Consider the following 123,032-nt stretch of genomic DNA (forward strand, 5'->3'; position numbering starts at 1 on the left):
TCTCGCCAGGATTTTATCGTAGTGCGCAAACAGCGTAATACAATATTGAGATCGGATACCTCAAAAAGGTGTGCGGAATTCGTCCTGGCATAGATTTTTCATCGGCATAGGACAAGACTAGACTTTGTCGCACTTCAGAGCACTGCACAAGAGTGGACTTGGCAAGACGCCGAGACGAGGTTATGCTAGACGGGACAACCAAGCCTTACTATTGCACTCACACTTATCAAACAACATGAGACGACACTAGAGTTAAAGGAGGTTAACTCAACTACACTGCCCTGCAGTGCACTACGTTTCTACACTCAAACAATAAACCGCATTAAGCGACTGTATACAGTACCAGTCACGAGATTTTGACAAGTTCATGACATACATGCATGAGGGAAAGCAAGTGTCTTTATAGAGTGAACTAGTCAAGACCTAGTGGTAAACCCGTTGCTGAGGTGGTCTATTGCGATATCATAACATTATACAGAAATTTGGCATGATAGGTGAAGAGGACAGTTCTCTAGCATGTTCCAAGAGTAGCGTATCGTGAACATAGCAAGGTTACTTTCACATCTAGAACGATCCGATTGCTGTATTTGCGCGACAATATTCTGGTATGATACACAACACTACACTACACTACACTACACTACACTACACTACACTACACTACACTACACTACACTACACTACACTACGATCAATACCCCATCATTACTACACTACACTTCACTACACTACATTACACTACACTACACTACACTACACTACACTACACTACACTACACTACACTACACTACACTACAATGCAATAAACCCCATTACATTACACTTCACTACACTACACTACACTACACTACACTACACTACACTACACTACACTACACTACACTACACTACACTACACCACACTACACTATACTACACTACACTACAATGCAATAAACCCCATTACATTACACTTCACTACACTACACTACACTACACTACACTACACTACACTACACTATACTACACTACACCGTACCACACTATATTACACTACAATGCAATAAACCCCATTACATTACACTTCACTACACTTCACTACACTACACTACACTACACTACACTACACTACACTACACTACACTACACTACACTACACTACACTACATTACACTACACTACAACATAATACACTACAACACAATACACTACAACCCACACCACACTACACTCTCTGTGAGGCAATGAACACATTTTACACATTTTACACATTTTATCGTATACTATAGCATCACTACCCACCCCCCCCCCCACACTATACACTAAACTTCATTAGACATGTACTTTACGGCAGAGTAAGGCCGTGCTATTCCTGTCTGACCTTTTGATAGTTTCTCGGCATTAATTCAACAATCTACACAGCGCATTCGACGATTTCCACTCATCCACTGAATATAGAATGCGATCGTTTCGGGCATCTCACGACACAAACATCAAATATCACATTTCGGCTTGTTTGCTACCTGTGCACCGGCAAAATCTCTAGTTCATCGATATTCACACACGAAGGGTAAAATGTTACGCGCGTTGTTATGGAAACGGGTGAATGGCATACCCATAAGTGGACATAAGTATTCATTGAAGTATTGTAGCGTTGACTTCGAGTTTTAATAAAAACTGCACTTATTACGCCCAAGTATTGATAACCATGTGTCTTGAAACGCGATAATCAGAAACCCTCGACATTTGCGGGAAGCTGACATATAAAGTACGTGTTTGTGTGATGTTCACTCGGACATGATTGGGGCGTCATATTTGATATCTCTCTCGCAGATGCAGCCAATTTTCCCTGGATAGAAATGAAGAAGACACAAGAAGAGTACAAGCAGGAAGACAAACCCGTTATTCAGACAGCATGGCAGACATCAAGACAAACTTCTACTTGTAGACTCATGGACAGACAGACGTTGTGTAACGGTTTTGTATGTTTTCAAGCACCGCTACGGTAAATAATGCGCCAAAGATACTAGTGTATCGCAATACGGCAAAGCAGGCTTAGATTAACCCTTTCAGCGCCAAAGTCAATATTTGTCACTTTTATAAAATATACCTCAGTCAATATTTTTAAAATTTTGTCAAAATTTTGATAAAAGACCGTAGCCAATGAAATGTGATATCTATGTGGCCCAAAATTATCAAAAAATTACAGTAAAATTCCTAAAAAATTGTAAAATGTTGCACTTAAATTTTGGTGGGAAAAATTGCGGCACTCAAAGGATTAAAACAGACGACGTCCTCTATCTGAACCTTAAAGAGTGCAGCACAGGTGGTAAATAGACTGGGCTATCCATTCATTGAAAACCGAGTAATATATTCATCAAAGACTCTCTGTCCTACAACCACAATGCATCAAGTCGTAGCACACGACATGACACTGTAAAATACCGAACCACACCGAAATACTGAGTCACTACGGGTAACACTATACAATAGACCCATCTAATTGACTGTATGTGTATTGAATGAAATGCAGTATCCTTGGTAAATCATGATTAACGCAAATTTATGGGCCGCGTCTTGATATAAACGAAGGTAGCAAATTTTCGTAGATATTTTAGCTCAGGAAATTCCTGAATAAATATTTGACGCTGCACAGTCAAGATTTTCATAAACCCGCAAAATATATATTTATCTTAAATCAACAAGCGACCCAACTACTGTACCAGACTATTTTCTTATCGCCTAATCGAGTCAATCTTTTTCTTTTAACACAAGAACTGGGTCGATGAACTGAAAAGATGCACTCTTTTTGTAATTGGGACAGCGTTTTGATTTTATGACAGTTATATTTAATATTGCCAGGGGTAACTCCCATATTTTATTACGCAAGTTAATGTACTTTTTATATGATGTGTTCAGTTTTGAGAATCGTAAAGACTGAAATTATGATTATTAAAAATTGAATGGAGATACACGTCGGTCTCCGTTACGCTTGATGTGGTCGGAACCGCTGCGGGTTTTTATTACTAGCAACAGCATTGTTCGCTCGTCCCCGAGATGGGCAATATTTTGCCCTTCTTGTATAACATCGTAAATGCCGGTTGCATGTCGATAGTAAAGTTCCGAGAATTGAAAGAGCATTTCGTGCTGTAAATCACAACACGTTTACTGCAAAAGCTGCTCTATTGAGCAGTGCTTGGTAGTTTCCTGTGTTTAATTGAACTCGGTGTTTGCATGTCTTTTCAACTGGCTTAGCGTACACAACTCTCGTTCACTGCACTTCATGAATAGTGCAGTCGTCTTGATCATTATTCGGAGAACTACAATAGACTTTTTTGCTATCAACCGCCGCAGGATGTCGAATTTGAACTAATCAAAAGGCAACGCGATATGCTTTCCGAAAACGCTTATGTGTGTTGACTGAAAAGATCATCATAGAAAACTCTAAACGATATTACTATGCTCTAGCTAAGATATTTGTTGTAGCTGTGTAAAGCTGTACTGTACTGCCACACTGCAAAACATACACTCTTGTAAAGTAGCCTTTCTGACACACTTAGCTGGAAATGGAGGATACACGAACGTTTTGTGTTAGTAGTGTGGTGTGATGTGGTGTGGTTGGTGTAGTTTAGTTTAGTGTAGTGTAGTGTAGTGTAGTGTACCGGGTAGTGTAGCGTAGTGAAGTGTAGTGTAGTGTAGTATGGTGAAGTGTAGTGTGGTGAAGTGTAGTGTGATGTGGTGTACGAAGAATAGTGTTGTGTAGTGAGGTGAGGTGTGGTGAAGTGTAGTGTGGTGTGGTGTGGTGTGGTGTAGTGTAGTGTAGTGTAGTGTAGTGTAGTGTAGTGTAGTGTAGTGTAGTGTAGTGTAGTGTAGTGTAGTGTGGTGTGGTGTGGCGTGGTGAAGTGTGGTGTGGTGTAGTGTAGTGTAGTGTAGTGTAGTGTAGTGTAGTGTAGTGTAGTGTAGTGTAGTGAAGTGTGGTGTGGTGTTGTGTAGTGTAGTGTAGTGTGATGTGGTGTACGTAGAGTAGTGTTGTGTAGTGTGGTGAAGTGTAGTTTGGTGTGGTGTGGTGTGTTGTTGTGTAGTGTAGTGTAGTGTCGTGTCGTGTCGTGTCGTGTCATGTCGTGTACTGTGTTTCGTGTAGTGTAGTGTAGTGTAGTGTGGTGTAGTGTAGTGTAGTGTAGCATAGTGTAGTGTAGCATAGCGTAGTATAGTGAGGTGCAGTGTAGTGTACTGTGGTGTGATGTAGTGTAGTGGAGTGAAGTGTAGTGTGGTGTAGTGTAGTGTGGTGTGGTGTAGTGTAGTGTAGCATAATGTAGTGCAGCATAGTGTAATGTAGTGTAGTGTAGTGTAATGTGGTGTGATGTAGTGTAGTGTAGTGTATTGTAGTGTAGTGTAGTGTAGTGTAGTGTAGTGTAGTGTAGTGTAGTGTAGTGTAGTGTAGTGTAGTGTAGTGTAGTGTAGTGTAGTGTAGTGTAGTGTAGTGTAGTGTAGTGTAGTGTAGTGTAGTGTAGTGTAGTGTAGTGTGGTGTGGTGTAGTGTGGTGTGGTGTAGTGTGTGTGTGTAGTGTAGTGTAGTGTAGTGTAGTGTAGTGTAGTGTAGTGTAGTGTAGTGTAGTGTAGTGTAGTGTAGTGTAGTGTAGTGTAGTGTAGTGTGTGTGGTGTGGTGTAGTGTGGTGTAGTGTTTTGCAGTGTAGTTTAGTGCAGTGTAGTGTCGTGTCGTGTCGTGTCGTGTCGTGTAGTGTCGTGTAGTGTACTGTCGTGTCGTGTAGTGTAGTGTCGTGTCGTGTAGTGTAGTGTAGTGTACTGTAGTGTAGTGTCATGAAGTGTTTGGTGGTGTACTGTTGTGATGTGTTGAACGATGGGATTCGAGTTAGAGGCAATATTCATGAAAAGGACACTAGAGTGTTCGGTTCAATAGCCCGCCAAGGTTTGTTGTAAGCCTACAAATAGTTATAAACCAATGGTTGGGGACATTTATTCAAGGCCCATTCGTGCATCCGTGTAACTGAAAGGTATTAGACTCTAATAGGCATGAAATTTGAAACTGCTCAGAAATTATATTCCCTGGTAACGAGAAGCCGTATATTATATTTCTCTGTGGAAAATATGATGTAATGTTGATTTTGTGTGATTTAATTGAACTATTATCGGCTAATACCTGGCCCTGGGCCGATATAGCAACATATTTTGTGAGAGCAACTTGTATAGCGCCGCACATATTCATGTCCTACCAAGTTTTTTTCCCAACATTATATAGGTGATTTAATTCCCTGTGTGTATTGCCAATCTTAATTTAATCAAACAATTACATAGCAACATTTACTCAATAAATACTTTGTCACATCCTTTACAATAATGTAAACACCCAAATTGTGTGTACATTCGAATCAAACACATTGCACTGCAAGTATATAACCGACAAGACTCGTCCAAAATTTCAGACAACTTTTTGTTAAAATCTTTGTTCCTATTTTTTCATCCAGATGTGCCAATACAAATCGACCTGCATCATCTTGACTTGACTTCAACGAATCCTCCCTGTTACAGTGGTTGGCGTTTGAACCGTTGGCAATACGGGAACCAGACATATTGTCCAAGTTGAGGAGTTGCGTAATTATCGTCCGGGCGATAAAATCAGTCTGTAACAAAGAAATAAAGTCTGCGAAAGTTGAGAAACATTGTTCGGAAGGAGGTCACCCGTAATCAAAACAACACCGCCCATCAACGCGCATCCCCCTAACTGTCCAGAACGCATTATTTGCAAGCATTGTTTGTGCTGATCCTGGTGGTGTTGTTTTAGCCCAGCTCCTGCCGGACAGTGTTTCAACTTTCATAGAGTTGATTTCCTTGTGAGCGAACCGGCAGACGATAAGTTGCAACTGACGGTGTTGGCACCTCCTAAATGTAGACATCGTGTCTTGCCCCTGTATTGCCACCGGTTCAACGCAAACCACTGTAAAAGTGCCGCGGCTACATCCACAAAAAGTCTTGAGTTACAGGTTTTATAACATCGTAGTCAGACATTTTAGTTTTACTTGTACAAACCACACCATTACGCTCTTTGAAGATCTCAATAATGTTGCATTTTACTCCAAGGAATTTCCTTTTAAACGTGCCATTGTAACTATTGTGTTTCGTATGTATGCCTTATAGCGTTAGCTATTTAATTGTCTCTCTGTGCTGATGTTACACTTTTTATTTAATTCAACTGGAATCAGTATTTGCTGTTGGCGACCATTTTACTTTCCTTCTATACGCAAATTAAATAAACGAAATACAGATGTACTAATGGCTCGCTCGTAAATGGCGCCGTCTTTACCTACACATCTGGGTTGACTCCATTAGGAAAAAAGTCGACATTTCAAAACTGCATGTCTATTTTAACATTGATTATATTCCGACCATCTACAATGTAGTTCCATCGCTTACGAGAAACCAATTTCGCTAAGTCGAAATCATTTGTGCGGGTTATTCCAATGTACCACATTAAGGAAATTCAATGTTGCTTGTGACATAGTGAAGTATTACATATATCACAGTGACAGATTTCAGAATAGAAGAGAATACATGTAATTAAAGTTTTACAATTTTCGATGGTCTTACACACTGCGAAACTAAGGGGCCGTGGATAATAAAAACCGCTCAAGGAAAACTCAACTCCGTGTTCGGGGGAGGGAGTTTAGCTGTATTTCGATTATCATTCGCAAATATCGCACTACGTGTTTTCATATCGCAACATCTCTCTACTCGTTTTTATGTATGGCGAAATATCGCTATTTATTGTTTGGCGTGTACCAGGCCAGTACGGCACCGTCGCTACACAAGCATTCTTTCGACATACATGTGAATCAGTGCATGAGTAAAATAACGTGACAATTAGTTTGGACGCACTGTTTCATTTCATTCTATTGGTTGCGTCATTGTTAAGTTGGCACTGAACGGAGAATGATTTTAGAGCGAACATGCAGGGGGGGGGCGGTAGATAGCGTATGCGTGATTTCATAGCGACGTATTTACCGATTGTCGATATGCAGATACCTAATGAGGCTTGGTTGGATTTTCGCACTTCCAAACTTTCGTCTTTGGGAGGGGGTTTAGGTCGATCGAACGCAATTAGTTTCGTTTACCGTGCGTGTTTTAATTATCCATGGCCCCTAAGAACAACTTCATCTTTGGTTAGGGAACATAGCGACAACAATATCTTCATTGACATATCTACCGCAGAGCATTAAGTCAATAAAACTGCTCTACTTTCTACCAACGTTGCAATAGTATAGGCCTATACGTAAGGACGCCTGATCGCAGCGAAGCGAGGATAAGCCTTTGTCTCTCAGCTCGCCTCTATTCATACACTCCTCTTAATTTGCGATCTATTTACGGCACACTTCACTACATTACACGCCATTAAACTGTCGGTCATAGCTAAGCATGATGGGAAATGACATTACAAGGGCAGTATTTTGAAAATAAGGAAATTGGTTTGAAAAGGTAAATTTTTTCGTTTAAAAACCTCTACTCATCTTCTGGTAGGACAGCTGAACGGTGCCGTTATGCCAAAGTCACCGAGAAGATCACATTTTACTGTCGTTCAAGTTGAAAAATCTCAATCAAGGGGCGCCATCAAGTCTGGCGCGAAATTAAACTTACTCACTGATCGCCAGTGGGAAGCTTTTTAATTCGTCCGCGGTCATTTTGTCTGTGCTAAAAAGAGACGAAACTGTTACAGTCAACATTTATAGTTTATCATCACTAAATTTGATACATTGGTGAATGGGGTGACTTTCCAGCCTTCACATGACGACGAATGTACAAAACAAGCCACCATGTTAACAAGTCAATTGTGCAAAAGAACAAGAAGTTTTCTGCAGAATAACCTTCTTACTAAAATAATTGTAAGGGATCCATAACTCAGCATAATGGATTAAACAGACCGGGGACAATATATATTAAAAATTATCTACTGTTGATTGACCAATCAGAGTGCTCAATTCAGGGTGTTTATTTACTCGTAAAGCCTAGGTCACCAAATTCCAGAAACGAATGACAGCGCCGTAGTAAAGTACTGTCCAATCAAAAGTGAACATGTCATATTCTGTAGACATCTGGTACGTTTTAATATTCAAATTTGGTAACACAGCGGAAACCAGCTGCAACACAAAATCTGCTGTGCCTTAGGGCATTTATATAATGTGCCCTAGGGCATTTATAGGATGTTCCATTACATTGGAAGGCTATTTCACAAATAAAAGTTTAATTCATATCCTAAACATGTTACATTGACAAAGGGGACGGTTGACGTAAACACATTGAAAACGAAAATATATATCAGCCAGGTGCGATAGTTTTTAAGTCGGATAAAACCCTCGTACTCGGGCTCTTCTGGTATATAAAGAGCCCTCGTACTCAGGCTTTATATATATATATTATATATATATATATATATATATATATATATATATAGTAGAAACTAAATTGAAAAACACACTACATCTGAGTGTCTCTGCACAGCAAATTTTTTGGGCTTGAAAAAATGACCCATGTAGGACTTGAACCCACATCCCCCGAATTCAGTTCGGATGCTCTACCAACTCAGCTAACGGATCAGTTCAAGTTGGTTTGACGTGCGCCGTCCCGTTGGCCTTTTTTCTTCCCCGAATGAGACCTCAGATTTACACTGGTTATTCTCTCGAAAGAGTTGTTTTAAGGAACCGTAAATATGTAACTAGAAACATGATATCAAACCGATATCGACTACGACAATAATTATCTGAACGATGAAAACACAAGTCTAGTGTACCGCCTGTATATTCCGAAGGAATTACGTGAATAATTTGCGGAAACAACGAACTCGAAGCTGTTCGCGTTACCGTGGGTTAGCATTGCAAACAGGGTCAGGCGCGACGTTTACAGTGTTCGCGCCTTCGAGATTTGTTCCCAAAAAATAACGTATCTTCGTCTGTGATAAATGTTTATGCCTATGCTATCTTTGAAATATAGTATAACTTTGCGGAAGGTATGTGTAGACCGAGAGGTCCTCTGGCATTTGCTCCATACACGAACGAACCACAGTACAATAAATACACACAATTCTCTTTGATTTGTATCCATGAAGGTTACTTTTCTAAAAACTTTTTAAGTTCTGCATGTAAGCACTAATGTTCAGCATCAGAATAATTGTTAAATAATATCCAGTAAAAGTACGTTTAGAAATTTCAGCAAAAGTTTCAAAATAACCATTAAACAACCATGGAAGTCATGTTCTGTAGGTACTACAAATGCCATACTTTTTAGGCAGCAAGTTATGACGAACTGAAGGGGTCATTCTCTGAGAAAACTTAGAATGCAAATTTCTTTTGTCATTTCCATTGGAAAAAATCGATATCCTTTTGTTCCAAAAAACAGGTGCAACTGGTCTCCCTACTTTCCATCACATTATTCTGTATGGCTGAAGACACAATCAGTGGAAAATTTTACAAAAATGCTATCTCTCTCCATCTTGCATAATTTTCCAAATCATTTAAAGTGAGAATTGAGGAGAATGGTGTTCTTAAAAGTACGTTTTCAGAATTTTTACAACTAGTCTATGAATTTGTCTACACATGGGAGACCTGGTAGACTTCTCTGGGGAACCTCTGAGGATACAATCGCAATGAATTATGGGAAATTTACAGTACTGTGCGAACGTGAACGCCGTGTTCCTCGCTCACGCGACGGACGACTGGAAATGATTGACAACTTGCGCACGGCGTATTGATATTATTCCTAGTTCAAAAGTTTCAACGCGGAATCGTCATGGAAAACTTCTTTTATTTAGCAAAAAAATAAGGAATTCTTGGCTTGTGCATGTGATAAGTATATTATTCCCTAATATTTTTCTTCGTTCAGCTCGGAAAATACTCGTGACGTAATGACCGTGTCACCATGAGTCGAAGACGAGTGGTGACAGTCATTACGTCACTCGTATTTTCCTTTGCTGAACGAAGAACAATATCAGGGAATAATATCTAATTATTCTCGCAACACAGCGCTACAAATGAATTGTAGTCAGGACAGGAGTTTTGGTTATCATCAGTAACATTGAACGTCATCCAATACAAGATGTGTTTTAAACTGGTAATTGTGGCATTATTATGGAATAGTTACAATAACTGTTTTATATTTACTTGCCAAAAGGATAGAAAATGAAATATATCTGATTAGGTTATAGCAAAGCATAGCGTCAAACGTATCACTGGGCATGTTTTAATAAACAAAGGTGCGTTTCTGGTAAGTAACAGATTGCACGAAAATAAATATTAAAGAAACTAAATTCAGTCACAGGACCAGTCTTAACAGAAAAGATGCGATTTGCAGTGACGCGGTTAGGCACTGAGCCTAGGAAAAAAGATCCCGTGAAATAACCCACTCAAATTAATTTATTTGATGTAATTCAAGCGTGAAAAATTAACTTGAATAAAATAATTTAGAAATATGCAGCATGGGGCTCGTCGCCTGCCCTGATGAAATTATTAAACTTCACACAGTATCCGTTCCCCACCACCCAACGTGACCTGCGCCCTGATAAAGACAGAACCATCGATAATGCAAGGCCCACCAGATGGACAGGGCCGATTGATTACAGAGTGGCAGTTGAACAAAAGATAATTGATTCCGATGGGTCGGTTTATCTTCACGCTTATATATCACACCACAGAATGACCATTATAACCTTCTTTAATTAGCGGTAATGGATCGCTAAATTTACAAAAAAGCACATTTTTTATGCATTTAATACATCACACATTGAATTTTGACGGCTTTCGTTAGTAACACATTTGTAGATCGATCGACACCAACATCCTCTCTCAGCTGTTGAAATGTGTTTTCGAGGTTTCGATTCTTTGGGACACGTTCCTAAATAATTTCTGATTATGATGTATTATCCCGTTGCCTGGAATAATCTCAATTCTTTCATAATTATGCATGCTGTCATAAATTATCCCACCACTGCATGCACACTGAAATGTAGTTAACACAGTTTTTTTTCAGGGTCAGTCATCAATCATTGAAAACATCAAATCAGTATCCAGTGATCCATCCATGCATCCGTGTGTATGTCATGGGTACATACATATACCTACCTACCTACCTACCTACCTACCTACCTACCTACCTACCTACCTGCCTACCTGCCTGCTGCCTGCCTGCCTGCCTACTGCCTGCCTACATACATACGAACATACATACGTACGTACATACGTACATACATACATACATACATACATACATACATACATACATACATACACACATACATACATATACATACATACATACATACATACATACATACATACATACATACATACATACATACATACATACATACATACATACATACATACATACATACATACATACATACATACATACATACATCACTACAGAGACGAAAAAAGCAGATATACACAGACAGACGGGCACACGGGTAGGCACAAACACAAACACAAACAGACACACAAACAGATCTTGTACATTTTTAAAGTATGAATTAACGAAGTTATGTGCAATATTCCATAGGTATTCGCACACACACATTGACATTTTAATGCAAGGCGTTCGCCTGGAATACAGTCTTTTGTTGAATGTGAATGGAAACTATCCAATCAGGTGGTTGAATGAAGAAACGTCATATTTAGAAATATGCCCATCGTCTTTATTTTCATTTCGCAAAGTAAATTTTGTCGCTATCAATGTTTAGGTATGATTTGATTGATGGCCAACCTTTATGGATTACAATGTCATTGTTTTCGTCACATCGCCTCGTTTCTACATTTCTGCACCTTTTGTCAGTGAAAGATCGTAAAATGTATTCAGAGCCTATCATTTGTACACAAAGCCGCAAACGACCTATCTGAAAACAAAAATATGTAGTAAAATTTATTGCTTCGAAATATTAAAATTTCTATCTGCCGAACAGACATAAAGATGCCCGCAATTATTTTCTGGAGCTTACGTTTCCTGGACTTTGTATTGCAAAGTATGCGTCATGTCGTTTTGGCAGGGAGTTGCTAAGGGCTACAGGCGATATCGTCGGCTTGGTTCTGTTTGCCAGAAGCAGCTAGGCCTTGGGCTTTTGTATTTCAAGGTCATTCTGAAGAAATGCAGATACTGTACGCGTCAGATATGTGAACGCAGGCTCGTCACAGTCAGGTGATGCTGACGAAGTGTATGACCGTAGGGCGATCAAAAATTTAATGTACCTAACTCTTTGCATTGGGTATTACGGCGGCTCCACCGTGTCGTTCACAACATTGCGGGGAAAATTGTAATATCAAATATTGCCTTAAGCATACCAGTATTAATTCATTCGTTATATCTTATCACGCTCGTGTACCAATAAATGTAGACAATCATGTCATGTGTATGTATGTGTGCGTCTGTGTGTGTGCGTGCGTGCGTGTGTATGTGCTAGGGCAGCCTACCGGCTCTACAATCACTGGTGTTCAACAACCATAGTGTGATATACAAGTTCATATTCAATGTTTGTTGTGATCTGTAAAAAATCTTAGTCGTACATGCGTATGCCCTACGGTCTTAAACGGTGAAGTAAGCTTTCCAAGAATTACAAGATCGAAAAGTGACAATTATCTTATAACTTTCATAGCTTTTGCAGGTGAATTGTGTCAGAGCGCACCAAAAGATAAACCGTTTAAAATAACGAATTACTTTGATTTTATTTTCAGACAAATACGCGACTTGTACGGTGTCGCAGAAGCCGAGGACGTCCAGTGGGGCTCCCTATCAAGGCTAGTTTTAATTAATTTCGATGTAGCAACCTCAATGTAGCAACCTCGCAGAAAGATGCACGATTTTCAGCAGTTTGGCCAACAAATGGGTGATCAAATCCACGTGAGCGATGGTGGGTAACGATTGGGGCCAATCTCAGCTTTTAAACCATTTCAAAGTAGACTCCTATCAGGAGGCGTTTGGAAGTGCGGCTGTGTTTCAGTGACGTGGCACCGCACAGGTTCTGGTGAGGTCGGAGAGTACGTCTCGTCCCACTTTTACCGGCACTTGTGGTGCGCCGTATGATCTCGCGGCACTTACAGTGCTGTTCTGAGAGAACTCTTCGGGCTCTCAAACTAGTTACTTTTTTATGGGTTTTTTTCTGATCTACCACTTGTTGGGATCAATTTAAAGCTGTTGGCGTAAGAAAAACTTTCCCCGCCTTACTTTTTCGAAAATCGATTTTTTTTCCATAGAGTTAAGACAGGAATGGCAGCCATTTTGAATTTTAAATATTGGTTTATTTAATTATTGGGTTATTTGTTTCTCTACAAAATTTGCACAGTGACCTCCGATTTTAATTCTTGATTTTGAAAGAGTATGGCTGAAAGATTCCTTTAGGAAAGTTTGAAGAAAAATTTAAGTCTTTCATTTTCGAGGCGGATACTACCTTAAACACCACACCAGTGCGATGGTGTGCGTTGCATGTAGTCTTCGGGAAATGGACAAGTGCGGTCAATTAAGGTCATTAACACACACATCTGTGTTTGTGCGTGGGCAGACGACTGTTCATTTCTCGGTGTTTTAATACTACATTCGTCTCCCGTGTAACATTTATTATTCTCTTATAAGCTGTCTCACCGTTTCATTCAGACGCCGAATCTCGGCATATTACAGCAACGTTGTTTTTACGAGGCACTCTTTAACTCGCTGCAATATTGGACACGGGATCTTAATCGTGTCAAACGATCGACGCATTTTCCATCTTACCACGGGTTCGAGTTCTCCTCAAAGGACGCGACATTGACAAAGTTTTCATTCATAAAACAAGGGCAAAGGCCGTGGCATTACAGAGGCGCCTGTAAACGTTTGGGTTTACGAGAAGATGGCTAATTCTCTGTAGTTTGTCAAATGTCAACAAGCCATGAAAAGGAGTGATTTAAAATGCGTGAACCGTAAAGTCCACTTTGATAGTACCGGTAGTCGGCAAGCTCCATCGTGTATTTCTTGCGGCGCGACTTGGTCTTTTCATCACATTTCATGTCACGACTTGAACTACATTTACTGCCCCTATAAGGAACGTACGGGGCACGCTGAGATCGATACTATATCTTTGGCAATTTAATTTGTTTCGTCGCTGGGGGCGCGCTTGCAACTTTCCATAGATCTCTGTATCCTGTCTCATCTGACCCCCCACGCTTTCACCTAAATGTAGACTTTTGAACGAGGAAACGTTGATAAAATGTAACCTTTGAAGCCTGGTTTTGACTTAAGCACTTTTTGCGTCAAATAAGCTATTTTGACACAATCATTTGGTTGATATCGTTGAGTTTTGACACCAATTATTTGGCTAAATAGTGACGCCTTTGTAGATTTTGTGCCCTGTAGTTTAAATTGTTCACGATAGACCTGTAACAAATTCTGGACACAGTGCCCACCCCCCACCCCCACCCCTCCACACGCATCATGAGCTCACTAAGTGATTCCTAAGAGGAAAGACGTTACAATATCACAGCCCAGTGTTCAAAAATAAATATCTGATACAGAAACAACTTCATACTGAACGGGATCTCTTCTTGCTGATTCTATATAACCATCAACTTAACCAACATTCAATGAAGAGACCGGCAACCCACAAAGTCTCACATATGTCTGGCCATCCAGGAAGCACTAGATTCCTGTCCATTTTCCACTTTCTTCTTCACACGCTATCACTCAGCATCACTTGATTTGGCGTGATTTTACGGCTTTGTTGTATTATGACAGAGGCCAGTTTCCATAGTGACATCGCTTGTCACATGCAACTTTGCCATGCAACAAGCATACAGATAATCGGTTGACCGAACGAGATTGTACTGTATATGATTCTTTGACAAACGTCAACAAATATACGCTGCTTTATTTTACACTGAGGACAACCGGGAATACCATTTATGAATATTAATCATGTTCTCCCCTGGGATTAAATACCGTATTCATTGCTTTATTATTCACACTATTTCTCACAGTTACAAATACATACATCAGGGGTGTTTTTAAACATAATCTTAGACACCATTCTGTCACACATCTCTTTTGTGTATCAGAGTGTGTATTCTTACAACCGTATAACGCCAAAAAAAAAATAGCGCCAATGGCACTTGATCACAACTGGCACATTGTGAAACTACTCTATCTCTGGGTACACCTGTACATGAAATACTGAATGGGTAGGTGCTGCGGGTTTGGAGTTTGTCAGTAAATGCACACAGAAAACAAAGTCCGCGAGTAGCGAATTCCAGCCATTTTCAAACCACACTGTTTGTCAGTGGGGCAAGCAATATTCGCAAAAATCACATTTCCAGGCTAATAGACTATGTTTTACGAAATCACACGTTCTTATTACAAAATAAAACGATCTTTGTCTTTAAATCAATGCGCCAGTAAACAGGTCCAGCAGCTAGTTATGTCTCAAGTCTGTAATGTTAAGGGTCATAACAAATGTGAGAAATCTAAAACATTAAATATGTTTTTTTAATGCTTTTGATGCCCAAAAGACCATAGAAATCTCTTATACTTCGAATCAGCCATCCTGCATATTTCTAACATTCATCAAAACCTCATTTCTGTTCATCAACTCATAAAACAGTCCACAATGCAGGATTGGTGTACATTCAAAACTACATATGAAAGACCCCTAAAATCAATTAGATAAAAAGGGGGTTAGAAATTTCCCAAAACTATCTAACCGGTGCTCTGTTTGGCTCCATTTTTCGGAATTGGAACCTTGGAACCAGTCTATGTATCGGTATCAAATATCAACGCAGTCTGTTCAGCAGTTTTTGACTTTTTGTCGTTTACGGAAATGGACGACATCAAACACCGGTTGAAACCACTCTGTATCACAACTTCCAGTTGTGATAAAAAAACACCATGCACACAACCAAAGTGGTTTATTTAAAGACCATTTCTTTATTGTTGTAAAGCACTGCTGTTTTTCGAAAATTCTGACCTAAAACAGAAGTATTCTGAAAGTTGAGAAAAACAACATACTGAAATAAAGTTTTCTTTCACTGAAACATGCATCAGGTAAAGCTACTTGGATATTCTATTCACATGCAAATGTTTCTTATCTGCATTTTCCTTGCATACTCAACTACATGTGAATGAATTCAATGTTATTTTTCTACCCCATACTTTGCACTAGATGCCTACCAATGCGGTTTTCTATATTGCTTACAAATACAACGATGATAAAAAGCGGTTGAAAAGACTATATCAAGAAAAATACTCTAATATACAGATTTGTTTATGACTCTGTGCAGTACTCTGTGCAGTACCAATGGCCATGCATGTTCTGTTAAATACACTTGTAAATAATCAAGCAGTGTTGGCAGTTTTGATAGTTCGGAATTCCTCGCCTGTATGTATGTGTGTTGCAACCCTTAGCGTGTATGCGAGTATGCCACGGTAAAAAGCGCCCTCTGTGGTAGAGTTGCCTGTGTAGAATTTTGCAACCCTTATCAAGTATGCAACAGTACAAAGCGCCCTCAGTGGCAGAGTTGCCTGCGCAGAATTCTCACTGAAAATTCAATGAATGTTTTCAGCCAATTATAAATTCAAGCAGTTACATTCTATCCTAAAGTTGCTGAAAGGTAATGACTTTAACTTACCCTTCCATCACAATGGTTTGGTCCAAACCCATTGTTATCAATGGTGAATATGGACCTGTTTACTGGAAATGGGGTGAACAGGTTAAGTGTTTATTTGACTTGTTTAATTAAATGAAATTGCAATCTTGTAGAGCGGTGCGCCCTCAAAGATAAGGCTTTTTTGGTTCAAAAAATGTACATATAAAAGAGATTAGTATAATTAATAAGGTTTACCCCAAAAAATGTTCATCAATTCTGTAATTGACTAGAAGAAAGCAGAAACACCAGTTATAACTTTTTTTGGTTAACTATTTGTTTGTAATGCTCCTTTTTAAAGTTACAAGGGACTGCAAGTCCCTCAAAACAAAGATATGTCAGTAAAAGGAAATATTTTCCCAAGTTCCACCTCTGTTGCATGTATATTTTAAAATGTTCCTCTTACAATGTCTTTTTTAGAATTCCTTCAAAAGTAATGGAAACCCCTGTGCTTCTGTTTATCCTTCACACTAGTCTGTCACAATGCTTAACCCTTTCTCTCCGATGGTTAAGCTGATATATCATATTTACCAATGGCAAACTGTGGACTTGTTTACAGGGAAATGGGGTGAACAAGTTCACTATGCATTAACTCTTCGAGTGCTGTCACTGTTCATGTTCCCAACAAAATATTAGTGCAACATTTTTACCAATTTTTCTGAATTTTTCTGTAATTCTTTGCTAATTTTGGACCAAATGGACATCACATTCATTGGCTTTCAGTTTTGTTATCAAAATTTTGACAAAATTCTGGAGAAAATTGACTGGAGTATATTTTCTAAAGGTGACAAAAATTGACTTTGGCGCTCAAAGGGTTAAGGTATACACACACTGTACAAACAACCATAAGCATCAGAGGTTGAAAATGACGGAAGTCATGTAAAGCGGTCCAATTTTGCTCAAGAATAAATCAAAATCGACCACGACTACGTACAGTCTGGGTTTCCCTTCACAGATTTGAATGCTGACATCAGAAAATATTATAAAGTACAAATTTAGAACAATGTAAGTTTGGAGTCTAAACATAAGCTTAGATTGCTCATGTGGCCAGCTTATGATGCGTAATGAAATGACAGGTACAACATATCTCTTTAGTCTCTTTAAAGTACATTTACAGCATTTAAAAAGCTACAGAGACTACACACTCCTTCAAAAGCATTTGCTATCTGTATTTGCAGAACTACTGTGTACGAGTGCACTGAAAATATCTGCCCTGTCCTTCCGTGTGGGGTTCTCACAAAATCATGTTATCACCTTGGACACAATGCAGTAAAACTGCTGTACCCAACATACTGTAAACATGCTAAAGATTAAGCTACAGTGTTCCACCACTCATGGTAAAAAAAGTGATTCATTTTGGTGCTAGGAATATGGAGGGTACAAACAGGATTCGAAACCAGTGCCTTATGGTTTGCAGTACGTACTGTAAAAGTTGATGCCACTGTTTAAGGGACAATGCTCTCTCTCTCTTCTGATAGAGTGAGAGTTCACTTGTTGGTCTGAGAGAAACCATCCGTAAGCGAATGTTTTCCGGGCTGCAGGATCTTGTGCTAGAACATCCGATACCTTGAGGACGGCATCTGTTACCTGCAAACTGGTGGTGTCCATTTCAGACATGATGGGTCAATCTGTTTCACGTCGTCTTTCTTCTTACTCTGTTTGGCCATGTGTTCATTGATCAAATCCTGTTTGGGGGCGGCTGGGGGAGAGGAAAGACACCAAAAGCAAAGAGCATGTAAATATGTGTTCAAATTTTCATAAATTAGTACCCCTGCCTTGATTTTATTTTCCCATCATTCTAAAAGCACTCGCTGCAATTTCAGAATTTTGGTGTATTTTCTCAAGGTAGCCTTAAAACATCTTTTATGCTCTTAAAAATTTGCCATTCTCAATGTCTCTCTGCTTTCATAATGAATCCTGTGTCACGGCGTTTGCAAACAAATAAACAACCAAATCAACAAATGTAAATTGAGATGACAGATTTGGATTCAAAAAATAATACATAGAACTTCTTATGAAGTTTGATACAACAGCTAAAGAAATTCCTACCTGTCTTTTCAATACCAGATGTTTTCCCTTCCAATACTTCAACATCTGTAAGGCTTGCAGTGTACTGACGATGTCGTACGGGTTGACGCCCGTCTCTTGACTTATGTCTGAAAATACAGCAGAAAGCAGTCAGATGACATGATCTGCTAGTTTTTGTTTTTGCTAATAGCAATACTGAAGTAAGGAATGGCAGCTGACTCCTTGAGGGCTTTCTTAAGTTGTCAGTCATTGGTCCATTTACTTAATTATTCTTTGTTAGCCCAATCAGTGACTTTGTAGTACTGGCATTGAAAACATACAATCAATCAGATTACACCTTATGTAAGGTAGATGTCCAATTAAATTGAGGTGTTTTAACATGTCAACTAAAGTGTGTCATCTTCTCTACATACTGATGAATATAGTTTTCCGATTTCCTTTGCCCTTTGTAATTTGCATGTTTGACCTTTTTACCAATACGGTTTGGCCTAAACTCATTCTTGCAAATGGACATTTTGGACCTGTTCACAGGCAATTGGGGGTGTACAGGAAAAAAAAGTATTTTCAACCAGTGCTTTTGACTTTTATTTCTCATGGAGAGCGATCAAAATGTTTTCTGTTAATATTTGATGCTGCTAACTGAATACATAATACTTCAACTCACTACAGTTGGAGAAGGTGTTAAAAACAAAAGATCACAGAGAACTGAACAGTGGTGGCGCCAAACACTGCACCAGCACACTGTTTATTCTGTACAAGAGGTGCAGATTCTGTAAGGACACCTGCACAGAGGGAAAGCTTGTTTGTAATTTTCTTCATGTCTCCCGGTAATGATAGGTACACTTTGTAGAACTCTGATGAACACGGCAAAAGTTTCCACTATTTGCAGCTCACCTTTGATTGAAATCTCTCTGTCTGGGTAATTGTCAAGATATCGCAGCAAGATATCTTTCCAGTAGCTTCTGTAACTGATCAGGCCAAGATCTGACAACGGTTTCTCCGGTGATCCTATCTTTTCCTCCTTTCTTGTTAGTAAGTAACCTATCAAAGTATCAAGAGAAAAAAGTATTGTTCAATTTAAAAATTATGACCTTGTCTACGGTTGAAAATTGACTGAGAGCAACGGCCCGGGGACATGAACGGTAAAATGACTGCATCATCGTAGCACACAGTATACAGTGAGCTAAATCAGTGCACAGATGGTCTACAGCAAAATTAATATCATAGATTCATGATTTGTTTTCATCACCATTTGTCATTAGTCTCAACATCATACGGGATAGTCTGTTCAACATTTGATGGGATTGACTACTGGTTTGGAATCTTTAATAATTTTTTCACCGGTTAGAATGTCCCTTTGTCCACAAGGTTCTTGAATTTTATTCTGACTGTAAAATAAAGCTGCATGCATGGTAATTGTTTACGCTGGAGCATTTCTCTCTCAATATTTACGTAAAATGTGACAATTGTAAGTATCCACATATATCTATCAACATTTCAGCTCTTTCAATTTTTGTGGATCCAGTTGCACCCCTTTCAAAGCCATGGTTTAGCCCAAACCCCATTGTTGTCAATGGTGGAGTGTGGCCTTTCATATAGGAATAGGGGTGAGCTAGTTATCGGCACTGCTGGCATCAGCATTTAGAAAGGTCCTTGTGTCTGGAGTATACACAGCTTACAATATTCATAAATCAATGTTCTGCCTCCACAATGAATGAATAAATGAATGAAATACCAGGGGAGTGTCTTGGTGGAGCAACAGCGCCCCCTACAGTTGAAGAAGCATAGTTGACAATACTGCATCTGAGCTTGACTAACTGTGTAGTCATTTGGCATTTGTCTGTATTTCAGTAAAAATCGGGAACTTACTCAATTGTTGAAATCTCTTTGCTTGTAAAAATAAACAGTTTCTCTTCTTTTGCTTTGTACACTTTCATTTGTATTTGTCTGACGAAGGCGGTACGAAGTGGTATGCTTTTATGATCACACTGCCTCGCACAGGATCATGCCAATATCAACATGCTCTTACACAATCAGGCCGACATCAAGTTGATACACTTTGCTGCAGTTCACTCCTTCAACTAATCAAATGAAGAGACATGATATGAACAGACTTGTAGAGAGTCTATGGCAGAGGTACAGATTTAAGATTACTTACTGAAGTCGATGAGCATTTTGCCGAAGCCCTGTCTCATATACTGTGGCAGTGTCAGGATACAAGATACGTTGTAGTTCAAAAAGGAATTCTTTTCCTGAAAGATCATGAGAGACAACAAAATAAAACAACAATAACATCTCTTTTGTTGTACATATACATCACTGAGAACTAATCTGAGGTCAAATGAAACTACCTGTCCATAGTTAAATTGACAATAATCTATTAAAGGGACATAAGCTGTAACTTGTGGCAAGTTTTTCAGTATTCTGCTTCTGTATACCAACTACCGTGTCTGACCCTAATCCGTTTGTCATGTTGAAATTTCAAGTATTCTTTTTGACAACACATCTAAGTACATGTGTAGTGATCATTGTTTATTGTTTGAATTCTAGTCTGGACAATAACATTAATATTTCTTACCATGTTTGCACGCACATAATATTTCGACAATAACAATGGAGATTATACTCATATTAGGTTGTGTTGATATGCTAAATACTGTGGCATTAAATTACAGTTTAGGGATTCAATGCAGAAAGTGTAGGAAAACCACAAAACAAAAGTTCAGAAAAAATAGCCAGAAGATACAGCTTATGGAGCTTTAAACTGTTTAGATCAGAAGCATTTCAAAATAAACTGGGAAGACTTTGACAACACCTTTGGGGCTTAAATAGAAAGATGATTGGAGAAAACATGATATTACAAATTTATTCTCAGTGTGAACCCTTTCACAAATCAATATTCGACAGGACAAACCTTACATTTGTGTAAGTTATCCTTGGCTGTAGATATAGAGACATGAAATATTCTGACCTCTCTCAGTTTTGGATTATCAGAAATTAACTCGAACATAAAACAAAGGGGATTAACCCTAATTATACTGCGGAAAAGCAGTCCCGCGTCATTATTAAGGAAATGTATTTCTACATTAGAATTAATCTAGGCTTTTCGAAAGAAGCACTCTTTGTATTAAATTCCCCACTTATGGTGATTAGCTGGGTTCTTCATACACGTCTGTCCGTGTCTTTTGTCCTTTCAAGAAGAAAACTAGAACGCTGCTTCTCCCCCTGGGCGATTGCAATGGACGGATATTACAGTGTTAGGCTTGTTAAGATAGACTGTGCCTCGGGGGACAGATTTTTCAGGCTCTCAAACTTTTACACTACCTCTATGGTCTAGCTACCACTTGCGGGTGTTCATTTTGTAAACCAATGATTAAAATAGAATTTTCAGAATAAATGGCTAGTTTTTGTGAAAATTGAAATTTTTTTTGGTCTCTTCAGAGTTTACACAGAGATGGCAGCCATTTTGACTGTCAAGGTTCAGTTAATATTTGATTTTTGTTCTCTTTGATATTGCAGAACAATTTGAGATAAAACCTGTCACACAGAAATTTTCAGAAATTTCTCAACTAAATCAGCCGGTTAAGAAATGTTGTGAGTTAAAGGGCAAGCTGGTCGCGATGTTAATACAGTGATCCAAAGACTTACGGATACCTTGGAGAAGTAGCCAATCACATGGCAGCCTGTGTTGTCGGCCTCTGTCATCACGTAGAAGAGGAACGGTTCCACGTCGTAGTAGAGTGTCTTGTGGTCCAGGAAGAGCTTGGCAAGCAGACACAGGTTCTGGCAGTACATCTGTTGCAATAAATGTACACAGTTAGTGTTCATTTCTTGACTGTATGTATCCCTGTAAATTTGTGCCCATATGTTTGTAGAATTTGAATTTTGAATCGTCACACCCTTTTTCACCACCATGGTATGGTTTGGCCCTATGCTGGCAACACTTACAATATGATTGACTGATTAATATCAAACGCCACTGAAGAAAGATCACTTTTACACACACAAAACCTTCGTGAAGGAAATTTGACCTGCAGGTTCCCGCCACAAAAAATCAGATATGGCTATCACGTACTTTTATTAATCTATTAAAGACAAAATGTTCCAGTTAAAGAGGCACTCCCACTTGGTAACATTTTTAAAACACATTTTTTTAATGCCAACGGTCGATATTTGACATGGCGACTGCGCGCCGATCGCGAGATATCGATAAAAACATGTCCTCAAAAAAGTTAAAGTTTGAATTCCGGTGGCCCACCTGAATTCACCTTACGAACATATAACATTCGGCACTGGGGCCATTGTCAACTAAGCTACGGAGTATGAGTTTATGCTGACGCTGCTGTACGCCACAGCAGTACCACTCGCTTCCGGTGAGCGGTCATGTCCCATGGGAGAAAGCCGAGTCCAACTGACTCGGCAAAAAAACGAAAAACAAAGTTTGCTGATTCCACCAGAATTCGCATAGGTGACTAGTACAGATAGGTGCGGTTGATACATAGTATGCATAGTGGCCGCCGGGTGGTATGCGCGCATACCACATGCGGCGGCCGCTATGTATCGAACCACACGTAACTGTGTGGCAGACGACAAAATGTAGTCATCAGAGGCAACTAATATTTTACACGTAAAAACTGATATCTATGTGGTATTGTTTAAAATTTAATACAACTGATTGAGAATAATGAAAACGACAAAAACTAAGGAGAAGTTTAAAAAAGAATTACCAGAGGTAAAGGCATTGATAATGATGTATATAAAGTCATCGCAGTAGGAGGTAAATTAATTGCGTCATTTGAACGTTTTTGGACTCCTTAGAATATCGTCAATCAGCACAACAACACACTTTTGGGGGATTTCGGGTCATAACCAGAAACGATCGTAAAACTTCGGGATGTGAAAAATACGCTCGGGAAATGACATGTTTTTATCGATATCTCGCGATCCGCGCGGAGTCGCCACGTCAAATATCGACCGTTGGCATTAAAAAAATGTGTTTTAAAAATGTTACCAAGTGGGAGTGCCTCTTTAATTAATGTTTAACTAAAATTACCATGCAAATGGCCAACAGAACTGACAGTGTAAAGGTAGCTGTCTTTGAAACCTGAAAATCTATGTGTGTACAGCATGCTAATTTTTTTTTCAACATGAATTTTGACTTACGTCTTAATATCAGTCCATAATGTGCATTCTACCTGAGCAACACCAGTGTAAGAGCTTGATAATTATTGAATCAACACTTGAAATTTACTGCCGATGTGCAGCATGCTCGGAAGGTTATATCTGATTGGTTGATTGTCACTATTCACAGGAACTTAGGGAGTCGTTTTGTATTATTTAATTATAATGGTAAGATTCAGCCACCTAATGGGATATCAGTTTCCGAGACGCTGCACATCAGCCCGAGATTTAAGGTAGAATGCGCCTCAGGGACAGGTATTTGGACTCTAAAACTTTCCAAATTCTTTTCTGATCTACCAGGTGTGGGGGGTTCATTTTGAAGCCCTTTTAGAATGAAAAACTGACACTTTCTCAGTTTTTAGAAAATTAAAAATTTTATTTTTCTCCATAGAGATAACACAGGGATGGTGGTCATTTTGAATTTGAAATATCAGTAAATATTGGGAATTTTTGGTTTCTCTAGTACCAAAATTTGCACTGTGATTCCCGATTTTGATTGTTGGTTTTGAAAGTGAATGGTTGAAAGATTCCTTTAGAAAAATTTGAGTGAAAGTTTAAGAGGTGCATACTTCCTCATTTGAGTACTCTCTGTGGTGTCACAAAAAATGCAGGTTTTGAATAGAGATATCATCAACGCTCTATGTTCAGCTCAGAGTGTGTCTCTCTACTGACAACTTTCATGTGTTACCATTTTGTATCATACTTTCATTGACTATGTTTGTTGCTGACGGGATTAACAGCAGTGCGTGCAAACATGAGGAAATAGCATTTCAATTAGCATAAACAGGAACCGTTAATGATCGGTATTGTACAATCTCGTCCTTGAAGGAAGCGTACGGAGGAAACGCAAATTTGTGCATCCTGTCAGATAAGAATGTGTCTCGTGAATACATATTCACACTCCGAAATTTTCACAATACTCTTCCTCTCTGCTCCTTAACTACGGTACTTGTATGGATTCATTTTAAAGCTTGTGCGGTAAGTGAAGTTTTATTTTCTGCGCAGAGATACCTTAGGCACGACAGCAGATTTTTGATTATTTGTTTCTCTAGAACAAAATTTTGCGTGGAGAAGCTCTGATTTTCATTATTGATTTTGATATAGAATGGTATTGTGTCTTTTAGAAAAGTGTGAGTAAATGTTTAAATCTTTCAATTCCAGGGTGCTCACTGCAATTATAGGGTTTGACTTCTTTCCAACTATCACATTATGTATCCTTGGACTGGTTGAAAAAATTTATATTGTGTGTATCTGTGCAATTTTTTCTTTCAATTTTTGGAAATGTAGTTATTTGGCGTACCATGTGACTCATGGCTGTAACTGATTGTTACAAATTTGTCTCAACCAAACAATATTCTGCTTCACTGTTGACAATTCTAGCCCTCTGAATTAAAATCAGGAATGGGCTACGTAGGACCAAGACTTGCCAGGTTTCAGAGACTGTTGTCAAGTTTTAATTGTAAATGTGCAACAGAGTGACAAAAACTAGACTAGACTCCTGGCCTTTAAGAGAAGGACACAACCAAGGGACTAACTAGATTTTATGCCTTTAAGCAAAGGATGGATCATAAAACCTGCAAAAGACTCAGTAACTGGTAACAACCTATGGCCTATGCATGTGATCTTTGAGAAAAACACCAAGTATTTCTCTGTAAAGACATATGAAGGAGACAACATCAGGCCTAGACTCCTGGCCTAAGGTAGAATGCATCTCAGGATATATATTCTGAGTTTTAAAGTTTTAGTTTTCTCTTCTGATCTACCCCTTGCAAGAGTCATTTTGACTGAGAAAATCTTCACAATCTTGAATTTTTTGTTATTTTTTTTTTTCCATAAGAGTTTTCACTCAGAGATGGCAACCATTTTAAATTTCAAAAATTGGAACATTTTAGATGATTGTTTCTCTGGTAGCAAACTTTGCACGACGACCCAAATTTTTACTCTGGATATGGTGCATGAAAGGTTAAAAGTTTCACTGAGGAAAGTTTGAGCAAAAGTTAATTATTCACTTTCGAGGCACATTCTACCTTAATGGAACACTATGATATATGAAGTGACAACCAAGGGTGTAGACACTTGGCCTTTAAGTAAACACTGCAAAGTTTTATCTGTCATACCTTATTCTTCATTCCGTCCACTTCAAACACTGATATGTTTCCCTTTCGGTAGATTTCATCTCCTGGAGGATGACGCCAGACGCACTTTGCCATGTGTCTCCGCAGGATGGTGGCAGTCTTCATGTACTTGAGACAGAACTCGCACAGGTACAGCTTTGAGAGCCGCGAGTACTCCTCGGGGTACGGGGACGAGTACCAGGTATCCAGTTCGTACTTGCCGAATTCTATGGACTTGACGCCGGTCTCGAAGATCAACTGTGACAGCTGTTTTCCTGGGAAAGTGCGATAGGAAACAGGGGTTCTAGTTGCTGTACAGCTAGGCTTTGTTTTGGACAAAAGACCTGATATGCCTAAAGTCTAAGGAAACGGTGGTGTACATGTATTTCTAATAACACACAACTCCTTAGGTAAATAAATGGGCACTACCCTCAAAACCAAGCTATGCTAACAGTTCATTATGGCTGGGTTAGTAGATTTTAAGGCTTACTTTGTAGTTTTTATGGCTGGTTGTTGTCCAATCAACTAGTGAATTATCCTGTCACAGTTACTCCACCCCAAAGTGATTCTGGTGACTAAAATTTTGACTTTTGGGCTTGATGTAGGGAATAGGAACCAAGCTAATGATATTGCATGGCTTCTTGTCAAAGGTTACTGGATCTTAGAATGCTAAAGCTCATCATCCAACACTGTACAGGAAGGGCAGTCGCTGCCTCATAACCCATCTTTTATTGTGTATTGAAGTCCAACATAAATGTAGCAAACAAAAACCACTCATTCAAACCACAATTTTAGTCATCAGGGTTAACCCTTTCACCACAATGGTTTGGCTGAAACCTATTGTTATCAATGGTGAGTGTGGACCTGTATACTAGGAATTGGGGGTGACCAGCTCCAGCTGACACATTTAAGAAGGTGACCCTGATTTTCTTCTCTTTCTTATCACATGCTTCGGTCTGACAATATCTTGTCACAACGTTTTTTCTCCAAGGACACAAACCCTGTGCATGTAGTTTCCTGTTATATATCTTGAAACAGAACTAAAGTGTTCAGTGGTGAAAAGTATCTTATCAGTACACCTAACACAGCCTGTGATCTACAACCCAGTCAGCAAAACCCCAGGCCACTAACTTGGAGAGACTACCATGCTGGATGTAGGTTTCAGACGGCATATACAATAACCGAGGGGAGGGGAGGTCCTAGACTACAGGAAATGCTACCCACTGAAGGTGGAACTATCACACATTTCTATAACAGGGCCATGTTCTCAAAAACAGGATTTTGAGGGGTGGGCCACCACTCTGTTTTGTTTTTTTTAAAGAAATCTATTCATATGTCAAAGGTTATTTTCATGACAACAGGATATGCAAATGATACATTGTTATGTAAATTGGCCAAACCGGAATTCGAATCGACCACGGTACAAACAAAGCCATGTGCGCAACGCGCATAGACGTACGTGTATTTCCATACGCGCTAGTACACATGTGGGTTTGTTTGTACCGGCATCACGTGATTATTTGGGCGTATTGAGTCTGTAGAACGCATTGCGTCCTTTTTATTCCGGAGTAGAACCACTGGCCTCCCCTCTGTTTATCCAAGCTGAGGAGAACAATGTATAGCATTGTTGAAAAGAGGAAAAATAGTATATAATGGAGTTTCTTGTTCAAGAGGGACGAACAAAATGCATTCAGTACTGATTGCGAGATAAGAAGACATGGCTCTGTTTATAGAAATATGATATTGAGTCCTTCAAGATGAATTAAAAGGAAATTAATGATTTGTGGAGGACAGAAACACCGTCAGACTAACAAGGCTCAAAGATGAAAATGCCTACTGAGTAATTTCTTTTGGCCTCGCTAGAAATTAATCATCGCCATGGTGAATACAGACAAATGAAAAGTGAAGAAGGCTGCAGATAATTTTCCATTGTTGGATGTCTGGTTGCCATGGAAAACAGAAGACGACACTGTGGAATGTAATTTCTCCCCACTTTCAAAAATTGAGATTTTTTTTGTTCTGAGGAAATCTGTATGGGTTCAAAATAATTACTTTTTCTTTGAAAACTTTTGTAACAAATTCCTACATTTCTGGCTCATTTAATAAGCAGAATTCTCAACGCCTCACGTTCAGCCAATATTCAACTTGAACACTCTTGTCTTAAAATGGCAGGAGAATATATTTTCTGGTGTTGGACAGTAAAGCTCTCAGAACAAGAGCACAAATTCTGGATCACGGAGGGCAAAACAAGCGACCAGTATGGAAATAACGAGCTACACATCAAACAGTGTTTTTTTTATAGCATTACTGCCTTTACCCTTTCACTGCAGTAGTTTGGCCCAAATTGATAGTCATCAATAATGACTGTGGGTGTGTTTACTGGGAAATTTGGGGGTGAACAAGTTAAAACACTATGCGAGACGTTGATGTTGTCGCACAGAAAAATTTAACATGAGAGAAAAGACACACTAATCTCCTGTCTACGTAACACTTTGAAGAACAGAGAAAACACAGAAAAAAAAACAACTCATAGTGTCTATGAGTTTGATTCTTGGTTGCCCACCTTTGCTTCACTGGACTGTACTGAGGATAGTTGCACCTTAACAGAGTTATACTGCGGAGACAAACACAAAATTGGGGTTTGAGTTATAGTGCGGAGACAAACACAAATTGGATTTGAGTTTTACTGCGGAGACCAGCACAAAATTGGGGTTTGAGTTATACTGCGGAGACCAACACAAAATTGGGGTTTGAGTTATGGAGAAGTGTGCATGCTAGATCATTTGCAGTGTTTTTGCCAAGGTTGATAAGCAGGTAAATGTTACCGGGGTTCCCCTTGGCATAAATATACACAACTCAATAATTCTATAAACAGCCACGGACACAGTAAACAGACAGACAGACAGATACATACACACATATATAGACAAACATACATAGATGTGATTACCAAATTTTTCATGTGCTAAATTCTCCTGGAGTAAAACCACGGAAGCATTCTGTATCTAAAATACTCATTAACCCTTTCACCACCATGGTTTAGCCCAAACCCTTTGTTTTCTATGGTAAATCTGGACCTCTATACAGGGAAATGGGGGTGAAAGGGTTAAGGGTAACATACAACAACTTTGAATCATTTTCCTTGCGTGCTATTCACAGAACAAGGGGACATTTTGAGTATTCATTACTTATCATAGCCTACCTATACCATGTAGACACAGTAGGGAGTTTATGATTAGCACAATTATGTAGACTTTAGAATTCGGGTCCAGTTTGAAATTTGAGCGTACTAAGCACATGAGTGATTGCTGAGCTGGCCAACCAAGCACATGCTGAGTTGAGAAATCAAACACTGGACAATTCAAATGATCAGGAGCGGGACAGAGAAATATACTGAACAACAAAGGAGAACAAAACACGGCGCAATAGTCAAAAGTTAATGAGATTATTAACACTCGCAGGACTTGTTTGTTTAAATCAATATTACATCATAGAAAACATTAAGGGCATCAATGTCATTTGAACCGAAATTTCCATAATTCACATACCATTTCCTCGGCTGCCCTCGCCTGGGCCTCTTTGAATAATTCCAGGTCGTACTGTGACGTCAGCCCTTCCAGTAATGGTTCCCTGGTCTTGGCGTACTGCTGTCGGTGTGTTTCATTCTTCTCCTTCTGTTCGTTGCTCAGCTCCCGTCTCATCCGACGCTGCTCTTGGATTCGGTACTTTTTCTGCTGTTGGTGCCTTGACGGACTCTGAAGCAAAAATTTATCACTTGACAGTAAATTCTTTGACCGCACGCAATTTTTTATCATCTGTCATGTCTGTATGCATCTGTTGAATCAGTATCACCACTTTATGCCAATGTAATTCAAATCTTAGTTTTACGTCCCCGTGCGCATCGGCTTTCAGAAAGTTTTCATGAAAAAGATACAGTGTACTTCAATGGGATTTTGCCACATAGTTTTTCTGCCTAAAAATCTGTTTACAATTTTGTAAAATGAGCTTGAAACGCCTGCATGTTGTCACATCACATTAAAGGTTTATGGAATCAGGTAAATATAAAACTTGAGTGTAAAATTTTCAGTGTGTCTTTGGACTGCTTTCCTGCTTAATTTAAAAAAACAGAGTGGACAAACACGCAAAACAAGATAATTTAATTACTCTAGCCTTATCCCTATGACAAAGGTAAACTACATGAAAATCCGAAGTAAAACACATCAGCTTTTTGAACAAGAGATGTTATTCTATGTGACACTTTAAAATCAAAATATGCATATAACAACGATTTAAGAGAAAACTGTCATGATTGTATCTTGTTGAAACTAGAAACGTTATCTGCTCTTAAAATCCTGAATTTATTTTGCAGGAAAGGCTTCAGTAAACCAATCAATACTCTCAGTCAAGTTTGCAATCTTGAAAGGAGAACACTCATCTACATGTAATCCTTTCACTACAATCAATGTGTTTGCTATTGAAGGTTTTAGGACTTAAAAGGTAAATGGTTTAGGAATCCCGGTAATATTTCTGTTGTCACCCTGATATTATTGCATTGATGTTCCCAGGGGAATTCCAGTATAAACACGACTGGCTGACCCCGCTAATATTTAACCTGGGTAGAGCCCTTCTCAAAAACACTGAACATGGTTTTGCCAAAACTAATTATAATCTTAGGTGACTATGGATCTGTCAACCCTTTGAGCGCCAACGTCAATTTTTGTCGCCTTTATAAATTATATATACTCTAGTCAATTTTTCTCAGATTTTTGCCAAAATTTTGATAAAAATTTGTAGCCAATGAAATATGATGTCCATTTGGTCCAAAATTATCAAAATATTTCATAAAAATTCATAAAAATTGGTAAAAATGTGGCAGTAAAATCATGGTTGTAAAAAATTACGAGGGACTTTGGAATAAACAGGCTGTGTTCTATTGGTGTTCTGCTGCCACCATTTTCATTGCATGTGTATTCAGAAGTCCTACTTTACGGCAAAATTTTCTTTTTTTCTCACATCATTTCAGTATAGAGAATCATCAAAAACACTTAAATCAACACCATCAACTTACAGCTTGTCTCAGACTCATCCTGCTTGTCTCGGCGACTCTTTCCATGGCCCTGGACTTGGCTTTGTCCTCTCTGACCTTGGCCTTCTCCACGCACTCCTCAGGCGTGGTGTTGTGATACAGCGGGCATCCCGATATGGTGCGGTGGGTTTCAAACTTGCCTGTGAGGTGACCTGGAATTAGCGTGGAGAGTCAAAGTGTGAGTGTGAAATTTCTGAAAAGCATCAGACGAATTTAGTAGAAGCATAGAAGTCAGGGTACCTAGCAGATCAGCATGGTGCACACCATTATAACCCTTTTCCTGCAAAGTCCATATTTCACCATCAGGTCAAGATGGTTAAATTTAATGAAACACAACATATTCCGTATGGTGTATTTTAACATAACACTTTACATTTGAAGGCTGTTGAAAACATAAATACTATAAACTTGATTTTTTTGGACTAAAGATGCTATAACATACCAAGCCAAGTGGATGAAAATACGTCATGCTTTGGCTCAATACCGCTGTTTACTGACTTGGCCGATGGAGAAGTAAGAGTTTTAATACTGTCTGGTAGGAAAAGGGTTACATTCACTGTCAGAGAAAGCCCATTAAAATCAGTATTTTGGTATGTTCTTCGAGACAAGTCGGTGAAAATCATGTCTTCATGTGTACAAAGGGGGGCCCTTCACATTATCACGTCTCATGAAAAACACATTCTGTGAAATCTGACCAGTCTATGCTGGAGATCAAAATTAACATCATGATATAAGGCATTCATTGTGTAGGGATTACCAGGGGAGGCAAGACAGCTGGTTTGAGAAGACCTGCATAAAGGTGTTAATAGGTCACATCCAAGAACCAGACACTTCAATTCTATCTCAATTTTCATTAATTTCTAAATGGCTAGAAAGTTGGATGGACATGAGTACTTAGGTTGGTGGCGGTGGGGGCAGTGGGGATAGGGGGGATGGCGAGGTAGAGAATGCGATGTACAGACCTGTAGAGTCACATCCAGGAACCGGACATTTCAGTTCCATCTCAACTTTCAGCAGTTTCTTCCTCAGTGTGTACTCCAACAACGGCAAGTCCTTGGTCTTGCGTTTCTTGTTGCCCTTCACCGGTCCCGAAGCCGTGGACTCTCCGGATTCACTGTCAGACGTAGCTGCTGATTTGGCATTCTTGGCCTTGGATGGTGATTTCCCACTGCCTTTCACAGGGTTTGACTTGAGATCTTTGATAGGCAAGGCTGAAACGCCACAGAGAAAGGAGAGGTCAAAGGTTAAAATGATCGATCAATACTGTATGCTAATACAGACTGTGTGATCAACTAACTTTTACCGGATGTTCAAAATGAAATGATCGTCTAGTGCTTTTACTGGTTCCTTGATATTTTCATGTAAGCATGACTGATTGACTAATGACTATATGTAGGTGTCAAACATTATTTTTGTGATGTGATGACGGCCATTTTGAATTTCACATAAAGGTAAATATAGGTTCATTTATTTCTCAAGTACTAAACTTTGCATAGTGAAGCCTGACTTTTATTCTTGACTTTGAAAGAGAATGGTTGAAAGTTTGCCTACGGAAGAGTCTGAACAAAATTGTAATTCTTTCAACTTTGAGGCATGAACTACAGTAAAACGCTCTGAATTAGCTACATGCTTTTTTGACCGATTTTGGACTTTCATTGCAATCAGCAGGTTTTCAATTTAGCTCACAATACATCAGTGATGATCTCGACCATTGCGGATATGAAAAGTTTAAATTAGCATCTTTAATTAGCAAATTTGAATACTTAGATAAAACATACATCCGCGCGTACCCACAAATATACAGACATACAGACATGCAAATCAGATGCAAATGAACTGATTCAGCTTATACGATAACCTCACATTGGTACACCAAATGTGAGCTAAAAATAGAAAGCATCAAATATTGACATCAAATCTATATGTTTAAATGAGTTGGGCCAAAGGTACCGAAAACCCAAATATGACAATGATCAGATGAGTAGTTTCTGAGTTATTGATTTTTGACCATTTCGCTTTTTTTTCTACCTCATTAGCATATCTACGGGACTAAAAAGTTCATTTTAACAACGGCACATCTACATAATATATGGCATCACTACACAAAAATCAGCTCAATACATGCAGCGGTTTGGACGGACAGATATCCATCCATACATACAATACATACACAGTGTTGTCCTTATATTTTAAAGTAGCCAGGTAATTTAAGAAAGTAGACGGGTGGACTGCGAGGAAGCGAAGCGAGCGAGCGGCGAGTGAGCGTAGCGAACGAGGGGGGAGAGTCGCGAGAGGGGGTGTCCCCCCTCTCGCAAGGCGAAAAATGAAATTTTGGAGTGGAAATGGTGTTCTCTGGTGACATCTGAGGTGACATTTAGCTGAGACTGAAACAGTACTTTTGTTGTGTGTCTTAGACGTGGCTCACATACAACAACAAAAACAAACATGATTTTGTTTGTTGTATTATTTATGACACACTTATGGTTTTATTTGCAGTGAAAATGTAACATTTAATCTTAAATCACCCGCTGTCTGCTCATTTCATTGCCCATTTCCAATTCTTCATTACCACATAGTAGTTTCCCCAAAACCATCAAACTCATTCTGTTTTAATCAAAACACATTCGCTTTTCTTAAGAACAACATCGGTAAGATAATTCACTGTAACAGTGTTCGCATTTACGAAAAAAAATGCGTATAATATAGAAAACTCATAACAATGAAAAAATGCGAGAGAGTCGATCGCATTGGATTGAGTCTCTACGCATTTTTTCATTGTTATGAGTATTCTATACGCAAACGGTTGCAAAAGCACTCTCCGCGACTGAGCTTAGGCGACAACAAGACGAGATGAGTGCCCGCTTAACATTAAATTTTTTGCAACATTTCTGTCATCACTCATTTTATGTGGAAAGTTTCAGATTCTCTGAGTGTAGTCTGAAAAATCGGCAGCGTCGAGTCAGAGGCACGTTACCATGTCAGTTGCTAATTTTCAGGCTAGCGATAGTTTCTGAAACTTATGACAAAGTGAGTGATTGACAGAAATGTTGCAACAAATTAAATGCAAACCGCGCACGATCATTTCGTCTCGCTGTTCCCAAATTTGATCAAAGCAGATATGAAGCAAGGCGTTGGAAGGAAACAACTCTATTTTCTTTCAAATTTGCTCCACAAGTCTGTGAAAAAATGATTCAGAGGGTCCATCGAAAGACACTATCGGGCAACCCAACATGGAGAAGCGCAGTGAAATTGAACCCATGCCGGAATCCACGACGTATTGTCCAGGGGATCAGCGCCAAGGTGAAGCCGTGAGCCGTGACGCGTCGATGATGCGCCGGTCGGCAACACACATGCCTGTCACCGTGGATTCTATTACTTTAAAATAATCAATGAAAAAAAATACCAATTCAAATAAACAGTTGCTTCTAAAAAAATCAGTTCTAGCTCATTTTTTAAATCCAGAAAATGCGTCGGTATTGCTCTGAGAATAACTTGATTTGTTGAGAAGATCATATACTCGTAGTGACCGTGACGTTGGCAGCCAGCGCGGCGGCGGAAAACTAGCTGCAGTCGATCAAATCACATCTTTACGGCGCTTTTTTCTCACAAATTCAGCGAAATTGTTTTTCATACGTAAACTAACTATCTTTTTGGAATCAAGTATACCTTTCGAACGGGCTTTCTTCGGGTAAAATATTCCATTGGCAAGGTGCCAGTGGCCGACGCCACATTTCTTTTTGACGCCATCGTTAAAAATCATGACCTAAGATGACCTTCATACTAATCAAACCAATTACACTGCTCGTAACAAAGACAGCATCATAGGCGCGTCCATCAGCCAATCACACTATTTAACAAATGAAAGATCGGGCTCAAAAGCCACAAACGGGTATTTAGAAACTGTTTTATGTTTGTGCAGTTCCATGCGGGGAAAGAGGTCGCGAAACTGTTAATCGTACGTGTGCCGTCTAACAGCTGGCAGTGCAATCCCGAAATTACAGGTCTATAAAATAATCTAATGAAGTTAAAAGTAGCCGGGAAAAAATGCAAAACAGCCGGTTTATTTACCCGGCACCCGGCTTCTAAGGACAACACTGCATACATACGTACAGACAGACAGACATCTCACATACAGACTTTTTTCTAACCATATAACCTCCCAATTGCCATATATGTATAGCAAATTGGAGGTAACTAGCTAAAAAAATGATACAAGCTAAAAAGACTTGTTTTACGGTACCTCAATAGGCTAAAGCAGCCAAGCTGAGCACAAGCACCTTACAGTACATTCTTGGATGAAATAATTTCACTTGCATTCACCACATTTACCCCTCTTCGTAAAATAACTATATACATTACATACCATGTGACTGTTCAACCCTGGCAGAACTTCTTGTCACCCTTCTTTTCCCTCTGAAGTCTTCATCGGATGTGCTGCCTTCAATGTCCACCGAGAAATCAGATTCATCTTCGGTGCTGAACTCCTCAGATTCCGAGCTGGTGACGTGTCTGGCTTTGCATGCACGCTGAAATAATCACACACACACAGAAACAGGAACAGATAGAGTCAGTAAAAGATGGCCAAGCCTGTCCCAAAGTCATTTTGTGTGGGTAAATGTTACCAGGCTTCCCAGGTCATTTTACCGAGGTCCCCTTGGTATATCAGTGCAGTCAGATTAGGGGACAGCAGCTATGTTACCGGGGTTCCCAAATCATTTACCAATATTCCCCAACCTTAGCAAAAACACTGCAATCACAAAGCTTTGTCACCTTGATATAATTTATGAAGGCACAGATGTTGACTGCAATGGAGGGCAAATCAAATCTACCCTACTTACAATTTGACAGGCCAGTATTAATCAGAAGTCTTGCATTACTCCTTTCACAAATAATGGTTTCACCCAAACTCACCATTATCAATGGGGAGAGAGGATATGTTTACATGCAATTAGGGGCGAAAATGTAAACCTGTGTTAACCATATCTGGGAACATTAGATTTTTTAGATTTTCAAAAAAACTCAGTGAAAATTTTTTCTTACTCCAAGATCTTTAGAATGACCCCCAACAAGAGGTAGATCAGAAAAGAATCAGATGTCTCTGAGCAGCATTCCACTTAACAGAGAAAGATACAGTTTCTTTGCTCTTTGACACAGCAAGGAAGTAAAATTTAGGAGAGGTCTGTCACAGGTCAGTCAGACCACACTAAAATGCAAGATGGCAACATTCTTGGTTAACCTATAATTACAGGAAAAGTCATTGATGTGTAAAATGGTAACTGACTGTGCTAATGCACAGACAGTAGAGGGGGCTTTCTCCACTGTCTATGGTTAATGTATAGTGTTTCTCATAGAGGGACACATTCCTTGAAGTTGTCCAACAGGGCTCGAACTTAACGGTTGCCCGCTTGCCCGGGGCAAGTAAAACCTGACATCGGGCTGGTAAAAATAAATTACACTTGCCCGGTCGGGCAAGTGATAGACTTTGATCAAATTTACATGTTCTGGGAATAAAAAAACTCAAGAAACTTTGTGGAACAATGTTCGCTGTTATCGAGTTTCAAGTAACTGAAACGGGTATCACAACCGACAAGCCGGACGTCAACATTCAGCAAGTGATATCCAGTTGTTGTCTTTCCTCCCTCGGGAAGTCTAATTCATTAACGTATTACTTGCACTTGTTTGTCGCTAGTGACTCCCAGGGGGTGTTGGTCAGTAATATCAACAGCCACTTTGCACGTGGTGACCTGACTGAGACTACGCAGACTGTACGTCATAGCGAAGCAAAGCACCTTGTTTTCATGTATATTTTTGAAATCTACGCCAGATAAAGTCACAGATTCCGGAACAGGATCTGTGTCAGGGGATACAGTACAGGTTCAACCGGCTGGCCACTCAGAAATCGACGGTGATAAAGCTAATGGCGCGATCGCAGCATCGAGTTCAGTGGAAAGTTAAGTGAAGAAGCAGAAGTGCGATATGTATATGAAAGGAAACGACAACGGAAGTTTCAAAACTTCAGGAAAAGAGATTTGCTGATGCGAATATCAATTGATGGGCCACCCCTTCAGCTATATGACCCTGCACTAGAATATTGGTGGACGAGTGGGCAGAGATCACGAAGACCAACACTAATGGATCGTAAAAATTAACACGATTATCAATACAGACCAAACAGAACTTGCATTGATATGATGCTGTCGGCCACATTTTGAGATTGCTTGGTCTTCGTGATCTCTGCCCAAACAATGTAAACAGACAAAAAAATCGGGCAAGTAAGTTTGTTCATCGGGCAAGTAAAATTTCTGGAAACTTGCCCGCAGGGCAAGTAGGTAAAAAAGTTAAGTTCGAGCCCTGATATGTAAAAAATACAGAAAATGTGACCATAGAGGTAACATGTATAGAGATACTTTATCCATGCAGTGACCATTCCAGGCGGTTGTGAAACTAAAAAAGGGACCGTTTTCCGGCAGTTCTTTTCAGTAGATGGTAAGACCCTAGCTGCAATAATGGTAGCCCGAGGGGTCATTAGATGCGGTTTTGGCGTTCGTGATGTTGACTTCCGTGTTCGCCCCCTCATCAAACGACCCCTCAGGCTAACATTATTACTGCAGCCAGCTAGTTAGGCCCCAGTTTCCTTGGTTTTCGACGACAAACACGCCTTCAACAAATACCCTTGCTGAAGTTTCCCTTTTAAAAATGTAGCTGCAACTGACAATGGCGATCGCGGGTGACCATGGACGTTTGGTTTTGCCATGGTTTTGCAGGGCATTGTAATTAGTCCAAGGTCACCTTTCACAAAAGGACTGAATTTATTTACTTGTATGCGGTTTTGGCTGCACGCGTAAGATAACATACAATCGCCAGTGCTTCCGGCACCAGGTTGTTCTATGCCATTTCCAGGAATTTCTGAAAGCTTTGTCCACCTTTTCGTGTGCAATTTATATTGTATTTTACTAATTGTGGAGCAGCTACAAACATAGTGCTAATCGTAACATTGTAGTCTGTTGTATTATTATTGTTTTCGAACTACAGCTCACCACATAGCTCGAACGGTAATATGGACGCGTTCTGCAATATTCCAACTAGCTGCAATAATTGTAGCCCTTGGTTGGTGGGGATTGGGCTTCTGTCGTGCGGCTCGCGCCTTGCCCCAACCAGGGCTACAATTTCTCCCAATACCTGCTCGTGTAAAAGCTGCAGTGCGGATCTACACTGCATGGTCCAGGCACACACGGGGCCGCATTATCAGAGAATCTCCCCTTACCGTGTGCAAATTTCACCATAATCCTGCTCCCAGATAATGTTAGAGCCCTTGTAACTCCTATCGATGGTCAACTTTACTCCTTGCGGCTGAAAAATGACAGTTTAATGACTCAGGCGCGAAGTCAATTCGAACCTGACCGCCGTCGTTGAACTCTGTACCCAGCCGACTTGTACCATTACATTTTAGGGGTGGCCGACAGGTGTGAGGGACTAATGAAAACGGTGGCACTAGCAGTAGCGCGCTAGTGGCAGTAGTTGTTATTTTAACGTTATCTTTTCGAAGGATTGTAAAAAGGTCATAGGACCGTTTGCTCCTTTTCAATTACTGCAAGAATACAACTATCGCTGAAAGCAAAGAGAGACCAGTGACCATTGAAGAACTTGCCATCTTTATTTCTGAAGAAGTGAAAGAGATATTCACGCCATGCAAAGTCTGTCGTCTGGTCTTTGTCATTTTATACAGATGCTCTGACAACAAGAGGACACCGCAATATAATTATAAGATATCCAATCGATATTTACGGCTACTATACTATACGATATAGATCTCTAAGGCTATAAAATCTTCGATATATATCGGATATTTACCCGCCTAATTAACAAACTCTAGTATCATCTAGTAGCGAAGTTCGAACCAGACTAGCACTTGGCAGAGCTGTAAAGTGGTGAAATGTCTGACATATATTCGCGACTCTTTTTAATCTTGAAGCTTATAGTGGTACAATTTCCGACTGTTTCAAATGTGCTGAAATAGTTCCGATTCATAAGGGAGGCTCTAAGAGTGATGTCAACAACTATAGGCCTATCTCCCTCCTACCAGTTCTTCTACCTAAAATACTAGAAAAACATGTTTATATTAGTTTTTTACAGTTTTATGCATTTAATCTTTTTGTCACAACTCACAATCATCAGACAACGTTAACATCACTCTTGTCACATTGCTTTAGTCAAGTTAACTGACTAGGGTCTATACTTTTACAGAATATGGATGAAGATTTACGTGAAGATTTTTTCATCGTTGATCATAACATTTTTTGCTGAGCGAACTTTCTGTGTACAGGTTTTCTGACTTGTCACTGAAGTGGTTTCGATCATACCTTACAGGAAGAAGTCAATGTTAGTTTTAGGTGTACACGCTCATGTTTTGTCGATTGGTGTGGTGTATCTCAGGAGTCCATTTTTGGTCCACTTCTGTTTTTGATCATGTTATGTATGTCATTTTACCCCACACTCATCATGACATGACTGTAATTAGTCTGGAACATTCTCAACTTTGTGTAAAAATGGGAAGCTTAGATACTACTACTACTGTGACTACTACTACTACTACTACTACTACTACTACTACTAATACTAATAATAATAATAATAATAATAATAATAATAATAAAGGGACAAGTCTTCGTTGCGGTGCTTCAAATCTTATTAGATTTATTCAAAAACTGTTGAGCTCAATATCAAAGCAGGTATGTAAAACATGCTGATTACAAGGAATTTGTTACAAAGAGAAAGATGTATCCATGAAAAAGCACAGACGTGAAAATGATGTAAAGAAATCCTCATACAACCCGGCTACTACGTCATAAAGATGTATGTTGACAGACAAGAAAATGCCGAAATTTTAAACTGATAAACACTGCATTATTGAAGTAGTCATGAACAAACGGATGGAGGAATTCCATCTGATTAAGGGACCGTCTCAGATTGTCGCAGAAGTTCAAAAAGCGAAATTTATTCGTTTAGGGGGGGAGGGGGTTTGACCTCCATTCAATTAGTGAACTTCACTTTCGCACTTTTATTTTGTGATCACAAGTTTTCGTGTGTTTATTTTAAATAAAGAAAAACTGCACACTCGTGCCAACAAATTTGTAACTGTTTCCATCTCGTTTGTGCCCCAAACACAATTTACTGATAGGAACATTGTATTCTAAGCCCCGTTCTAAGCATTTCATTCATCAAATTATATACATAGACAAAAAGTATAATTTTTTTTAAAATGTGCTATTTATAAGCGTCTGCTCTAACCACTAGATGCCTTTATTCTCACTTGTTATGCACCTGGTCATACAGGGCTCCCGCTACCCGATCGCCAATTAGCCAAATGCGAAAGAAAGTTAAAAATGGCTACAAAAATTCCAGTTTGGCGAACATAGTGGCTAATGAATTTTTACTGCCCTGGTGCCACCTCAACAAAAACTACAGCTAACAATAAAAAAGTTGTAAGATGTTGAAACAGTTTACCCTCCTTCATACAAAGTTGCAATGTATTGAAACACTTCACTCGCCTTTCTACAAAGTTACAAATTCCCTGGTACGTAAAACAAACATTGTTGCTGTTCCGTCTGCAGTACACAGAGGCTTTGCTTTGCCTCAGTGAGTCCCGTTCGACCTTCAGTCTATCAGAAGTTTTACCTACTTAGCTAGAATCAAAATTTAGCCTGCAACTACTCAGTTTTATAGTAAAAACCATAATTTAAAAGGGAAATTTCACTAACGGAGTAATAATACAAAGGAAGAGGAGAAAAACTGAGGTTTTCTGAAAGGTCAAGTCTAGGTCATCACATCATGTGATGTCACGCATGAAGACCCCTTAAGTGTACAATTATGGTTCAAAAGAGCCACCTAGGGTGGTCCAATAGGTAAAAGGTAATTTTGGTGCCTTCCAATTTAAATAGCATTCAGCTTGACTGTCAGTTTTAAATTTAATTTTATTAAGAGTCATTGCAAAGGGACATTGTCAACAGTAATTGCAGTAAACATATCCATTGTCAAATCATTACGTTTGTGAATTGCAATTTTGCATGTAAACATTAAAGCAACAATTCATTAAAATTGTTAATTTGGTCTATTTCAAACTGCTATACATTGTAATTTATACTAGATATTATGTGATTCTGAATTATTTTAATACTTTTGCAGATTCCACCAGTTTAATGGTGTAGAAGTGAACATCACCAGACATTTCTTGATGATGTCAAAATATTAAATGAAAATATATTAGTGCTAAAATGTTACCATAATCATTAAAACAATGAACACTCTCAAACATTGAGTAATTTAAATGAACATATATCATTGTGTCTTGTTTTACAAGAGTTGTGTTTGGCCAAACCCTTTTGTCTCAAGAAAAATACTTATACTCAAAATGCTATTCTGCCTGCTTGATCACAACTATGACATACAAGTAACACCGGGGCCAATTGTATCTACACTGCCAGTGTGCTACTAAATGCTTTCTTCTGCACCAATTTTTTATTCTTGTGGCTAAAACATTTTGGTTATGGAAGACTGCATAAATTTGCCGTATGAGAGGCTTGTAGCTTATGACAAGCTATCACATTGTGAACACTAAATGAATGCCGCAGAAATGTTCTGTACCTGTTGTAATATATACTTCACTTTGCTACCAGATTTTTTAGAATTCATTTGATCCCTTATTTTATTTAAGTGGTAAAAGTTTACCATCTGAAATGAAAAAGTATTTCTATTCTGGAAATTTCATAAAGACACAGATTATTCAATAAAAACTGAACAAATATTTCTTAAATGTAAAAACTATCAGGAACATCATACAAAACATCTTGATTTGTAAAATTAGGAACTCCTGAATGCTGAGAAAGCTGTTGCCACGCTTGAGATCATAAACTGGCTAAAAGTTGCTCAAAGTGGCTACAAGATTTTTGATTTGGCTAATCAGTTGGCTAATCATTTTGGTGACTTAGGGGGAGCCCTGTCATAGTCGTTTCAATATGATTGAACATGCCTGGACCCCCTTGTCAAAGTTTCTCGCTTATTTACCGCCCTACCAAGTACAAATTGCGTGTTCGCAAAGACAAAGAACAGCACAAGAGATGCAAAAAGGGAAAGTAAAATAAAATGAAACTTTTATGCGGTAAAATGCCCTGTTAGTACTCAAATCTGATCGATTACTTTAATTGTAATGTGGCAAGGGGAATACGTCTATAGTAGCTATAGCAAAATGCAACATTGTACTCTCAGGCAGACATGAACATTTCGCACTTTTGAAGTTTCGTTTAGGGGGAGGGGGGAGGGGGTTTTGATCTAAACGAAGAAATTTCGTTTCTTGAACTTCTGCGACAATCTGAGACGGTCCCTAAAATCAAGGTAGAGTACGGCGACGTCTTCTTATGCGTACGCGGTACTCTCTCGCTGTCGCCTCTCACTACGTGACAGCGAGAGAATACCGCGTACGCATAAGAAGACGTCGCTGTACTCTACATCTGATTTTAATCAGATTGGAGGAAGTCGTTCCTATGTTGACCCTATTTCCATACTGAATTCATCATGCACACTGTAAAGTTCACTATGGTTCGAAGCGAGACTACATAAATGTCCTGTGAGAAAATTAACCTGGAATGTAATCCGCGTTTGTGTAATGAGTTTATTAAGATAAAAAATGTTACGACCGTACAAAAACAGTAAAATACCTACGTGTAGTATACAAATAGCAAAGTATTTGGCAAAGTATAAGTATAGTTAAACTATAAATAAATATCGGCAATTTCACAGACCCGGCGTGCCTTGGCACAAGGCTAGTCATTGTAGTATCATCTAGAGTCCGGAAATCGCCGATAAATATTCGGTAAGTATAGGCGATTTCACAGACGCAGCGTGCTGAGGCACAAGGCAAGTCATTCTCGTCCAGTGTCGATCGGCGATTTCACAGTAATCCCGAAATCGTCGATATGTCAAACTTTGATACTAGATGGTAAATATCCGATTAAAAAAAATTGTGCAAAGTCACGCCGTCATGGACAAGAATGCCGTTTTGGCACCCCACTTCACACATTGTGACCTTTTTAGTCGAACAGATTTTGCTTGGAACCACTCTTTCCACATTGAACAACAGCGGCATCTTGTTCATGTAGTTGTACCATGAAGGTGGATGGTTGAACTTAGTTGTGAAAGTTGAACTAGTTATGGAGTTTAACTTAGGCACGCTCTGAACAATGTGCATGGGCACTAAGCTCTCACTGCTTTAAATGACCCGTTCCCGTGTAGGATTTATTGAACTAGTACGTAACTTTAATATTTGAGAAAGTTGGGAAGATACAGCGAGGATTTATTGAACTAATTAAAATGCGTAGTTGAACTTCGGCAAAAGTATCTCTCTTTATTCACTAAGAGTTACATATTGTCATGAAAATTACCCATCCTTTCACTCCCATAAGCTAGTCCTACGAGTATGGCAAGAGTGTCCGGCTTTGGCTCCGGAGGCAGTGTAGGGCTACCCGTAAGCATGCTCATTCAGCTCCCTCACACCTGTCGGCCACCCCTAAAATGTAATGGTACAAGTCGGCTGGGTACAGAGTTCAACGACGGCGGTCAGGTTCGAATTGACTTCGCGCCTGAGTCATTAAACTGTCATTTTTCAGCCGCAAGGAGTAAAGTTGACCATCGATAGGAGTTACAAGGGCTCTAACATTATCTGGGAGCAGGATTATGGTGAAATTTGCACACGGTAAGGGGAGATTCTCTGATAATGCGGCCCCGTGTGTGCCTGGACCATGCAGTGTAGATCCGCACTGCAGCTTTTACACGAGCAGGTATTGGGAGAAATTGTAGCCCTGGTTGGGGCAAGGCGCGAGCCGCACGACAGAAGCCCAATCCCCACCAACCAAGGGCTACAATTATTGCAGCTATATTCCAACATAATGCCTGTAGCCTGCTTCAAACGCAATCGCGAGCTATCTTTACGACTGTTGTTTGATAGCCGATATGCAACACTGTCATTTTCCCGCCATAAACGCACACATTATGCATGCCCCAGCATTTCGTAAACAAATCGATGCGATGCCCTGCCCCGACGCTGCAGCTGTAGTGACGCTGAGCTGAGCTGGCGCGTCACGCCGCTGTGTTCATTTTGTAAACTCAACATTTCTGAATGATTCGAAACAAAACTGCCTCATTTTGACGAATACATGTTCTGCAAACATTAACAGCTAGTACTTACCTTCCGTCGACTCATATCGATGACTAAATTGTCAAATTACTCGTCGATAATAGGAGAGGTAAATGAGTTTGACTCAGCACCACAGCCGGAAGTGAGAATGTGTTACACCGGAAGTGACGACATTTGAATGATCAAGTGCTTTTGACATAGGAATTGTAATGCTTATTATAGATTCAAATCTTGAGGTAAAGTCAGGGTAGTTAGTGAATAAAATATTTATACATCGCAGATTTTTCCAGATACGTTTGATATGTTTGATAAAAGCTACGCTGCCCATCTCGTAACCTTCGACCTTGATTAAAACATTCAATCATAAAATGGCAGCGCCCATGGTATGGGAATACGTGACTCGATAGCGATGAGAAGTTGTCTGTGGCTACATTATTCGGTGTTGAATAATCTTTGTAAGAAACAGTCTTTTGTCGGAGGTCAGAACCCATTTTTGTGTTTTCGATACCATTTTAATTTTGCACCAAGCCGCCCAGGATCAGACAAATTACTCCTGATGCGGAGGCGAGTGCCTCACTTGTTACTGTTAGGGACTGGTCAGTTTCTTCAGCCAGGGGGAAGGGGGGGGGGGGTCGCATTTTTTACACTTCGGTGATTTTTTTATTGGGGGGGGGGGGGTCATTGTGTTTTTGAATTAAGACACTGACTCACACATATTTGGATAAAATCACAGATATTTGTCTGTTAAATGCGTAACAGCACAGCCTAGCTCTGCATACGATGCTGTGTGTGTTCCTGGCGTTAAACGACCTCCCACCACAGGCTGTATAACGCCGGGAACACACAACATCGTACGCAGGGCTATGCACAGCCCTGCCACACAGAGCTAGTACAACTATCATGTTAAGGCCATTCAAAGGAAATTCTTTGTTTGCCATCCTTAGATTTTTGAAAAACCTACCAGCCAGCCAGGGGAAAAAAACAAACAGACAAAAAACACAGGTGTATTAACATAAGCTCAATTTTCTTTGGTTTCTTTTGAAAAAATGATATTTTTATTTGTAATAGTGTTAACATTGTGTTTGTTTTCTTAATTTCTCTGTAAACCTACCAGCATGCGGACAGCAAACAAAGAATTTTATTTAAAGCTCCTAAGCATGTTGAAATGCATGCATAAAGGAATACAATTATATCACTCTGTGTCTGCTAAATATGCCACAAGTTATCGGATGATGCTATCATGTAGCATAGGGCACATTGACTGGGTTTCTCAAGTCAGAGACCTTACATTAGCTGTTGTCATGTACATTTAGCATTTACCATTGTTTTCCTTGTTTGGGACATACTGTAATTATTGTTTGTAATTTTGACGTGCCGATCACACTGAAGTCAGCACAAACCAGGCATTGATAGATGAAAATGACCCTGAGGACTAAAAATTGTTTCTTCAAAAAAGCCCCCGTAAAGTACAAGTCTATAAGATATGCATGTTTATCTTTGCTTGTTCTGCTTTACCGGTAGGAGCTTTGAATATAGCAAGAAGGATGAGTTCAGAAGTAACAGACCAACCACCGCCTAAGTTTCATAAGCTCAGCAATGGAAACTCCTTGGCATACAGATCCACAGAGGGTTCCTTGCCCGGAGTTATGTTCCTGCCTGGTTTCATGTCCAACATGAATGGTGGAAAGGCTCTCGCCCTGGAGAAATACTGCAGAGACAGTGGACGCTCATACATAAGGTATGTAGTGCTAGATCCAAGGAAAATTGACATGAACAGGGTTTCAATCAACTGTGCAATTGTGCATTGATCATTTCGAGCCACTGTCTGCCCTGATAAATTTACTGACAGCATGGAAATCGCGCACAAAAACACCAAGCAAAAGACATTCATATGGTACACTGATATATGAAGGTGACTCAAGCGCATAGCGCAGTGAACTGTGAATTTGCTGTTGTTTCTAGTTGTAATACTCCCTCAGAAAAGGCAAAATATCGACTGTCATACAGCTTTGGTTATGTGCATGACGTGGAGTGTAAACATTGAAAAGGAGAGCCAACGACATAGTTGCAATTCAGTCTCAATAGATACTAGTGCAATAAACAGTGCAAAAAATAATGCAATTAAACCCATCTAATAATCTGCCTTGGCTTTGTTTCTGGAAAACTGTTTGAACTGATGTAAATGAAGTGTGAAAGATTTGTGTAGGCTGCAAATGTTACAAACATTAACTTGATGAAAAACAGCAAGAAACTGTTTGCTTAATTTGATATTTGATCCACACAATAACCTTATACCTTGAAAAACCATGAATTGGAATAACTTAAATTTGCATAATTTGTTTTCAGATTTGATTATCAAGGATGTGGTGAATCACTTGGTGAACTTCTTCCAAAAGACAGAACATTTGCTGTGTGGAAATCAGACGCCTTGGCGGTCCTAGATGAACTGACCACAGGACCACAGGTAAATATACATGTAACCTACTCTTTGTCACATCTCATTGTTTAGCAAGACTGAAGGATACTAGGCCCACAGTGGGCAGATGAACAAATCAGCATAATCCTAGGTGGTGCACTTGCTCACAGAGCCATTGGAGGGTCCCCTAGAAGAGTGATTATTTTCATGAGGAAGATTGAACCAAGTGGCCTTCAGGTGTAACAAAGTACCGTATTAAATTAATTTACAACCTCTGCACTTTTTTAAAGGCAAACTGCAAATCGGAAACTCAAAAGCGAAAGATGTAAACTTTTCCTCAAATTTTGCTTAGCAAAATTTGAAAGCATTCTCAAATCCAGGAAAGTCGGGGGCTATCATACAGGTTTTGATACTATGGAAAAGTTACATTGAATTAACAATATTTGAAATTCAAAATTGTGGCAATCTCTATGTTAATTGTAAGGGGAAAAATTAAATTTTCTATTTTCACAAAAATAAAGGAGTAGAATATTTTAGTCATCTCATGAACTTCAAACTAAACTTAGCAGCCACCAGTGGCAGGCAAATGAAGCATTATAAAAGTTTGATGGTCTTAATACATGTCCCTGCGCAGTATCCTACCTTAAGGTAGATGGCCCCTTGGGGACAGATATTTGGACTCTTAAACTCTTACAATTCTTTTCTGATCTACCACTTATGGGGGTTCATTTTAAAGCTCTTGGTGTAAGAAAACTTTTCATCAGCTTAGTTTTTCGAAAATTGAAAATTTTATTTTTTCTCCATAGAGTTAACACAGGGATGGCGGCCATTGTGAATTTTAAATATCAGTAAATCTTGGGTTATTTGTTTCTCTAGTACCAAAATTTGCATGGTGACCCCTGATTTTTATTTTTGATTTAGTAAGAGAATGGCTGAAAAGTTTCATTAAGGAAAGTTTGAGCAAAAGTTTCAGTCTTTCACTTTCAAGGCGCATACTACCTTAAAGGTATAAAGTCACCTGTAATCTAAATATGTCCATATATGGTCAAAGGAGCGTTCATTGGTATTCAAAATGCCCATGTGAGGGTGCTGTTTTTAAAAAGCGGCCACCCACTTAAAATCTGTGATTGGATAGATTTTCTCTTTCCATGGTAACTGTGGCAAAATTAGAACAGGTGACAGTATACATGTACCTTTAATGCAAGTCCAGCCAAAGTTGTACAGGCTATTTGGGTTCTAAGATACGATGAATTTGTTCAATTATGAAATGTCAAAAATGACACAACATTTTTTTTGTTCTGCTCTGAATTTTCACAGGTTCTTGTTGGTTCAAGCATGGGTGGCGCTATCATGCTGGCCCTGGCAATGGAACGACCCGACAAAGTTGAATGCTTGGTGGGTGTGGCGACTGCGGGACGATTTGTAGGTGATCTCACCTATGTGGACACCAAAGAGGTCAGTGGGTTTTCCATGGAATCATGCTTCTTTAAATGTGAGAAATGTTTGAGAAGATCTGGTTCAAAATTACATAGGTTTGATTTTTCTGTCTCTATGAATATTAATTAGTGCCTAAGTCAGTCAATTAGTGCACAGCCAGTATTTAGTCGTGTGACTGATTTATGGGCAAGCATGCTAGTCATATTCTAGCTGCGTAAGATGGTGTTTTGTCCAGTTTCTCTTACAAGAGGGGAATGTCCCCTCTCCTTGAAAAATGGAGGATTTAGTTCTGATTAAGGGGGGGATGTAATAAATTATGCAGATTAAGGTTAAAGTGTGGGTCAAAATATTGAAATGAAAACAGTCTTCTGTTTTATTCTTGTCTGTGTAGGAAATGTTTATCTATACCATTATATATGTGTCCAATATATTTGAAGTTAACACTGATAATATACACTTTCTTTATGTAAGTTCAGACGGAGTTTTGTAATCTGGAGGCAGAGTCTGTGATACTGTATTGTGAGCACTACTCATGGTGTTGAACCAATACTCTGTGTAATCTATCTGATAGTTGGGGTGACATAACCCCCCCACATAAGTGATTATTTTAGGGGGATTAGATTAGAAGAGGGGGCGAAATCCTGCAAATTTGGGTTCTGGAGAAAGCGTTGTCATGACATAATAACAACTTAAATCACATTTGTTTATTTATTTATTTATTTATTTACTGGCTGGGAACAACGGGCTTTCGCCCAATTACAGTTCCAGCAAAAGACATAAAGAACTAACAAAAAGCACTAAAAAGAAACAAAGACAGTAACAACACAGCTAAAAAGAATAATCATTGGTAAAAAACAGAACTAAAAAGAATAAACATTATTAAATAAAAATCTGCGAAATTGCCCATAGTTACAATTAAAATATCAAAAGTCTCATTGTTTAAAATAATATTCAAATTTTTCATAGTTCTTTGGTCACTGAAATACCAGCATTCATTGTCAGGATCTTACTGCATTCTAAATGATGTCGCTGTAGGTTTGGGATTCAGGTGATTTCAGATTTGTGTGAGCTGACCTGCGCTCTGGCATGTGACCTGTTTGAAAACGGAGTGCAAAATCTAAGGGGCCGTCGATAATAAAAGCTGACACACAAGAAACGTAATTCCTTCGTTTTACTTGAAACCCCCTCCCTCCCCCCTCAAAACGAAAGTTCTTAAGCGAAATCAATTTCGTATTATGATGCCGTTTCTGACAAACCCACACGCACAATCTCCAATCCGCACGCCCATGAAAATATACCGGAAGGGCACATCAATTAATAAACGTCCACTTTAACGCGTTTCACTTTTTAAGACAGCACATTTTAATGTATTTCGCATGTAGGAAAATGTTTCACATACATGTTTCACGTTAAAAAAGCATACAAGTGTCTATTTCACATTCATGTCTTTTCATTGTCTTTTCTGTCTCCGTATTTTGTGGTCATTCAGTTCTCGATGAACGCGAAGGTAACATTGCGTTCTCGCTGCGACGTCGCACTTCGAAAATAATAGAAAATCCTTATGCGATTTTGACGCACACAAAACGAAATGAGCTTTTACCCTCTCCCCCCTAAACGAAAGAATTACGTTTGTCGTTTGTCAGCTTTTATTATCGACGGCCCCTAATTTCTTTCAATCACTCCCCAAACTTTCCTTTGTAGAGGTCCAGCTCTACCCAGGTAGACAATAGGGTTGGACCAAACCAAATGGTGATAGGGTTTGAAATAATGCAAATGAACCTCAAAAATTTGTGTCCTCACTCGTTTGTTTGTATATTTTTGAACAGCCTTTAAAGGTACTATGACTATGTGCTTCAAAAGTGAACGATGTTCACTTTTGCTCAAGCACTCTTCAATGAACCTTTCAACCATTCTCTTACCAAATCAGAAACAAAAATCAGGGGTCACTTTGCAAAGTTTCGTACTAGAGAAAGAAACTACCAAAGATTGCCGATATTTGAAATTCAAAAGTGGCTGCCATCCCTGCGTTAACTCTACGGGGAAACATAAAATTTACGATTTGGAAAAAAAATGATAAAATTGAATTTTTTCTCACTCTAGGAGCTATGAAATGAGCCCCTCGCAATTGGTAGTCTAGAAAAGTTTTGAAAAAATTTGAGAGTCAGAATATGTATACCTGAGGCATACTCTACTTTAAATTAAGGCAAATTAATTCTTTTCTTCTCTGATAGGGAGCTGATGGCCAAACTGAAACTATAACAACTACTATACCATCAGATGACTTCATTGACAGAGCAAATAGTGAACTCCTTGGTGGCAAAACCCTTCCCATCCAATGTCCCGTCAGACTTCTCCATGGAATGAAAGATGACACAGTTCCCTATGAGATATCCATGGATATTGCCAGGCGACTGGAGAGTAAGAATGTAGACGTCATTCTCCGAAAGGAATCCGGACACCGGATGTCTACGGAAGATGACCTAGGGTTACTGATCAAGACGGTAGACGAGAATTTTAACAGAAACGCCAAGCTTTGACACAGGAGATATGACAGCTGTGTGCAATTAGATGGTGCTACCAATTCATAATGTCAATAGTATGCTTTGTAAAACTGCTGCGAAAGTATACAAGTCTGTGGCATTCAACTTCATAATGCCCATTTTAAACTGCTTGATTTTCTGCGAAGATTAAATTACGGCCAACCTGTGTATCGTTATAGTGGTCTCTCAAGGGACCAAGATAAAGTGATCACTGTATGGATATTTGATGTGGCATTAATTTCAGTGTGGGTGGTGTGCTGAGATATTCATGGATATTGCCAGTGTGGGTGGTGTGCTGAGATATCCATGGATATTGCCAGGCGACTGGAGAGTAAGAATGTAGACGTCATTCTCCGAAAGGAATCCGGACACCGGATGTCTATGGAAGATGACCTGGGGTTACTGATCCAGACGGTAGACGAGATCATTCATTAGGAACAGATAACAGCAGTAATAAAGTTCGATATAATAAATCTCTTGAAATCATGATACATGCATTTAATTTCTGAAAGAATCATTTTGCTTCGGTAAAGTCAGTTTGAATAGACCTATTTCTTGCTTTCCGTTCATAGCATTTTTTGGCAGAGATCATTCAAAGTCGGATATGCTGACCATTATACACAGGTGTTGGTCCGAATTGGAACAATGCCATGTGGCCACAGACCACGTAAGAGAGGTTACTGTTCTGTGGAGGGCCTTAACATGTAAAATGCCATCTATAACGAGGTGACCGGTCTGTAAGGGTGACCAGTAAGACACGTTTAACTACATTGTGAGTTTGTGTGTGGATTTCATGGAAAGAGTTTACATTAATAAGATACATTAAATGGTTCTACTCCGGAATAAAAAAGACGCAATGTGTTTTACAGACTCAGTACGCCCAAGAGATCACGTTATGAAAGTACAAACAAACACACATGGAGAAACGCGTATGGAAATATGCATTCTATGCGTGATTGCGCACGTGGGTTTGTTTGTACCATCATCCATTTTAATTCCAGGTTTGACCTACTGATAACATGATATTTAAAGCATTTGGCCATATTTCAACATTCATTTTCAATTATCATAAAGGGACTGTGGATTATAGAAATATACTTTCATTTTGCACATGTTACTGTGGTTCCTGTGTGTTGCTTTAATGAAATCAATGTTAATTTCAGTTATGCAAATAAACCCACGTTTGTGGATTATACAAATTTAATAATCAGGTCATGGAACTTTAATTGTGTCTGTCTCTGTGAATCAGTAATTAGTAATTTCTTAATCTGTTACATAGGTGACAGATGTTACATCTATATGTGGGCGCTCTAAATAGTCTGAGGGATTAACTCTGTGTTTGAAATGTCACCAGCGAGGGCACACAGCAAGACATCTGTGCAAAAGCATGGCTTAATAGGCCTGTTGTAGCTCTCCTACCTTCGCGGTCATTTTAGATCTGTCCATTGCTTTCTGTTTAATTGTCATATAAGTCCCTGAAAATTGGTTGTACAGGTGCATAAAATTGCTACCCTGCCAAGCTCACACGTCACCATACACGTAAGGTCAAGTGAAGCATAATTCGCCCAGAATGTTGCATTTTAATGGAAAATTTGATATCATACCAGTAGATGATGCACGTTTCATTGTTGAATATTTTGTTCAGCCTCGTGTTGTCAAGGAAATTCTTCTCCGTCAATTGCAGGAAGTGTTTCTTAGCATTTCTGTGAACGTTTATGTTAAATGGAGGGTTGCATCTGATGATGTTGCACTGCTGTGTGTAGTTGGGGGAGAGTGTAACTAGGTGTATCTGAAATCGTTTCCGTAGGCGCTGTCAGTGCCTAGTTTTACGCTGGTATTCCTCTGCTGATTTATGGAACATAGAGTTTTTGCTCGGCCCCCCCCCTCCAGTATGCCTTTATGTTGTCACGCTATCAGTGTGTGTATCAGTCTGTCTGTCTGACTGTCCATCCATCTGCCAACAAAATTTGTGGAGCTAGTAACTCAAAAATTATTAAATCAAATCTGAAAGATGCACAGCTGAGAAAGTAATAGTAGTTACAATGTGCAATATGTAATATAATATGTAAATATTTGGGACCAATTTTATTACATTTTATCAAAACATATTTGTTTTAAAACTGCTTGTGTAATAGTTTCAAAGCTAATTCATAGACTTCTAAGGGTGATTCAATCGTGACTTGTGAAATTTATAATGAAATTTTTCGTATGAAAATTGTTAAGGCAATTCTCTTCTTTTTGTGGCTAAAACACTACATCTTACAGTAAAGGCTAGCCTTATACTTTCCTATTGACTTTACAAGTTCTTTGGGCTGACTGTTTTGTTTTTTGTGCAGAGTGGTGAGGAAATTTGCACAACACTTTCATTTTAGTCAAAAATGCCCATTTCAGTTATAAAATTTTGTGGAGGAACCGTGGTTATCTCAATGTTTGACTTTGGGAGCTTTCGACTTTTTAGGTCCCAGAAAAATTCTGATTCGGTACATGGCATTATTTATTATCATCACAGCTGTAGGACAATTTTGGTCCATGAAAGTCTTTACTCCAAGTACATGTAATTATTGGCAGAGGTTGGTCCAACGTTAAAAGAGTACAGTCGTCGGAACTGCACTCAAAGGTCGTATAGGACCCATATGACCAATGTAAACACTGTATCCAAGGTACGATGGTGATTGATGAAAGTTAAAAATTGTACATGTCTGCCATAATCTACATCGTATAATTTAAATGTTGCAGCTATGATGATGAGGTGCATCACGATATACATTGTTTGTAACAAGAAACTCGCACCGGCGCAGTTCCGACGACCGTCTCCCTTTAATGTATAGCGAAAGGTTATTTGGTTTGCTGCTATTTTCTGGTAGAAAGGTTAAGGTTGGTGTTTGAGAAGTACTTGAGCCCATTTCCTAGTTGTTCAAGACTAAAACACATAATTCATTATGTATCTTAAAAAAGAAAATATCTTAGAGACGTACCACGTCGATGCATGGAGGTCTCTCTTTCTACCTCCATGGTCGATGTTAATGTCCGGCGAAACCTCCACACATGGAATGTGAACCATAGAGCATGCGCATTGTGCACTGGCTGATATCAAAACTAATTACGAATCTTGTAGAATTGAGGTAAATGTAGTATGCTCCTCGAAAGTGAAAGACTTAAAACTGTTGCTCAAAATTTTCTTTTATTCAAATTATATTATAGCTTTGTCAATACCAGTGAATTTTGTGACGTCATATCCATACATTATTACTGATAATGTATTCCATTATTCAGCATTGCGGCCCCACAGCGAGCAAGTTTTTTTGGAAAACGAAAAAAGGACTGCGCATTTAAAAGGAGGGAAAGTATCGGATAAACCATGTAATACACAAAACTATAAATCTTGATAATGGTGCACAATATTGATAATAATGTCTTACTGTACGATTTATTACATTTTTTGAGTCCTCAACGCACGCACTTGCCGTCTGTCTGGCTGGCGCTCAGCATGCAGTCCCCGTCCGATACGCTGGTTGTACTACTACGTTTGTTTACAACATGGTTCGCTTCGTTGCCGTATAGGTGAAACAGAACTCAATACGTTTGCAAACTCCTAGACGATACTGGGTTTGACACACGGCATATTATGTATGTCAGTGGCCATGTAAACGATGCAAGCGTGAAAGGCTACTCGAACCAGCCGTAAACGGGCCAACAACGGCAGCTTGCTGTCATCAACCTTGACCGGAAGTGTCTACGGATATAGCTCAAAGCTGTATTAACCGCCATCTTGGAAATCGCAAGGGTTATGGGGCGACCACAGTGCTGTTGGAGGGGCAAACCCGGAAACATGTCACTCAAGCCAAAGAGTTCTAGCATACACATCGTATCAGATACTCCGCTATTTTCGATCATTTCTTCTACAGAACTACTAAACAGCTCTAAATTCCACCGGAAAAATATTTACGATTTGAAATCGTTTAATTAATCGGAAATTAACACCGCTGAAACAATTCAATCGTCAAATTAATAGAAAGGACCATAATCATGAAATTTACGCGAAACATGTTTTTTTTATGTGATGACAGATTTATAGCATGAACGGTAACATATTTGAGATCGACAAATTTGTCATTCAAACTACGAGTAAGTGGAAATATATAATTGTATATAATGTAGTATGGACAAGCAGGTAAGAATCCAAAGGCGTTTAGTGCATTAGTCTGTACTTACGAAGGAAAATAATAAAATATGACATCACCGATCATAAGAAACGTGGTGTTTAAGAGCATATTTTTTTAACAGAAGACTACGGCGACCATTTTCGGTAAGTATAATTCTAACTTTAGCAAACTTCTGAAACAAACATATGAAGAGTAACTTCAACAGTGTTGGTTTTGTTCTACTCTCGTTATAAAATTAATCAAATGTCGGGAAAGCATGTACATTTTCGATATCTGTTTAGCGACTGTGTAACCCCCTCTCTCTCGTGACAAGTCTACCTATTTGATGTTTTATTTTGCCGACATTTATTTAATGGTTCACGGTTAACGCTCGATAATGATGTCGATTTCAGGTCGATGCCATCACTCTGTTTTAATTACTCCAGTCGTGTTAAATATCTATCCTTTAAAACGCGAATGCTGGTACATCTCATCTTTTAGCGGGAAAACTTCAACTGGAGACATTTCACAGCCTGGAGCAAGTCATCACTCTATCAAAAGTCTGTAAAATTTTAAGTTTTTTGCTTCCGAATGGACGTATTTAAATGCAGATGCAACTTCGTGCGGAAAATTTTGAATGGCAATATAAATTTTATCGTTTAGAAAATATCTGACTAGGTCAAACTGGTCGTACAACCAACAGTAAACATGATGGAGCAATGATACCGACTTCAGCGACACTGTGTAATTTTTTTCATCGCGACCGCTGATGAGAGCAAACTCGTAAAATATACAACCTGGCCAAGTATTTGGCTTTGAATTTTCAATTGCCCCGTGTTGAGAGATGTAATCAAGAAGGCTTTGCGAACACAATAAAGAGAAAGAATGAGTCAGTAAATATCGAATGATAGACGGAAGAATTGAGACCGTCTATGATTTACTCAATTGGAAACATGATATTTCGATAATTGACTAACACAAACAAAATAACATTTTATTCAACTAAAAAAAATAAGTCGGCGCCTTTCCTTGGCATCCCTGGCAAAGGAGCAACACACGATGTCGTTTGGGTCTTCAAAAATCTTCTAAAACGGCTGGACGGTAATAATAATACTTTTCACGACAGAAAACAAGTAAAAGAACTTAAATTGAACTTTAAGTAATAGTTCTGCAAACGAAATGATGGGAAATAGCGGAGTATTTGATACGATGTGTATGCTAGAACTCTATGGCTTGAGTGACATGTTTTGGGGTTTGCCCCTCCAACAGCACTGCGGTCGCCCCATAATCCTTTGCGATTTCCAAGATGGCGGTTAATACAGCTTTGAGCTATACATGTACTACGGAGCCATTCAAAGTCTCGGTCCAAGGTCAGCTACTACCAACAATCATGACGACCATGGACTCTCCGTTGATCTAACATCTCGGCCACCTAATTCTGATGCACTGACTGTAATCGGAGACAACTTTCATTCATCGTTTTTTTCTCCATGTCTGTGATTTTACCTTGCCTTGTTCTCGATATCGCGACGGTACCGAAACCCTCCAGTATGTTTGTCAACTGTACCTTTCAAGCACCCGTTTACGTCAAGTTCTGTCGTTCGCCGAAATACAATAGCTCTTCTCAAGAAGCCATCGAAAATTAAATTTATAGACACAATTATTATTGAAATATAAACATTTGAATAACAATGTTGAACTCTGTTTATATCGTTTGCAATGAATGATGTACTACTAGCGACATAATAATGATCGTATTGATCAGCTGATACCATGGCATGCAGCTCGCTGATCATACTGATGTCGATGCATGAACATTCCGTTTTCTTCATCTCTGGCATTTCACCGTGTTGACTTTTTGAATGGCATGATATTTAAAGGTGATGTTTCAAGTTTGATATAGACGGTAGGGATGCAGTTACTTTTCATTTCCTTCGAAAATACATCGTTTTTCAATTCAAAATGAACCGTGAAAGTGCTGGTCATTTTTGTGCTGAACATGCGTGTTCAGTGCAGTGCAGTGTGGAGTGCATGTAATATGTACAGAGTCAGGGCCGATCATGCCGGACGACGCTCACTGGCTTCGAACTCAGTTTAAATTTCCTTTTTTATTCGTTTTCTACAACTACAAATTCACTGGCATTGCCAAAACTATAAAATAATAGCAATAATGCACCCCCTCCCGGCCCATAATGGACTCAAGCAAACTTTGCACTCCATAATGTACTCGGCTTCGCCTCGTACATTATGTCGTGCAAAGTTTGCTTTCGTCCATTATGAGCCGGGAGTGGGTGCATTATTGCTTAACCATATACATAAAATCGGGGGTCATTTTGCAAAATTCGGTACTGAAGAAACAAATTGCCCAAGATTTACCGATATTTGAAATTCAAAATGGCTGCCGTCCTGCGTGAACTCTGTGGAGAAAAAATACAATTTTCGATTTTGGAAAAACTAAGGTGGTAAAAATTTTTCCTAGACCAAGAGCTTTAAAATGAATCCCCACAATGATGCGCTCGGTAAGCCTGTTTGATAAGGGCGTCATTGTCTTAATTAAAATGCAAAAAAGATATTTTTCGACGAATTTAGGTTACGTGTTCAGAAATTACTGATGAAAAAAACTGCAAAGCGCAACTTAATTGGCCATAGACCAGTGACAATAAACTGCCACGCATGCGCTAACTCAAAATTTGCAGCATCTGATGCCACGTGCGAGCAACTACACTGGACCGTGAGCAGTACTGATATATCGTTTACATCCGCACAATTCCACTCCACTTTGTGGGGTAGCTTATATTGTGTGGTGTGATATGGTATTATCGTCACAGATTTTATCGTCGTGTGACGCTAAATATCGTCATTTGAAATCAGTTTTTGGTGGAGATTCTTATTTTTCTCCGGGGGGACATAGATCCCCATTAACATTGGCGACTGTGGCTGATGTACCGTACGTTCACTCGGATCAGAACGCGTTCGTACTCCCTATCAGCTCAAATTTTACACAGTAGAGCAACTGAGTGCAAAACATTCGATTTTTAAGTCTTAAAATTCAGCGAGCCATCGAAAAGCGGTCCTTTTTGACGATCCATTGTGCGAGATCCTCGCTAATTTACGAGGTCCAATATTAACAGCTGATATGAAACTAACGTTGTTACCGGCCTCTTGTCTATTAACGTCAGAGCTTTACAGATAATATCATGACAGCAACGTAAGCTTTACAGATAATATCATGACAGTGACGTCATTTCATTCTTTTTACCCGAATGATTTATTATGAGCTCCTTTTATCATATAGACCCCCGATGATTTTATCTAAGCACACTAATGTGCGTCTTCCAATTTAGGGACAAGCAATTTCAAAACTGAGTATTTACCTAATGTGTAACCGCCCGCAGGTTTCACTACATGAGTCGTGCTAGTTTTGAAATTTCTCGTGCTAGCCGTGGCTTTCAAATTCATATTCCTGTCTCCTTACGTGTCTACTGCTCCGATACTCGTATGATCAGGTTTTCATTATATTTATGCTGCCGACACCGAACATTTAGACTTTCAAAAACCTTTTCTAACTTTAATCATATGTCATAACTTTTGAGGAAAGAAGCTGGAACTGACGACGAGTGTTGTTGTATAACTGGAACTTGTTTATTGAATACGGAACCGTGGCTAGGCCCCACGGCCCAGTCCAAGGATACATGAATCTGCCTGTGTGTCAGTCGGACCAAGTTAGTTTGTCTTCTGTTGAGTCTTGGTCACTTCACAGAGGAGTGACCGTGGTCCAGTTCTTTTTTTCCCTCTGAGTTAGTGTGTTCAGTATCTTGGCTATGTCGTATGCCGACGCCATAAAGAATATAATAAGACAATACTTTGATTTACCGACATTAGAAAAGATTACAAAAGTAGAAATTATCACATGCCCATGCGTGGCTTGCTACAATTCTTTTGTTTCAAACCCACGCCATGAATAAATTAAAATGATAACAACTGCTCAATATTACGATTGAGTGAAACAATAGAACATGGGGGTAAAACGCAGAATACCTCCATGAGAAAAATTATGACTGGGTAATTCTTTTAAATGTGTAAATGAGCGAGATCATGTTGTCGATACTGTGCTGGTATTTCGTAGCGCCAGCATTGTTAGAGTCCAAACAAAGAAACGTTGCAGCTTGATCACTCGCGTCCAAGAACGCTAATGTATTGTGAGCGTGGAATATTAATATTCTGTGCGCCAATTTGGAAGATTATGACACATAGTTGGCAAATACACCAACCTCTTCTTTCACTCTCGTATACATCACACAGTCAGGCCTGCCGCCAATAAAACAACAATGCTTTCTTCAGATTAAAGAAACACGGCCGTCGGAACTGCGCCTGGGCGAGTTTCTTGTTTACAAACGTGCACAATGTTTTAATGCACCTCATCATCATAGCTGCAACATTTCAATTACACGATGTAGATTATGACAGTCATGTACTTTTTTCAATCACCGTTGTACCTTGGATACAGTGTTTACATTGGTCGTATGGGTCCCATACGATTTTGAGCGCAGTTCCGACGACTGTATCCCATTAAAGTGTAACCTGTTGCTTATTCCCTAATGTCGCCCACGGCGCTCAAGTAATTTTTCTGTATTAATTCCGACAGTTGCGCACTTATGCAAGATTAATGCTCAAATCATTGGCGTTACAATTTCCCTTGTATTGTATTGCCATGAATCCGTCTCGTAAATCAGGATTTTCTTGTAAAATACAATTTAGTAAGTGCAAATGTGTGCTCCCTCACTTGCTTCAAGTAATTTTTCTGAATTCATTCCGAGAGTTGCGCATTTATGCATGCTCCAATCATTGGCGTTGCAATTTCCTTAAGCTTGTATAGTATTGTCATGAATCCGTTTCGTAAATCAGGTTTTTCTTGTAAAATACAATTTAATGTAAATACAAATGTGTGCTCCCTCACTTGCTTCATGTCAATTAGTGTTTGAAGAAAGTTTAAAATTTGAATTAGTTCGGTTCATTCATTCATTCATTTATTGATATCGTTGGTTATAGAATTGTATCGTTTTTTTATTCGTTTGCTTGGCAAGCATTTTCTTTTTCGTAAATCTCTCTCTCTCTCTCTCTCTCTCTCTCTCTCTCTCTCTCTCTCTCTCTCTCTCTCTCTCTCTCTCTCTCTCTCATACACACACACATTAACACACTCACCAGTTCTGTGTCAATTTCCTAGATGTTGACAAAGTTGTCTGTGTGACAGGCCTCCAGCATTACCGTCTGTACAAATATAACGATTTCTTTCTATTCACCGTCCATGCCTTGATTTCGCGGGTCACTGCGCATGATTCCAAACGTGATGATTAAAATGATGACGACATCGAGCAATTACGGCAGAATACATATTTACAATTGTAATAATCTGTGAAGCCTTTCTGTCACCTTCGGCAAGTCCGCTCTCTTCAATTAACGGATCCACCATCCTTCTGACACTGCCGGGGATGCACGGGTAGATGTCTAACAGGTCTTCCGCGTCGCAACGCCGCTCTGTATTTTGTCAAAGCAGTTGCCGTTGGTGACAGCCCAGAGGATACAATCGTAGGCGAGGGTGCGTATCAATGATGTAGGTAGGTTGACGAAGCGTTCATCTTTCACCTTTACTTTACACAAGTCTGAAAAAAAACAACGTTGTCCATGCAAATTTTCATCCCGTCGATACCCGTTCAGGTACAACAGAAAGACCGCTCTCACAGTGGGAAGGTTACCGTATACGGGTCCCTGATTTCCTCAGTTTTATTGAAGACTTTCCATCGGTTATGCTTGGATGACCATTCCGCGTAAATATATCGCTGAAAAACTCCGAGAGTTCGAGATGAAAACCATAACACTCCGACTTTATTAATATTGTATATTACGCTTTCACACAAACCTGAGCGGCTAATATGACGCACACAACACCTATGGAGGTCCGCAATCACTGGCAAACAAAACGCCACTTCGCAATGCACTGGCTAATTAAACACTTCTCTTCTCAATCACGGAAACCCTCCTTTCTGTAGAAGTTCATGTTAACACTTTTAATAAGAGACGATGGTGCGTAAAATAGTGTGGTACCAGTGACCAGTCAGTCAAGCCGAAAGCTCCGCACTTTGCGCCCAGAGGAAAAAAATTGCACCTTCGCAAAGACCGGTTTACTTTTCCTCGCGTGAAGCCAGTAACCAAGTGACGGATTTTTTTTTCAATTACGGAATCCATCTGTTCACTGTTGTCAAATGGATTACTCTTTTAATTTGCTTGAGCTAAACTGGGTGGCTTGTACCGAGGAAAAGTGATAGCTCAGACCCTAATGAACACCTGTTTATTAATTCTGGGTTTCGCACATTTCATATTTGGCAGTGGTCATTCATCAAAAAAAATAAAACATCGACTGAAAAAAGGATAGTACATATAACGCCGTTAAGGTAGAACGCGCCTCGGGGTCAGATTTTTGGGTTTTATCAATACTCTTCTGATCTATCACTTGTTGGAGCTCCATTTAAAGCTCTTGGTGGAAGAAAAGTTTTCGCCGGCTTGGTTGTTCATAAATAGACAATTTTATTCTCCCCGATAGAGATAACACAGCTATGGCGGCCATTTTGAATTTCAAATATCGGGAAATCTTAGGTAATTTGTCTCTCTGTAATACAAATTTTTGAACGGGGTGACCCATGATTTTTATTCTTGCTTTGGTAAGAGAGGAAAGTTGGAGCAAAAGTTGAGTATTGAACTTTTGAGGCACATACTACCGTAAGGTAATACATGTAACCATGGAGATAGAAACGGCACCATGACATAACGCAACGATACAAATATATTGTTGCTATAAATCAAATTTGAAATCGGCGACTCAACATGTGGGCAAAAGAAAAATCAATTGAAACCCAATGAGTGAATTATTTCTCATAATTCAGACGTCTTGTACGTCATGCATCTGTCATAATCCTCGAAAATTTATATTTTACGCTCTCTATACATTAGCGTCCTCAGACGCGATAAACACCGAGCAGTTCCACTCGATTTGTAATTAGAATATCGGGCCGAGCACGGAATCAACGACATGCCCTATTACTGGATCACACAATTCAAAAACAAAACAAAACAAACAAACAAAACAAAACAAAACAAAAAAACAAAAAAACACTGCGCCAAGTAACTTATCGGAGAGTGGTATTCCGCGTTCAACTTCAAAGTTCGTATTTTTTCGTCACAGCTTGTTATATTGTGCTGATTCATATCGTCTGATTTATTCATGGCATGCATGGCGGGGGTCTTCAAACAATGGAATTGCAGCATAACGCGTACGGGCAAGTGATAATTTGTACTTTTACATCTTTTCTAACGTCGCTATTGTGTGTCATCTTATTGTATTCTTTATGGCGTCTAGATCTGACTTACTGAACCACAACACTGTATAAATGGACACTGATACGCTTACACAAGTTAAGAGATCAGAGAGACACTCCGGCACAGACTCATGGATCCACTTTCTCACTGGGGATACTCTGATGCATTGGGCGACTGGGCCGTGAGGCCTAGCCCTGATTCCGCATTCATAAACAAGTCCTAAGTCTAAATCGTCACTCGTCAAATCCAGCGTCTTCTTCGTATATTTTTCATCGAATAACGACATGTGTTACGCGGCGCGGGGGATTTGTAATGGAATTTGTTTCCAAAACTGTTCATAGAGATGTCTAGAAACGTCTCAACTTGCGGGAAAGGTATTTAAATGCGGAATTTCGATGGGGAGACCCAATTTGGGTCTCGCTTTGCGAAGTACAAAATGTATCCCCCCCCCGATCGATGGACACGAACACTGGAAAATCACGAATAGGATATGATTTGAAAAGATTTAAAACAAATGGAAGCCGAAATCGAGCACTTGCAAATACTAATTGAACTTGGGATGCAAGGATTTAGATGCCTCAACACAGGGAATAAATGATAGGAAAGTGGCACGGACGAGTGGAATCTAGTGAGGTTCTGTTGTCAGGAGATGGTTGGACGATTGCTTTGTTGCGTAGAACAGAGTCCACCTTAGCTCACTTAATTTGAGGTTCTAATTTAATTCCTCGACTGTTTCTGTTCAGATCTCGGCTCTAAGCTCCTCGCTCTCCCGCCATCTCTTCGATTGTCTTTAAACCCAAACATTTCTATCCACCAGTTGCCCTTTGTTTCTTCCCGCATATCTGTCATGTCTGGGCCAGGCATGTTACCAATACCTAGTTGCATGACGTCGGTACTTCTGATAATCGGCGTTGCCAGTGGCAATCATTTGAGTGCCTCTATATCAAGACACGCATGTACACCAAATTAATATTTTTGATGGCAGGGAATTTGGTAGTTGGATCTAAAATAATGAACCCTTGACAATATCATAACTTATCACTTAAGCAGCGGTTGGCATGCGTGGTAAACTATATTTTATAACTGGACTTGTATAATCCAGAGTAGACGTGGCCCAAGTCTTTGACGAAAATAATTTTGTGAATTCAGTGTAGTTGAGAAATTGGGACTGGTGTTTTGCTTTGTGTTGTTTTTTTTCTGAAAGATGTAGTGAAGTTATCGCTGGATCCCGGGAGATACTACCTACCGCGTTCACTCTACGTAGGCTCAAATCTAATGCATGCATCACGAGATTAAATGCGAAGACGAGCGTTGTTCTGATCATGCTGCGATCGTCACTCTCAAAGCATTTCACACAAAAAAGTATCATCAATTCGTTCTAGCCTTCTGAAATGACTTTATAACACATGATCATCAACTTGAACCAAGTCTAAATCCGGAATCGCACCAACGGACAGTGTCATCGCTCCAAGAGTAGCGAGCTTAAAAAAAAAATAAAAAAAACGCTCCGGGGTCCTAGCGATTGACGTCATTCATGATCGGGTTTGTGATTGTGTGTGTCGTGATTGTCCCGTTAGAACTGGAGAAGGGTTCTGATATGAGAAAGAGTATAACAATTATCGTCTTTCCGTTGCAAAATCCATGTATTCACATTTAGAAAATTAGCGATGCCTTTGTGACACAAAGCCTCGAAAAGGATGTTCACTGACGCACGTAATCACGGTAATTGTACCCTATACGTGCAATAACAAAACATCAATTATTGAAATGTTTTCAGATGGATAATGTTCATGTAACCACACAAGTTTTGCACAAAGGAACGAAAATTATATCAAATGTGAAAACACGGAATCTGTTCTCTTTTGCTATATATGGGTCAGTGGGCCTACATTTGCAGTTTTCCCATCATATTATTATAATGACTGTCAATCCACATTGGGGAGCATTTTTCATCCAATTAGTGTTTCTTGGCGGCCGGCCGGCACTTTCTTTGATAACTGCGCCCCGAAACGTGGTTCGGAAATGAATAAGGCGCGATGTCTGTTTCAAAGAGCCTGGTCTGCCCATGTCTGATATCTGCCATCTTTCGCTCACACACGGCAGTTTCCATTCCCGAAGCTCAGTCAAATTCTGATAATGACGAACTCTCCCTAACACAGGTACGATACGAGACGCAGAAATATCTTCCGCCTGAATTTGGTGGATACCATGAAACATAAGGACGTTACACCACTGCATAAAGGATACTTTGCCAATTTTGTTCTTTATGGATATACCTCCTGTATTTCAGCACAGTTACTCTAGAGTAACCCTGATTTCAGTTTTACGTGTAGACGGAGCTACATGTTTTGTCAGACGATGATTTTGTGATGTCTTTTGGAAATGGTCACACATGTACAAGAAAGGATTGAGTGTCTTTTTCGAAACAGAATAAGACTCATATTCATTTTTATTCGGTAATGTTCCTTCACTTTAAAACAGTCTTGCAACAAATTGTATCAAATTGTAACGCAGACTCCTCCATCGTATACAGTTATAATGGATCATTGTCACTTTGCACTATTTTGTCTCAGTACCGTAGTTTCTTGGTAGTCCCCCAAGCACACTTGGTTAGCACCGGGCCGGTAAAAAGTTTGCTTTACTTCATGCGCATTTTAGGTTTCGGCTGCAAGTGATTATTTGCCTTAACACGGGTAAATCGTCAGCGATGATATTGTGGGCCTTACATTAATCATGCAGTGTCTTTTAAACTAGCAGACGAAGTATTTCAACACTTGTTATAGGAAGTGGATCGAGAAATGGGGAGGGCTGAAAATAAGCTGATAAATCGATCAATAACACGCGAAAAAGTCAAAGGGCGCAGTTATTGGGGCATTAATTTCAATACCACGGATTCCAGTCTTGATGAATCATTCCGCTTCGAGATGTTTTCGTCTTTTCTGACTCTCACATACTTCCTCTGCTCCCTGCACAACAATACTCCCATCTCGAATTGTAAGACGTGAAATTGCTTTACCCCATGGCGACGGATTCATCCTCGGGACGGATAAGTAATATCCCACTTGCTCCATTCACTTTACACCTCCCAAACGTTGCAAAGCGGATATACGCGAAGACAACGTGGCAACACTTTGGGTTTGCCCAGAAGGGGGCGCGTGCTTGGTTATTGTTCCAACTTACCTTTTGTCGGCCGTGTTAGAAGTGCCACAAAATAAACTGGCTAACATGGGAGACGATAAGCGATAGACCACGTATAGAACAACAGCAATCTTTTTCAGTAGACGACTGTTCGGTATACTTGTTTGGTTTATCATCCGTATCAATCGTTCCAGCGGCAGGACGAACTTGAAACACACTCTCGCAAATAATATACTGATAGGCTTGGTGGGAAAGTGGTTTAGGGTAACTGCCTCCCTATCATGATCATGAGGATTGTGAGTTCGGGAGTTGGTAATAAGTTCGGAGTAGCTACCTAACTGTCGGCGGAAATTGTATCGGCGCTTTTCGTCGACGTCTGTCGATTGAAATGGATAAATGAAATAAATGAATAAAAAATAAATTTTAAAAGAGAAAAAGTCGTTTCCCTCATATCACATACACAGCGAGAAAAAGGAAACGCTGGCGTAAAATATACAACAATTTACAGTAAAAATACAACAATAAAAAAAGACAAAACGTTTTTATGTAGGGCTACATTAACTGCAAAAGCAGTGGATTGTATCTGTAACTTTGTCCCAATTCAAAATTTTTTATCGCCCGGATAAATGCAGACATACATGTGGTTGTCCGTAAAGCCCTGGGTAAATCATCGCTTAAATTGGCCATGCGATTGAAATATAGGTGGCGAATAGAAAGTTGGTTGAAGCGATTCAATCTTAGTATATTTGAATCAGCACTTAGGCGGCCGTGAATGTTAGAAGATTAAAACTCAGCAAACTTATGAATGTTCACAGTATATATTCCAGTAGGCCTGGTGCGTTTATGAAAGAACATATGGTCAAGCACCTCTCTGCGTAATGTGAGAGAAACTGCAAGGTCGAGTAGGTTTTCACGTTTTTATGCGAGGCGACAGATATTTCAGAAAAATGATGATTTGTGATTTTCCAAGGGGTTTCAAGTAGTGACTTTAACTTTGATACATAAACCGCTGCTTACCTGAAGTACCGTAGCGCCATTGTTGCTTGCAACTGAACATTTAGCGAAGGCCAACAGAGAGGGCTGAGTTAGCCGTGGGCAAGCTGGATTTCTTTCACAAGAAAACTATTTTCAGAATATGGACCGGGACAAAAAAAGGGATCTAAATTACCTTAGTTATATCTAGGAAGCTAGACACGCGAATCACGTCTTGACACAGAAGCCACGTTTCATTCATTAGAAGACGGCCTTTGTCGGTTTCAGGAGCTGTGACCTCAACGGTTATGTTCCAGGAAGGTTCGAAGAAAGTGTGAAACAAGTCAAAAAGCAGCCTAAGGTAGCATGTTGCCACGAGAGTATCACGAACATGACAATAATGTTAGCAAAGCAAGATCTTGAAGTCTTTGCGATTCTCGACGATCACCTTCAACAAAGAACTTATCGCTGATGGAAGATTGACCCTCCACCGTTTCAAGTTGGTCTCTCGCGCGATAAAGCTAAAGCTCACCACAAAATAGGACCCATCGGCCAATCGAAGAAAACGAAGAAGATGAAAATTAAATAAACATAAATAATCTCACAACTCATTTATGTACTAAAGATGATTTACATAGCTTTGCATTATACTATCGTTCAAATAAGGAATTATTTACCGCTATTTGAATACAAAATGGCGGCCATCCCCGTGTTAACTCTATAAAGAAAAATAAAATATTTGATTTTACAAAATTTAAGACCGTAAAAACCTTTCTTACTCCAAAAGCTTTAAAATGAACCCCCACAAGTGGTAGATCAGAAAAGGATTGTTAAATTTGGGAGTCCAGTTTTCCGTCCCCGAGGCGAATTCTACCTTTACCTTAAAATCGTCCACAACAAAGGCAGTTGAAATCTTATTCGACATTGAACATTCCATCTTTAACTTCCCTCAAAGCTTGATTTCTTAAATGTACCTTGTGATGTATATTCCATGACCACGTGGAGGCCAGTCGTTCAACATGTCGATACTGTCTGTTTTGTTATGTCGTCCGTAACATGTGTATTGATGATAACAGAATGTACTGTCCAGCTGAAATGACGTCCAATTAAATATTGTATATTATAAAACGTGACGTTTTGTAACATTCATAATTCATATTAGACATACTTTTAGGAGAATAGGAAGACAATGTCCTTAAATTTTATAAAAAAGGACTCTAGCTTTAATAAATAACATCAATAAATATATCAATGAATAAATAAGCTTATATAAATAAAATTAATTAATAAATGGACATTATCAGAAGCCAGGGCTATTTCCCATTCAAATGAATGGTCAATTCGAACGTGTCAGACAAAGGGAAACGATAATTTAGGTCAAAACGTTCAAATAATAGTTTGTAGGCTCTTCCCATGTGTAACAAGTTTCTATTGACGCCAACCATTCGTTATTCATGGTGTACACGATCGGGTAGCGTAAACGTGATGGCAACACAATAAATGTATTTCTCTCCAGAGGCCTGTAGGTGTAAAGAGTGCGTTGATATCGGGTAAGGAGTTGAACAGACCACTATTATTTTCATTCCGTTGGTTTTGAAATTGCAATGTAAGATCTTCTGTTCAGTTGAATCAATTTCTTAAAACGCCGGTAATGCTAACATTTGATGATTTTTTTTTCACCATTTATTTTTGATATCAACCATAATTTCTTGTTCTTCTCCCCAGAGCTTGTTGGTGTATACAGTATACAGCTTGACAAACTCAGCCTGTCCACGTGTAAACTGCGTTGTTTCTGTTAACAATTGAATTCTAGTTCAGACTAAGAATTCAAATATAAACACTGCATTTTACAGCTGTAGACGCTACAAGGTGGATGTTTCAATATTCCTTTGGGAGTAGAATAAGAGCTCACAATTGACAATACAGAATAAAAATAATTGAACACTCGTCAAAATTTAGCATTACTGGCCCTATGAATTTTACGAATAGATATTTATCCCCGATGTTCATACACAAATAATGTGACAACCAGTAAACTTTGCATGTAGCATCAATAATGCCCTATGATATTTGGCGACTTTTTCAGCCCTGAGGGACTGCGCATGCGCTAGAGGCTCGCGTTAGGGATAGGGTAAACACGTGAGCCTGCTTGCACGTGTGTTTACAAAATAATATGGTAGAACGACTATTAAGATGAAGCGTGTCGGAGAAAACAGGACACCCCGCTATCTCATGGACAGATTGTCTATAGAGTGTCTTTTGCAGTATCGTCATTTGCAAGGTTTGTCTTTGTGATGGCGTTGTTTTGACTTTGCTCGGTACCATTACCTTTGTACCTCTATGGTGAAGTATACAGATTGCTAATATGTGACTACCGGCGGATTTGCCATCAAACTCTCATTATGTTCGCCAAGGATTTGTGAAAACGTTCAGCGATCATTAGCTATTGACACTACGTTGACACAACTATTCATGGCGAGCATTCATGACGAGGAAAAAACACCCATTCACTTTTTCTTCAATCATCCCTAGATACGCGCTTTCTTTTCCGGCGTGCGCGCGATTTCACAGAGTAGTCACCGTTATCAACCTTGCTCAAAAGCTTTATGGTGTATGCTTCAGGGACCGACTTTCGGACTCTCAAACTGTAGTCATGTTTGGTATACCGTTTGTGGAGATGGTGGGGGTGGGGTGAGGGGTTGTTTGAAGTGCATGGAGTAAAAAACATTTTCACCGGCTTAGTTTTGACAAAAACGAAAATTTTATTTTTCCACTTAGCGTTTACACAGGAAAGGCGGCCAGTTTGAATTCCAACTGTCCGTAAATGTTAGGTAATTTGTTTCTCTAGTACCGAATTTTGCAAAACGACCCCTGAGTTTAATTCTTAATTTCGAAAGGGGCGGTATAATCTTTCAATACAGAAAGTTTTAGCAAAAAGTTTTAAGACTTTCAATTTTCCAGGCGCGTACTATCTTAGTATAAGGTTACTAAAATCCGAACAAAGTAACATGTCTAGACTCAATGTACATAGACTTCACTCGAATCATCAGCCATCAACAGATCCATACATATAGATACACTCAGACACAGCTACACAGTCACAGACAGACATATATATATATACACAGTATGTATGTATGTATGTATGTATGTATGTATGTATGTATATATGTATGTATGTATGTATGCATGCGTGCATGCGTGTATGTATTTATGTATTAATGTATGTATATGTATATGCATATGCATATATATATATATATATATATATATATATATATATATATATATATATATATATATATATATATATATAAATCACGTACATTGACCTTGTTATTCTGGCAGTGTAATATCACACAATAGTGATACCGTTTACAGGATTTCCGTATCACCTATACTTCTGACGTCAGCAGTAGGATAATGCAATCGGGACTTTTTCTTCTACTAGAGGGTCTACGACGTTTAATATCGCGTTGATGAAAATAGAGAGGGTTCTGTAGAATTGTTGGGAAATTTCGTGACCATAAATATTATGATGGAAATCTAGATGTATCGTTAAAGATGATAGTGGCATTTTTTCTGTTACTCAATGTGGTGAAGACGATGGCGTTCACGGTTCACTGTCGTCTGCTACTAAGTACATATACCAGCTGGTCAACCCAGCCGTAAATCACCGAGTCACCGGCCGCCGAAATCGACAAATTCATCACAGAATTGTAAGAACCGAAGATACCAAATTCCATAATTTAATGCTGTCAAGCAACTGGTGAAATTGTGAGCAACGACATTGGACATTGACGTTGAACTTCACTGAGAGGCTTTGTCGGAATACTCCTCCCAATACTATAATTTTTGTGTGTTTTTCTAATAAATTTTCAAGGACCTGTCACGCTGCGCGGTGTCCCAATTCTCCTAACCACGTGACAATATCTACGATTGGCGCCCCGGCGGGAAAGGTGACGCCTCTTTTGGACTTCACTCTCCTATTGGTTCGCCCTCAACGATATCTCCGAGATTTCCATCATAGCGTATGGTATGGTTTTAATCCCCGTTCTCCTTGATTGAAGCCTCATTCACTGTTCTTGATGGCGGGGCCAGGCTGAACGCGGGCTCTTGCTGCGTAACACGACAATTTGACTTGCCTCTTGTTCAGTGTGTGCACACTCGTCCTCACGGTTACTCACCTCTCGGCGTGGGCTCCCAGTAGGCAGTGCGACAGAGCGTAAAGCACAAATCATAGGAGACAGCAATGAGACACTAGGATTGGTGGACTAGAAGACGTAGCAGACAAAGAGAAGCTGTCGTGCAGTGCCTTTCCTGTCGCAGAAAACGGTGAGTGTCGTGTCAAACGTGTTATCATGGTACAATACAGAAAATTAGCCATAATTCTTAAAATTAGCGCATCGATTTCGTCTGTACACAATGTCAACACGCTGTCTCCATATTTTGCACTTAAAGCAGTTATCTTCCATTTATTTTGCAGACCCTATATATCTTTGGTTACTGCCAATAGGCATTGCCAAACTCAGACTTTTGAAATATTAACCTTTCACTGAAACCAACTCCAGCCAAAAGATGTTAACTTCATTTTACTGTACAGAAATGCCATTTTCACAAAATCCTGGCCGTTTTACCTGATAATTCCTTCCTCACGCCCGCGCATGAATTTCACAGGGGTAACGTGGCTGAATGTAGATGTAGCAGATTTAGAAATTTGTCCCTTCGCTTTCGCGAGATTAATATGAACAATCATCAGTCTTTTCGAGACTCGATAATACCTTTCCTCCAAAGGTATGTGTGTGTGTGTGTGTGTGTGAGAGAGAGAGAGAGAGAGAGAGAGAGAGAGAGAGAGAGAGAGAGAGAGAGAGAGAGAGAGGTGCTCCGTCTATTCATACGTTATTATCAAACACAAGGTAACGGTGGACTCATGGCGTTCGTTTACAATTCCAAGTGTTTGGGTTCAGTCGGTCTGATAGCGATTACCTGTATAGCCCAGATCTCTCAGTTGTTCTTCAAGCTTTTAGACTCCCTTTCTAGGTTTCCCGTCGTTGGTTCTCTCTGAAGGAATAGAACAATGTTATCAAAAGCAAATGGAGGTCAGAAATATTACCGACGAGTGTGCTAAGCAACACATTGCGTGCCGCTAAAAATGTCGAGTAACATTCTCGAGAATTACAGCCACTCCAATTGCACTTGCGCAGCCTTGTTTTGCAAATGTTGCCTTGTAGCAATCTGTACAGCATCACTGACATTGAACCGGGCTGTTATTGTGTCTTCAGGACAGTGACTTTCCCAGGGTACCAGGCAAATATTTCATGGTCGATGTACCAGCAACCACAGCAAAAATAAAAATACACAACAAAACAAAAACAAAAAAATCTGACAGTGAATTCAAACGTAGAGTTTCCTTATACTTGGGGACTTTGATTCTCGAAGGGTGCGTTCATAAGAGAGAGAGAGAGAGAGAGAGAGAGAGAGAGAGAGAGAGATTTCCGTCTATTCATATGTTATCAACAACAGGGTAATGCTTAACTCAATTACCGATCGTTTACATTCCCATTTGTTGGGTTTCAGTTAATGACGGACACTGATAATCGATAGCCGAGACTAAATCTCAATTATTTTGCGTTTTTTTTTGGTTTCTATCTAAACTGGTCACAAATATTTGTATCCCTTGTATTCTTCTTATGGTCTGAAATGTTTCCCTAAATGCGAATTACTCGTGATGGACTGAAATTCAATGTAAACACCTGGGAGTTAGAAGCCAGAGCAGAGACCAAGTCTGCATATCGTGAAAACATCGTCAATTTTAACAAACCGCCATCAATTGCAACATGCTGACACAGCAAACATTACTGGTCTGTGCCAGTAAGGTTACGGGCGTACCTGGATGTTTGTGACACATATTTTCACTCAGAAACGTCCGCTACCGTCTTGTAAAGTCTGCTAGTACAAACCAATGTATCAGTTTATGAAGTTCATCAGATCCGTTTGGTACGTGTGTCCCACCTGATTAATATTTGAAGGATTAATTTACAGACATTTTTAATCATGTTTTATCCCATTCATGAACGTCTAAATCAGCAGAAATATTAATCGTCGGAAAAAATTCGAGTTGGAAACGAAGACGTGTGGAATGTTGGTTCATTTGCATATTCAAATACATTTACAATAATGTTATCTGGAGCTGTTTTTAACACTTATTATGCAAAAGTCTAAAAAATTCACTGTGATCATGTTTGATAAAATACTAAAGTATATAAAAAGCGTGGTTTGAAAGAAGTTGCGCAAAAATCATCATTTTCTAGTTTGATTTGGACCCATCTCCACTCCAAAAAATTAGCTGATTTTAGAAAAAAAAATTGCCCAGACAATGTTTAGTTTATATGAATATAAAAATATGTAAGTGTTGTACGAACGTTAAATAATTTAATTAAAAAGAATAGCTTTTGATATCTTTTTTCATAATTTTTATCCTAAAAATGAACTTTTTTTCATTTTTCTTGCATTCTAAAGTATTGAATCTGCAAACGCCATGCTTTGTATGATGGGCGATATTATATTTGGCAAGCAAATTCTAGTTCCATTCGAATATGACCCAGTCGTCATTGTACTGTACACAGACGTTGATTGTATTGACAATCTTGACACAGCTGACCCTTGCAGTAAGGAAGTTACTGTATAACAGCGCAAACCGATGGAAAATACGCAAGGCGTCACAGCTATTTGTGTTTTCAATAATTCATATAACATATACAAATGCGCATACACATATCGCGTTGAATTTTGCATTGCATGGGCAAATCTCAATGGATCCCTTTGCCGTGATCATTACGCTTCAATTATTTTCTACAATGGACATTCTGCAGAAGAAAAAAGTATTTTCTTTTTGTTTGCGTACATCCACCAGGTTCACCTACATGTAATATGATCAGCACGTGACGATGTATTTATGCGATGAAGTAATGTTTGGTTTCTTTGTGTCTGGTAGGTTTGTTGTGCCTGCTCTTTCTTCTATTTAGGTCAGGCTCAACCATTTACAGAGCTATGCCTGCATAGAAACCATATTGAGTCCTGATAAATTGCAGCTTTGGGGCTAATGTCTTATTTCAATTTGCCAGCAAAATTTTGCGAGAATGAGTTTGCGCGTGTATCGCCATATGTATTTAGACACGCAAATGTGGCACTCCCGGAATTACATTTCAATCCACGTTTTTAATAACGTGTTTACGAACGAACGGCTTGCCCCTTGCATTTGTTTGTCTCCGAAAACCTCATTTCTGCAAATCTTCACTGAAAATTTCATTTTTTATTTTAACAAGGGGAAATATCGACAAGGCAAGTCACACACGATGAAATTTGCTGAGATTTCTTTGCTAGAATTTCTGTTAGACTTTTACCGCAAAAAACGTCATTTGTTGTTACTGTGAATTGTTGTGATGTCATCAAAAACCAACGACGTCGTTAAATGGCGATGCATTTTCGCTCGGCTGTAAAAAAAGAGAGAATCTAGACTCTTTACAACGGATAATACCCCCCCCCCCTACAAATCAGATTAAAGAACAACACATTGTAGATCGCAAGGCGGGAAGCACGCAAATCAACGGACAATATGGCATTTTTTTCCCGATTGATTAGTTATAATATTTTTCAAAGTAACTCTGACCGCACATATCTCTCCCCTGATTGGATACTTAAAACCTGTGCATGGTTTAACATGGTATGTACAGACGTCGCCCTTTGCCACTTTGGAATTAAAGTAACCAGCGAAAATAGACCCAAACAAAAATATAATATACTACTTTACTAATATACTAATATACTTCTTTTATTATTGATGCTAGACCAGTTAATTCTGTTGTTGTTGTTGTTGTTGTTGTTGTTGTTGTTGTTGTTGTTGTTGTGTTGTTGTTGTTGTTGTTGTTGTTGTGGTGGTGGTGGTGGGGGGTCGTTTTGTGTTCCATAACTCGTGGCAACTTTTCAATCCTGGTGAGAAGCTCGTTTTGGAATCAAAGACCAATAGATTTTGTTGTTGTCGTCGTTCTTTTCATTTTACACAGAAGAAAATAAACGCGAAGTGATGTAATAATTTCATCGAAGCTTGATGATTCCGAGTAACTCTGAGGGAAGGAAAGCCAGCTCTCCACGCTGGGCGCCTGTCAGACAAAATCCGTGACGTAAGAGGAGAAATCATTTAGTTCTACGTTGCAATTTTAAAACAGAACCCTCTCCAAAAGAATGCAGGAAAAATGATTCTGTTTTGACGTATTTACAAAACCAATTCCCCGTTCACGTTATTTTGAGACTTTGCAGAGGTGACCTTCGTAATTACCACGACAAAGGTCACGCCATTCGGTCGACCATACTTTCTTTCGGTAAAAACCCGTCGAAATGTCATTATAAGACTTAGCTACAATTACATTTTAGCGGTGTTGAACGCTGCAAACGCATGACGCAGTGAGTGAAAGTCTGGATATATAACGTTTTTGGAAAGTTGTATCAGAAAATGACATACAAGTTACATACAGGCTTACACAAAACTGTACACAGATACATACGTTGTTGCACACATGGTTACATACATACATAGTAGTAATCGAATACATACATACATACATATATATATATATATATATATATATATATATATATATATATATATATATATATATATATATATATATATATATATATATATATATATATCAAAGCATAGAGATGTTCTCGTGGGAAATTACAGTGCTTTATGTTCAAGTAGAGCGTTATAAGCAGTAACTCAAATAACTTAAAGTACAAAGTGATAATATTTGTTATTCATTCCATGCATCTCACAATCTTCAGACTGACTTTCGCCGATGGTTAGTGCCAATGTAATACGTTTTTATTTTCAAAAGACGAGACATTTCTGTATACTTGTTCAGTCCATCTTTCTTTGTGCATCTTCTTCGACAGATTTCTCACCATATTTTGTTTTCACTGAAATCCAAGAGCAATTTTTACCGATTTAATCACTGTTTCATCATAGGTCCACTCACTCACTCACACACATATACTCTCTCTCTCTCTCTCTCTCTCTCTCTCTCTCTCTCTCTCTCCTCTCTCTCTCTCTCTCTCTCTCTCTCTCTCTCTCTCTCTCTCTCTCTCTCTCTCTCTCAACGGGCTATTAGTGCTGCATTTCTGCAGGTGATGTCGAGGCTTATTAATGTGAAGTTCAATGACTTTATATTCAGTGCAAGATCTTGCACTACATTCGTTTATAATGAATTCGCTCACGGTGGTATTCGGTGGGATATCTATATCTTATCGTTTGTGAAAATTATCGCCTCGTCCAGCCGAGCGTTCCGCGACGTCACGCCGCTTGCTTTTACTACACACGTTCCCCGAGTAGGTGTTAAAGAGATCGTATTTGAGTAATAAACGCATCGGTGACAACGACACCACAGGGTTTCGGCGAGGTTTCGTGGCGCGTACATTGAGTAAATGGGTCAAAACGGCATCAGGAGTAATATCACAACTCCCCTATTTGTGGTAGTTGATGTGGTAGTTGATTTACATTTTACGATGTCGGTGTGGAAATTTTCTCAAACTCACTTTGGGAATTGAACTGAAGATACCTGGGTCTGACGAAAAAGGTCACTTGTTTAAATGTGTGCTTGAATACGATTTATATGAAAGCAAAAAGCATATATATATATATATATATACACGATTTATAAGAAAGCAAAAAGCATATAGGCCTATATAAATATATATAATATACATATATATACGATTTATAAGAAAGCAAAAAGCATAATACAGATAGATAGATAGATAGATAGATAGATAGATAGATAGATAGATAGATAGATATTGATATACAGACAGAAAAAAATCGCTTACTAAGTGAATATAATGAAACGACGACAACTCTTTGAACAATCTACATAATATGGAGCAGAGGAGAAAAACACGTACACATTTAGTACGTCAAACACAACAAAACACAAATTTGATTCGTGTGTACCTCACCTGTATTCACTTTGCTACCATAACAATTCGCCATTGTTCGCAGTGACTTTAGCCGTGACGTTGACGAATTGTAAAATGCAAGACTCATCAGTAAACCCCTACTTTTTGTGGAATTTGAACATTTCTTATAGTTATGTGTTCAAATGGACGTTTTCTTGTTTCAACTGATTTTTCACTCAACAGGTTGCGATAATGTATGAGAGGGACAAATTATCTTTGGATGTTTTGCTACAAAATGGAATATATAAAATTCCATGGGGATTGAAACTTTTAAATATACGTTACATCTTTGTGACACCGAAATACACAGCGGTATTGGAGCGAAAACGCCCAGGGCACCATGTCGTAGTCAAAATAGCTGATATGTAAAACACGTAAAGTGACCTCTGGCGAGATTGTGACGGCATTGTACAATGTGAACCAATTTTAACTGACCTGCGTCATTACGACAAAGACGAGGAAGCTGCGGAAAAATAAAGGCAACATTTTCTGAGGAAACTGTTGTGAGATAATTCAAGTCAGAGCGTACTGACGGATTTGTGTTGAGGGCATTCTCCCCCGAACTTCCGGCCCTCTTATCGGCACACCCCGTCAACAGGAGTAATTGAAACAACATACAATTTACGACATTGGGATTATGACACAGCGAGCAGTTATAAAATGATTTAAGGAGAAAAACAAAACACTAAAAGCTGAGAAATAAGACCCGAGTTCGTGGCAGAAAATAAGCGAAGGGTTCAACTCGTCTAAAAGTGGCCCTGTCTGACGCCCAGATTACCCGGGAATCAATGACATCTTTTTATCGTTGCCTCATTTTGCTGTTTGCAAGAGCGTGAATGCACGTGAAGATCACTTGAACTCCAGTAGCTGTATCTCTCAAATAACGAGTAACGTTAACGACATTTTAAGTGTCGGCAAATGATATCTTTGAACGGGTGTGATGAGCCGATGAGAGTTTTGCTTTGTATCAAAATAAAGAGATCTCGGATCTCGAGAGCAGAGATCGCTGACCTGTTAAGTAGGCATTGGTGTACTGGGAGTCCGGCAATTGGACATGAAGTGGAGTTCACCTTGAACATCTCAAACATCTAGCATCTGTTCATTGTTAGCCAAAGAAACGGTTAAGCTTTCATGGCGTTTCTTTGGCGGTAAACCAGTCAAGTCCGCATTTCGAATTTCCCACTTTTAACGACCGTTAAGTCCTAGCATGAACACACAATGCGAAAATAAATGTTTCTCTGTGTGTAGGGAAACCTTGGGTTTAATTTCCCAAGGCTAACGTTACCGACAGTAATGTCGTGCAATCGCATAGAGTTGAAGTCTTTGGTTTACTGCGTCAGGTCTACAGTCCGCCACATCAACAGAAAATAAGACAGTTATGCAAATGGACTCAATGCAGATGTGCCGGTAGTGTTTTCATTGTTATTGCATCTTTTAATGCCAACTGACAGCGGTAGTGTGTCAAAGAGTTTCAGGGGCAAAAAAGCACATCACCCGGATGATTTTATATCCAAAATCACGTAGCATAGATTAATACATAATTGGCAACGCAGCTGCAAGGAAGGTATTCCTCGACATTCCAGTAGCGTTGTGTGAGACACAAATTCCTTTTCTGAGGTAGTGTTCGCCTCGAATGTGAAAGACTTAAAACTTTTGCTCAAACTTTCCTGGAGGAAACGTTCAAATAATTTCTTTCCAAATCAATAATAAACTCAGGGGTCGCCGTGCAAAGTTAGGTACTAGAGAAACAAACGATAAAATAGTTACTAATATTTGAGGTTCAAAATGGTCGCAGATATTGTGGATAGGCCTGGGTCATCATATTTGCATGAAGATAGACCAGGGACGTCGTCCAGTTGAAGGTTTACTGCGCTGCTAATTCTATGAGAAAATCATGAAATTTGAATTTTGATTACCCAAGTTAATGTATCTGATTCCAATGAGCCCCTATAACGTGGTAGATCAGTAAAGAATTGCACAGATTTCAGAATCCTAATACCAATCCAAAAGGCTCATTATCCCTGTATGAGTTATAATCACTCAGAAATATTGCTTTGTTGTCTTATTTGTTCCACGTAACACACTCCTCTTAATAGCACCAAATGTAATACTCTTAAAGGGAACAGGGTTGCAATGTCATGTACCTTCGTTTTCCCTCAGAAACGCAAATTAGGACTCAAATATGGACGGAGAATTGCGGAGCGTATAACGATGACTGTGCGTTTCTCACAATTTGACTTCGATGTTATTGTGTTTTGAGACAACTGCAGCCAGAAATGCTTTATCAACCTGCTATGCTGTTTTAAGAATTGAAAGTGTTTAATTATGCCGTTATGTCCTACTGAACAAAACCATTTGTGCGAACCTTTCTATCGCTTAAATGGTTCAGTGTTAAGTGTGTTCAGTACACTTTGTCCGGCCTCATACAAAAACATTTTGAAGTTAAGGTTCGTTAAATTTACCATGCCAATGTACACATAATGCAGACTAATCAACACCATCGATAAGGGCTTCTCCTACCAGCTGTCTCGCACCTTTAGATAATTCCACCAGGCATTTTGATTTAATTTTTTCTTACCCCCAGTAGAGACCGAACAAAGACTACCGGCAGTGTCTATTCCGTTGCATATATATGTCATTTACAGTTAATGGACGCTGACCGTAATTTAGTGGTATTGACAATTTCAAAGGGTGATACCAACAGTACGCTTCTTGCACAGTACGGTTATAACTGTAGCCAATTTGACCCCCGGTTCGACGTTAAGAGTTTTCGCCTGATTGATACCATTTATATAAGTACACATAAGCAATGCGTTCAGTTATTTTCTGCATAGATCGTACATACATATGATTAAAACTCCCATAATTTGCTCGCTCAATTCTTGGTGTCACGGTCAAAATATTCTCAGTTATTGTACGGACAGCAGCTATTATCTTATATAGCCGTCACTGCTTTCATTGCAGTCATTTTAAAAAAACATGAAGTGTTATATATATATATATATATATATATATATATATATATATATATATATATATATATATATAATATTCTGCGATTCTTGTGTTGTTGACCTGAACATTTTAAGTTGTCAAGACGTTTGGATTTTACACAGGCTGCTGAAAGGCAATAACAGATATGCACAACGCTGACAGAGTTTGTGTCTGTCATTAATATAACGCCTTTCCAATTTATCAAACCACTATTGTGCAAGTCCACTGGAGCACGCCTCAATTCGTCTACAGTGAAATCGTAATTTCCCTTTTCAGGGGCAATAATTCAGAAGTCTGCTTTCCAAATAAACGTTGACACTGTTACCTTGTTAGCGATATACACGGCCACGCAAGATGCAGTCAAATTAACACGAGGGATTTGCTGCGTTTTGTGTGTTTCTCGTTCGACAAAACGAGCAGGGAAGCGTGTAGCGTACTGCCAAAAGGCACCATACAAAAGTCTCAGTTCGCGCCATTGAAGTTTACAGTGAAGTCAAATCACTGTACAACTCGCAGGATTACCTTCATTTAGAATATGTCACCGCCAAGAGACCGAGGACAGTCGATTTTTGTCAAAATAAAATAAAAATGTTCCTCCTGGTAAATGGCCTTGGTAGGCTCGGAAGATCAAGCAGTTTACAATTCTCACCGACATTTTTCCTCAAAATGGTGTGAACCTACTTACTCAATACAATACATTTTGTGTCATGAAGTTTACGGACGAAAACATTCAAATTCTGCATAATGTGCTGGTAGAAACGCGAACGCTCACGACTCGAGACAACAGTGGTCTCTAAATCGCAAGAAACATTTTTTGTCCATTAATATAAGTATCAGATCGCGATAAAGAGCAGACATTGGTATTGCAACTTAAAAAGGAAAACCTTTGCAGTGTCCCAGGTATCGGACATGCCTATATGAAAGCGTTTGTTCCCATAGTTTGTTAATCTCATTGGCAGATAAAAGAACCTTTCTATTTGTTTTCAACTTCTCCGTCCAAACAGCGACACTTTGACAGTGTTTTAAATTCAATAAAAGGCACTAAAATGCTATGATAATATGTACAAGGAAAGGGTTTAATATTCAGTTTTTAATGACTCCAATTCGTTCAATACTGCATGAACTCGAAAGATACCATGATAGAACATTCCAAAGTCTGTCTGAATAGACCTGAAGTTTCACGAGAGCTCCGTGCGAGAAGTGACACCTCTTTGCCTGCCGTAACCTCTCTTTTCCAACAATGCTGTCCCGTTGATACCGACACTATTCTTTCCAGCACTTACTGTCATTTCACCTCAAGCAAATACGCATGCAAGGGAGTTAAAATCTCATTAACCCTTGGCATAATTCAGCTAAATTCTTCTTTCTGTAGGAACAAGTGCTGGCTGGAGATTGAGCCAGGCCGTACGTCAACTAAGATGTCATCTCGACTCGACAGTTGGCTATTGGCAAAATGTCGTACCCTGGTCATTGTGGTGCACTGTTGGGTATCGGTGGAGTCTTCGAAGACTAATATAACCATCGGGGCGTTGTTTCCGATGGGCGGGACTTGGGATGCCCCGGGTATTCTACCCGGTGTTGAAATGGCCTTGGAGCACATCAATGCCAATGACGACATACTGCCTGACTACACACTACAAATGGAATGGAAAAACTCAGAGGTCAGGAATTTTTCTCTAAAATGACAAAGTAGGCTATTTTTATGACTTCTAATTGACCCTACATCCTGGCACTTTCGATGGCATTGGTAATCCAACGGTTTGGTGAAAGAGAAATGCAACTCTGTCGAAAACATCCTTCTTATGAAAAACAGCTAAATTAATGATGGAAAAAGCCACCAAACGTATTAAAGCAAGAGCAAAAAGATTAAAAGCGCACGATATCCGGGATTTTTGGACTGAAATAACTTTCTTAATCAGCTAATGTCGCATGCATTATTATATTTCACACGAACTCAAGATCGCAGTTAATGTTTTTGACCTCTCTACATTATTTTGTGTAGTGCGATGCTGGAGTGGGAATGAAAAGTTTCTTCGAGTTGCTGTACGAAGAACCGGTGAAGATTATGTTGTTGGGCGCGGCCTGCTCTGTCGTCAGCCAACCTGTGGCGGCGACGGCTCAGCACTGGAACCTTGTACAGGTTAGACATTTTTTGTCATCATCAACGGACGATCAAGTATATTCGAAGGTCAAGACAGATATCTGATTGAGGGACAACAGAATTTTGAGACGGTGCTTCATAACATCGAGAGACAATAGATAGACGGAAAGATATGTAGATGGATAAATAAATGAATACAGATAGATCGATAGATAGAGATAGATAATATATGTATATATATATATATATATATACGCGGATGGATGGAGGCTTGATAGATAGATAGATAGATAGATAGATAGATAGATAGATAGATACAGAGATAGATACAGAGATGGAAAGATGGATGGATTGATGGATTAGACGGACGGACAGACAGACAGATAGATGGATCGATTGTCGGTAGACATCAAGCAAAAAATCGAGAAAATACATATTTTATTTCAACAAATACTTATCTTATTTCAGATTTCCTATGCCTCAGCTTCGGATGCCTTATCAAACAAAGAGAGATACACATATTTCTTCCGTACCTATCCACCAGATTCGGCGGTAAACGCACCACGCATTGAAGTATTCAAGCAGTACGGCTGGACGAAAGTATCGACCATACACCAGACCGAAGAACTCTTTTCATTTGTTAGTAACCTATCATTTATAATTTCAATTGATATACTTTGACTTTGTCGACCAATTCGATTTATCAAAATTGAATGTGCTCTTTCTTACGTGCAAGCTGTCTGTTACCCTGTCTCATTACAATAATCACTTATCATGCCCAAACCTCCGTTTCTCTGCACTTCCTCTTTTCCCCACCCGACCTTCGATGATTAACCTTTTTCTGAAATCCTGACTGTTTTTTCTAGTCAACCAACTTGCTGATTACGGACCTTGAGAGACATGGAATTGAACTTATAACTTCAGAGATCGTCGATTCGGACAGTATCCCAACTCACCAACTTTCAAATATCAAGGTACGTCACGCATGGGTACGACAGCTGTGCTCTGATGTATTTTAAAGAGGCACTCCCACTTTGTAACATTTTTAAAACACATTTTTTTAATGCCAACGGTCGATATTTAACTTGGCGACTGCGCGCGGATCGCGAGATATCGATAAAAACATGTCATTTCCCGAGCGTATTTTTCACATCCCGAAGTTTTACGATCGTTCTAATTTTGACTCGAAATCCCCCGAAGGTTTGTTGTTGTGCTGATTGACGATATTCTAGGGAGTCTACAATAAGTTCGAACGACGCAATTAATTTACTTCCCACTGCAAAAACTTTATATACAGCATTATGCCTTTACCTCTGGTAAGTTTTTAAAAAATTCTCCTTAGTTTTTGTCGTTTTCATTATTCTAAATCGGTTGTATTATATTTTTAACCAAACCACATAAACATCAGTTTTACATGTCAAATATTAGCCGCCTCCGATGACTACATTTTGTCGTCTGCCACACAGTACGCCGCGCGCGTGGTATGCGCGCGTGGCATGCGTCTATGCATATCACGCGGCGGCCGCTATGTATTAACCGCACGTAACTGTGCTAGTCACCTTTGCCAATTCTGGTGGAATCAGCAAAAATTGTTTTTCGTTTATACGCCTAGTCAGTAAGACTCAGCTTTCTCCCACAGGCCATGACCGATCACCGACGCAAGTGGTACTGTGGCGTACAGCAGCGTCAGCGTAGACTCGTACTCCATAGCTTAGTTGACAATGATACCAGTGCCGAACGTTCGATGTTCGGAAGCTGAATTTAGGTGGGCCACCGGAATTCAAACTTTTACTTTTTTGAAGACATGTTTTTATCGATATCTCGCGATCCGCGCGCAGTCGCCTCGTCAAATATCGACCGTTGGTATTAAAAAAATATGCTTTAAAAATGTTACCAAATGTGAGTGCCGCTTTAGAATACTTCTATGCGTGCAAATATAGTATTTACGTGTAACAAGATCCCTTAGGGCTCTTGTAACTTACTCAATGAGCCTAACGGGTAGGTCACTTGTATTCAATGCGACACGCCCCTTGCGATCAGTAATCTTCCCTCTTGTTTTGGATACCTATTCTTAGATATTTTCCTTATTCAAAGAAACCCTTTATTTTCTGCCATACCAACTATTTAAAATGCAGAAGGTATGGTTCATATCCAAAAGCTTTACTCCTTTTCACAAGGCATTTTCAGACTTCGATTTTGTCAAGCGAGCGAATGGAGGATTATCGTAACTGGACCAGATAATATAGGATATGTTTTCGCTGAGACGAGAATATACACAATGTATAAACATTGCTGGTGTCTACGTCAGGAACACATGTGGCGGGTGTTTTATGTAAAGATGTGAGGTAGTAGTATAACACAAACAGTATAACGTTAAAAGCAAGTCTTTCTGTTTAATAAACTATTGCACCAACTTATTAGCGATCATCAAATAGCATTTCATCAATTTACTGTGCTTTACCTGTTTCTTTTCAGGTTTAATATAAAAATGAAACGTTCATTTCCTAGCAAGGGAACACTGGTTCGCTATAGAAAAAAGCGCCATTTAATCCTTGGTATTCGTTCAAAACAAGACAACACTTGAAATATATATTCGACTTCAAGCATTTTTTTTGTTTCGCTGTCGATTGCTACGTCAATGTCAGATTTATTTTCCTGTTTTTTTAGGCAAAAGATGGCAGAATAATTGTGGTAAACATGTACGAAGATCAAGCAAGAATTTTGTTTTGTGAGGTGAGTACAGTACGCATGCGTGGGAAAAGAAAGATGGCGACGAATCGATATAATATGGTATTGGTAGAACAACGTTTAGTTCTGTTTCATGTTTTACAGCCTAAGCTAGCATTTGCCTCCGAGGAGAATAACCGGGGGAAAACTTCCACCATTCATAATTTCCAGTAGGAGTAAAATCTATCCGTCGCAAATGGATTTTTTAACAAGGGATATGCCCGGCATTGTTTGTAATAAGGTAAAGGTTAACTTAATCAAGCAAGGTCAGGATAGAAGGTTTCATATTTTCAAATGCATTTACTTCGCTGAGTATTTCACACATTGTGTACCGGTATATTTAATTTAATTACAAACTCTTTAAACTTGAAAAATGCAATCTTTCATTTTTTTCATAAATTTTCTGTTAGACTTGCTCTTTACCTAGAGAAAGAAAGGCGATATAAAAGTACCAGAAAGATATTATTTATTCGTCAACATCTTTTCTTGTAAATGCTAACGAGTATTTGCAATGGGAACAAATTTGGTGGGGGGAGGGCGCGACCCTCAGAATAGTTACCAGTATACGTAGCACTGTTTAAATAGTAAAAGCATTGGGGTATGTTATTTACCTTCGCATGAATCGGTTTTTAAATACAAGCTCCACCTGAATCTTCTATGTTTTATTAAATCTTTGGTATCGTTCTACGTGTTACTTCGTCTAAGGCCTACAAGTTAGGAATGTATGGACCTAAATACATGTACTTCATCCTTGGCTGGTATATCCACGAATGGTGGTTGGACACAAGTAACATCGACTGTACCACCGAACAGCTGATAGAAGTAATCGAGCTGGTAGTCGGGATGGAGGGTCTTCAACTGGATCCCGGAAATGTCACAACTGTGTCTGGAATGGTGAGTACCAAAGCGAAGAATATCATGGCGTACATTTGTTAGATAGTGATCTCTGAGAACAGTCCAGGGGGCATTGCACTTGCCGAACAGTGCACGGCTTTGTGTCAATATTATATGAAACAGACGTGGTAATAAACCTTTCACTGCCTATCCAAAGGCGAAGTGCATTGGAAGGTATTTTAAGTCACACCTTCTTAGCAAGCGCATTTCTCGTGGTATAACGACTGCGTTGACTGCAACTAGGATTGCGTCCTAACTATTGACGGTGTGTGTGATTTTTCTTTCTCTAAAAAGGTATAATCTTCAACACAGACAATTTATTCAGTTTGCATAATTTACAAAATGTTTGTATACATTTTGAATTAGTTATACTTTAAATCGCCCTGAAGAGCCATAGTTCGAAAATAGTGAAAGAGCGGTTGACCCAAAAATCCAAAGTGCACTGACAACAGAACAAATAAGAGAGTTATGACATTGCTTCTGGATATAAATACGGTAAATTGTACTAATGGCTGATTGCTATAACCCCAAACAGTAAAGTTTGATAGATTGTTCATCGGGGTTATATAGGCATATATGACATATATTTCGCACTATCAACAGTATTACTTATGTTCATAGTTACATTTGAAAAGTTATGATTCAGGATGACTCTGACTTACACTCATTCGCTACCCCCCTCTCTCTCTCTCCCTCCCTCTCTCTCTCTCTCTCTCTCTCTCTCTCTCTCTCTCTCTCTCTCTCTCTCTCTCTCTCTCAGACACCGTCGGAATATCTCACCTCGTATCACCAATATCTAAATGGAACGAATCCCTCGGGACAGGTGTATGCCTCTTATGGCTACGACTCGATGTGGTCTATAGCTTTGTCACTGCATAGCGCAGCCCAGCAACTGACGGCGTCGGGTTCTGGCATCAAGATAGAAGATTTCGATTATGACAACACTCATGGTCTTCGAGATATATTTATGGATCATCTTCGTGAAACAAATTTTCATGGCGTGTCGGTAGGTTCAACACATTAACCTATTTAAAGTAAGAATAAAGCGGGGAAAATGGTGTCCGTGTAGGCCTGGAAATATTGTACACGATGAATTATTGAGGAATAATCCTTTTTAAACGTTAGTATGGCCCTTGCCTAGAGTGGATAAATGGTTGTTATTGATTGTTTTACAATGGCGATAAATGCAGTAGTGTTTATGTCATCATCTTACAGGGACCAATATCATTTGACGACAACGGAGACAGATTTGGAATAACCAAAATAGAGCAATTACGGAGTAAGTACAAAACATTGCATGGACACAGTTTCCAAAATCAAGCTTTTCTGAATACTTCCGTCTCTCATTTTTACCATTTTATCTTAATTGACTACGTATGCTAGCCTAGTCGGTGGGACGAGAGAATTGTTGTGTCAACGTGAATGATTAAAGACAAAAAAACAAAAAACAAATCACGATTTCTGTTTAAAGTAAGGGAAGTACCACTGAATATATCACCATGTGCAAATCCAGGCGAAACTTTTACAAAGTTATGTATTGTGAATGATTTGTAAACTGCCAAACCCTGTAACATTGTCGTATTCTACTGTCATAAACCAGGCGCGGCAAAGATGGGTGGAGGTAGAATGGGGTGGGATGGATAGATGGATGGATGGATGAATGGGCAGACAGACAGACAGATAGAGCTAGCCGACGAGATAGATAGATAGATAGATAGATAGATAGATAGATAGATAGATAGATAGATAGATAGATAGATAGATAGAGATAAGTAGCTCTTCGTCGCTCTTCCGTGTTCACATTTTCTCGGTTTAATTTTGTAATCTCTCTTTCAATATCTCTTATCACTCTCTCTAAGTGTTCACTGCACTGCTTTCCACAAAAAGGTGCAACGAAACCCCTTTTCACCTCATGTACTACTCTATTGAATTGTATCGGCATCATATCTTTGCCATACGCTGTCTTTCTCTATCTGTATGCTTCTCAGTCCGTTTTTGTGTTTTTTCCCCTTTCTCTTCGGTTTCTGACAAAAAATCGTTTTGTAATCTTCTGTGTACCAGTTGATCCTGACGACGGCGAGCTGCGTGACGTCACACTGGCCCTTTACTATCCTCAGGGATCGTTAGTATGGTTGAACGCAGACGAAAAGTTGCTCTTTCGAGGTACGCAATTTTGTTCTAGTCAAAATTACGTGGATTCATAAAAAAGATGGAACTATTCAGAATCGAGACGCGCTTTACCTTCAAAAATCTGTCATTCGTGTAACGTTACAATACTAGATTTTTGCTTTATACTCATTATAGGCAGATGTTGGAAATTGTAAAGCGTCTCTGTAAACCAATGTGTTTTCAGAATATTTCATCCGTTCGGGATGCATTGTAGCGTTGCTCATCGCCTGATAATTATTTCCCAGGGGTCTTCTGAAACAGAATGTGAGAAATCCTAAAATGATTTAGCGATTTGACAGCTTGATTGTTTTAGTGGCTGACTCGTTTCGGTTGCCATACAGTGAGGGATGAATACTCTTCATAATAAGCTAGTTTGCGTGGAAATAGTTCTTTTTTGTTATTATATCGGAAGCAAGATTACAACAACTATGTACCTTCGCGCGATTTTCACGAAGATTTGACATTTTCCTTGGCACGCAGCATTACCAGAAAAAAACGGTCGAATTTTGCTGTTGTCGATCAATGCTACGACCTTACAAATAGAGCCGTATTGATTTCATGAGAGAGAGAGAGAGAGAGAGAGAGAGAGAGAGAGAGAGAGAGAGGCATACAAATCGCATATCATGAACAGTAAGGTTATCATTGCCATGTTTTGTTGTGGAAAGACAAAGTAAAGAAAATTAATACAATTATTTTTCATTCTGGTAGGAGATGATGTGCCATTGGATTCTGCGCAGACGGTAATCGTTAAGCAAAACATATCATTGCCAGTGTACGTTGTCTGCAGCGCGCTGGCGTCACTGGGTGTCCTGCTTGCTTTGGGTTTTCTCTACTTTAACGTTACTTACAGGAAAAGGAAGTAAGTTTGTTCTTAGTTTACTCTATATTTATTTAGATTTTTTCAAAGGTATGTATCATCTTTTATAAACGGGTAAAATAAACATATGCAGACATTTTCTTTGCCGTACATCTTGTACTGGTTCTCTTCATCGTTGTCATCATCATCATCATCATCATCATCATCATCATGCAATTTATCAAGTGGGACACGAATGTTTTTTCAAATTCACAATTAAGCCGATGTTTTTCAACGCCAAAATATCTGTGTGAGAGTATATTTCCTTGGAATGTAGAAGATTTCACATATGATAAGTGTATGTAATCGCCAATGCATAATTTCTTTGATGACTGTGATTGAAGAGTATCTGTCCAGGTTTTTATATGCTCTTGTCATATTTATTTTCACATACCGGTATAACAGTCGGGAAAGACACCTTCGTCACGGTTGCCCAAGTGTCGTCAAATTTTGAATTCACGGACGGGTAGATGTGAGTTTTCTAATTTCCAACGAAAATGTTCATTAATGATGTACATAGGCAGTTCTCTCAGTTTGTCACGACGTCAATGTTCGGCAAATACCTTTGACTTTTTGAAAGAGAAACAAGAGATGGATTTTTAGGTCACCTTAGTTTTCACGTTGAGTGCATACGTTTAATTCTCGCTCTGCCAATCATGCCGAAAAATAATTGCTGTTTTTTTTAAATATAAAGTCAATCAGTCATAAAAGACGAATTTAATCTGCGTAGGTGGGTTTTAATAATAGCTTTGTAGCTCCATTAGAAGTTTGTTGAAATGAAAATGTCACCTTTAAGGTATGATGCACATGGGAGAGATATTTAGACTCTCAAATTTTCAGAATCCTTTTCTGATCTACCACTTGTGGAGGTGTATTTAAAAGCTCTCGAAGTAAAAAGATTTTCATTGTCTTAGTTTTCAGAAATAGAAAATATTGTTTTCACATGGAGATAACACAGGAATGGCGGCCATTTTGAATTCAAATATCAGTAAATGTTGAGGTAACTTGACTCTACTACCAGGCTTTGCTCGGTGACCTCCATTTTAATTTTTGATTGCGTCAACGGTTGAAAGTTTGAGCGAAGGTGGAAGTTTTTCACTTTCGAGGTGCATACAACCTTCAGATGTGGATCTGTGACATGTCAAATTATTCACATTTCACATCAACGTTTATTTCGATTGCGGTCGTATTCAACATGCTGCCATCTTCAGAAATAATTAAATAAGTATGTTTTCCTCTTTAGTATCATTTTACATCTCAACTTGAAGATTCTTACACTAGCCTATTTCACATGACAGTTTCAAAGCATAACCATTAAGTAACATATGTTCGAATTTGAGCATACATGTGCACAGGGACGATCTTCGTTAGCCATGCGCATAATCTCTTCGCTAACTGGATGGTGAGGCGAGCTTGTTGTCATTTGTCATTATATAAGAAAGTAACGGTAGTTGTCTGCGAAATAGAGGAAGTAGGTCCAGTGATGCAGATTGATCTAGGGAATAAGTAGGATTAAAGGAAGAGGATCGAGGGGGAAAATGAAAGACAATAAAAATTCCAAGGGTAGGATTAATTATATCCAAGTGCAGTCTAATTGTTAATCCTTCAACACTTGAAATCAGAGCATGGGAACATAAAAATAAAACCTACTGAAAATGTCCACTGACGATTCATTGTCAATCAGAGCAAGGCTATGAGGCAATTCTGTAAAGGGAGGTCATCTTTATGTCGTTTATCTCATATCAATGGGTAAACTATCTCGGGATTGTTTACTCCTTGATTAGAGTAAACATCAATCAGTAAATTTCAGCGTATACTAGTAGTCGCTGATTTATGCTCCAGCAAACGTTATGAATATCACGTTAAACCTGGTTGTAATTAGAACACAGCTATAACAATTTTTTTCAGATTGTTTAATATTGAGACTGTAATATACCTTCAATCGAAGGATTCACTTTTTTCTATTTGTGGCTGCTACAATTATTCTGCGTGTGGAAAAGAAGTATTGCCTGCCACAACTGTAAATTCTGCTCATTCCGTTACATCAAGTTTTGAAACATCGTACGTTTTTATTTCATATAGGCTTATCAAGCTCTCCAGTCCAAAAATGAATAACGTCATCGCTTTTGGTTGCGTCATCTGCTACGTCTCAGTGTTTTTGTTCGGCGTCGATGGCGCTTTAGTTGACCCGGAAGGACTTCTCATCGTATGTCGGGTAAGAAATTAGATTGCGTTGCTGAAATACTCACACAAACAAACATGACGTATCAGTCATTCGAGCTTTTTAATGAGGGGAACTCATTATAACATGAGTTCGTGAAATTTGCATTTTCGACGCTTTGACTGTCTGAAGTGATTTTTGTGGAATTTTTTTGTGGCAGTATTTATTCTTTACCATTTTATTTCAGGCACGTATATGGTCACTGTGTTTGGGCTTCACTCTGGCGTTCGGTGGATTATTTTCAAAGACGTGGAGGGTTTACGTCATTTTCACCAATGCAACCAAGAAAAAACGGGTAAGTATTTTCGCGAAACTTTACTATATTAAGAAAATTGAAAGAAAAATAAACAAACAGAAGAACAGCGATAGCATATTGTTCATCACAGGGGAAATTAGATAACCTGCAAACAAAACAAGATATATCTTGAAAAAGGAACAAAAATTAAAACTTGAACCATGACAACTAATTGTCGGTCACCATCCCTTTAAATGTACGAACAAAATTATTTAAATCATTTTTTCTGTAGATTATCAGGGACTACCATCTTTTCATCACCATACTGATACTGCTGTCCATTGATGTAGTCATTTTGACCGTGTGGATGGCCGTTGATCCCCCTCAGAGAGTGATCCGAAATTTGACTATAGAGGTAAGTGATGTCATGTGTTTTAATAGAATAACGGTGAAGCAGCACTCAAACAACTTTTTTTCAGAACACCGTGCAATTTAAAGCAGCTAGCTGGTTCATCTTATGTATTTTGAATGTTAACTGAGGAAAAGGGTAAACGTAATGCATGCTGCTTTTTACCCTATCATATTTTAAATCTCGAAGGTAAGTTAAAATAGGCATTTCAAAAACAAATCTCGTCCACAAGTAAGGTTGACATAAGAGTTAAATGCACAGATCACGCATTTACACATCCATTTCTTGAAACTGTGACAACAGACCACTGAGCGAGAGGTTCCAATATGTGTGCTTTTTCATTTAAAAATAACCTCTGTTGTAATCCTTTTTAATCCGTCATTCATACAATAAGCCAATGGGAATGGTTATTTGCCGGCTGTATTGCGGTTAGCGGTAGTTCATCTAATTTGCTTTGTAAAACCAAAACCTCGTGAAACCTGACATGTGATTTTGCGAGACTGGTAAGCTGATGCAACAGATATTGTTTGCAGGCCTTCACGAATGCAAGTGTGAGTAAATTGACAGAGGCGTTTGCCGATTTACTGTAAGATATCTGTAATCATGACAATTGCACAAGGTTGGAGAGTCCTGAGACAAATTTGCCAAGAATGCTCCGATTTATTCATCCGAGGAATTAAACATTTGAAACAAGCCTGCATTATCAATGCGGGGAATCAACTGTACGGTGCCACCGCCATATCATCTCCTCTTTTCTCATAAATGGTGAAAAGGGATATCTTTACTAATGACGTTGTTTATGAGAATAGACAAATGTCAAGGAAACATGTCAAGTTCGATTGAAAAATCAAGATAATCCATGCCATACTGTTATGCTTTCGATTGTCATATTTTAGGGGTTAAAGATAAATATTTTGTTCATAGCATAGACATAAGGTAGCTGCACACTGACCGTGTTGGAAGAATCGGTTTCCCCGATATTAACGGGTCTAAATACTTGGCCATACTATGTATTACAGAATCTCAAAATCATGGTTTGTCCTATGAGCGAAATGGCACAAAACTATACACACATCTTTAAGAAGTTAAGGAAAAAATGACAAGACTGTAACAGCAAGAATGTGTAAAATTCACCAGGAAAAGGTGTTACTTCATCAATTTATGTAAACATCCATATCTAATGCTGTACTCCTCATGCCGTTTCAGTATGACCTTGAAGGCGATGACGTCATTAAAATACCTCAGCTTGAATGTTGCCAGTCCGTCAAGTACAGTCCATATATCTGGTTGGGTTTGATTTATTCCGTAAAAATGCTTCTTCTGTTGTACGGAGCCAGACTAGCATGGGAAACAAGGTAAGGTATTGCATCCACAACCGCCTTGTCCAGTATACATAGAACATTGGACGTGAAAATTTGCTTAGGTATTCTAGTGGCCATGAAATGAATCGTTACATTATTGAATTAATACAGTAAAAGCAAAAGTGCAGTGTTTTCTCTGCATATACACTGAAAGGGGCAATTTCTGCCCAATTCATCAAAATTAGGGGGCAGACTTGACATTTTAGGGCAGAAACAATAGCAAATCCACTGGTCACTACACTATGAGCTTGGGTCACCATCATATGTGCTTGGTGTGTTTTGTGCGCGATTTTTGCGCTGTCAGTAACTTTAAAAGGGTAGAATATGACTCGAAATGCGCAATTTGCGCCATTGCGTAGTCGAGAGAAAACCCTGAAAGTGTGATGTTTATTTCAAAGACTGTGGCAGTAAGACAGAAATTTGATATAAATACATGTAGACAAATACCATTGTAAGGTTTGTTCTTCCTTCTTGACTTACATCACATTTCGTTCAACACCAACTTTAAAAACGATTTGCGAATGTTTTACTTTTCTCTCAGAAAAGTTACAATACCAGAGCTGAACGACAGCAAGTTCATCGGTCTCTCCATTTACAATGTAACGACATTGTGTATCATCGGTGTGCCAATCAGCGCCGTGCTCGGCGAACAGGTGACGGTGGCTTACTGCTTGGTGGCGTCCTTCATCTTGTTCTGCACGACAATCACATTGCTTCTTGTGTTCTTTCCAAAGGTGAGGATTGGGTAACAAACCATGGCGTAGCCCGCAGCATTTAGGCAAGGATACAAAATGAGGGTAAACTTTGTCGAATGTTAAACTTTTCTCTCAGAAAAGTTACAATTCCGGAACTGAACGACAGTAAGTACATTGGTCTGTCTATTTACAACGTGACGACTCTGTGTATCATCGGTGTGCCGATCAGCGCTGTGCTTGGCGAACAGGGGGACGGCGGTGGCGTACTGCTTGGTGGCGTCCTTCATCTTGTTCTGCACAACAATAACTTTACTTGTGTTCTTTGCAATGTAATGTTTGAAGACTGAGCTAATACTCTGCTCGATGTCCTCGGCAATCCCTCATCTTATAATATAATAGCTAGGCTTAACAAATAACGGAATGTTATCTTAGACTTTGAGTCAACACTCTGTTTTCCTAGGTGACCTCTCGCTTGATATTCACTGATAAGACACAGCAAAGTGTAATACATGGTGGAGAATCTGGTATTAATTTGAAAACGGTACCTTTTAGTCGTACTGTAGATGATAGACGCAAACTCTGGATTTGATGTTTTTGATCAAAACTATATAACTGTGACATTACGTTTCGTTTTTAAGGTAGACAGAATTGACAGAAAGTTAAGCATTTAGGAAGATAGGAGTTCAATTGTTGGCAAATTCTTAAATTATGCTAAATATTCCTATAATCTTGCAGAATAGAGCAGAAGTTAAAGGACGTTTAATGATGAAAGAACAACTAAAATAAAGTCCAATGAAATAATATAAAAATAGAAAATGACGCATGTGCTATAGAGTAATATGACAGCTATACATGTGATGGCGAAATGGTGTCCGATAACCCAATCATTGAGACGAATGATATTATCATCATCATCATCATCATCATCATCATCTCCTCTCTCTCTCTCTCTCTCTCTCTCTCTCTCTCTCTCTCTCTCTCTCTCTCAGATCATTTCCCTCAGGAGCAGTCCACCAGATGAAGCGCTGAGAATAACGACCATAGTGAACCACAAGAGTATTCCTACTGGTAACAATAAGGTTGAACCAGGACCCTCTACGTCGAACGAGAGCGAGAAAATAGCAGAAATGACAAACACTATTCTGTCCTTAAAGACAGCCCTAAGGAGTGTAAGTACATGACAATGACTCTAGTGATAGATAGAATGATCAATCGATAGGTAGATATATAGATACAGAGATAGACAGACATACAGACAGACAGGCACTTAGGCAAACAGACAGAAAGACATATAAATAGATTAACACTACATACATACATACATACATACATACATACATACATACATACATACATACATACATACATACATACATACATACATACATACAAAGTTCGATCATGTCAGTACTATACAAAACTACGTCACACTACAACATTACACTACTCTGCACTCCACGACACTTCACTACACTGCACCAAGCACCAATATACAATACCATACATTATGCTAGGTATTCTACACAACACTACACTCCGCTACACACTGCACTGCACCGCACTGCACTGCACGGCACGGCACAACTAAACAACACAACTCTACACTATACGGCAATATGCTACCCTAGCCCAGGCCTACACTGACAGCGTATGACAAATTACATTCCCTGCACAAAAGAGGATATGTATAATTGTAGGAAGCAATAACTTTTCTAAAGGGAACAAAAGGAAACTAGAATCTTTTTATCTACACAGCCGCTTAAAATTTATCCCTAGCTAACGACAGCGTAAGTTTTCTTTTGATTATGTGTTTTCGATTTTATATTTCTCCTTCTACAAGTATCTAAATCAATTTATTATAGTTATTATTTTGGCCCAGAGTTCTTTTGTTCCGATTTTGCCAAATGTGAGTTGATAAAAATTGATTTCACCTTTCTGCAGAAAGATGAAGAAATTTCAGCGATGCGCAAACGTGTCGATCAGTTGACGAAAATGGAAGTGACGGACGAAATCTCATCGGAAAACCGGAAGTCTGTCGCCGACATTGAAGATAGCGAAAGTAACAGGGAATGACGTCAAGATAAAATTACCACATGATATTCTGAGATATCCTACGCGAATACAATGACAAGTTGAGGCAGAGAGACATTCCTTAACAGTCAGCGGCGTTTCCTTACACAGTAATTATATCCCAACAACATTTGTAAACAAAATACTTATTTTCTTCCAGTAACTTAAATATTTTCTACAGTATATCTCATCATCGCAAAAAACGAAATTATTGTTCATGTTTAGGCTTTTGTTGTACAAGACATGACACTTCAAGTTAACTAGACTAGTTATTTTCAAGCTGTTTCTTGTTTTACCGTCGTCTCTTTTTTGGTAGCAAAATATTTGACAGTCAGATGGCATAAAACATTTTATTCAATCGTTCAGCAAAATTTGTATGTTGCAGTACTTAATTTTTACGTTGAATTCATTGTACATTTCCTAACGTTGAAAAACCATGTCACAAAATTTGTTTCATATTCTGCCGAGGGTGTTTAGTTCTCTTAGAACCACGAATACCATTAAATTGCACTGTGGTCTGAAAAAAATGGCAGAAAAGATATGAAATTTACAACTTCAGGATATATAAGGATGCGACTGTACATTGCGTTAATTCGACTTCACTGAAGGAGTGCGCATGTTGTCTTATTAGTCGTCTGATCAAGTCTTTCCACTAAATCTGATTATGTTTTGTACTACCGAAGCCATATGGAAATATCCCTCATAGCCCAAGCGAATGCAGTAACGTTTCCACCAGTATTTTCCAAACCAGGTTACTGTAAATTGACTTGCGTATTATTTACTCTCAGTTATTGATGTCTAAGTTAATAAAAAGATATATGAAACTTTCATTGCAGTCAAAGAAGCCAGTTGTTACGGAAAATGTATTTAACAGTTTATGTTCTAGAAAACCAGTAAAATTTGTGTTAACCCCTTTGCTAATGAAAATCTAAATAAAGCCAATTATATTTAATGTTAGTGATTCGTGATTTTTTGATATTTGATTTTGATTTTGATTTTGAGAGAGAGAGAGAGAGAGAGAGAGAGAGAGAGAGAGAGAGAGAGAGAGGGCGAACTGGCATACAAAAATCATGAGTAAGGTTTTCAGTATCTGTCAACTTAAGATCTGTTTGTTCATCGACAATTGAAGACGAAATGAAATAACAAATAGCTCTATTGACCTTGACTATCAGTTCTGTGTCAAGATCACACATGGGCGATCAATATGTGTAATGCTAAGACATCGCAATGTTATGGACACTTACTAGGAACTAATAATTACCTATAAAATTTGGATTGTTCTTGCGTAAGCAAATGACGCTTTTTTCCATTCTCATTCTGACCTAAAACCCTATACAAGTTCCGCATTTCGCGAATGGCGTTTTGCGTGCCATGGTAGTCACATAATATTGCATATTGGTTATAAGAGACATCCGGGCAATTTCGTGCAACGAACATATTTTCCCCCTTAACGTCTTTGCAGTAGTGTGATTTCCACCTTCATCACCACTGCGAACAAAATCTTAGCCAATGAATAACATATTACTCGAAATTACATCGGATTTGTGGATCATCTATACCAAAAATTGGTGGAACCGGGTTTCAATTTCGTTGAGACAAGATCACGTCAAAAATATCAATTCGCAACTTTTGTCAACCTACGTAACCAATTTCATAATGCAGTCACAGCAGCCACCCTGGCTGCTTTTTCTTCGTTTACTGTTACTGTGGTGAATGATGACAGGTATAATTCTAGGACGGAATCAATTGCAGGCTGGCTTTTTAAAATTTTTTTCTCAAGTTACCGGGAAATGGCATAATAAACTGTCCCTAAATGCAAAGTAATGAATTTTTTTAAATTCAATAAGTGATCATAGCAGCGGAACGTAACAGTCTTTTCATCACAGTCTAATAATGTACTTGATGAAGATTTCTGAAATCGTTACCCCTTTATGTACTGCTAATGAGGTCATTCACTTTGACAAGTGACAAATATGCAAAATTTGCTCTAAATATGCAATATGTAAAAAGGCCGTACATGACATTATACTTCGCCAACAAGCAAAAAGTATAAATAACCATTCGATGATAAAAGTATCAATGGAAGAGGGCCTTATCAGCAATGATATCCATATTTCAGGGGAATAGCATGATAATTACAGATTTTGTTTTATACAAATAAACTTTGTATTTGACTCCAGAGGTACATTTTCAAGGACAGTGCTAAGAAAGGGAGAACTGTCAATGTAACTTTAAGGCACTGAAGCAGTAAGTCTTCGTGCCAGTATTGGTAACTATGTTTTCCGTTCTCAAACGTCCATGAAAGACAATGAACTCCAAAGCATGGTGGAGAATTCGGGAATAAAGTGTAAGCTCTTCGGTTGGAAAAGGTGACAAATGTACTATCTTTTAACATGTTATTCAATTTTAATTGCAAAGTTAACACATGGGTCACCAGTCAAAATGAATGACCTCTGAGTCAATACTTACAGTCGGTTTCAATTCGATGCTATATAATGTTGCAACCGCTCTGTGTCGACTGAGAGATAAACAGTTGATAACACTTGATCTATAATGTAACTTTCTTTTACAATTTCAGCTGAGAATTGAACAGCTGAAGAGGTTTGTCAGCTGAAACTAAATATAAAATTACTTGTTTTAGCTTTCAACTGAAATTGTAAGACAGCTAAATTGTTGATAAAGAGCAATCAGCTGATCAAGGTTTACTTTTTTTAATCAATGAGTCAGTGACTTTGAATGTGTCATGATACACAAGATAATCGTTTGTTTTGTACATGAAATGTGTCCGTCTCATACACTGAGTTATGGCACCGAATTGAAAGCCACTGTAGAGTTGTCTAAAGGAGGGGATATATGACGCAAAGTACATTCCATGTACGAGAACCAAAATGTAATCACGTGTCCTGAGTGATGTTCATAAACATTAGAGAACCTGCCCCAGTTAAAAAAGTGGAATCATTGTCTACATAGAACAACTATTCAACATGCTAATACATGCACATCACGAAACCACGGCTCAAGTTATTGGAAGTAGTGGCTATATCTATCACAATGGTGACAATGCAAACAAACCTTACCTCATGACAAGACCTGTTACATTTACTCCATGCTACTAATAGGTAGACGTACAATTACAGCCGCGAATTCCTCCCTGAATAAGAAACAGAGTTATACCGGACTCTATAATTTGCATTATTATCTGTCTGTCGATCTGTCTGTCCATGCATAAGAAAGAGAAATGCTCGGCCATATACTATACGCTACCAAAAACATTGATTGAAGCTTGAAGTTTTGTGGATTATTAAAAAAAATACCATAACTTACAGAGTACGTGCTAATAATTTGACCAAGGTATTTAAACTGCCATCTGTCTCCCAATACCACAGACAATAGAAATTCGCTCTTACATGCCATCCCAATAAATAGCGAGAACAGATAGCTCAGGCAATGCGGCCGAACGGCGTAGCCTGCTGGTTTGAAAAGCAACATTTTTGGGTCTTGAACTTTCAGATTTTTTTTCAGTTGTATGATTTAGCAAAGGTCTTTGCCATTTACATATCGAACAAAACCGGTAAGTAATTAAATATTTTTTCAACGGACACTGCTGGGCAAGCGTTTACAAATATTTACAACTCACGTGACTCACAATGACTGACAGCAGTTTGATAATTATGCTCGTCATAGCGAACAAAATCCTTCATTTTTTGAGCCTATCTTCTACGAAATTCCATCGAAAAGTCCCCTATGTAGCACGACGACATCATTTTCCTGCTCCCATAAACGTTTTTCACCCTTGCCACTCAAATTATTTATTTGTCCCCCACGATGCCGATTCCCTTTTATGTCCACGGCCCGTTTTTAAAGGTGATCTAAAACAATCATTTTGAAGTAAATTTCCGACTGTCAATGGAACAGAAAAATTCCTTTTTCAGGGCAAAGTCCATTTATCGGCAGGAATTGTGGTAGGTGACATCTTTTATTTCACTTAATCCATGACAAAGTAGTCAACATGAAAATGTCCACCTCCATGTAAAGACCGGAAGTGCGCTTTTCAAACTCGTAGGTGTATACCGATTCCATTCAATTTCAAATACATGTATATACATTAGTCTTATTGCTCGCTTCGCGAGCGGCCTTCGGACGCTCTTCGTGCGTTCGCTTTTTCTGTGACGTTTCAATGTTGGTTGCAAAATTTTTACTCCATTACTTTTTGGTTATGCTAGGAAAAGAACGAGCAAATTACTATCTGAAGCTCGCACATCAAACAGTATCATATTGTTCCTAAATGATGTGTATAAGCGTAAAATGATTGACATAGGGCCTACAGTTGACATACGCACGATTTAGTATTTTTGTTTTTGTTGCCGCCGGAGAACTTTAATACATCGTGGTTTTGAAAAACTAATAGCTTAATAAAAAAAGGGATGTCATTAATAGAAATGGAATAGAAACAGTCATATTCTGCTGAGTTCACCATATCGAGTATTCTGTCGTGCACACATACTAGCTAGGTCATTCACCACGGCACGGCCAGAGTTCTTATCAGCGCCTAGCGCGTATTTAAAGTGCTGAGGATAATGACTGTGGGTAGGCATCGCTATGGTTGCCATGTACATGATGGCTGCGCTTGAACATGCACGAGAGCGCCCCTGAACTGTCGTTTGCTGTCCCGGCCTCGGAAACGTTAGATTGTATTCTACATTATATTGTCAGTGAGTTTCATGTCAAAAACATAAAAATAGTCTACCTTTCTCGGATGTTTGATAGGGCAAGAGTAATCAAACTTTAAGTATTTCACTTAATGATATTTCATACATTCAAAGCGAGAGTGGTTATTTAGTGATATTGTGTGTTGAAACTCTTGAGACTTACAGCTATAATGAAAATGCTTGCCATCGTCTCGGTTATGAATTTATTCAAATGTGAACTATTTGACAGGCTGTCGTGATGATCGTCAACACAAATAGCCTAAAGAGTGTATTTTTAGATCTCTGATGAAGAATTAAAGGACAAAATAAAACACGCATCAAGTGACTATGTTGGAAATGGGGAAAACAGCCCGGGGCCTGCTGTTGTGATACAAATTAAAATAAAATTAATGTTGAGAGCAAACAATAGTGAATCATCGATTTAATGCACGCAAGTTAATTAAAGTCACTTATTAACCTGAGCGTGAGAATGATTATGGAAATAAATCATGTGGTTCCAGTTACCCGATCTACTTATTTTTGATGTACTTTACTTTTGGAAGCCGTATGGTATGGAAAGGCGTTAGTGGAATATAAAGAATCCCATCAAGACATTGCCAGCCCAATGTGTATAAATATCATTATATTTCTATGCCCCGTCCATCGCATTTTAATTGGTTGAGCTGAACCACGTGACTAACCACAAATACACAGTAATGCTTTTTACATGCCCTTGAATATGAATAATAATATGAACAACGCACAGTATCGTAGTGACTTTACAGGTAAAACGTAAATTGCGATTGTACAAAGATCGTAATCAATCAAAAAATAAAATGGAGCACTTGTTGGCTAAGTTTAGACACTTTTTACCGAAAAATCTCCGCATTTGCAAAATATTTATAGGGCGCGTGACAGTGCGTCGCGTATTGCACTACTCGCTGACAAAAACGTTGAGCTCGCATATAGCGCAGCACGTCACCGTTCAGTGAATGCAATATTTGTGTAATACAAGTTCTGGGGCCCCATCGGCTTTCTTGTGGAGAATTTTCGTAAATGTTGAGTTTTTCTTGGGTTCGTTGATAATATAATTGAAACTCGCACTGACCATTAACATTTATTTATTAGTGGCGGGGGCGAGAGGAAAGCCAACATCAAGTAGCAGGAAGTAGGTCAAACAGAAGGACTAAAAGACAACATGCAGAGTGCATATCAAAATAGAACGACGCAGGTCAAATCCAGTAATTTATCACTCAAGCTATATTTCTTCATCTCCTAAAATTGTCGCTTGATTCGTGTTTCATTTTGTCCTTTACTTCTTGATCAGAGATCTAACAATACATTCTTCAAGCTACTTGAGTTTAATGTCATCACGACAGGCTGTCACATGGTTTAAATTTGGATATATTCAAAACCGAGACGATAGCAAGCATTTCATTAGTTCTAAGTAGCCGTATGTCTTCAGAGTTTTGACACACCATAACACTAATATAGCCGCTTAGATTATAATGTGATTTACTGGAATCTGGCAATCCTGATTGGCTGGAACCAGGGTTTATATTCTCTACAAAAATACCTGAGTACGCTCGTAACATTTGGAAGCTCGCGCATATTTCTAACTCCAGCTTGAGAGCTTAACGTGCAATTACGTGGACAGGTCAACGGCTTGAGGTTAGTTTTGATTGTTAAATTTTAACTTGGTGCAGCTCGATGAACTCACAAATGAAGAGTTTGTACAAGCAGCGACGGTAATGTAACAATTGTTTTTTAATTTCTTTAACGTTTTTTGACTAAAATTCTTCAAGTTCGATGTAGAGTCGCAATATTGATGTGTTGCGTTACCGTATTGTGTGGAATCAACCGTGCACGCGCACGCGTATTCGTTTTAGAGTTTGTGTAGGCTGGGGCTCCTGAACTCTCGTTCCAACTTCGCGTTCTGAATTACAACAATGTCCACTTGTATTTAACTTTAAGATGTTATAATGAGGTTATAAATGGTGCGCACGGGTATTTTGTTGCGGATATAAGACCTCTGAGGTAAAAATTAGCATATTATTGTGAACTAATCTCCTCGCTTCGCTAATTGTCACATCTGACGTCTTATATCCGCAACCAAATATCCTCGCTTGCCATTTATAACCTCTGAGTAGAAAGATTTGCTACGCGTAGTCCTGAGCGTGGACGCTTAACTTCAAGATTTTTTGAGATGACTTTTCGACTTGTGCAGAGCCGGCGTCGCGTATTTACGCGGAGACAGCTGATTTCAAGTAAATTGTAAACTTGTAAATTTCTTCTCTTCTTTAATCCTGCCGCACATGAGAGAAATTAGTTGAGCAAAATTCCATTTGAGGCTGTTTGCTCAGCTAGTTTACTGCCGTGTGCGGGCGAATTTTCATGAGTTTTTTCCTCTCGAGCTGTTGAGCAAAATGTTCAACATGTTTGATAGATTTTGCCATGTGCGCTCGAGAAAGTGATTTCCTCATGTCTTTTTGAGCAAAGCGCGCGTGTGAAGATCACGTGACAGTCCAAAATTATGTCTAAGTGTCTGTGTCTTTTAACCCAGGGTGTCATAAGGGTCTTTCTTAAACCCCCTTGCAGACTTAATCCAAAAATCTAGCAACCTATTTATATAATGATTGCAATTTCAAAAGAAGACAAAAGACAGAAACACCTCATAATCGTTTTAACACCTCAGTTAATCCCGATCCCGGGCCTTTTCGACCCGGGGTTTAAGTGCGTTATGATATTTACCATTTCATCAGAAACAGAAGTATATTCCCTCGCAAGATCATGCGATTTGTGTAAGAGCTCTTCCAAGCTAGATGGAAAGAAGTTAACAATGCCATGTGTAATGAATAACATTTTGACTTATACCGTGTTCCCTTAAACCGGTCATTTGCAATTGAAGAGTTTCTCCATTGGTTCACGCACTTATACGTGATCTAATATTATTATTGATAGTGCCAAGTATTTGTTTACTTACTTTGCTCATCTCGCTCTTTGTCGGGTTTATGATTCTTCATGTTGGGTTTTTCATGAAGTTGTCTTTGTGAACTTTCAGTTTAAGGCCTGACGTTTAGCAATACCGAGATCGCTTTTATTTCCTTCCCTTCAATGTTGTAGACGCTGTCGTCTGCTACCTTGTATGACTTCATGATGTTTTCCCGTATCAGTCTCTGATACAATCAACGCTAACCTTGCAGGAGTTGCGCGTCTTGTCAGCAGGGACAAAAAGCCTCCCCGAATTCTTGCCTTCACAGATGTCGGATTTAAGAAAGTCCTTCTTTGGAAGGTATCATTTACTTTCCTAAATTTAATATTTTCCACCATATGTAACGCAGCCTCCCCAAAGAGTCTCAATTCCCTGGTCTGTGGTGGTTGCTTTCTTGAGCTGAAGCCATATTTGCCATTAAAGTTCTTTTGATCGTAGGTATTATCCTTCTTGTTCTTGTTAATGTTAACCCATCTCTTAAACATAAACTCTTAATACGTTTCAAAAAATATTATTTATCAAATTTTAACGCCATCTAGAAACCAAATGGCACGTCCCAACCATATAAATTAGAGTGTACATGTAGAGCTAAAACTTTTTTTACTGTCTGATGATTGCAGGATGCATGAACCTTAAGTAACATATATTAGTACTTTGTACTTGAAGTAATTTGTGTTATTATTTATAACACTCTGTTATTACCATAGGGCAATATAATTTCCCAAGAGGATATCTGTACACGAATACATACATACATACATACATACATACATACATACATACATACATACATACATACATACATACATACATACTTAGTTTGCAAACACATTCTCATTTTACAAAACTTGCTGAAAAGTAATAAAAGGTACGCAAAACCCTGACAGAGTTTTGCTCTATCATTTAATATCACAGGTTTCTATTTATAAACCACTATTGTGTAAGTCCACTGGAGCATGCCTAACGTCCTCTGCAGTGAGATCGTAATTTCTCTGTTTAAAAGCAACGGTTCAGAAGCCTGCGTTCCCAATAAATGTTGAAACTGTTACCTTGAATTGTTCACGATGTACAAAGCCACACAAGATAAAAATACTTCAGTCTAATTATATATATATTGCGGCGTTCGTATGTTTATCGGTCGTCAAATGAGCAGAGAAGCGTGTAGCATGTTGCTAAACTGGAAGCATACAAAAGGATTAATTTTCACCACTGAATTCCCAAAGGATACTCCGATTAATTTAGTCTGACGTTTATAGTAATGTCAGAACGCTGGACTCGCAAAATTACCTTTAATACTTGACAGCCAAGAGGCCGAGGATAGTCGATTTTTGTCAAAATGAAATAAATGTTCCTAATTGCTATCCATAACCATGGTATTCTCGGAATCACTGTGATTTTTTGTTTTGTTTTGTTTTGTTTTGTTTTGTTATTTTCAGAAAAAGGTCTGAACCTGCTTTTTTAATATAACGGGCAGCTCCATTTTATGACATTGATCGACGACAACATTCAAATTCTACTTAATGTGATGGCAGAAGTGTAAACGCTCACGACTCGAGACGATGGCCATAAATTGCAAGCAACATTTGCAGTTTATTCACATAATTGTCAGACTGTAACTGAGATCACAGCTATTCGTATTCAACTTACATAGTGAACTCTCTATCCGACGCACAAGACGCCCCATATGAAGGCGTTTGTTCACACTGTCTGGCAATCTCATATGCAGATAAAAGAACCTTTCTATTTTTCTTCAACGTTTCCGTCCAAAATAGTGGCATGTTGACAGTGTTTTGAATTCAATTAAAGATACCACAAACCTATATAATTTGTAGCGAGAAAGAGGTTTAACGCCAAACCACGCTATACTGCATTCGAAAGCTATCATAAGAGAGCATTCCAAACTATATCTGTCGACAACTGACGTTTAACGAGAGCTCCGTACGAGAAATGACACCTTCCTGCCAGCATTAACCTCTCTCTTCCCATGTTATTGTCAAGTTAATGCAGACTCAATAAGATTCCTTTCCAACATGTGCCATCTGTTCACCTCAAGCAAATATACGCAAGCGAGTTAAAATTTCATTTAGCCTTGGCATAATTCACCTAAATTCGCCTTTCCTTAGGAACTTGTGCTGGCTGGACATTGAGTTAAGGCCGTATGTCAACAGAGATGGCATCTCGACTAAACATTTGGCGTACCCTGGTCTTTGTTGTGAACTGTTGGGTATTGGCGGAGTCATCCAAGACTAATATAACCATCGGGGCGTTGTTTCCGATGGGCGGGACTTGGGATGCCCCGGGTATTCTACCCGGTGTTGAAATGGCCTTGGAGCACATCAATGCCAATGACGACATACTGCCTGACTATACACTACAAATGGAATGGAAAAACTCAGAGGTCAGGAATATTTTTCTTAGACGACAAAGCAGTCTATTTATTGTGACTTCTACTTGATCATACATCCTAATACTGTGGTATGTAGTATTTGTAATACAACAGTTTGGTGAAGAAAAATGCAATTTTCTCCTCGAAAATGTTGTATCACCAAGAACCGAAGTCAGTAATCATAGCTGGCTCCAACACAGTCCGACAAAAAACCAGAATGTAAAGCGATGTAGCTATCACGGACATTTTTATTGTAGCTCTGCTATTTGGAAGCTGTTGCTTGTCACTCTTTACAAAACTCCAAAATATGTTAATGATAATTGAGTATCTATGTAAATTATATTGTCTCGACTCTTTATTTATATTCTATATTCATGAATCACCGATCGTTCTCTATATATTACAGGTACAGTGAATAAAAAGAGTAAATAATATAAGAATATTAAGTACGTTCTAAATCAGTGTTATTTTTATAGCTACCTTATTAATGTACATACTTCTTATGACAACAGCGCAAGTAATTAATGCAAAATGTCCCCAAATAAATTAAATTAAGACCAAGAAGATTAAACGCGCACGAATATCCGGAACTTTTAGACTGAAATAGCTTCCCTTAATCAGTTAATGTCGCGTGCATTATTATACTTCACACGAGCTCAAGATCGCAGTTAATGTTTTTGACCTCTCTACATTATTTCATGTAGTGCGATGCTGGAGTCGGAATGAAAAGTTTCTTCGAGTTGCTGTACGAAGAACCGGTGAAGATTATGTTGTTGGGCGCGGCCTGCTCTGTCGTCAGCCAACCTGTGGCGGCGACGGCTCAGCACTGGAACCTTGTACAAGTTAGTATTTGCCGTCATAAATGGAGAAAAATCGTGTACGAAAAAAAACGTGACAGATATATGATGATGGGACCAAGTCACCGTTTTAGGGTAGTATTTTGTTCGAATTGTGAACTATTTGATTTCAGAAGAAAACACTACTGAAAGATGAGTCATTGAGGGATTGACAATTATATTATCTGGAAAGTCAAAAAATAAACCAGGAGAAGAAAGGTTGCTTAAAACAAATGGCTGACATTAGGAAAGGATATTAATATGAAGCTCAGCAGACAAAAAGTTCGTAAGGCGGGGAGGAGATTGAAAATAACTTAAGAATGTAAATCGCATATCAGCATCCTGCCTTCCCCAACGGATCCCAATACCAAAGGTACATTTTGAACTCCACATCCACTGAAAGACAGCAGAAACGAAAAAAGGATGACCTTATTTCTTACCGACAAACAACTATAATAATAATAATAATAATAATAATGTTTTTTTCATATGAGTTTAAAATACTAAGAAAATAAATAAAAGAAATTTAAGAGTGCTCACCAAAAGTAACAATGAGGCATAACATTTAAAAGGAATCGTTTAAAAATTGGAATAAAAAAACCCTACAAAATGTTAAAAAAAGAAATGACAACACAATACTGAATTTACTGAAAAGAATCTAACAGTAAACAGAAAAATAAGGTACACACACGATGACTGAAACTGAAAATCAATGAGAAATCAATATAAAACATAAACACACAGCCAAACATAGAACAGCCAAAATGTCTCAAGTATATGGAAGGTGCTTTAAACTATATATCACTTGGCTGGATTCTTTGCGTTCTGTGCGAATTTTTAAATTTCTCTGACAAAAAATTCTTTTGCGGACTTGTGACAGAAAGGTGGAGGAATATGATGATGGAGTTTATGCTCAAGATAAAATTTTCTTCAGCAAATGTCTTACATAATTTTGTGCGTCTTGTTTCCAAAGTGTCAAGGTTTCATAAAGAAAGCAAATTACTGTAAGACAAGAATGGATGTATAATTCTAACAGCTCTTTTCTGCGCAGTCTAAATTGTTTTTGCTCTGTTTATCTCAGTAAGACTGCATTGCTACGCAAAACAACCATATTCTAATACTGACCTAACTAAGGATGCTGAGTAAGGCACGACTGATCATGCAAAGAAATGTCCTCATCGCAGGATTCCAAGATATTTCACTGCATCAATGGCTGAAATCACGAAGAATCACACAGAGACCGCTGCTGATTTTAGATAGTAAATCATGACCTACGGATACGAACGTTAGAACAATAGAACGAAAGATAGTTACCTAGCCAGCTAGCTATCAAGATAGCTAGCCAGAGAGAGAGAGAGAGAGAGAGAGAGAGAGAGAGAGAGAGAGAGAGAGAGAGAGAGAGAGAGAGAGAGAGAGAGACAGACAGACAGAGACAGACAGAGAGACAGACAGAGACAGAGACAGAGAGAGAACTAGACAGATACCTTAATAGACATAGATAAATAGATAGATAGATAGATAGATAGATAGATAGATAGATAGATAGATAGATAGATAGATAGATAGATAGATAGATAGATAGATAGATAGATAGATAGATAGATAGATTGTAGGATGGATGGATTGGACGGACGGATGGACAGAGAGACAGATAGATAGAGAGATAGATAGATAGATAGATCGATTAGAAGGTATGGATACATATCAAGACAAAAATTCCCCTCAAAAATTTTTTTTTCAGATATCTTATGCCTCAGCTTCGGATGCCTTATCGAACAAAGACAGATACAGATATTTCTTCCGTACTTTTCCACCTGATTCAGCGGTGAACGCACCACGCATTGAAGTGTTCAAGCAGTACGGCTGGACGAAAGTATCGACCATACACCAGACCGAAGAACTCTTTTCATTAGTTAGTAACCTTAAATTTTCAGTCTGATTTATTTTTTCTCGTAGTTTGACTGACTTCACATTTTAAATGACGTAATGATATCATAATGCTACATTTTAGGTGTAAAAGACACAGAATATCACATTATTATGAGCAATAGGTTTTAACAGCAAGTGTTTAAGATATTTGGTAGAACGTGTTTTCCTTCCCTTGTGTCAAATTTCTATTTTATGATTCAATGTTCAATGCATGTAGTTGACGCTTTATGATTTCGTTGACGAGGCTCGAGTTTTATCAAAAATTCATGTGCTTTTATTAAAGTGCAAACTTTACATCTCCGTTTGCAATGAGTTTATTCAATTATTAGGCGCACACTTTTGTATTTCTGCTTTTTCTTTCTTCCCCCGTTCGTCCTTCAATAATTTTATTACGTTTTCCTGAAATCTTCATTCTTTTCTCAGTCAACCAATTTGCTGATTGCGGACCTTGAAAGACATGGAATTGAACTTGTAACATCAGAGATCGTCGATTCGGAAAGCATCCCAACTCACCAACTTTCAAATATCAAGGTACGTCACGCATGAAGGCAGTGAGTGTTATGATGTATTTTTGAAATACTTCTATAAGAACAAGTATCACAGTATATATTATTGGACACGAACTCTTTGCCTAAGGGCCGGCTCTGGCTACGTACTCGTACTAAGAGATCAGTCATTTTTGCAATACCAACTATATGAAATATAGAAGATATGGTTCGTATCTACAGGCTTTATTGCTTTTGTGGTATGCCACAAATAGTTTAACTTTAAAAGCAAGCCTTTGTGTTTCATTAAGTTTTGCACCAATACATTAGCGAGTAGAAAACAACATTTTATCAATCGACTTCGCAATAACATTTTTCTTTAAAGTTAAATTTCAAAACGTGTTGGAGCGTATCAATTCTAGCTGGGGACATCACAGCTTGCTATAGAAAATAGCACCATTTAGTGCTTTCTATGTGTTCAAAACTAAACAATACTCGAAGTATATGAACTGATAGGTTAAGCCTATATTTTGTTTCGTTGTCGATTGCTAGGTCAATGTCAGATTTATTTCTTTATGTTTTTTAGGCAAAAGATGGCAGAATAATTGTGGTAAACATGTACGAAGATCAAGCAAGAATTTTGTTTTGTGAGGTGAGGATAAATTACGCATGCGTGGTAAAAGAAAGATGGTGACGGAGATCTAATATGGTATCGGTGGAGCGACGTTTAGTTTTCTGTAATTATTTTACTGCCTACGCTATCGTTTGGCTCCGAAAATAACTCGGGAGAAAAGTTCCGTCGTTCATTCTTTCCTTGATGAGTAGAATCCACTCGACACATATGGACTTTTGAACAAGGCATATACCCGACTTTAACTTGTTTGTAAAAAGGAAAAGATTAATTCAATCAAGCAGGGTAAAGATAGTAGGTTTCATAGTTTTCAAATTATTTACTTCTGTGAATATTTCACTCACTGACTAACTGCAAATTTGATTTAATGAGAAAATCTTTAAATTTGAAAAATTTTGTCTTTCACCTTTTCATAATTTCGATTAGACGTTCTCTGTAGCTAGAGAAAGAAAAGTGACACAAAAGCACTAGAAGAAAGATACCATATCCGCCACTATCTTTCTTTCTAACTTTGAATGAGTTTTGCGATGACGAGGGCTACCCTTAAATATAGTTACATTTCCAATATACATAGTCATCACTTATTAGTTGTTAATGATGTTAATGACGGCTATGGCGATCGATAGCTTCCTCGAAGGGCCATGCTTTACCAGAAACACATCGGTATTCCCATGGCCGTAGACTGAGGGGTATAGCGATGTGTTCCAAGGCCATTAGGGGTATTAAATAAGTGATAGAGCTCGATAGAGACCAGGCTATTGGTTTTTTATACAACACCACATGCTGATGCTCTTCTGTGTTATTGTTTTAAATGTGCTTTGATGCAGAGGCACTGAAACAATACATTAACTTAGTAGAGGAGTTTCCTTGGCGATTCTTCACAGCGGGAGCAACAGTGCCAATTTCTTCACTAGTGAAGCAAACATGTCCTTAGCATACTTCCTTTTTGTTGACTTGAATCTCTGTTGTTAGTGAGCTTCCAAAGTTCCTACTTATCTAAATCTTCCTGTTTTAGTCAGAGGATCATCGATCGTTCCGGGCGCTCATCATGCTCCTATCAAAGCTGCAGACGACATTGAGCTTATGTCACGTTACCGGGCAGTTTTTTTTATAAACCTTTTCCCAAGGGAAATAGTCTTTTGAAAACTAACCTCAGGCGTCACTTTTCGAACCTTTAGGGACTAGTCGTATATATTTTCTCGTCACGTGACGTGCTCTGACGAATTACGACACGGAATGAACATGTGGTGTGTTACATCACAAATAAGCATTGTGATCTTTCATTTACAGTGCATTAGTCCATACTTTTCAAATACAAGCCCCACGCGAAACTTCCTTGTTTTGTGATCTCGTTAGTACCGCTCTATGCGTTACTTATTCTCAGGCCTACAAGTTAGGAATGTACGGACCGAAATACATGTACTTCATCATCGGCTGGTATATCCACGGATGGTGGTTGGACACCAGTAACATCGACTGTACCATCGAGCAGCTGATAGAAGTTATCGAGCTGATAGTCGGGATGGAGGGTCTTCAACTGGATCCCGGAAATGTCACAACTGTGTCTGGAATGGTGAGTACCAAAGCGAAGCATATGATGGCGTACATTTGTTTGACAGTGATCTCTGAGAACAACCCAGGGGCGTTGCACTTGCCCAACGGTGCATGGTTTTGTGCCAATATCATATGTAACAGACATGGTAAGCACATCAACGTAAAATTGTTCACTGCCTGTCCAAAAGCGAAGAGCCTTGAGATGTATTTTCAGACATATGCATCCTATAACGAAACGCAGTTTTCAAGCTTTAATGACTGTGTTTACTTCAAGTTGGTCTGTCAATAAACTATTGACGGTGTATATGATTTTCAGTTATACTAAAGGTTATAATCGTTGACACCAGACCATTTCTTTTCCATTTATGCATTTTGAATCGGTTATACTTTAAAATGAACTGCAAAAGCCATAAATTCGCAAAAAAGTGAAAGAGTGGTTGACCCCAAACCCCAAATTAGACTGACACCAGAACAAGTAAAGAAATTTATGGCGTTGTTTCTGGATCTAAACATGGTAAATTTTACTAATGGCTAACCCCAAACCGCAAAGTTTGATAAACTGTTAATCGAGGCCATACGTGACACATATCTTGCACTGTCAACATTACTTGTGTTCATGGTTACGTTTAAAAAGTTCTGATTCAGGATGACTCTCACTGAATCTCTCTGTCTCTGTCTGTCTGTCTGTCTGTCTGTCTCTCTCTCTCTCTCTCTCTCTCTCTCTCTCTCTCTCTCTCTCTCTCTCTCTCTCTCTCTCACAGACACCGTCGGAATATCTCGCCTCGTACCACCAATACCTAAATGGAACAAATCCATCAGGACAGGTATATGCCTCTTATGGATACGACTCGATGTGGTCTATAGCTTTGTCACTGCATAGCGCAGCCCAGCAACTGACGGCGTCGGGTTCTGGCATCAAGATAGAAGATTTCGATTATGACAACACTCATGGTCTTCGAGATATATTTGTGGAACATTTACGAGGAACACAATTTCATGGTGTGTCGGTAAGTTCGAAATTTATAAGTCGTTTTGGAGTAAGAATATAGCGGAAAAATTGTGCCCAAGTTGGTTGCATTTCAGTGTCCGTAACAAAGACACGTGCGTTCACTCTGTTGGCGGCTGAATCAAATCCCGTTACCAGCTACCCTGTTGAACAAAATGAGGCAAATACATGACACGCCATTGTCTGTAAACGTTCTGAACGCCATCGTCGACATGCTGCGATAAATACGTCAGCAATGCCCATGTGTTTAGTCATAGAGATGCCAAAATTAAGAATTTAATGTCGCTCTGTGGATGCAAAAAACCTCAAAATTTAGGAAAATTTCCCACGCGAACGACAACGGGGCCCCAGAACTTGTCAGTGAGTAGTGCGCGCGCTGTAAAAAAATTTGCAAATCCGGAAATTTTTTCAAAAAAGTGTCGTAACTAGGCCCACAAGTGTTCCATTTTATTTTTGATTGATTAGGATCTTTGTACAAATTACAATTTACGTTTTAGCTGAAAAGTTACGATTTTTACGATATTATTCATATTCACGGGCACATAAACCAACCATTATTGCGTATTTAAGTGGTCGGTCACATGGTTCAGCTCGACCAATTAAAATGCGACTGACAGGGCATAGTAGTAAATCTCCTTACAGACACACTCTTCTTTGTAACAAAACAAATGTGTAATAATTATTGGAACAAATTATCATAGGACTGGAAATACTGTACACGATAAACGATTGAGGAGTAATCCTTTTTATACGTTTGTGTGGCCCTTGCTTCGAGTGGAGAAATGGTTGTTATTGATTGTTTTACAATGGCGATAAATGCAGTAGTGTTTATGTCATCATCTTACAGGGACCAATATCATTTGACGACAATGGAGACAGATTTGGAATAACCAAAATAGAGCAATTACGGAGTAAGTACAAAACATTGCATGGACACAGTTTCCAAAATCAAGCTTTTCTGAATACTTCCGTCTTTCATTTTTACCATTTTATCCTCATTGACTACGAATGCTAGCCCAGTCGGTGGGACGAGAGAAACGTAATATCAACGTGAATGATTAAAAGACAAATAACCAAAACGCAAAGCTCAACATCTGTTTAAAAATGAAAATACCACTAAATATATTATTATGTTCAAAAACCAGGCGCAGCTTTTGCAGAGTCGCTTGTTGTTTATGATTTCTAAACTTCCACACGCGGGAACATGGTCATATTTTTTGACATAAACCGGCGAAAAGATGGATGGATGTAGTAAGTGGAGTGGTTGAATCAGTGGAGTGATGGACAGACAGACAGACAGACACACACACACATAGATAGACAGACAAATATAACTAGCCAGCTAGGGAGATAGATAAGTAGCTGTTCCTCCGTTCTTCCTTGCTTTGTCGTGTTCAGATTATATCGGTTTATTTTAAATATATAATTTCTAATTCAATTTCCACTCACACACTCTACCGTGTCCATGTCACCATTTTCCACGATAACATGTAATGACTACGTATTAGCCCTCTTGTGCTATTGTATTGAATTGTATCAGCATCACATCTTTGCCATAGGCCGTCCTTCTCTAACTGTATGCTTCTCTGTCCTTCTTTGTCCTTTCCCCTTTCTCTTCGGTTTCTGACACATCTTATCTTTTGGTCCAGTCAATCTACGCCAAAAAAGGGGTCAACCTAGGACTAATTGCAACAGAAATTATTTCTTCACCATGCATTTTGGAAAGGTCCTAGAAATAACATACTAAAAGTATAATAAAATCTAAGGGGTGCAACAGTGCCTAATTTGCATAAATGTAAAGGGGGCTCATGGGTATAAAATTGTCGCTGATAGATGGTTTCTACTTAAAATATGTGGCTAAACATGATTTTGATACAGGTTTTTTGGCTTATTTGCCTCCTTTTTGGTCTAGGCAATGTTGTTGAAAATATTTTGTCGCCATAGAAATATTCCTCATTTGCATAAATCCAATATGGCCGCCACAACACTTCACTTTTCTTAGTTTTTCTCGAATTAATAACTATTTTTAAGCTACTACTGACAGCAATAGAATAATTTTTTCACATTGTATTTTAGACAAGTCCTAGAATAACATACTAAAAGCCGAGTACAATCTAGAATTGTAAACAGTGCCTAATTTGCATAGATGTAAAAAGATTATGGGTACAAACTTAGTGCTGATAGAATGTTTCTTCTAAAAATAATGGCTAAACATGATATGTTATGCAGGTTTTTGGCTTATTTGCCTTGTTTTTGGTTTAGGTAATGTTGATGGAAATATCTAGTCGTCATAGAAATATTCCTAATTTGCATAAATCCAATATGGCTGCCACAACCTTCACTTTTCTTTGTATTTTTCCCAATTAATAACTATTTTTAAGCTAAGTCTGACAGCAATAGAATTATTTATACACTGTGTATTTCAGAGAAGTCCTACAATGACATACTAAAAGCCTTGTACAATCTAGAAATGTAAACAATGCCTAATTTGCATATATGTAAAAAGATTATGGTTATAAACTAGGTGCTGATAGAATGTTGCTACTAAAATATTCGGCTAAATATGATATATGCGGATTTTGGGCTTATTTGCCTTGTGTTTGATTCAGGCAAAATTGATTAAAATATTTTGTCGTCATAGAAATATTCTTCATTTGCATAAATCCAATATGGCCGCCACAACACTTCGCTTTTCTTTGTATGTCCCTAATTAGTAACTATATAAGCTACTTCTGACAGCAATAGAATTTAATTTTTCTTTGTGTATTTTAGAGAGGTCCTAGAATGACAAACTAAAAGTCCAATACAATCTAAGAGGTATAACATTACCTACTATGTATAGATATAAACGGATAATGGGAGCAATACATTCACTGATACAAGAAATATGCATATTGAATTGAGAAAAATGCGACATCATGTTCAAGTAATGTATGCATTTATCTTAATTTTTGTCCAGGCAATATTTTTGAATACATTTTATTGCCCGAGAAATATTCCTAATTTGCCTAAATCAAGTATAGCTGCCACTGCATTTCACTTAAAAATTATATTTAATCTACACAACAAGTAGTTTTTGTTTCCACTCTGTATTGAATGTAGAGAATGACAAACAAAATGACTATTAAGAGGGGAGACAGTGCATAATTTGAATAAATATAAAACTTAGAAAAGGAAACAAAATCGTTGCTGTTAATATATTTCTTAAAAATATATTCAGCAAATTGATATTTAATTCAAGCAATTTGATTATTTAATGTACTTTTTGTGTTTGTAGGCAATGCATACAATCATTTAAGACTCCTCATTTTACATAACTGCAATGTGCCCCTCCTACCACTTTACTTTTCCCTGTTTTGACCTATAGTATAAATGACTATATATAATGTTAAAAAACAACGGAGATCATTAGAACTGAATTTTAGTAGGAAGTTACATATCGCAAGTTTAAAGGCCTGTGTTGGCACCAGATTTTCTCATCAGAAAATTTACCCACCAGATTACAATTTCAATGGAAAACAAAAGGCTATTACACCTCAATCATTCTCTTACAGACCAGAACAAAGGCGATCCTAGGGATCGCGAAAAGTGCATTTAATGAAGTTGTGCATAAGACAGCTAATTTACCCAAATGCTAAATTGGTCATAGATGCAATACAAACCTGGTGCTGATAATCTATTTACGAAAGTGATTTAAGAGATAAGCTGACATTGTAATGACTATGTAACATCATTTTTTGTTTTTAGTTCAGGGAATGTTTTCAAATATATCTTACAGCAATAAAAAAATTATTATTTGCATTTGTCCAATAAGTCAACCATGTCACTTCCTTTTTCTAATTGGAATATGAATTATTTCTTCACCTTAAATACTTAAAGGTCCAAGAAAGGTATAGTCAAAGTCCAATACAATCTACATTGTACAAAGGGCTAATTTTAAAGATTTTATAGGAAATGCCTACGCTGTATTAAATGTAATAATTGAAACTTGAAATGTTTTACAATATCGTAAAGAGAGATTGGAAGTTTTTACTAACATTGCCAAATATATTTTACCTAATTTTGAGCGATTCCTCATGTGCATAAATCCTATATGATGACCATTAAAATAATTTTCTTTTTCAAATTGACGTCAACTTATTTTAATTAATTATGTTATCAGTAAAATGAGAAGTTACATTAAGAGACACTACTTGTTTAAGTTATTTAATACTTTAAATTCTTCCTATCGAAAGATGTCCATTTTATAACTTGAATGAACATTTTGCTCAGTACAAAGAAATTGACGTGGTTATTTATTTTCTGTGTATTTTAACTCATTGTAATGATTATATACAAATAGGGCCTACAGAATGAAAAGCCCTGTAAAAATAAACAATGATTGATTCGTATAGTTCATTTCAATTATCTAGAGAATTTGCATAATGTCAATAACATTGGCAACTTACTGGAAGATTTGGATTTTCTTAATGCATACCAAAATGCTTGGCCAAATAACCAACACTTTGTACAAAGCGAGGCTGAAGAAAATTTGTGTTTCAGCTCTATTTTCTTTTATTTTCACCCTTACCCCGTATTACTAATATAGATTAAGTGTTGGTAAAATGTAATTAAAGACCAGGTTGTGTGGTCAGATATACTTTTGACTGTGTGCAACTTGCCTGTTCATGCCACATACAGAAATTTATGATAATAATGATAAATAAATTATAATGATCATGATGATGTAGAGGTACAATTGTTATACTATATTGCCAATTATCATGAAATATGGATAAGGAAACTGTTCCTTTATCAGCTGAAAGACATAACAATAATCAAAGGACACTGCATTTCTCAAAATTTTGAAATTTCTTGAAGACAACAATTGAAAATTAATATAAAGTCATATAATGGACTGAAGAGAGAGATTTCCTGTTTAATCTTACCGTACACAGCCATAACATTTAAGGAAAAACTGAAAAAAATCTGTAGACTGAATCATGATAATCTAAATCACTGGTAAATGCAAATCTAGATACTTTTCATAATGTTACATTTTCTAGCTGCTCTTTCAAATTTTCATGACTGTGAAACAAGAAAACCAAAATGTGAAGGGATTTGCATCACAGAAGCTGCCGTTAACGAGTTTATCAATTTGGATATCGAATTTGGACATCAAATTATAATAAAATTGGTTATCCTGTATTTTGAACCTTATGGAAGTCTCACCTCAGATTGGCCAGACTCTCAATTCCTTAAGTGATCGATCTTATTGGTGATAATACAAAAGTCTAATAACCTGCAAATGGGAAGTCCATTACATAACAGCCCCATGAGTGATACTTGCACATCTAAGATCAGATATGATACGCAGTACAATTATATCATCCTATGCTTCACATCTTTTCATTGAGTTGCCCTTCCCCATACTTATGGGTTCTACCATGAACTGCAGCAGTATGAATAACCCCAGAAGAAGGCAAAATCTAGACTTGCTGTTGTCAACGAAAGGATTCTGGCTGTAAACAAATGAACCACATAGAGGAAGATGTAAACAGAGAGGAAGAGGAAGAAATTTTGATATGATAATGCCATCATAATAATTGTCATCACCACTACCATCATGGTGATTCAAATGATGTTCGTATTTATACTAATGATAGTTTAATAATGAGAAAGATGATTCACAGGCACAACTGTTAAGTGTGGGGAACCATTTATTAGTAACTGAATATTTCCATCGTCATTGAAGATAGTGACCAAAAGCATAAAATATTCCTTCAAAAATTTTACTGCAATCGAATATGTTGTAGGATAAAATGTCTGAAAATGACAATTGATGTCAAATTATTGAACACGTCCAATGATTTTTTATGAATAACCTTATTGTCGTAAAAGAAAGAAGAATATCCAAAGAAAGAATTCTGATTCCCTTTATTTAAATAGTAGTGCTCTGAAACTCTTCTCTTTATTCATTGCATTTCTGAATAACCAGAAAATGTCAATGGAAGCGATTGTAGTGTTATTGTATTCAGAAGACCGTTTGTGTCAATTATGCAAATTAGGCCTTTTGTATTAAAATAATTAGCATGCAAATTAGGTCAACCTCATTTGTTTTAGGTAATTCTTGCAAAACCTTAACAATTTCATTGAGAAAAAAAATTGTTGAAATATGAGCTTAAACATTCATTTTGTCTGAAATAGTGGGAAAAACTGCGAATATATGCAAATTACTTAATTTGCATAATCTTTATTGTTCAAGACATTTAGAAAAGAACTTGTTGAACCTTACTAAATTGTATTGCAATGAAAAAAGTCACTTGAATTCAGTTTACATGTCCAAAATGTGAGTATAGCAGTCATTTTAAAGGCGATATATAGCTAATTTGAATATATGCAAATTTAACCAATTTGCACCCCTTATATTTTCCTATACTTTTAATATGTCATTAGTGAGACCTTTCCAAAGGTCATGGTGAAGAAATAATTTCTGTTGCAATTAGTCCTAGGTTAAACCCTAAATTGACTGGACTATATCTTTTGGTCATCCTCTGTGTACCAGTTGATCCTGACGACGGTGAGCTCCGTGACGTCACGCTGGCCCTCTATTATCCAAAGGGATCGTTGGTATGGTTGAATGAAGGCGAAAAGTTGCTCTTTCGAGGTAAGTAATTTTGTTCTAGTAAGTCATGATTACGCGGATTCATAAGAGATATGGAGCTCTTCGGGGACACGCTTTATCTTAAAAAATCTGTCATTTGTGTTACAATACTAGATTTTTGCTTTATACTCGTTAAAGTGAGATGTTGAAATTCTACAGCGCCTTTGTAAACGAAAGTGTGATCAGAATATTTTATTCACTCGGGATGCATTGTAGCGTTGCTTATTGCCTGATAATTATTCACCTGGGTCGTACGAAAGATATCCGTAGACCTGAGAAATCCCGAGATTATCTAGCAAATTTGCAGCTTGACTGATTTAGTGGCAGACTCGTTCCGGTTTCCACAGGGTTGGATGAAACCTAATATAATACGCTAGTTTGTGAGGAAATTGTTCTTTTCGTTATCATACAAGAGGCAAGATTACAAAGAATATGCATCTTCCTGCGATTTTTCACAAGGGTCGTCCTGTTCAACATTGTTCCTAGCAAGCAGCATAACCAGATAGAACGGACGAATTTCGCTGCTTGCACATCAGATTCACCTCCATATTACTTGAATACCAAATGCCAAAACACTGTATTAGAGCATAATTGATAACGATATTGCTAGCTTTTATATGTAATGCAATGAGAGAGAGAGAGAGAGAGAGAGAGAGAGAGAGAGAGAGAGAGAGAGAGAGAGAGAGAGAGAGAGAAGTGACATTTGTTGTGAAAAGACAGAGTGAACGAAAATTAATGCAATTATTTTTCGTTCTGGCAGGAGATGATGTGCCATTGGATTCTGTGCAGACAATATTCGTTAAAGAAAACATATCATTGCCAGTGTACGTTGTCTGCAGCGCGCTGGCGTCGCTAGGAGTCCTGCTTGCTTTTGGCTTTCTCTACTTTAACGTTGTTAACAGGAAAAGAAAGTAGGTTTATTATTGGTTTACTCTTCAATTATTTCTTCACTTTTTATTTCTTCAAATTTATATATCATCTTTGACGACTGGATAAGAAAAACATATGTAAACATTTTCCTAGCTTTACATCTTCTACTTGTTCTCATCATCATCATCATCATCATCATCATCATCATCATCATCATCATCATCATCATCATCATCATCATTCAGTAATTATCAAGTGGGACCCGGATGTATTGTCAACTTCACAAATAAGCCGATGTTTTTCAATTCATCATATGCGCTCCCAGATAAATGCAGAAAAATGTTTTTTGTTGTTTTTGTTTGTTTTCGTTTGTTTGCTTTTTGAATACAAAAAATCTATATGAGGGTATACTTCCTTTGAATTTAATGCATTTCAATGAAATGTGTTTTCGATCGCAAATGCATAATTTCTTTGACAACTGTGATGTGTTTGGGTTTCTGTATGCTCTTGTTATATTTATTTTTACGTGTAACGGTCGTAAAAGATACCTTGGTCACGGTTGCCCGAGCATCGTCAAATTTTGAATTTAATTTGCACGGACTGGTAAGCTTAAATGTGAGTTTTCTAATTTCCAACGAATTTAACAAGGATGTACATCGTATTCTGAAAAGGAAGTGCGCTCCGTTTGTTAATGTTCAGCGACAGGGACTTTTGAAGTGATGGATATTTAGCGCTCAAAAATTATCATAGTTTTCAGGACCGCCCTCATTTCATTCCCATTTTGCCAATCATGTCGAAAAATAAATAATAAAAATAAGAGGCCTACTCGTAAGATATAATCAAGTCTGCAGATACATGCCAAAAGTTTGTTTCAGGGCAATTTTCACAAATTTCGGTTAACAAAAGTTAACCCCATATAGGGTTAGTATGATTTCTGTCAGAAAACAAGATTTTTTGATATTTGTGACCGAAATTGGTGAACATTGCCCCGAAACAAACTTTTGGCATGTATCCGCACGACTTGATTATATCTTACGAGTAGGCCTCTTATCCCTAGGCACTGCACAACGAAATTTAATCTGCGCAACGAAATGTAATCTGACGAGCAGTTTCAGAAAAAAATGAGTTTCAACAAGAAAAGAAAATCGTCCCCAAAAATACAAATATGCATATTTCATAAAGATTTCAACAAATACGGCCAAGTTTTTTTGAAAATTAGGTTTTGTCACAAATAGGGTTGATTGTTACAAATAGGGGTAATAAAGGGACAAGCTTCATCAGCCATGCGTATAATCTCTTCGCTAACTGGATGGTGAGGCGAGCTTGTTGTCATTATATAAGAAGTAACGGTAGTTATCTGCGAAATGTAGGACGTAGTTTCAGTGATGAAGATTGATCTAGGGAAAAAGTAGGACCAAAGGAAGAGGATCGAGGGAGAAAATGAAATATAATAAAAATTCCAAGGGTAGGATTAAAGTTATTATATTATATTATATCCAAGTGTGGTCTAATTGTTCATCCTCCAACACTTGGAATGAGAGAACAGGAACACAAAAATATATTTTTTAAAATAAAATAAAAATTCTCACTGATAATTCTTTGTTCATCAGACCAAGGTTTTGAGGCAAGTCTGTAAAGGGAGATCATCTTTATATAATTTACATCATATCAATGAGTGAACTATCTCGGGATTGTTTAATCCTTGATGTGAGTAAACATCATTGTCAGTGAGTAAATTTCAGAGTATACTAGTAGTCGCTGATTTATGCTCAAGCAAACGTTCTGAAACTCAAGTTAAACCTGGTTGCGGGTAGAACACAAATATAACAAAGTTTTCAAAGTTTGAATATTGAAACGTGATATCTTCAGTCAAAGGATTCATTTTTTACTGTTCGTGGCTGCTACAGTTTTCGGCGTATTGCCTGCCTCAACTGTAGATTCTGCTCGTTCCATTACATCGTTTTTTTGAAACATCGTACTTTTTCATTTCATATAGGCTAATCAAGCTCTCCAGTCCAAAAATGAATAACGTCATTGCTTTTGGTTGCGTCATCTGCTACGTCTCAGTGTTTTTGTTCGGTGGTGATGGCGCTTTAGTGGATCCGGGCGGACTTCTCGTCGTATGCCGGGTACGAAATTAGATTGCGTTGCTGAAACACTCACACATACACACATAATATGTCAGTAATTCCAAAGCTTTACTCAAGGGAGCTCATGATATCATGTGTAATTGGAACTTGGGTTTTTGACACCATGACTATCAGAAGAGTTTTCATGGGAGATTTTGTAGCAAAATTCACTCTATACCATTTTTTCAGGCACGTATATGGTCTCTGTGTTTAGGCTTCACTCTGGCATTCGGTGGATTATTTTCAAAGACGTGGAGGGTGTATGTCATTTTCACCAATGCATCCAAGAAAAAACGGGTAAGGTTTTTTTGCGAGGCTTTACGATTAACAAAACTGAATGGAAAATAAATAGACGGAAGGACAGCAATTGCGTATTATGCCAAACTCGGGAAATCAAATAACCTACAAAACAAAACAGGATAATGCTTGAAAAAAGGAACATTTTTAAAATGTAATAAGGATACTTTTTGATATTACTAAAAGTAATATCACACCTTTAAACACATGAAAAAATTATTCAACTCATTTTGCTTTCTGTAGATTATAAAGGACTACCATCTTTTCATCACCATACTTATATTGCTGTCCATTGATGTAGTCATTTTGACGGTATGGATGGCCGTTGATCCCCCTCAAAGGGTGATCCGAAATTTGACCATAGAGGTGAGTTATGCCATGTGTGTTAATAAACAAACTACATACTCGCGGATATGCAGCGATCAAATAACTTTTTTCAGAAAATAATGAAACAATTTTTTGTAGCCAGTTTCATCTTTTGCATCCGCAATTTCAATTTTTCAATTTTAATTGATCAGTGGTCCTAGCCGGTGTCATTATTTCCCAATCAAAATGTAGAAGCTCGTAAAGGTAGGTTAAAACAACCATTTCGAAAAACAAGTCCAGTCTAAAGTAGTCGACCAAATAGTTATATCTAGCTGGTCCTGCGTTTATACATGTGTTATTAGAAATTGCAACAATACAACCCATGGCGAAAGGTACCAATAAGTGCAATATTTCATTAGCAGTAATATCTGTATCCATCTTAATCCGTCATTCATACGATAAAGCTAACGGGATTAGTGATTGGCCAGCTGCTTTGCAGTTAGCGCTAGTTTCACTCATTTTCGCCTAATTTGCAATGCACAACACCAAAATTTCGAAAAACCTAACGTGATTTTGCGAGACTGATAACACGTGTCAATCACTTGATATCTGTCATCATGACAATTACACAAGGTTAGAGAGTCCTGAGACAAATATGCCCAGAATGGTCCTAGTTATTCGCTCAATACAACACCTAATAAGCCTGCTGTATCGCTGCGGGAAACCCACTTTACAGTGCTATCGCTATTTCATGTTCCTTTTTCTCGCAAACGGTGAAGAAGGATACAGTGGCCTATGACATTGTTCATGAAATAGACGAATTTCAAGTAAATGATACACGTCCAGTTTGATTGCAAAAATCAGGATAGTCCATGCAAGACGGTTATTCATTCGATTGTCATATTTTAGGCGTAAAAAATGACAATTTTACGCATAATATAAGCATCAAGAAGGCTGATCTCTCAGAGACTGTGATGGAATATGCATGTCCCCGAAATTTAAACGTTTAAGACTTGGCAATACATGCGTGTATTACCTTAAATCCCAATTATTATTTATCCTGCCAGTGAGTTATCGCGAAAAATACATACATTTTCAAAAGATTAAGGTAATATTTACAAGACTGTAACGGCCAAAAGATGTAGAATTCACCAGGAAAAGGTACCGGGTATGTCATCAATAATATGCATACATGCATATTCAGCTTACTCCAAGAGGGATAACAAATAAAGTCTGAGAAGATGAAAGCTAATTTGCATAAACATCCTATCATCAGATTATCAGGCTTA

At 38.5% G+C, this 123,032-nt stretch overlaps 4 protein-coding genes across 7 annotated transcripts; 3 read left to right on the plus strand and 1 right to left on the minus strand.

The window, feature by feature from the left end:
• Nucleotides 1-16,900: 16,900 nt before the first annotated feature.
• On the minus strand, nt 16,901-44,380 carry LOC139129503 (histone acetyltransferase KAT7-like). The gene is given in 11 exon segments (XM_070695138.1): nt 16,901-18,319; nt 18,684-18,790; nt 19,557-19,703; nt 20,821-20,914; nt 22,317-22,457; nt 25,961-26,232; nt 29,502-29,712; nt 31,026-31,195; nt 32,006-32,254; nt 35,407-35,569; nt 44,281-44,380. Coding segments are annotated over 11 exon segments (1,671 nt in total). The 5' UTR covers nt 44,296-44,380; the 3' UTR covers nt 16,901-18,217.
• On the plus strand, nt 43,631-51,829 carry LOC139129500 (palmitoyl-protein thioesterase ABHD10, mitochondrial-like). Of its 2 annotated transcripts, none has more exons than XM_070695137.1 (5): nt 43,631-43,788; nt 45,751-45,967; nt 46,576-46,693; nt 47,963-48,100; nt 50,314-51,829. In XM_070695137.1, the coding sequence occupies exons 1-5, from the start codon at nt 43,770-43,772 to the stop codon at nt 50,617-50,619; spliced, it is 798 nt and encodes a 265-aa protein (XP_070551238.1). In that variant the 5' UTR covers nt 43,631-43,769; the 3' UTR covers nt 50,620-51,829. The 2 variants fall into 2 exon arrangements, with proteins under 2 accessions (XP_070551238.1, XP_070551237.1); XM_070695136.1 differs by lacking the exon at nt 43,631-43,788 and adding an exon at nt 44,570-44,708.
• An 8,333-nt stretch (nt 51,830-60,162) lies between these two features.
• Nucleotides 60,163-95,947, plus strand: LOC139129504 (gamma-aminobutyric acid type B receptor subunit 2-like). 3 transcript variants are annotated; one of them, XM_070695141.1, is made up of 18 exons: nt 60,163-60,379; nt 80,626-80,914; nt 81,256-81,393; nt 81,823-81,993; nt 82,221-82,328; nt 84,022-84,087; nt 84,787-84,975; nt 85,736-85,981; nt 86,191-86,254; nt 87,037-87,138; nt 87,853-88,003; nt 90,083-90,215; nt 90,409-90,516; nt 90,749-90,871; nt 92,072-92,220; nt 92,768-92,960; nt 93,911-94,090; nt 94,863-95,947. In XM_070695141.1, the coding sequence occupies exons 2-18, from the start codon at nt 80,672-80,674 to the stop codon at nt 94,992-94,994; spliced, it is 2,496 nt and encodes an 831-aa protein (XP_070551242.1). In that variant the 5' UTR covers nt 60,163-60,379; nt 80,626-80,671; the 3' UTR covers nt 94,995-95,947. The 3 variants fall into 3 exon arrangements, with proteins under 3 accessions (XP_070551242.1, XP_070551240.1, XP_070551243.1); XM_070695139.1 differs by having other exon boundaries at nt 60,258-60,375; XM_070695142.1 differs by lacking the exon at nt 60,163-60,379 and adding an exon at nt 70,299-70,580.
• An 11,212-nt stretch (nt 95,948-107,159) lies between these two features.
• On the plus strand, nt 107,160-111,999 carry LOC139127224 (gamma-aminobutyric acid type B receptor subunit 1-like). Its single transcript, XM_070693139.1, has 7 exons — nt 107,160-107,178; nt 107,651-107,766; nt 108,246-108,353; nt 108,894-108,959; nt 110,323-110,511; nt 111,254-111,499; nt 111,964-111,999. Exons 1-7 carry the CDS (start codon nt 107,160-107,162, stop codon nt 111,997-111,999), a joined length of 780 nt encoding a protein of 259 aa, XP_070549240.1.
• Nucleotides 112,000-123,032: the final 11,033 nt, after the last annotated feature.

The sequence above is a fragment of the Ptychodera flava genome, chromosome 3 (genome assembly GCF_041260155.1).
Source record: "Ptychodera flava strain L36383 chromosome 3, AS_Pfla_20210202, whole genome shotgun sequence".
Lineage (NCBI taxonomy): Eukaryota > Metazoa > Hemichordata > Enteropneusta > Ptychoderidae > Ptychodera > Ptychodera flava.

Bases quoted from the DNA above. Each gene is read 5' to 3' on its own strand.
- LOC139129500 (XM_070695136.1), top strand. From the start codon at position 44,615: ATGGGAATACGTGACTCGATAGCGATGAGAAGTTGTCTGTGGCTACAT. The intron at 44,709-45,750 runs GTCAGAACCCAT...CTTTACCGGTAG, and splicing joins GAAACAGTCTTTTGTCGGAG to GAGCTTTGAATATAGCAAGA. The intron at 48,101-50,313 runs GTCAGTGGGTTT...CTTCTCTGATAG, and splicing joins CCTATGTGGACACCAAAGAG to GGAGCTGATGGCCAAACTGA.
- LOC139129504 (XM_070695139.1), top strand. The intron at 80,915-81,255 runs GTCAGGAATTTT...TATTTTGTGTAG, and splicing joins TGGAATGGAAAAACTCAGAG to TGCGATGCTGGAGTGGGAAT. The intron at 84,088-84,786 runs GTGAGTACAGTA...ACTTCGTCTAAG, and splicing joins CAAGAATTTTGTTTTGTGAG to GCCTACAAGTTAGGAATGTA.
- LOC139127224 (XM_070693139.1), top strand. The intron at 107,767-108,245 runs GTATCGACCATA...TTCTTTTCTCAG, and splicing joins AGCAGTACGGCTGGACGAAA to TCAACCAATTTGCTGATTGC. The intron at 108,354-108,893 runs GTACGTCACGCA...TATGTTTTTTAG, and splicing joins ACCAACTTTCAAATATCAAG to GCAAAAGATGGCAGAATAAT.